This window comes from Lynx canadensis, chromosome E3, assembly GCF_007474595.2.
Source record: "Lynx canadensis isolate LIC74 chromosome E3, mLynCan4.pri.v2, whole genome shotgun sequence".
Taxonomy (NCBI): Eukaryota; Metazoa; Chordata; class Mammalia; order Carnivora; family Felidae; genus Lynx; species Lynx canadensis.
The window spans coordinates 23,958,947-24,080,288 of record NC_044318.1 but is presented as its reverse complement, the minus strand read 5'-3'; the positions used below and the strand labels follow the sequence as shown (position 1 = coordinate 24,080,288).

General features: G+C 51.7%; 9 protein-coding genes across 13 annotated transcripts; 4 read left to right on the top strand and 5 right to left on the bottom strand.

Annotated features, from left to right (window-relative positions):
- Positions 1–1,445: 1,445 nt before the first annotated feature.
- Positions 1,446–5,702, bottom strand: BCKDK (branched chain keto acid dehydrogenase kinase). 2 transcript variants are annotated; one of them, XM_030300486.2, is made up of 12 exons: positions 5,591–5,702; positions 4,648–5,031; positions 4,457–4,525; positions 4,255–4,365; positions 3,892–3,939; positions 3,692–3,811; positions 3,511–3,609; positions 3,245–3,318; positions 2,798–2,926; positions 2,617–2,706; positions 1,993–2,151; positions 1,446–1,902 (listed from the first exon to the last, which is right to left on the bottom strand). In XM_030300486.2, the coding sequence occupies exons 2-12, from the start codon at positions 4,840–4,842 to the stop codon at positions 1,758–1,760; spliced, it is 1,239 nt and encodes a 412-aa protein (XP_030156346.1). In that variant the 5' UTR covers positions 4,843–5,031; positions 5,591–5,702; the 3' UTR covers positions 1,446–1,757. The 2 variants fall into 2 exon arrangements, with proteins under 2 accessions (XP_030156346.1, XP_030156347.1); XM_030300487.1 differs by lacking the exon at positions 1,993–2,151 and having other exon boundaries at positions 5,591–5,674.
- Positions 5,703–12,871: 7,169 nt separating this feature from the next.
- Positions 12,872–15,035, top strand: VKORC1 (vitamin K epoxide reductase complex subunit 1). 2 transcript variants are annotated; one of them, XM_030300490.1, is made up of 3 exons: positions 12,962–13,196; positions 13,961–14,070; positions 14,572–15,035. In XM_030300490.1, exons 1-3 carry the CDS (start codon positions 13,024–13,026, stop codon positions 14,778–14,780), a joined length of 492 nt encoding a protein of 163 aa, XP_030156350.1. In that variant the 5' UTR covers positions 12,962–13,023; the 3' UTR covers positions 14,781–15,035. The 2 variants fall into 2 exon arrangements, with proteins under 2 accessions (XP_030156351.1, XP_030156350.1); XM_030300491.1 differs by lacking the exon at positions 13,961–14,070 and having other exon boundaries at positions 12,872–13,196; positions 14,572–14,677.
- A 1,416-nt stretch (positions 15,036–16,451) lies between these two features.
- Positions 16,452–22,254, top strand: PRSS53 (serine protease 53). The gene is made up of 11 exons (XM_030299927.2): positions 16,452–16,954; positions 17,881–17,901; positions 18,007–18,169; positions 18,496–18,761; positions 18,907–19,061; positions 19,219–19,438; positions 20,414–20,564; positions 20,651–20,895; positions 20,978–21,123; positions 21,372–21,588; positions 21,876–22,254. The coding sequence occupies exons 1-11, from the start codon at positions 16,897–16,899 to the stop codon at positions 21,893–21,895; spliced, it is 1,662 nt and encodes a 553-aa protein (XP_030155787.1). The 5' UTR covers positions 16,452–16,896; the 3' UTR covers positions 21,896–22,254.
- On the bottom strand, positions 22,239–31,620 carry ZNF646 (zinc finger protein 646). Its single transcript, XM_030299925.1, is given in 4 exon segments — positions 22,239–22,787; positions 24,089–24,821; positions 24,824–27,387; positions 27,390–31,620. Coding segments are annotated over 4 exon segments (5,463 nt in total). The 5' UTR covers positions 29,434–31,620; the 3' UTR covers positions 22,239–22,665.
- A 3,236-nt stretch (positions 31,621–34,856) lies between these two features.
- Positions 34,857–41,205, top strand: ZNF668 (zinc finger protein 668). Its single transcript, XM_030299926.1, is given in 4 exon segments — positions 34,857–37,591; positions 37,688–38,359; positions 38,881–39,617; positions 39,620–41,205. Coding segments are annotated over 3 exon segments (1,860 nt in total). The 5' UTR covers positions 34,857–37,591; positions 37,688–37,709; the 3' UTR covers positions 40,093–41,205.
- A 14,274-nt stretch (positions 41,206–55,479) lies between these two features.
- STX4 (syntaxin 4) lies at positions 55,480–61,022 on the bottom strand. The gene is given in 12 exon segments (XM_030299929.1): positions 55,480–55,572; positions 55,667–55,765; positions 55,860–55,886; positions 55,888–55,971; positions 57,197–57,334; positions 57,570–57,646; positions 57,719–57,827; positions 59,335–59,405; positions 59,913–59,987; positions 60,123–60,222; positions 60,335–60,436; positions 60,628–61,022. Coding segments are annotated over 11 exon segments (894 nt in total). The 5' UTR covers positions 60,658–61,022; the 3' UTR covers positions 55,480–55,572; positions 55,667–55,684.
- A 12,922-nt stretch (positions 61,023–73,944) lies between these two features.
- Positions 73,945–92,081, top strand: STX1B (syntaxin 1B). Its single transcript, XM_030301478.1, has 10 exons — positions 73,945–74,062; positions 82,065–82,139; positions 82,341–82,440; positions 82,555–82,629; positions 85,149–85,222; positions 85,588–85,696; positions 85,878–85,951; positions 88,122–88,259; positions 88,360–88,470; positions 88,727–92,081. The coding sequence occupies exons 1-10, from the start codon at positions 74,033–74,035 to the stop codon at positions 88,805–88,807; spliced, it is 867 nt and encodes a 288-aa protein (XP_030157338.1). The 5' UTR covers positions 73,945–74,032; the 3' UTR covers positions 88,808–92,081.
- Positions 92,082–92,260: 179 nt separating this feature from the next.
- HSD3B7 (hydroxy-delta-5-steroid dehydrogenase, 3 beta- and steroid delta-isomerase 7) lies at positions 92,261–95,896 on the bottom strand. 3 transcript variants are annotated; one of them, XM_030301296.1, is made up of 7 exons: positions 95,779–95,896; positions 95,257–95,424; positions 94,891–95,046; positions 94,536–94,644; positions 94,136–94,235; positions 93,813–93,975; positions 92,261–93,318 (listed from the first exon to the last, which is right to left on the bottom strand). In XM_030301296.1, exons 2-7 carry the CDS (start codon positions 95,420–95,422, stop codon positions 92,903–92,905), a joined length of 1,110 nt encoding a protein of 369 aa, XP_030157156.1. In that variant the 5' UTR covers positions 95,423–95,424; positions 95,779–95,896; the 3' UTR covers positions 92,261–92,902. The 3 variants fall into 3 exon arrangements, with proteins under 3 accessions (XP_030157156.1, XP_030157157.1, XP_030157158.1); XM_030301297.2 differs by having other exon boundaries at positions 95,257–95,428; positions 95,779–95,875; XM_030301298.1 differs by lacking the exon at positions 93,813–93,975 and having other exon boundaries at positions 93,199–93,318; positions 95,779–95,895.
- A 503-nt stretch (positions 95,897–96,399) lies between these two features.
- SETD1A (SET domain containing 1A, histone lysine methyltransferase) lies at positions 96,400–118,792 on the bottom strand. Its single transcript, XM_030300768.1, is given in 22 exon segments — positions 96,400–97,226; positions 97,308–97,445; positions 98,981–99,100; positions 99,521–99,631; positions 99,721–99,893; positions 100,310–101,353; positions 107,782–108,123; positions 110,157–110,244; positions 110,394–110,551; positions 111,292–111,379; positions 111,509–111,685; positions 112,388–113,173; positions 113,328–113,951; positions 113,953–114,051; positions 114,053–114,188; positions 114,471–114,640; positions 114,642–114,698; positions 114,911–114,982; positions 114,984–115,043; positions 116,160–116,444; positions 118,206–118,300; positions 118,511–118,792. Coding segments are annotated over 22 exon segments (5,151 nt in total). The 5' UTR covers positions 118,665–118,792; the 3' UTR covers positions 96,400–97,052.
- Between the last annotated feature and the right edge of the window lie 2,550 nt (positions 118,793–121,342).

Below are 121,342 nucleotides of genomic sequence, written 5' to 3'. Positions count from 1 at the left end.
AGATTAAAATTGTAATGCCTTCTCCCACTCCCCATCTTCAAGATTGTCACTCTATCCACCTAAGGTTCTGGTGCCTCACTTTTGACTTCACCCAACATCTTGCAGGGATGCTCTCCTCTCTAGTTCAGGATTAACCTAGGGTTTATAAATCCCTGATCCAGGTTACTACGCCAACCTCCTCACTATTCTCCTTCTAATCCTCCTTCTACTGTGCAAATCTGTTATTTCTAGAACTATGTAGATGCTTCACCCAGATCCTCTGGAATCTTTTTGTTGCCTCTTCAGATCCAGATTACCTTTGATTGATGTGCTTTCAAAAGCCAGAGGCTCTTTGTCAAATTATCCCTTGGACTAATAGAGCTGTGTTGCCTTAAGAAGCTGAAAAGGAAAGTTTTCAGTTTGGATGTTTAAGTACCTACCCACCCCTACTTCCCAACATAGACATTAACCAATGATTGTCAAGTAAAGGAATCCATCAATGACTGTGGAACTTAGCTCTCTTGCCTCAATTCTAAGGCAAAACTTACTAGCTCTGGACTTTTGCCTGAGATGACATCCTTGTTTGGTTTCCTGCCCTTCCCTTTCCTGCTTCCCCTACTCCCTAACCAGAGCACTTTCTCAACAAATCACATGGACACAAACCCTCCTTTCAGCATCTGCTTCTACGAAATCCAGGTGGAAACATCCCTTCCTAGCTTAAAATCTGTCCATGGATCACTGCTGCCTGCAGTAAAAAGCCCATGCTTCTTGGCTGTACTCCAGCCTGACCCCCTGCACTGCAGTCAGCAGGATTTTCAGTCTGGTAAGTCACTATGGTTTCCACCACCTGGCATTTGACCTCCAGATACAATTCCTGTCTCCCCTCAATCCCCCACCTCCATCACCAGTCCCACCAAAGCAGGCTTTCAGGCCTGTCTTCCCCTCCCCTGGGTCCCACCTGCTCTCTAGAGCCCTTTCCTTTAGCCCTCCCTACCAATGCCCCACTGTCCCTTGGCACCTGCCAGGGTATAATCTTGTGTGTTCCTTTTCCTTGGCAGAAGCAGGCACAGCTGGCAGGCAGTATTTTTAACCTTACTCAGGCTCAGGAATCAGGTGGCTCAGGTTGCCCAGTCTGGTGACCTTCACTTCCAGAACCTGTGACTGCCAGGAAGGGAGGAGTCAGAACTGAAGCCTGAAGCTGGGCCAAGTTGGGCCTTCAAAATTATCTGGGACCCAGAAACATTTAAGTGAAATGAATGAAAGGTCTTTGCACAAACTGCCAGAGCCATCCCAACTCCCGCCAAACCAAATGTGCAAGAGATTTGGGGGCAATTCTATACATAGCCTGCCAGGCTGTCAGGACAGTTAGAGACTAAGACATGAGCTAATTAAACCCAAGGGCCCAGGGAACCAGAATAGGGTGGAAACCAAAGCTCACCTGCACTCCCCACACACGGGGCCCAAGAGGGCATTCAAAATGTGAACTTTAATAACAAACAGCAGTCAAGGTAGGGGTTCCCCAGGAACAAGAATAACGGAGCTGGTGCTGGAGGCCTCAAGGGTCCCCACTTCCTCTCCTCCAAGGCCTGGAGGCAGGGAGGCAACGGACCTCTGTAGAGGAGGGGCAGCACCGGGCTCCATGTAATTCCATATATTTGGGACCCTAAGACCCCAGATGCAGCAGCATGTGGAGCAGGGTGGTACCCTGCCTCACCCAGAAGGTCCTGGCAGGGTGTGCAGCCCGGGCCAGGCAGGCAAGCAGGCCAAGGGCTGTGGGGTCAGATGCGGAAGCTTTCCTCTCGGCCATCGATGTGACGGAGCCGCAAGTAGACATCTGTGCCAATGCCCTGCAGGGACTGCAGCCGAAGGGAACCACCGAGGTACTCTGCGTAGGCCCGTGAGGTTGGCAGCCCAAAGCCGAAGCTAGAATGGATGGGGGACAGGACAGAGGCTTCAGAGGCTTGAGTCTCCTGGGGACCCCCACCCTCCTATTGTGGCCAGGTGGGGCCTCACCCGTGCATGGGCCCTGACTGGCCACCACTGTGCAGGTCCAGGTGGCCAAAAAGGGGGCTGATCCGGGGGTCCTGGGTGCTGGCCTCAGCTGTAGTGAAGTGGTAGTCCATAACCCGATCCAGGTCTTTGTGAGCGATTCCCCCGCCCCGGTCTGAAATCCTGGCAGGATGTTGATAACATGGGCTTGGCTCAGCTTTGGTGGGGGCTCACTACCTCCTAAGCAAATAGTGCTAAGTCAGCCTTCCTGCCCCCTCCACCCAAAGATGGAATGTAGTCCACCTGGACCCTTGGGCATTATTTTTTATAAGTGATATCCTTCCATCCTCACTTCTGCTGAGCCACTGGTTGCTTATACCTTCTCACAGGATTTTACATTTATTCTCAAGCCAGCATCATGGACTGGTTACTCCTGACTCCTCAGTCCAGGCCTTTCAGTTGCTGACAAGCACAGAGCCCTGGAAACCAGCTGACCCCAGATCCATTCATATCCAGCTCATGGCATTCTCAGAAACAAAGTGTATCTTGTCTCAGGGCAGGGCAGGTATGGCTCAAGGTCATAGAGCAAATCAGAAACAGTGCCTGGAACCCCCATATATCCCAGCTCAACTCCCACTCAGGGCAAACCTGATGACGAGATCGATATCATTGTTGGCGATGGTAATGACCACATCTGGGACATTGTAGGGAGTATCTAGGTGACTCTCCATCGTAGCTCTATGCAGGGAAGAAAGATCAGCAGGTAGTGGTACCCCAGCTTCACCCCTGTTCCTGTCTTGCCCCCTTCCAACATATCCAGCCAGCCCACCTCATGGCATTCTTGAGGAGCTCAGGCAGGATGTAGTCCAGTGGCATAGGGATGAAGGGGAAACGGGCAGCCACATGTCCATTGATGCGGACGCGGGGGGCATTGCCATACTTGTGCTCACACAGGCGTCTGTAGATAGGAGCCAAGGGTTCAAACCTAGACCAGTGATTCTCAGATGGAGGAATTTCTGCCCCCACCACCCCTAGAGAAATTTTACAATTTCTAGAGACATTTTTGCTTGCCACAGCTAGGAGTTGTATTAAGTAAAAGCCAGGCACCCTTCTAAAGATCCTAACAAGCATGAGACACCTCCTAAGAATTATCTGACCCAAAATGTTAATTGTGCCACATTTGAGAAAGCCTGCCCTAGACCATGCCCTAGGCAAGGGCTCAGACCCAAGCCTCTGGGCTGGAAGATATCCACCCCCTTAGCTGTTCTAGCCTCACCTGGCAAAGTCCACCCACTTTTCAATAATCTTCTTTGGCGACAGGCGAGTGCAGATGATGCCAACAAAGTCGGGCTGGCAGGAGAAAGAAGTCAAGACTAAGCAGCACCTTGACCCACACCTTGGCCACCAAATGCTTGCAATCTTTGGACCTCTGAAGCAGCCCCAAACCTCTCCCCAGGCCCTTGGCCCAGTCCCCAGCCCAAGGGGGCCCCTGGCTCAGTCCCCTCTGCCCCACCTGATAGGTCTCAGATCCCAGCACCCCACCTTGTCCTCATGCAGCGCCAGATGATGTGTGGCCAACATACGGATCCCAAGCCTTGAAGTCAGTGTCTTGTCCAAGAAGTAGCGGACAAGCTTCTCATCCTGTAAAGAGTGGAGTCTCAGAAACTCTGTACCTTTCCCAGGCCCCCCAGTAGTCTTGGGTGCCCACTGTGCTGCCCCTAACCTCTATGTGCTTCCGGCTCTCACGCAGGCCCTCAGCCAAGAGGGTCACCACATCCTTGTGGTCGTCCAGCAGCTGTCGCACCAGCTGGCAGTACCGGGCCTCATCTGCCTGGTCCTTGATCTATAGGCCACAGAGTCATAAGCATGGATGTTCCAGCCCTGACCTCTCAGCCCCTCACCTTACCCTGGCCCAGCCCTCACCGGAGGGAAGTCTGTCAGCTTCTGGAAGGCACGGATGTACAACTCGTGCTGCAAGGAAGAGGTGTGGGAATTCACAGGGATGTTGTGGGCACTGGGTAGAGAGCAGCCACCCATGCTTACCCATGGGGATTGCCATCCACCCCAATTCACTTGGTTTAAACTCCCATCATGGCCTTTTAAGCCTCCATGAATATTCAACTTTGGCCTCTGAAGGCTTGGATCTGAGTCTTCTATGGCCCTGAAACCTTTTGGCAGACAAGTCTCTGCCACTCTAGTCCCATCTCCCAATATGCCCCTTGGGCAGTGGGCACAATGATCTAAGGTCCCCTCTAGAGAAACCCATGCCCCCTGAGACCACCTTACCACGTGTAGTATGGTGGGGTTGCAGCCAATGATAAAAGGAAGGCTACGAAAACCTTTGATGCGGTGAGCGATCCTCACTGGCAACTCTTGCTGCAAATACCGGGCACTTTTCTAGAAAAGAAGAGGGAAGTCAGGGCCAGGACATGAGTGGCTGGGCCAGAGCTCCAGGGACCAAGAGGGAAATAGGGTGCAGAAATCTTACCAGGAGGTGGCTGCCGTCCTGAGAGCGGCCTGAATAGAGCATCATGGTTGGAGTGAGGCGGACTGAGGGCTGGAGGGGGCAGATGGGCTTTGAGCACTGGATCTGCAACACCCCACCCCCACCACATTAGCTCCACCCCTTCCCTGGACACCCGTTCCAGCTCCGGACCCGGCCTCTTGCCAGCTGCGCACCTTCTCCGCTGCCACATCGATGGCCGACTGATTGTAAAAGGAGGTGACAGTCTTGGAGCGCTCCCGTGCCATCTCCACGTGGTGCATATCGGTGGCTGATGTGGAGCGGGCCCGGAGCGACAGTGCAGGCCCCAGTAAGGGCCGGAGTGGAGGCCCGCTCCGGGGACCACTCCCCAGCACGGACGCCAATATCATCGTTCTGCTCTGCTCCTTTGTTTCTTTGTCGGACTAGGCGGCTGCTAGGGGCAGAGGACCAGATACAAGGACACGACCCCGAAACAGGGCAGGGGGTGTGTGTGGGTCCGCAGGGTCTCTTCTCTGACTTCAGGGGCGACAGCAGGTCAAGGATGCTGACAAGCTCAGTCCCCAGGGAACAGTTCCCATCTGTCAGGGAAAGGGAAGGGGTAGTTGTAAAGATCCGAATCTAGACAATCCATCTCTCCACGTGGGCACTGGTATCATCAGACCTGGGCAATCTCTGCCCTCCCATTCAACCACCTCCCAAACACATATAGACCGAGCCTGTAAACCTTGTTTTCCGAGGCAATTCTTCAACTTGAGGCTCTATCTGGTGTTTGGAGGGTTGGGGACCCTCAGACTCGTCCAGCCCGAAAACAACGCCCCGCTCCCTATGGTCCTGGGGACCCCCGTTCAGGGGGCGGGGTTGACCCCTACTCAGCGTCCTTTAGACCTGGGCCCCTCGAGTGTGGTCTGCGTATGTGTGGCACACAGTATGGTCCCCCCAACTGCCCCAAAGTAGCGGCCTGGGAGTCGCCGTCTGGGTTTCCCCTCCGCAGGGTCACTTGGTTCGGCCCGTATCCCCCCTATATGGTAGATGCCATCCCGGTCCACGCGCACTCCACAGCCCAGCTCAATGGCGGAGGCTACGAGCGCGCGCCGCCAAGCCCCTGCAGGCAGGGTTGGCGCGGGTTGCTCCACTTACCGCGGTGCCAGGGCCAGGGCCAGGGCCAGGGCCGAGGTCCGAGCGAAACGGCCACAACCAGTCCACCGGCCGGGCTAGCCGAGCCGCCTGCGCCCTCTGCCGCTGTGACGTCGCGTGGGCTTTGGGGGCCCGGTGCCTCCTGGGAGTTGTAGTTTGGAGCCAGCCCATACCGGCTACACCCGTGCTCCTGGACCCCCAAATAAATTCCACGGCTCCCTCCACAGGTCTCTCGGAGTTATTTGTGGTCGCCCTGGGTCTCTCTTTCCTGCTTCATAAAATGGGGTTTCTGGGAGCGAAATGAGAGAGGGCGGGAAGATCCTTAGATGCAAAGCACACAGACCAAATTCTACCTGGGTTCTTTCCCTGCTGTCCCAACCTTCTCCTTCCATCTCTTGACTCATTTATGGAAAATCAAACTGCTGGTTCAAACCCCAGCCCAGCACTTACTAGCTGGGACAACTTACTTAAACTGCTCAATGGTCTAGTTTCCATGTTGGTATAACGAGGATGTATCAACCTTGGGGTTGTCGTGTGGATATGTGAGTTTATATATGTAAATTGCCTAGAACAGTGCCAGGTGTGGGATTAGCACTATGTGGTGGGTATGTTACTATTATTCATTCACACCTGCCACACTGATTGGGTAACTTTTCTGTGCCAGCAGAGGGGCTTGGGTATTGAATCAAATAAGTAGACCCTTCCTTGCCCCAAAGAGAAAGACAGTTTCAGTGTCATTAATCCTGATTAGGGCTGCACAGGATGGAAGCGTTAAATAGGGTCTGGGACATTGGTACAGGTACAACATGAGTAGGACTCAGGAGCCTAAGCTGGAGTGGGAAGGGTATGGCAGGATAGAGAATCGCCTGGACAATCTGCGGATATACCTGCAGCCATGTGGAGGCTAGGAAGGAGAAGGGTCCAAGGGGGTGACCAGAACAAGATCATGAAGGGCAAGGAGTCTGCATTTGTCCTGAGGTACTAAGAAGTCACTGAGGGTTTTAATTCAATCTGCTCATTAGACAGAACCCTCTGGCAGTAGTGATTGGGAGAGTGGGAGTCAGTGAAACCAAATGCAGAAAGACAGTGAAAAAATAATTACTTTTTTCAAGCAGGAGATGATTGGGGAGAGACTTTTCAGCATGTGTGTGTTTGTGTGTACTTGGATTTGTACTGATTGGATTTTTCTTTACCGTGGTTATGTATTTTCTAAATATTAAAAAAAATAATATTTATTTTTGAGAGAGAGTGGGAGAGGGGCAGAGAGCAAGACAGAGGATCTGAAGCAGGCTCTGTGCTGACAACAGAAAGCTCAATGAGGGGTTGGAACTCATGAACCGTGAGATCATGACCTGAGCCAAAGTCGGATGCTCAATCGACTGAGCCACCCAGGAGCCCCTTTTTTTAAGTTTTAAATTAATATGGTGTTAAGTGAAGCAGGCAACATCTTTGGAGCCCAAAGTCCGTCTTTAAACTTCAGCAGAGGTGGGACCCTTCACTGTGGCTGACCTGCCTGAGGAATTGGGGGAAGGTGGGCATAACCATGAGGATAAGGTTCCCTGAGTCTCTGGATTTCCTCTGTTCCCCCTCATCCCCACACCATTCCCATCCTTTCTTTCCCAGCATCGTGGCAATATCCCGGAGTGGGGCCAGAAGGTCACTCAGCTCTGGAGGCAGGCACGGCTTGGGCTGGTGGAAGAAGGAAGAAGGAAGGGTGGTTCGGTCGGGGGTGGGGTGGAGTGGAGGGTTGGGGGGGGGGGCGGGACAGCACGCGCAGAGAAGCAGAGGACTCAGAGTGCTTGCAGTGTGCCAGAACTCGGCGCTCAACGCGGCCGCGGCGTGCACCGGAGCACAGATGCCGGTGGCGTCTTGGCAGGGCTTCACCCCTTTTAACCATGAGCGCTAGACCAGCCCTCGGCCTTAACTCGTTGCTGCCACCCGGCGGCGGAAGCTGGAAATACACTCTAGAGTTTCATAATACAGAGCTCACCGTTGCCCAGGCACTCTTCTATGAGCCTTATGTGTATTAATTTCATCTTCGTAACAGCCCTCTGAGGCAGGTACTATTGTTATCCTCATTTTACAGAAAGATTAAAATACATGTTCCCCTCTTTCCTCTCTGTCCTTTCCTCCCACATGCACTGGCTTCAGCCACTCTGGCCTCCCTGTTGCTCCCTAAACATACCAGTAACATTCCACCTCAGAACCTCTCACTGGCTTTCTCCCTACCTGGAACACCCTTCCCCAAGATATCCACATAGCTTACTCCCTCACCTTCTTCAAGCTTCTGCCCAAATGTTAACTGAATGAAGCCCACCCTGACCATCCTGTTCAAAACTGCAGTCACCTCCATTCCCCTCACTCTGCTCTACCTTTTATTTGTAGCACTTATCACTAACAACATACCATATATTTTATGTATGGATGATATTAACTGCTCACTTTTTTCCTCCTCTTCTACAATGTAAGACCAAAGCATGACTATTTGTCTGGTTTCCTAATTTATCCCAAGCTCCTAACACAATCCCCTGGCACATAACATGTGCTCAATAAACATTTGTTAAATAAATGAAGGAGATTTGGGGCTTTATCTTCTGAGCTATTGAAATGGGACACTACTTAAAGGCAGAAAGTGACAGAACTACATCATCTTTTTTTTTTTTTTTTTAAATAAACTCCAGGCCAAATGCTGGGCTTGAACTCACAACCCTGAGATCAAGAGTCACATGTTCTACCAACTGAGCCAGCCAGGTGCCCTACCTCATTATTTTTTAAATGGATCACTTTGATTGCAGTATGGAGAATTAATCTGTGGATGCTGGACAAGTATTCCTGGGAGACCAGTGAGGAGACTACTGTATTTATCTAGGTGAGAGGTGATGGTAGCTTGGACCAGGGTAGTGGTCTGCATATATTACAGGGATTGAGAAAATAGTCCAAGAGGAGTGGCTTAGGTGGATGGAGGGGCCATATTTAAAATGGGAAACTCCAGAGAAGGAACAGGTTTGGGGAAATGTAAGGGGTTCACTTTTGGGTGCATTGCATTGCATCTCATTGGCCTATGAGGCATCCAGATGGTGACATCTAAGAGGTGTTTCTCTGGGGTTTGGAGCCCAGGAGACAGATCTGGTCAGAGGTTGGAAGTTGTGACCTGCAGGAAGTAAGAGAAGACAGGGGAGAAAATAATGTTGCCCCGTGTAGCAGTTTGTATTTCTGAAAATGGTCCGCCCCACATGAACTTCTTAGAATATGACTTTGACACTTCTCAGATCAAGAGATGGAGTTCTGGGGTGCCTGGGTGACTCAGTTGAGCGTCCGACTCTTGATTCTGGTTCAGGTAGTGATCCCAGGGTTGTGGGATCAAGCCCCGTGTTGGGCTCTGTGCTGAGCGTGGAGCCTGCTTGGGATTCTCTCTCTCTCTCTCTCTCTCTCTCTCTCTCAAAAAAAAAAAAGAGAGAGAGAGAGAGAGAGAGAGAGAGAGAGAGAGACTCTCTATCTCTGAGAGAGAGAGAGAGAGAGAGAGAGAGAGTTCCATGTTCCTCCCTTTGGAACTGAGGAGGCTTCTGTATAGTGAAAGGGATACTATGTGACTTTAAATGCACCAGGTGGCTCAGTCGGTTAAGCTTCTGACTTCAGCTCAGGTCATGATCTCTCGGTCCGTGAGTTCCAGCCCCATGTCAGGCTTTGTGCTGACAGCTCAGAGCCTGAGCCTACTTCACATTCTGTGTCTCCCTCTCTTTGCCCCTCCCCCACTCATGCTCTGTCTGTCTCTGAAAAATGAATAAACCTTTAAAAGTTTTTTTTTCCACGTTTATTTATTTTGGGACAGAGATAAAAAGTTTTAAATAAAAGCTAAATCATAAAAAATGATGCAGCTTCCACTTGGCTCCCTGGAGCACTTGTACTAGAATCCTAAGCTCCCATGTAAGCAGTCTGACTGCCCTATATTAATCAACTATCACTGTGTAACAAATTATTATCACAACATAGCAGCTCAAAGTAACAAACATTTATTATGTCACACAGTTTCTTTGGGGCAGGAACCTGGAAGCAGCTAAGCTGCATGGTTCTGGCTCATGGTCTCTCATGAAGTTGCAATCAATATGTTGGTTGAAAGTACAGCCATCTGAAGGCTTGACTGGTGCTGGAGAATCCAATTCCAGGGTGGCTGTCTCACATGTTTGGCAAGTTAATGCTGGTTGTTGGCAAAAGGCTTTAGTTCTTTACTAGGTGGACTGTTTCCTTGGGCTGCTTAAGTGTCCTCATAACATGCCAACTGGCTTCACCCAGAGCCAGTGATCTAAGAGGAAGCAAGGTGGAAGCTGCCATATCTTTATGACTTAGCTGTGAAAGTGACACACTATAATTTCTGTATTATCCGACAGGCTCAGGTCAACCCTGCCTAGCATGGGAAGAGACTACACAATAGTGTGAATACTAGAAAATGGAAATCATTCAGAGCAATTTTGAAAGCTGACTATTGTAGCCTGGGGGCTGCTATGCTGGGAGGAAGCCCAAACTAGTCCTTATAGAGAGACTACATGGATCTTGAGACTACAAAGAGAGAGAGAGAGAGAGAGAGAGAGAGAGAGAGAGAGTGAGTCTGGGTGACTCAGTCAGTTAAGCATCTGACTTCAGCTCAGATCATGATCTCATGGTTTGTGCGTTTGAGCCCCGCATTGAGCTCTGTGTGGACAGCTCAGAGCCTGGAGCCTGCCCTCCCCCACTCCCATTCTGTCTTTCTTTCTCTCTCTCAAAAATAAATAACATCAAAAAATTTTTTAAAAAGAGAGAAAGAACTGTTAGGTTCTCCCTCAGCTACTTCAATCTCTCATTGTTCCAGCATTAACCATCATCTGACTGCAAATATGGGAGCCAGACTCCTCAGCCAAAATTCTCTTTCCAAATTCCTAACCTATAAAATATGTAAGAGCAAATAAAATGACTGTTATCATTTTAAGCCATTCTTTTTTGTGTGGTGATTTGTTGAACAGCAGTGTGTCCTCAATGATTCCCACCTTCTGGTACTCATACCACTCAGCAGTCTCTTCCCACACTGAACAGGGCCGACCTGACCCCACAGGATAATAGAAAGAGAGGCCTAAGTCCTAGCCCTCTTATTGGTTCCTATCACTGCTGTTAACAAATTACCACAAATTTAGTGGCTTAAAACAACATGAATTTCTTGTCTTATAGTCCTGCAGTTCAGAAGTCCAACATGGGTCTCACTGGGCTAAAATTAAGATGTCAGCAGTTCCTTTATGGACACTCTAGGCAGCATCCATTTCCTTGCCTCTTCCTGCTTTGCCACTCATACTCCTTACTTCATGACCTCCTTCCTCCATCTTCAAAGCCAGCAACATTGCATCTCTCTGTGCCTTTCTGCCATAGTCCCACCTCCCTCTGACACCCTTCTTCACTTTTTTATGTTAAATGTTTATTTTCAAGGCAGGGGAGGGGAAGAGAGAGAAGGGGACACAGAATTTGAAGCAGGCTCCAGGCTCTTCACTGTCAGCACAGAGCCCGACATGGGGCTCGAACCCATGAACTGTGAGATCTTAGACCTGAGCCTAAGTCCGATGCTCAACAGACTGAGCCAGCCAGGTGCCCCTGCCCTTTTTCACTTTTGAAAAAAAAGTTTATTTTTTTTGTAATCTCTACACTCAAGGTGGGGCTCAAACTCACAACCCTGAGATCAAGAGTCTCGTGCTTTTCTGACTGAGCCAGTCATATGCCCCCCACCCCAGCCCATTTTCACTTTAAGGACCCCTGTGATTATATTGGACCCATAGGATAATATTTTAAAACCAGATTAGGGGCGCCTGGAAGGCTCAGTCAGTTCAGCATCTGACTCTTGATTTCAGCTCAGGTTATGATCTCACGGTTCGTGAGATCGAACCCCACATTGGGCTCTAAGCTGAAAGCATGGAGGCTGCTTGGGGTTCTCTGTCTCCTTCTCTTTGCCCCTCCTCTGCTCACTTTCTGTCTCTATCTCTCAAAATAAATAAACTTTTTAAAAAGTTTATTAAAACCAGCAGATTAATAACCTTAATTCCATCTGCAACCTTAATTCCTGTTTGCCATGGAATCTGACATATCCACCGGTCCCAGGGATTTGAACATGGGCATCTTTGGGAGCTGTTATTCTACCACCATGCTGCCTAGAAGAAGAAGAGTGCCTCTGAGAAGGAACTGCCCCAGAGAGAGGAGAGCCATCAGGAAAGTGAAATATCACAGAATCCAGAGAAAGTTCCTGGGAAGGAGTGCTCAACAGTGACTAATACTGTTGAGAGGTCAAGAATGATAAGAACTCAAAAATATCTATTGGAGGGGCACCTGGCTGGCTCAGTAGGAAGAGCATGTGACTCTTGATCTCGCAGTGCGAGTTCGAGCCCCCAACTTTGGGTGCAGAGATTACTAGAAAATATATCCATATATAGATATATACAGATATATCCATTGGATTTAACATCCTGGTGACATCAGCCATCAGTTGTCAAGGGAGTGTTTGGGAGCAGGAGCTAGTTTATGTTGTGCTGGGCTGCAAGGAAGAAGTGAGGAAGTACAGACTGGAAGTGTAAAATCTTCCCAAAAACTTGAAATGTGAAGGGAGATTTGTCACTGTTTCTAAAATGGGGAAAGAGAACCGAGTTTCAATGCAGATGAAAAGGAAGAAGAGGTATAGGAGAAATGGGTCATCAACAGATGCCATTATTGCGATGGAAAGAGCACAGCTAGCCTACCCAACAAAGGCTTGCAAAAGAGGGACTGTTGGGTTGATCCAGACTCAGGTTTTGCCACAATAAAACAGAGGTTAGGATAATGTCAAGGGTGTGGCGGTGGTGATGGCGCTGGGAATTTGAGGAAGAGAGAGACTGGTCGGCAGGAGGGGCTGATGAGGCAGGAGGGAATGGTTGAGCAAGCACTGAGGATTGGAGATTATAGTGCTAATAGTATCTGAAATAATAATTTCAGGGAAAATGCTGGTTCTTGATCGGACTGCAGTATTCGCTGGATTCCCTGATCCGCTGGTCTCTAGGTCCTGGATGTTCCAGTGCTTCGAACAGAGTCTGGCATAGCCTAAGCGCTATACTGTTAGCCACATTAATATAATTTTTTTTTTTTAACTCGGAGACTCCATTTCCCTTGAGGCGCTGCGGCCGCTCGGACTACTACTCCCATCATGCCTGACAGGCCTTGTGCTCGGTAATTACCCCTAATCCCTAATCTAGTTTTCAGTCCCAGCATTCCTCCCTGTTTTCTACCTTGCCAGCACGCCCATCAAGTACTAGGAACAACCAGTGGATCAGGGAGTGCGAGACCAGTCAGGCCAATCGCCCAGTCAGAGGGGCGGGAGAGGGCGTGGCCACATCCTGCCACGCCCCTGCTCCGTGGCTTGTTCCTCCGGCTGGCGCTCGGGAGGGGTACCGTAAATCATGGGCGCTACCTGGAAGAACCCTGGATGGGTGCGGCTCGCGCTCTGCCTCGCGGGCTTAGTGCTCTCGCTCTACGCACTGCACGTGAAGGCGGCGCGCGCCCGGGACCAGGATTACCGCGCGCTCTGCGACGTGGGCACCGCCATCAGCTGTTCGCGCGTCTTTTCCTCCAGGTGCGAGCGGGAGTGGGAGGCTTGGGGGACTGGGCTGCTTGTCCTAGTGGCCACGTTGCCAAAAGATTCTGGAGCCTGGGATCGGGATCCCTGGGAGCGGACGCATGGGGGCGGGGCTGCTCGAGGGGGCGTTGCCTGGCGAAACTTTGTGTCTGAGTTAGGAGTGTGGGGCCTGGGGCTGGGGCTACAGATAGTGCCGGGCGCTGGGGTTATTATAGGGAGAAGCACGTAGATCCTAATGCCAAGGAATAACGGTACCCGGGCAGGAGGGGGAATGGGATAGTGTATAGGGACTGATGATGGTCTTGAGGTCTTGGGGATGGCCGTAACAGGATAAGGTGGTTAGGTCTGGCTATGCTTGAGGGCCTGGCTATGCTCGAGGAGGGGAGTGTGTAGCCAGGGAGCTGGAGATTTAGAGGTCCAGGGCAGTGAGATTCTGCAGTGGATTCCCAGTCTCTGGTAGCAATATAAAGCCAAGTCAACCCTTCTACCTACCTTGCCATCTTGAGAATTACTGAAGGTCTGGGATGAAAAGAGGGGTGTATGGTGGAGCCATGGCCATGCCTGACCTGGCCTGGGGATAGGATAGGGGCAGTGACGTGGAATCCTGAGCTAGCCAGGAGGCCTTCGAACCTTGGACTCAGGAGGGCATTGGGCAGGGTGGGGCGGGGGGAGGGAAAGTACAGCCTGGGTGGCTTTTTGGAAATCACCCCTCCAGGACGCACTGGGTTGGCACTCCTAACCTGAGCCCTCCCCTCCACCAGGTGGGGCCGGGGGTTCGGACTGGTGGAACATGTGCTTGGCCCGGACAGCATCCTCAATCAATCCAATAGCATATTCGGTTGCATCTTCTACACATTACAGCTGTTGTTAGGTGAGTGGCCCCGCCCATTCCCTGCAGGCCCCACCTCCTCTTCCTAACCGGCCCCTTCCCCCTTGGCCAGTCCATCCCCATTCCTTATAATCATGGTGACCCAGACACTTGACAGCAAGCTACTCATCACTGAACACCCTGTGGGCAGGAACTAACAAGTGTTTCACTTGGTTTACTTACTATCAGAGCCAAAAGCGCCCTTAAAGTCTTCCTAGGACCCCAGTTTTATGGAAAAGACTCAGAAGTTACTCTCTGGGAGGAATCCAAGGGCTGCTTCTCTTTCATTTCATGTAGAGCTCAGCAGGAAAATTCACTATTTGGGTTCCATGGATCAATGAACAGATAGGAGAACCAAGGCCTTGGTGAGGCTCATCAGAGCCTCTCAGTTTGGAGATTCTTCCCCAGCAGCCCCTGATATCTAGGTGGTACCATGAAGTCAAGGCAGTATTCTAGAGGTGGCCAGTCCCTGAAGCCCATGCCTGAGCCTTGTCTGCCTTGCAGGTTGCCTCCGGGCCCGCTGGGCATCTATCCTGCTGGTGCTGAGTTCCCTGGTGTCTCTTGCCGGTTCTGTCTACCTGGCCTGGATCCTATTCTTCGTACTCTATGATTTGTGCATCGTTTGCATCACCACCTATGCCATCAATGTGGGCCTGGTGGTACTCAGCTTCCGGAAGGTCCAGGAACCCCAGGGCAAGGTCAAGGGGCACTGAGCCTTCACCCAAGCCAGGCTGACCTCATGCTCTGCTTTGGCATGTGAGCCTTGCCCAAGGGGGCCCTGTCTCTGTCCTTATAAAAGTCTGCAACCTGACCCCACCATACTCCCACACAGGACAATGGACCAAATGTGCCACACTCTTTCCTCAACCCTAGTGCCTCTGTCTCTCTCCCCAAGGACTGGTTTCCAAAGCTCCTGCCATTGCCCAAGGAGAGAAGGTTCTGAGCAATAAAATTTCTTAAATAAATTAGCTAAGTCTGAGCCATCTGTCTACGAGGAACCCTAGTGTTGAGCCTCCCCCAGTCTTGCCTCCTCTGGAGTGGAAGGATGAGTCAGAGGGAGAGTGGAGGGCCTGCCTGAGAAGGGTGGTTAGTCCCTTCTCCAGCGTGTGGAGTCAGCAAGACCTGGGGCGCCATCGGCCCCTACCCCCAGGAAGCAAGCTGGTGGCTTATCCTTGCTGCCCAACGAGAGCCAAACGTTCTTTCCTGGGAAAGCCAAGCACACACTTGCAAGGGCAAAGTTCTGTCCATGCTTGCTGGGAAGTTCTTCTATAGTCTGACCTTAACCTCGCCAGCTGCCTTATCTACCACCCCAAGCCAGTCCTGGCAGCTCTGGAGGACCAGGGACATGTTTCGAATATTTTTTATTTTTCATGATATATACTAAGCATTTACATGCCAAGCACAATATGACATGTGTTAACTCATAATCTTTATATATCCAGCTGTATGAGGTAGGTACTCTTATCCCTATCTTGATGAGGAAACTGAGGTAGAGAGCGTAAGTAGTTTGCCTAAGATCACACAGCTAGTGCTGGGGAGGGGGTTAGGGAGCCCTCAGGATTTGACTCCACCAGGGCCATCTGGCTCCAGTGTCTATGCTCTTTTTTTTTTAATTAAAAAGAAAAAAAAATTTTAATGTGTATTTATTTTTGAAGGAGAAGGAGACAGAGAATGAGCTGGGGAGGGGCAGAGAGAGAGGGAGACACAGCATCTGAAGCAGGCTCCAGGCTCTGAGCTGTCAGCACAGAGCCCAGCATGGGGCTTGAACCCACAAACTGTGAGATCATGACCTGAGTCGAAGTTGGACGCTTAACCAACTGATCCACCCAGGCACCCCTCTTTTTTTTTAATGTTTTTAAATGTTTTATGTATTTTTGAGAGAGAGAGAGACAGAGACAGAGTGCAAGTGGGGTGGGGGGTGATGAGCAGAGAAAGAGGCAGACACAGAATCCGAAGCAGGCACCAAGCTCTGATCTGTCAGTACAGAGCCCAGCATGGGGCTTGAACCCACAAACTGTGAGATCATGACCTGAGCCAAAGTCGGATGCCTAACCGACTGAGCCACCCAGGTGCCCCACCAGTGTCTATGCTCTTAACACAGCTTCCTCTGTGTTGGGGTCAGGTTTCCTGAACAGTTGGGGCTGGCCTGAGTTAGAAGTCAGAAAGAGAAAAAGAATGCACACTGAGTGTTCTTCCCTCCTGATTGAGTCTTCCACCACCTGTAAGAAACGTAGGCACCACTGTAACCCTGTTTCCTGGGGAGGCAGCAGAGATGTGCTGAGATTTTCCAGTCTCATTGCCAGGAAGTAGCAGAGAGCCCCAGCCCTCGATACTCAGCCCTGCACACACCGCCACTGAAGCAAGATGGGAGAAGGTATGTGAAACCCACCTGCACGTGGGTCTGGGGGAGAGGTGGGGAAGCTAAAATAGAGGGACTGGGAGGGTCTGCCCACAGTGCCCTTCCCAGTTCCCAGAGGATGACTTCCATGCTGGGAGCAAGTTTGCTCTATGTTGGACTCTAAGGTTTTTACATTCAACAATTCTGAGTTTTTCAGACAAGGCACGTAGGGGCTAATTGTCCAAGGTCACTCACATAGTACATGGGGAAACTGGGATTTGAACCAAGGCAGTCTGGCCATGGCTGAGGCGCAGAGAGGGGTGGTGAATGGCCCAGGGTAACACAGTCACAACCCCAGAGCTAGGAGCTGCTGGCTCCCTTCTGGCACTTGACTCCTAGCCAACTGGGGGGCGGAGCAGAGGTGGAGCTAGGGAGACCCAGGTGGCCTCTCTGAAAACCAGACTACAGGCGGCAGAGTGGCCTGGAGCAGCATGAAGCAGAGCTGGGGACCAGAGCTGCTCATCGTGGGAGCAGTGGTTCTCATGGAGGGTGAGCCACCCATGTTTGGGTAGGGGAGTGGTATGGTAGGTGTTCAGGGGCCACCCTCTGCCCCAGCAGCCTTGCAGCCTGGTGTGTATGTGAGGGGGCATGCCTAGGGGAGCGATGGTCTGCCTGTGGCGATGTAACCATGTCTGGCTGTGTATCAGAGGAGGTGTACGTGGCCACCTTTGTCAAAATGGGTGTGATTTTCTTGGGCTAGATTACAATCTATGTCTGCAGTCATTATGCCTGTGTGTGTACCCTGTGCCCGTCTGCCTATCTACTTCCAGAATGACCTTAGGCAAGTTCTGGGGGCCCTTTGGCCTCAGTCTCCCCGTCTCTACATATGTCCCATCTTTCCTGGCCCAGATGTTTCTGTGCCTGTGATGGGGAAGAGGCAGGGTAGGGGATCCTTTGGTAAAGTCTCTGGTGGTTTGTGGAAAGGTGGGGGAGTCTGAGTTGTCAGAACAAGGGTGGGGACTCTCAATCTCTTGGAGCCCTCCCCCACTCAGACATGACGTCGGCCTCTAATCCTTCCTCTTAGGCCTTCACGACTGAGGGCACAATTAAGCTAATGCTCTCCACATATACAGGCCGCCTCCCTGACTCAGTGGCGGGGGCTGGAGTTAGGGGATCTGAAGCCTGGAGGAAGTTTGGACTAGTCCCAAGATGAACCCTGGCCCTGCTTCTCAGACTCAGGAGTGCTGAGCACAGCTGAGGGAGGAGAATTAATTACTGAGTGTACGCTCTGAATAGGTTCCAATAAAAGCTGTTTCTTGGCCTCATATATTTTCATTCTGGGAGGGGCTGGTAAGGTAGCCACACAGTCATAGGCAAGGACCCAGGGCCCATCCCCCCAAACCTATCCCTTCCACCAAGGCTGGGTCATGCAGGTAAGGCTCCCCTAAGTCTCATCTGTGTCTCTCTCTTCCCAGGTCTTCAAGCAGCTCAGCACGGTAAGCTTTGGGGATATGCGGCCAGGCCTTCCTTAGGTCTGGCTTGGGCCTGTGATGAGGGAAGGACAGAGACCTTCTGTCATTCTGATCCACCCCTCTCTACAGTATGTGGGCAGCGTGGCCCTGGCCCCCCCGAGCCTCAGGAGGGCATCACAGCACCTGGTGAGTGGCCCTGGCAAGCCAGTGTGAGGAGGCGGGGGGTCCACATCTGCAGCGGATCCCTAGTGGCAGATACCTGGGTCCTCACTGCTGCCCACTGCTTTGAAAAGTGAGTCATGGCTGGGGTCAGAGTTTCCGACTTTTGGGGGTGGGGTGGATGATATGTCCTCCAAACTCTGTAAAACTGACTCCTGCCCCTAGAATCACAATGAATCATTTACTGAAAGTGTGCCATGTGCCAGGTACACATTATCAAGTTAAGTTAAGCCTTGGTAGAAGATTTGCAAATGAGAAAGCTGAGGTTGGGGGAGGGAAGGACCTTGCTTAAAGCTCTGGGCTGATTTTTGTCCATCTTCCACCTACCTGGTAGTGTCCCGGTTGGTGTCACTGTCCCTCTTTGCATTCAATGCCTTGGCCTTATCCCTCCCCTTCCAGGGCAGCAGTGACAGAACTGAACTCCTGGTCAGTTGTCCTGGGTTCTCTGCAACGTGAGGGGCTGAGCCCAGGGGCCGAGGAGGTGGGGGTGACCGCCCTGCAGCTGCCGAGGGCCTATAACCACTACAGCCAAGGCTCAGATCTGGCCCTGCTCCGACTCGCCCACCCCATGGCCCGCACACCCCTCTGCTTGCCTCAGTCTACCCATCGCTTTCCTTTTGGGACCTCCTGCTGGGCTACTGGCTGGGATCAGGACACCAATGATGGTAAGTGCTGTCCCAGACTGAATCCCAGAGAGGCACTATGCTTGCCCAAGGTCACGCAGCCTCAGCTGCCAACCATCCCTGTGCTCAGTCAGATTCGTACCTCCCCACCCCCCCCCCCCCCCGCCAACTCCCTTTCTTTTGCCAGCTCCCAGGACTCTACGGAATCTGCGCCTGCGTCTAATCAGCCGCCCCACGTGTAACTGTCTCTACAACCGGCTGCACCAGCGGCTGCTGGCCAGCCCAGCTCGGCCTGGGATGCTGTGTGGGGGCGCCCAGCCTGGGGTGCAGGGGCCCTGTCAGGTCTGATGGGGAAGATGAGAAGGGAGCAGAAGGGGAGGAGGCCTAGCCCTGAGCTGGGTGCTTGATCCACAGGGAGGGTGGACCTGCTGCTGTTAAAGGGTGTCTGTCCATGGCTGGGGCTGAAGTGTCTATACTTGACTCCTTTTCCCGGCTCCAGGGAGATTCTGGGGGCCCCGTGCTGTGCCGTGAGCCTGATGGACATTGGGTTCAGGCTGGGATCATCAGCTTTGCATCAAGCTGTGCCCAAGAAGACACTCCTGTGCTGCTGACCAACATGGCTGCTCACAGCTCCTGGCTGCAGGCTCGAGCTCAGGGGGCAGCCTTCCTGTCCCAGAACCCAGAGACCCCGGAGATCAGTGATGAGGACAGCTGTGTAGGTATGAGCAGGGGATGTTAGGAGTGGGACGTGTTCTGGGCAGCAGACAGAAGCACAGTGAAGCAAGTTTCAGCTCAGAACAGAGAATTGGTACAGGGCAGTCACACATGGCTGGGGGCTAACTAGGGGGGGCATTTAAGGCCCCTTTCAGCCTCTAAGATGGGAACCATTCCATTTAAGGGCTGAAGGGGCACAGATACTTCAGAACTTCGTGCATTTAAAAAAAATTTTTTAATGTTTATTTATTTTTGAGTGAGACACAAGAGTGTGAGTGGGAGAGAGTCAGAGAGAGAGGGAGACACAGAATCCGAAACAGGCTCCAGGCTCCAAGCTATCAACACAGAGCCTGATGCGGGGCTTGAACTCACGAACAGTGAGATCATACCTGAGCTGAAGTCAGATGCTTAACCGACCGAACCACCCCGGCACCCCTAGAACTTTGTGTATTTAGAGTTTAGGTATGAAGAGGGATCTCTGAGATCTGATTGAAGGTTGTGGGGGTAAGCTGCAAGTTTCCAAGCAGGGACCCAGTGAGAATGGACAGGGCAGGCTCCCGCTCAGGATTCTGGCATTAAGTAACTAACATGTAAATTGCATGCAAAATTATTCCTGGAACGAAGTTGTATCTTGATGGTTAAGAGAAGTACTAGTGAGCCAGGAATTCTGGGGGCCAGTCCAAGCCCGGGGGGCACAGACAGAGATAATGAGCAGGGCACACTCCCATGAGGCTAGACATCAGGGTTAAAAGCTTAGGCTCCCTGGTTTTGAGACTTAGTCGGCTACCTGCCTGTGGTTACTGAGCTAGAAAGTCACTTAACCTTTCTGGAACTTTGGTTACTTTGGTAATGAGGGTAACAAAATCCAACTTAAGAGGATATTGTGAGGATTTGATAGTACGTGGGAAGCGCTTAGCACAGGGCCAGGCATGCGGTGAGCACTTAGCAAGAAGGCAGATGATGTAATCTGTCTGTTCCAGCCTGTGGATCCTTGAGGAGAGGAGGTCCCCAGGCAGGAGCCCCCTCCCCATGGCCCTGGGATGCCAGGCTGAAGCACCAGGGGAAGCTGGCCTGTGGTGGAGCCCTGGTGTCAGAGGAGGTAGTGCTGACTGCTGCCCACTGCTTCATTGGGTGAGCCATGCCTCTCTTGCCTTCATGCCCATGCCTTCGCTGGCAGGCCTGCCACTCGATGCTGTCAATGATGCCTCTCTGCACAGGCGCCAGACCCCAGAGGAATGGAGCATAGGGCTGGGGACCGGACCAGAGGAACGGGGCCTGAAGCAGCTCATCCTACATGGGGCTTATACCCACCCAGAGGGGGGCTACGATGTGGCACTCCTGCTGCTGGCCCAACCTGTGACACTGGGCCCCAGCCTTCGGCCCCTCTGCCTGCCATATGCCGACCACCACCTGCCTGATGGGGAACATGGCTGGGTCCTGGGGCTGCCCCGCCAAGAAGCAGGTATGTAGGACAGGCCCATCAGCAGCTGTCCATCCATCCTAGAGGCTGTCGGGGCAGCTGGGTCTTTTCCCTTGCCCTATAGGTGCCAGCTCCCCTCAGACAGTGCCTGTGACCCTCTTGGGACCCAGGGCCTGCAGCCGGCTGCATACAGCTCTTGGGAGCGACAGTATCCCCATTCTGCCAGGAATGGTGTGTACCAGTGTTGTGGGTGAGCCGCCCCACTGTGAGGTGAGCCCCCCCACTGTGAGGTGAGCCCCAGTCCTCCAAACCTTACACCACAGACCCCTGGCATCTTTATCCTGTAACTCACAGACCTGCCAGGCTTGGCCTCCAGACCCACCTCGCACTTGAAATTGGGCCTTTCTGCCAACTGGCTCCCAAAGAGCCAGAGCCTCATCCCAGCCCCAAGCCCCTTCTGCCCCCACAGCTGCCTAGGGAAAAGAGGAAGTCACCCAGTGTCACCTGACTCCTGACAGGGCCTGTCCGGGGCACCACTGGTGCACGAGGTGAGGGGCACATGGTTCCTGGCTGGGCTACACAGCTTTGGAGATGCCTGCCAAGGCCCTGCAAGGCCTGCAGTCTTCGCGGCACTTCCCGCCTATGAGAACTGGGTCAGCAGTTTGGACTGGCAGGTCTATTTTGCTGAGGAGCCAGAGCCCGAGGCAGAGACTGGAAGCTGCTTGGCTAACATGAGTACGTGGCCCTGGGGCCTCCCTGCTAACACTTCCCTCTCCAGACCCATTCTCTCTCAATCCAGGGAAAGATCTGTTCTGACCCAACCTCTTGCTGCCCTGGGTGGGGTAGTGGACATAATTCTGGTTCCTCATCATTGTGACTTGGAGCAGGCCTCAACTCCTTCAAACCTCAGTTTTCTCATCTGTCATAGGGGTTAAAGTAGCACCTTCTTCCTCTTCCTTCCAGGGAGGGAAGAGAAGTTTTGAGGATGAGGCCAACCCCACCCTCCTTCCTCTTCCTGACAGGCAAACCAGCTGGCTGTTGACAGGTGGCTCTGGGATGCTGCAGATGCAGTGAGACAATTCCTGCATCACTGCCCCTGTACCTCCCCCATTCCCTCCACCCACGCATGATTCCAGGCACTGGGGCAGGCCCAGCAGCCCCGTGGGCTCTGGGAAGGAGCACGCCTGGACCAGCAACTGCCCTTACTCCCCACCCTGCAGGCCAGGGAGATGTTGCCTGTGGATGCTTCCCTACACCCAGCTCCGCCGTCCGATGCAGGCGTCCCCAGCCTTCCCTAGTCTTCCTCCCCTCAGATATGATCACACCAGCCGCTTACTTTGAAATTTTCTTTTTTGGGGGGGGAGCAATTTTCCTTTTTTTTAAACTTAAATAAATTGTTACAAAATAGACTTTAGAAAATAAGTTACAAATTGTAGCAAAAGGCTCCCCTTCCATAGGCAACATTCCCACCTGTGGCTCTCTGAATCCACCTCTCCCTCTTGTTGGAATCTGGCTGGTGACAGCGGCCCCACATTGTGGCAGAGCCTGGCACCGGGTTTCTTGCAGGGCTGGTCATAGGGAAGAGCATAATGACAAAGGCTGGGGAAAGGAGAGCCTTCAAGGACAGGGATATGAGGAACACCTTACCCCTTCCATGGGCAAGAGGCCAGATCTGGGTCCTCTTCACAGCAGGAGAGGGAAATAAGAGATGGGGATGCCTAACTACTCCTGAGCAAAACATGGAGATCAAGCCTTTCCCTACAACCCGCCCACCCCACCCCGCCCGTATTCTGATCTTTGGAGACTTGAAGTTCAGAGGGAGAAGCTGAGGTCTGCAGGCCACTGGGGTGAAGGATCCAGAAGTGGGGTCGTGGGGGTAGGTGGAGGGGGCAATGACAGGTCCCGTCTGCCCGCTGCTGGTGCCTTTGGGGCTCCTGGGGAGAAAGAGAGGAGGTCACTGACTGAGGCCGGCAAACCCCACACAGCTTGCACCCCCTCCCTAGCCTGCAGGCCATTCTGCTGCTACCCCCAACCCCAGAGGCCTGCATGTAAACTAATGATTTTTCCAGGCCTAACTGGCTCCTCACTCATTCCCTTGAGGTCACAAGAAATCTTTTATCCTGAAAGCCATCTTGTCAGCTCTCTCACGATACTCTCACCCACCATCCCCTCCTTCCCTGATCATTTCTGGTCAAGGGCCCGCCATCTTGGGGATACCCACCCTTGGTTGCCACTAAATGGAATAGATCCTGGGAGAAGGCCTACAGATCTCTTAGAGGAGGCAGAGGACATGAGCCCAGGGCTCAAGAACAGACTGAGGAAACAGGCTGCCCCACTCCCACACAGCCTCATCCTTCAGTCGGGCTGGGTGGAGTGACTTTCCATGGAAATTCCCCCTGATAGAGGATGGGAGATAGGGGCTAATGACTGTTGTTGCCTCAGCTGGGCCTGGCTTCAAAGAAACAATTATCTGTGACTCAATCCTCCAGTTAAAGGTGTGCTGGAGGGAATGGGGGTATGCAGGTGGAAAAAGTGGTTTGGTTGGCTCCTAAAAAGGAGATGCACAGCAGAGAGAAGAAAGGGTAAAGGGTTCAATATAGGGAAGAGACATGAGGCAGTATCAGTACCTAAGGACCAAAGGTCTAGTTTCCAAGAAGAGAGGAGGGGGACCAGAGACGAAATTCAGAGAAAGAGGGACAGGGAGCTGGGGGCCAACCAGTGACCAGTTTCCCTGACCAGGTCAGCACAAAACACAAAGCAGTCCAATCTGGGGGTGCCTCCCAACCCCATTCTTCACCCTCTTGCTCCCTGCCTACTTAGGGAAAGAGCACCACCTAGGCCATTTTTCTCTGGAAATCATTCCTTTACTGGCTGGATCAGGAGTTTCCAGATATAGTAGACACATGGCTGCCTCCCCTCCCCAAACAAAAAGCCCATTCTTCTTTGGTTCCTGCACGGCAGCTGCCTCTGCCCCTGCCCACAACCACCCCCTCCCCCCAGCCCACTGTCCAACCCACCATGCTGTTTACCTGACTCAGGAGTTCTGATCTCTGCCCTCACCAGGCAGCATCCTCAGACCAGTTTCCTCCATATCCAATTCCCCGCCCTCCACTCCTGCACAACCTCTTGGAAGCCATGTGACCCTCTCCTCTCACTCCTTGTCCCCCCACCCCCACTCTGCCCACCTACTCTGGAGCCCTTCCGTCCTCTGCCCAAGCCATTCATGTCCCCGTACCAGAGCTGGCCACTGTCCATTCCTCCTGGTGCTGCTGCTGGTGCTGCTGGAAGCTGATTCGGCGGCGGAAGTGGCGGGGACAATGAGGGCAGGTGAAGGGCCCCTCCCGGGGTGCATGGACTCGTCCATGACCCTCCAGCCGGGCAGCTGTCCGGAAGGCCTTGCCACAGATGCTACAGCGGTGGCGCTTGGGGTCTGTGTGGGTCCTGCCATGGTTCTTAAGGGACAGCAGGTTGGGTAGAAGTTTGGGGCAGAGGGAACAGGGATAGAGTCCAGTGGTGTGGGCCTTCTGATGGTTCAGCAGGCTACCGGCATGGCGGTAGGAACGCCCACACTGGGCACAACGGAAGGGCCGTTCCTCGTCTTCAGCCACTGTGGACTTTACTCCTTGCCCCCCATTAGCACTCCCAGTATTCTCTCCTGGGGTCCTGGGGGGTTCTGATGGGGCCTTTTGGATTTCCCCTTGGCCAGGGAGATCCACCTCATCCTTCACAGCCCCACCTTCAGGACCTCTGGCCTCCTCTCTCAGGGGTGGCATCTGACTGAGGCCGCTGGCATGTGTGTGTAGGTGGCTGGCTAGTTCATGATGGGACTGAAAGGCCATACCACACTCAGGGCAGGCAAAGGTCTGGGCATCTATGTGGTTGTGGCTGTGGGTCTTAGTGACCACAGGATTCAAGAACTCCTTGGAGCAGAGCAGGCAATAGTGGCGGTCTGTCTTGGAAGTGCTATGGCAGTTCAAAGGGTCTTCGAGTGGCAGTATGTCTTGCCACAGTGGCTGCAGGAAAAGGTGTGACTGTCTTGATGGAGCTCAGGTCGGCTGTCTCCATCGTCCCAGCTATCCACTGGACTCAGACTAGGTCCATTGGACTGGCTGTTGCCAAGGTGGCAAGGACTCTTGGGGATGCTGTTCCCTGACTCATCTTCTGGCTTGGTCAGTATATGACCCTGAGGAACCCAATCTCCACCGTGATCCACTGGTCCCCCATCTCCTTGCCTCCCTTCTGCATTCCCCATGTCCCAGGATACCAGTTCTGTGGCTTCTGAACCTGTTGCCCTGATGGGGCTCAGACTCTGCCCCCCCAGCCTCCTGGCTCCATCCTCCAGCTGGAGAACTGACTCAGTACCACCTGATGTGTCCTCTAGTCCCTGGTCATTAGCCAGGTTCCCCTCACTGCCCTCTGTGCCAGTTGGACCTCTCAGACCACTTTTGGTATCCTCCTCATGCTCTCGCAAGTGCTGCTCCAAAGATCCCCGGCCAGGGAAGCCTCGGCCACAGAGGGCACAGCGCACAGCTGCTCGCCGAGATAGCCCTGCTCGCCGCCGCCGGCTCTCTGAGTGCAGCCTCTGGTGGTCCTTTAGGGCCATGCTGTTGGAGTAGGTCTTGGGGCAGGTGGGACAGCTGTACTGGCCCGTGTCGTGGCTGCGCCGGTGGTTTAGGAGGCTGCCAGCATGGCGGTAGGTCCGTCCACACTGCCCACACCGGAAGGGCCGATCTTCCCGAATCAGCTTCCGAGTGCCCCCGCTCCCACCCCGCTCAACATGCACCCGCTGGTGGCTGGCCAGCTGTTTCCGCAGGCGGAAGGCCTTCCCACATTCGCTGCAGCGGAAACGCCGGGGATCTGCATGGATGCGCCGGTGGTTTTTGAGAGACATGAGGTTTGAGAAGCCTTTGGAGCAGGCCTGGCAGCCAAAGTGTCCAGTCTGGTGGCTCTGCCGGTGATTGATGAGGCTGCCAGCATGCTTGTACGACCGGCCGCACACCTCACAGCTGAAGGGCCGCTCAGAGCTGGCCTCAGTCTGGCAGCTCTTCTCTGCGGTCTCCAACCTTGGCTCCACCTCCTCCCCCTTCACAGCAGCCTCCTCCCACTCCTCCTCTTTCACCCTTGCCACCTCCTCCAAGGGTTCCACTTTAAGTTCCTCCTGAAACTTTCCCACATCTGCCTGCCCCAGCCCTTCTTCTGCCATGTTCTGGGGCTCGCTGCTGCCTCCTGCCTCTGGCACGGGCCCCACTTGGGGCTCAGAGCCTTTGCAGCGGGGATGGTTTCGCAGATGATTACGGTAGGCAGCCAGGTTGGGGTAGCAGCGGGAGCAGACAGGGCAGATGAAGTCTCCAGTCTGATGGATCTTGCGGTGGTTCACCAGGCTGCCCCCATGGCGGTAGGTCTTGCCACACTGGTTGCAGCGGAAGGGGCGGGGTTGGGCCTCCAGCGAACTTTCCCCACCTTGCATGCAAAGGTTGTCTACAACCACGGCACCTACTCCCTCTCCAGACTTTGTGTCCCCACCCTCCCCAGAGAGGCAGGCCACTGCGTCCTCAAAGACATGGTCATGGTCTGCAACCCTTCCCATAGCATCACCTGACTCTAAGTGGCTGGGAGACTTGTCTATGGTGTTCCCAGAACTCTGACTTTGGTGGTGACGCTCCAAGCTCCCTAGGTCATCATAGGTCTGACCACAGCAGCCACAGATGTGCCCATAGCCAGCTCCATCCAGTGCCTCCACCTCCCGCTGCAGCTGATTCAACAGCTCTGCTTCTGAGAGCTGCAGTGGAGGGCTACGAGTGGAGGCTGCCCCTGATGCTCCTTCCTCTTCCCCCTCCTCCTCTGAACCCTCAGTCATGCCAGAGGAGTCATGAGCTTGGCGCCGGTGAAGCCTGTAACCGGCCCGTCCTGGGAAGATCATGCCACAAAGGCAGCAGAGGAAAGGCTGTGCAGGGGCTGCCTCCCCGGGCCCATGGTTCTGGAAGTGGCTGCGCAGGGCAGGCAGTGAGTCAAACTCCTTCGGGCAGAGAGAGCACTGATAGATGCCTGGGGGGTGGCAGGGCCTATGGCTCAGCAGGCCAGTGACATGAGGGAAAGAATGCCCACAGTCAGAACACGTGTGGGAGACCTCAGCCGGCCAGCTAGTGACAGCTTCAGGAGAGTGGCAAGAGGAGCTGGGCTGGTCAGTGGCTAGTTTCTGGCCTTCACCCACCCCACTGAGATCATCACAGAAGCGAGTCCCATTGCTTTCCTCATCATCTGGGATGTCCAAGTTGTCAAGGAAACAAGCCTCCTTCTTTTCCAGTCCTTCCTCAGTACCTCTGCTCTCTTTATCACCCTGGAAACAGGCCTCATCCCTCTCAAGCCCACATCTATCCCTTTCAGTGTCAGCCTGCAAACAGCCCCCATCACTTTCCAAGTTGCCTTGGGCTACATTAGGACTTCCCCCTGAAGGGTCTTGCGGACAGTCCAGGCCCTCACTGTTTTCCACCAACTCCTGGGCCCAGCTCCCGCCGGATGGGATTTTGGCTTCTCCCCACTGCCAGCACTGCTAGCTTGCCGCCGGTGCTGCTTGCTCCACCGCCCACTGTGGCGTCGCAAATGGTTCTTCATGGCAGCCATAGTGTGGAAGTGCTTGGCACAGGCCCCACAACTGAAGTCCCCCGTCTGGTGGGTCTGCCTGTGGTTGATAAGGCTGCCTGAGTGACGATAGCTCTTTCCACAATCTTGGCATGCGAAAGCCCGAGGAGGGGAGACCCTAGTCTCTGTCTTGCTGTCTTCCCTTTCCCCATGGGTCTGGCCATGACGTTCAAGGCTCTCAGCGTCTTCAAAGAGCATCCCACACATGCTACATATCTGTGGTGCTGTCCTATCAGCTGCTGGGGGGACATCAGTGGTCTCCTCTTTGTGTTTGCACCCATGCCCCTGATCAGTGGGTGGGGCTGCCTCTGCTTCCATGGGGTCAGGCGGGAGGTCTACCTTGAGGTGGCTGGGGGGACCCTCAGCCCCTGGGCCTGCGCCGCGGCGAGCAGCTTTGCAATGTACCCGCACATGGTTCCGCAGGGCCATAAGGTTAGGATACTTGCGGGGACAGAGTGAGCACTGGTACTCTCCTGTACGATGGCTGTGGCGGTGGTTCACCAGGCTCCCCCGGTGGCGGTAAGCCCGACCACACTCATCACACTTATAGGGGCGGTGGTCCAGGGTGGTGGTGGGGACCTCTTCATCTTTGTGGGTGGTATCAGCCAGAGGCAGGGGAGCTGGTGGCACTGATGGCTGCCCGTCCTCCCCAGCTCCTTGCCGGGGTCTGTGATGAGCCCGCACATGGTTTTTGAGGGCAGCTGCATTGAACAGCTGCTTGGAACAGATGGAGCAGGGGTAGACACCAGTCTGGTGGCTCTTGCGATGGTTGATGAGACTCCCAGCATGGCGGTAAGTACGGCCACAGTCTCCACAACGGAAAGGCCGATACTCCTCTAGGCCACTGTCCTCTAGCTCCCCAGAGGTGCTGAGCTCCCCAGAGCAGTTCACCGTCTGTGTACTAGGGAGCTGATCCTGGCTGCTCTCATCTGTGTGCCCATTGGTTGTGGGCATCTCTTTCTCTTCCCATAGCCGCTCTTGCCTTTCACCCTCATGGGACTGTTGGTGTTCCAGCAGCTCTCGGGGGATCCTAAAGGCACGGGGACAGTGGGGACACTGGTAAGGCTGATACTGGGCATGGAGTCGGGAGTGGTTCTTCAGAGCCATGAGGTTAGAGAACTCTTTGAAGCAGATGGCACAAGGGTAGATGCCCAAGGTGTGGCTCTGGCGGTGGTTCGTGAGGCTCCCAGCATGCTTGTATGTCTTGCCACATTGACTGCACTTGTACCGCCGTTCTTCCTCAGCAGGAGGGGACTGAGTGGGCTCCTGGCCCCCTGTGAAATTCACTACCGATTCAGCCAAATACTGTTCCAAATTGCTAAGGAGGGTGCTGGCTGGGGTGGGGAGCGGGGTGGCTCTGGTAGAATTGGTAGTGGGCCCCCAGCGCTCTGCACCCTCCTCTGAATCTGGCTGGCTTTCCCAGCCTTCTCTTTGTCGGATGGGTGGATCTTCCCAAGTGCTCAAAGCTGCCTTGGGGTCAGGCCCAGACTCACAGCCAAAGGTCTCTTCCTCATGTTTTTTCTGGCTTGTCCAGCTTTCCCCAGGGCTGAGCCTGTGGTCCCTGGAGTCAGAGGATGCTGTCTCCCCTTGAAGACGTGGAATGACTTCCTTGGAGCGGGGAGGCCGGCGCCTACGGCGGCCCTCCGGAGCATGAGTCCTCATGTGGCTCTTGAGGGCCACAGGATTGGTAAAGTCCTTGCCACAGGTGGTACAGGGGAAAAGTCCAGTCTCGTGGGTCCGGCGGTGGTTGACCAAGCTCCCTGGGTGACGGTAGCCCCGCCCACACTGCTGACAGCGGTAGGGCCGAGGGATGCTGTCTGCCTCCTCACTGTCCTGCTTAGAAGATGGATGGAGCAGCTCACGGTGCCGGGACAGTTCCGGAAGACTAGGAAAGTGGCGCTGACAGTCAGAGCAGCTGAGTGAGGTGGGCACGTCCTCCATGGGGCAGTGTGGCAGAAACCTGGAGGTTCAGGAAGAGCAGGCAGGTGGCAGCAGCATCTTCCTCTGGTGGAGGGGCCAAGGCCTAGGAAGAGGGGGTGGTGGTCAGAAGGAAGACCTGAATTAACTTTGCCTCTTGGCTCTATAAGCAGCAAGATCATCAGAGGTCACAGAAATGTTCCCCAAGCAGTAATGCCCAGGAACTTGCTTTCTCTTGGATTTAAGGCCTCCTGCACATAAGCTCCCCAAATATGAGAGCTCCCCTAGGCCTAACTCATCCTAGAGGTATAGATAAGAAAACTAAAGTCTAGAGGGATGCAACCTACCACAGACCTACCAACCTACTTCTGTTCATCAGACCAAATCCACAAAATCTAACCTTCTCCTCTCTATAATTCTGGAGCAACCAACCAACCTACCTCCTGTGACATATTCAAAGGAAACCTGAAACTTTTCTAGGACCTTCAATGTGAGAAGTCTAATTCTCTCTCCTTGATCCCTCAGCTAGACAGAGTAGCCTAGAGACATTGAAAAGCAGCCTTTTTCTCCAGTTGACAGCTGAGGATGTGAGAGGTGGGGGCTTAAAGCCCTCTTCAGAGAATGGGCTGGCCTGTTCCCTCACCTCCCCTATTCCTTTCAGGGTCACAAAGTCTCTTTTCTAAAAGACTCTCTTGGCCACTTCCTCCACCTACTTCCCCTGAGTCCAAATCATCTTCTACCTTGGAAATTCCAACCCATTTCTGGTTGCTCTTCACCCTCTACCTTTTTTCTTTCCTACACCTCCTCACTATACCCTCACCATCCCTTATTTTTTCTATCTTCTCTCAAAATACTTATGACAACAACGCATGCTGAGCATTACCATGTGCAGAGCACTGTGCTAAGTAAAGAACATTAGTTGTGTCACTTAATCCTCACAACACCCTGCAGTGCCTCCTTAGTCCAGTTTACAGAGGCAAACCCACTGACTCAAGCAATTTTCTTTCCAAAGCCCTTACTCTTTCCATAGCAGGCCCCCATGTCTCCTATATCACATTGGCCTTCGCTGACTCTTGCATCTTCACTCCCATGGGATCCCTATATGTACAACTCATATCTCCGGATCTAAAGCCCCTCCAAACCTGCTCCTCGACTTCTCAACTCACAAAGCCCCTTCGCTTGAGCCCCTTCTCCTGATCAACCACCAACCAGGTCTTCTCGCCTCACTCATCTCCTTGGCCAATTTCTTCTCAGGACCCCTACCTCACTCGGGTGGCCCCTTTTCGTTCCCGCCGCGGATGAGTCCGTTGGGGACCGCGAACGGGAGCGCGCCTGCGCACTGGGACCCTCACCCTAACTGCAGCCGCGCGCCCCAAGGGGTGGCTGTGGGGGGCTCTCGCGCTCCCACAGACGCACACTCCGCCAGGGCTCCTGGGAGGTGGGAAGGGAGGGGAAAAGGGAAAGGGGAAAACGGAGAAGGAAGAAGGTAGAGGAAAGAAGGCGCAGCTGGCTCGAGCCAGGAGTCTACCCCCAGCTCCGCGGACACTTCCTATTGTTACTAGGAAACAGGAAGTGTCCTAGCCGCAAAAGGTTCCCCCCGAAACCTCTGCCTGGAGAACACTTCCTGTGCCGCCTGCAAGCAGCAGTTGTACACAGACACACTTCCGGGGCTAAGGGAGAGGTAGCTGAAACGCGACTCTGACTCCGCCCACGAGGGTCAAAATTCTGCGTTGCTTTGCATTAGTCTAAGCCACACTTCCGGCAAGAGCTGCGAAAATCGTTCCGGTGCATATTGGCTGAAAGCAGAAGAGGGAAAAAAAGGGTTCTGTTCTGGCCTCAGTACTTTGGCGACACTTTTCGTGGGGCTCCCTGAAAACAACTTCCCAAGACAGATGGAGGGAGCTTCATTCACTCCTCGCTACTGAGGGAGATGTGGTGGAATATAAGTGGATTTCGGTGCTACAAAGCTTGCGCATGGCCCTTCTGTATTCCCGCCTTCCAGTTCTTGGTGATCTGGCCACAGGATAGCAATAATCCGGTATATGCCGTAAACCTGTCTGGCGTCCTCTGTCGTTAGCACCCACATAGACCCCTTTCAAGATGTTGCTCCGCCACTTTCACCTGCAGTGCTCGGGTAAACTTTGCCTTCCTCCCTAGCTGGGAAAGCTCCCTCCCACTTCCGCTTTCCGGCCCCGCCTCTCCCTCCCCTCCTCCCCCCCCCCCGCTGGGTCCTAGCGCCTGCCCCTCCCTGGCAGTGTCCGGGCTCCGTCGGTCAGAGCAGCTGCCGCAGACGCCACGGAGCCAGCCCAAGTTCGTTGAGGTAGGAAACGTCGGCGGGAAGCCGCAGGGACGCTCCGGGCCGCCCCAGCGCAGACGCAGTCCGAGAGGCCTCAGTTTCCCTGTGGGTGCAGAGGGCGGATGGGGTTGGCCTGGCGCGAGAAGCGCGGGCGGGGCGGGAGGAGTGCGGCCCCGGGAGGGCGCAGTCGGGCTCCGGCCCAGCGGGTCCTAGAACCCGCCGGCTGTCCCCGCGGGCCGGCTGCTGTGGACTTCTGGGCTCGGCTGGCACAGCTGCCCGCCTTGCGCGGTGCGGGCCTTGGGGGTCCTAGAGCCCGCCATGTTGCGGGCTTTTGTCCCAGGCGCGCGGCCCGCCTAACAAGGTCCCCAGCGCCTGCGGCACCCCTCCCCGGCCGAGGTCCTGGCCGCCCCTCCCGCGGTCCTAGAGAACGCCATCTTGCAGGCCTTTGTCCAGCGTCCAGTCCTTGGCCCATTCATTTGTTCATTCTCTCATTCTTCGTTCGCTCCTTCTTGCCTCGTTCTCCGAGGCCCCGTTTTCCCAGCCTTCGGAGACGAGTCAGCCTAGGGTCCTGCCCTGCGGGGTTGTCTGTCTGGTGGGAGCGCCGACAGATAGACTGTTGCAGAGAGCGAGAAGCGCCGGGTTTCTGCCGCTCTCGGCCCCTTCTCACCACGTCTCCTAGGCCCTAACGCCCTTCGAACTCGGACGAACCTCAGAGACCCCATTTAACTAATGAGAAAACTGAGGCCCAGAGCACCGTGGCGCCCTTACCTCTACTGCCTTTTAAGGATTTTTGAGGGCACTGAGAAAGCAGGTATTTGAAGGATGCAAAAGAATTTTCCCATGGGAGAAGGCGAACAAGGGCTGCTGAGGCAGAGAGAACTGCAAGTGGAGATGCATTTAGGTGAAAAAGTTTGAGAATTGAGGCTGGAGCTTAGTTCGCTGTTGGGAGGGGGACACACTGCGGCTGGAGCTGAGGCTGAAAAAGTAGGTTAGGATTAGGTTGTGAACTGACCAGTTTGGAGGCCTAGGAGATGATTAGCTTTCACTTCTGCACAGTTCTCAGTTCCCCATCCATCATCTCACCAGATCTCAATGGCTCAAAGGCCTTACTGGCATCTACTTGTTTACACATGGGGGAGACCAAAATGCAGAGAAGAGAAAAAGCAGCTCCTTTTTTTTTTTTTTTTTTTTTTTTTAAACCTCATCCTTGCTCACAGCGTCATAGCCTAAGCTGTCTGGGAATTAAATCCCTGCATCTCTGGCATTTTACAGCCTGGTCAGGCAGCAGGCCCGCATCCCCCTCCTAAGCCAGTAGTGAAGCAAAGAGAAACCTCCCTCACCAGAGCAATGAACCCACTATGGGATAATGGGGCGATTTTTGGAACTTGTGAAATTGGAAAGGCAGAGAAATTCAGTTTAAATAGCTGCTGGCAGACATTCTCACAAACACCTACTATAGGGGAGGCAGAAGCAATAGGCCTGGGTTTGAATTCTGTCTCAGAGGTTGATTCATTCACTTTGTTTTGGAGCACCAATCACAGTTTTAGGTGTAGAGGATATAAAATAATAAAGGTTCCTGGCTCTTTGCCAGCCTAGACTCTGGTGTTGGAGACAGAAAGTTAACAATCAAGCTATAAAATGTGTAAGTGCTACCAAAGCAACAGTCAGGACAGAGAGCAGAAATTTGGGAGGCAGACCACTTGACTTTGAATACTGGCTGTAACCATGACCGGTTACTTCATTTATGTGTGCCTCAGTATCCTTGTCTGTAAAATGGGGAAAATAATACTGTTTAACTTAATCCGTTCAGGCTAACCATGACAAAACCCCACAAGACTGAAGGGCTTAAACAACAGAAATTTATTTCTCACAGTTCTGGAGGCTGGGAAGTCCAAGATCAAGATGCTGGCCAATTCAGTTCCTGGTGAGGACTCTTTTCCTGACTTGTAGATGTCCACCTTCTTGTTATGTCCTCACATGGCTTTCTCCATACATGTGTGCATTCAGTCTATAGGAAACTTCTAGGCAGTTGTGAGGCTTAACTTGAGTAGTACACACAAAATGCATAGAATGATACCTGGCCCATGGTAACCTTGCAAGGAATGTTATCCAGATGAGCATCGTAAGGGGAACTAAAGAGGAGGAGCAAGAATGCAGATAGCATTAAGAAAGGCGGTCAGGAGGAGCACCTGGGTGGCTCAGTCGGTTGAGCATCAGACTCTTGGTTTTAGCTCAGGTCATGATCTCAGAGTTTCATGAGTTCAAGCCCCAAGTTGGGCTCTGCACTGGCAGCATGGAATCTGCTTGGGATTCTGTCTCTCCTTCTCTCTCCGCCCACCTCCCCCTGCACTCACACGGTCTCTGTCTCTCTCAGAATACATAAACTTAAAAAGAAAAAGAAAGGTAGTCAGGAAAGCCTTCTTTGAGGAGGTGACAGGGAGCTGAGGCCCAAATGAAATCAAAGAGATAGCTACACAATGATCCTTGGGGAATAGTGGTTCTGGCAGAGGGGACTACTAGTACAAAGGCCCTGAGGTGGGAAGGAATTTAGCTATTTTTGGAAAAGAAAGACAGCCTGTGTGAATGGAGCCTAGTGATACCATGAAATGGAGGGGAAGGTGAGGTAGGCAGGAGTTAGATCATTCGGGGCCTTGCTAGCCATGGAAAAGATACTGGTCTTTGCCTTAGGAGCAGTGGAAAGTCCCCTGATTTGTCTCATAAACCTGAAGTAAATGAAGACTGGTAGAGAAAGAACCCAGGGGCCTGAAGACTTGGATTGAGTCTGTGCCTCTTGACTAGTTAGGTGTGCTTGTAAAGTGTTTTTCCTTACTGGGGCCATAACCTCCGCATATGAAAAAGAGGCGTTGTAGTGCCTCTCCTAGAAGCTTTGTGAAGACCCAAAGATGCGTCTTTGCTTCTTAAGTGTTGGTTGGCATGGCCCTGAGAGGATGTTTAAAGTACAGCTTTCTGGGGCGCCTGGTTGGCGTCGGTTAAGCGGCGACTTCGGCTCAGGTCATGATCTCGCGGTCAGTGAGTTCAAGCCCCGCGTCGGGCTCTGTGCTGACAGCTCAGAGCCTGGAGCCTGTTTCAGATCTGTGACTCCCTCTCTCTGACCCTCCCCTGTTCATGCTCTGTCTCTCTCTGTCTCAAAAATAAACAGCCGTTAAAAAAATAAATAAATAAAGTACAGCTTTCTGAGTCCATCCTCATGCTCCCTGGATGATTATTCTCATGCAGGGGACGGGGTTCACAGACCTGACTTGGAGAAACATAACTCTAGGGAGTGATGAGTGGAAGAGTCCTCAGTGAACAATGAAGTGAGGAGTTAATGGTGGGATTTAGATGGGGGCCTAGCCCACATGGCCCTCTGCTCTTTATGGAGCTGGGCACCTGTTGGGACCAGCCTACTTCCCTACCTTTTCCCCAGGACAGTGCGTCCCTACCTTTTCCCCAGGGAAGTGCTTCAGGAGGAGAGATGTATACCTCCAGCTCTCTGATTTCTGGTTCACAGGTGGGAACACTGAGGCCCAGAGCTCAGAACGCAGGGGTCAAGCCCTCTGAGAGGGAAACAGACATAAAGCGTGCTGGTTCTGGTCTCAAGGCAGTTCTACAGGGATGAGAGAAGATGAAGATGTGGCCTGAATTCAGGGTTCTGGTCACTGTAAGGTTGGCCCAGCAGCAGACAAGTCTGGGAGGGCCCAGATGACTGATCAAGGGCCCAGCAACTCAAGGCAAGTTAAACATCTGATTCAAGTCCCAGCTGTTGAGTCTAGCTTTGTGACCATGGGCTAGTCACTAAATCCCTTGGAACCTCAGTTCATTTGTTTGTAAAACGAGGATAAGATCTCTGTCTCAGGAAGCTGTAAGAGAACTAAATAAGGTAGCGTGCTCAGCAAAGTGTCTGGCTCTCAGAAGACTCTCAGTAATTGAGGGCATTTATTCATATCATATCACTTCCATTCAGTCTTCATCCAACCCTGTGAGGTAAGTACTATTACCTCCATTTTTCAGATGAGAAAATTGAGGTCCTGTGGCATAAAGTAAATGTCACAAGGTCACTGCTAGGAAGTGAGTGAGACAAGATTCAAAGCCAGGCAGTCTGGTTTCAGAGACGGGACACTTAACCACAATGCTACATTGTTTCTCTGGGCCTCCGTTCCCATATCTGTAAAAAAGGAATCTATATAATAGAACTTTTATTGCGATGTTGATGCGAAGTTTGAGTTAATGTATGTAAAGAGCTTAGGAAACTGCCTTTTATTTAGCAAGTGCTCAGTAAATGTGAGCTATCTTTTTTATTAAAGAGAAACTTTATCAGGCAGTCTGTCCAGAGATGGTCTGGAAAGGAGGTAGTGACTGCCTCATCCAGAGACAGGGAAGGATCCCCTGGGAACTGTAGGGGGAAATTCAAACCACGGGGAAGGTTGGTCCTCAAGCCCTTTAACTCACCTTCCAGCGCCAGCACTTAGTGGGAAAAGTGAAAAGAACCAAGCTGAGGGTGGAACAGAGTTGTGTGGGATTGGGGCCAAAAACCAGAGGGGAAATGCAGGAAGAGCTTCCTGGGGGGAGTGGGGCTCAAAGGAAGGATTGGTGGGATTTGTAACAGCCAGGAAGGACCTGAGAGTTTGCGTGGTATGATGGAAGTCATGGAAAATTATTGAGCAGGGACAAAGTGTCACATGATACTTTATGAAGAAGCTGTCTGTGCACATAGCAGATGATGTGTAGGGGTGGGGACTGAGGCAGGGCCACTAGGCAGAAGGGTGCTGACTATAAAGATGCAGCCCTGGCTGGGTCAGAACTTCCTCCCTGGGTCAGAACTTCAAAGCCACCAAACCCTGAGGTATACAGATGAGGAAACAGGCCTAGAAAGGAGCAGTAGAACTCAGGCTTCTTACCTCCCAGACTGGATTCTGCACACACCTGGCTCCCCTGCCCTGTCTATAGCAGCATCCTCCCTCCCCCTGGCCACCCCCAGCAGCTGCTGTTGAGCCCTTCCTAAGTGGATCTGCCCATAATCCTCTTCTTTTCATCCCCTAGGGAGGATGAGCTGGTGTTAAGACTAATGCAGCCATTAATCCTATTTCCTCCCAGCCTTGATCCCCAGGAGCAGCTGGATGGAGGGTGTCTGGGCTATGAATGAGAAAGAAGGGGGCTTATCCAGAGCAGGTGTCCCAGGAGGCCAGGCTAAATCAGATATATTGATTATACTGAGACACATGTAATTGCTAGCAATGGCTCAAGCCACCTTGAGAGTAACTGAGCTCCCCATTACCAGAGCTATGGGAGCAGGAGCTCAACAGCAATTCCAGAGCAGAGGGTGGACCAGGATTCCTGTCTAGGGTGGAGTACCTTACAGCTGTGCAAGGCCAGAATTCTGTGTGAACAGTTGCTGCCTCTGAAAGCTAACTAACCAGAAGGGAAAGACAAAATACATACACTGGGGACCTACTTCTTCCAGACAGACGGTGCCAATCACCAGTTAGCCCACTAGTTCTGCCTTCTTCTGAACCTACCTCTGTCTTCTCTGGGCACTTGGCAACCTTCAGGTCTGACCCACATCTACGTAGCCTCTGTATCTGCAGGCATGCATAGGACTCTGTGTCCTGGCACAGGCCTTAGATGCTGAGCTGGAAAAGGAAGATGGTGAGATGGACGGAACTTGGGCCTTCTGGGAATGTGCAGGGTTTGGAAAAGCCCAGAGGCTGGGGAGAGAAGTGCAGGTGCACATTTTGGTAACTCCAGACTCCTCTCTTAGACCCTCAGAGGTTACCTGGTCCAACTTCCTTCCTCAATGAACAGACCAGACAGGAAACTTGAGTGCAGAGTGTTAGACCCAGGGGTGTTTGGAAAGAAGGATGTGGCCATCCCCCATGGGAAATGCTGGTAAGACAGAACTCCTCTCTGAGGCCTTGTTAAGGATAGAGGCCTTAGAGAATGGCAGAAGGATGTGGCTTGTGTCTAACTTTGCTTCTTTCCTAGAGAAGCTCCGCCCTCTGAGGCCATGGAGGTGGAGTCTACGGAGGCCCGGTCATCCTCCACCCTCGGCTACAAGCGATCCGGCCGTCGCTACAAGTGCCTGTCCTGTACTAAGACATTTCCAAATGCGCCCAGGGCAGCGCGTCATGCTGCCACCCATGGTCCTGTAGACTACACAGAGGAGGTGGCGGAAACGAAGCTGAAGCCGGAGACAGAACCCAAAGCAGAGGACGCCAGCGGGGACAAGGTGTCAAGTGCATCGGCAAAGCCTCGGCCTTATGCATGCCCGCTGTGCCCCAAGGCCTATAAAACGGCACCTGAGCTGCGCAGTCACGGTCGCAGCCACACTGGTGAAAAGCCCTTCCCTTGCCCCGAGTGTGGCCGCCGCTTTATGCAGCCAGTGTGCCTGCGTGTGCACCTGGCCTCACATGCTGGCGAGCTGCCCTTCCGCTGTGCTCACTGCCCCAAGGCCTATGGCGCGCTCTCCAAGCTCAAGATTCACCAGCGTGGTCACACGGGCGAGCGGCCCTATGCTTGCTCCGATTGCGGCAAGAGCTTCGCCGACCCTTCCGTGTTCCGCAAGCACCGGCGCACCCACGCGGGCCTGCGGCCCTACGGCTGCGAGCGCTGCGGCAAGGCCTACGCTGAGCTCAAGGACCTACGCAACCATGAGCGGTGAGGGTGCGGTGCTGTGGTGAGGGAGCCGGGGTTGGGAAGAACCGACCAGGGGCGGAGGAGGGAGGGATATGGCGCAACAGCGGTGGCCCTGTGACCAACCGGGCGTGGGGTTGAGGCTCAAAGAGGGAAAAGAGCCAATGGGAAGGTGAGTGGGGCTGGGCCGTGGGGAGAAGCTGGTGCCCCTGGTTGGGCAGGGGCGGGGCAGACTGTGTTGGGAGGGAGCCCTGGAGGATTCCGTTGGGATCTGATTGGCCTGGGTCCGACTGGAAAGGGGACCCGCTGGAAGTTGGGCCACCCGGAGGGTCTCTGCTGGAGGTTAGTAGGTGGGAGTGGGGTCTGGCTCTTGGTGGGGTCTTATCTGGGATCTAGACACCTAGCCTGAAGATTCCCTACTCTGGGGTGCAGCCCTGTGTACCCCTACCCCCGGGATGTTAGGAGCCCCTAACTCACAGCAGACAGGCAGCAGTGGTCAGGTGAGGGACCTGCCACCTTCATGACCCATCCTCCACACTCCACAGGTCCCACACCGGTGAGCGCCCCTTCCTCTGCTCGGAGTGTGGGAAGAGCTTCTCCCGCTCGTCCTCTCTCACGTGCCACCAGCGGATCCATGCGGCACAGAAGCCCTATCGCTGCCCAGCCTGTGGCAAGGGCTTCACGCAGCTCAGCTCCTACCAGAGCCATGAGCGCACTCACTCGGGCGAGAAGCCCTTCCTGTGCCCGCGTTGTGGCCGCATGTTCTCTGACCCCTCAAGCTTCCGGCGCCACCAGCGGGCCCACGAGGGGGTAAAGCCTTATCGCTGCGAGAAGTGCGGCAAAGACTTTCGGCAGCCCGCAGACCTGGCCATGCACAGGCGGGTGCACACAGGCGACCGGCCGTTCAAGTGCCTGCAGTGTGACAAGACGTTCGTGGCGTCTTGGGACCTCAAGCGCCATGCGTTGGTCCACTCAGGCCAACGGCCTTTTCGCTGTGAGGAGTGTGGGCGAGCCTTCGCGGAGCGAGCCAGCCTTACTAAGCACAGCCGGGTGCACTCAGGTGAGCGCCCCTTCCACTGTAACGCCTGTGGAAAATCCTTCGTGGTATCGTCCAGCCTGAGGAAGCATGAGCGGACCCATCGGAGTAGTGAGGCCGCAGGGGCTCCCCCTCAACAGGAGCTGGTAGTAGGGCTGGCACTGCCTGTCAGTGTGGCAGGCGAGGGCTCCACGGCCCCGGCAGCAGGTGCAGGGCTAGGGGATCCTCCAGCAGGGCTGCTAGGGCTGCCCCTGAATCAGGTGGTGTGATGGCCACCCAGTGGCAAGTGGTAGGCATGACGGTGGAACATGTGGAGTGCCAAGATGCTGGGGTTGGGGAGGCTCCTGGTCCCTTGGCAGGGGTGGGCGAGGTGGGAGGTGAGGAAGTTGACGAGAAGCCACCGCAGTTTGTGTGCCGGGAGTGTAAGGAGACGTTCTCCACGCTGACGCTGCTGCGACGGCATGAGCGCTCACACCCAGAGCTCCGGCCCTTTCCCTGCACCCAGTGTGGCAAGAGCTTCTCTGACCGGGCTGGGCTGCGCAAACACAGCCGCACCCACAGCTCTGTGCGCCCCTACACCTGCCCCCACTGCCCCAAGGCCTTCTTGAGTGCGAGCGACCTGCGCAAGCATGAGCGTACCCACCCCGTTCCCATCGGGACCCCCACGCCCCTCGAGCCCCTTGTGGCTTTGCTAGGAATGCCTGAAGAGGGACCAGCGTGAAGCCCATGCCCCGCCACCTCACTCCCAGGAGCCCAGGCCTCACGGGGTGCGTCCTGAACCTCTCTTTGCCCCGGCTCACTCTTTAGACTCCAGATCCCTGCCCCACCCCCGGGCAGCTAGCTCTCCTTGCCAACAAAGAGCTGGGGACGATGGAGGTGGCAGCTATTGAGAGATGTGTGTCTCTCTCTGAGTAACACTCATTAAAGCATTCACTTTGACACTGAGTTGTCTTCTGTGTTTTGGTTTGGTGGAAAGGGAGTGGGAGTTTGGACATCAGATAAGGTTCAGTGGAGACCCCTGGATTGACAGATAAGAAACTAGAAGGGTCTTTGGATGCATTGTTTCCCAACATATGTTTTCAGAATGTCTTTTGAAAAAGGGTTCCCTGGTCAAGGAAGTACCAGGAATTTCCTGTGCCCTTCTTGGGGATTGTTGGTGATCAAGAGTGTACTAAAGTCATTGATAAATCCTACAATGAACATCTGTTTAGCTCTGCCCATAGTTATTTCATCCTGGAAACCTTTTACTGACTAGTTCTGTCCTTTTACAGATAACACAGAGGTCCTAAATTAGTATATTTCCTGTATACTACAGTAATAAATTAGAAAAACTACTTGGGGGACAAAGAGGGACAAACAAAACCCATAAACTACGAAAGAATAAACCTCACAAGAAATATGCAAAACCTATATGAAGAAAATGGTATCACTGTCCTGAAGGTTTTAAGACCTAACTAAATGGAGACATACCATGTACCTGCATGGAAAGACATTCTCCCTAGTCTAATCCTTAGATTCACTGTCACCCAAAAAGATTTATTAACACAACTTGAAACCCCAAAACTCCTGTAATACATTTAATGGAGGTGATGTATTTGACATACTAGATAAACACCAAAGCACTGAAGTTAAAATAGGTTATTATTGGCACAAGAATAAATCAGCCAATGGAGTTGGGGGTGGGAGGGTTTAGAAACAGCCCTATTTCTGAGAATTTAGTTTATGGTAAATATGATTATTCAAATCAGTGGGGAAAGGATGGCTGTTAAATTACAGTCCTATCCATAATCTGGAGGACTACACAACTTTTTAAAGACCAAAAAAAAAAAAAAAAGAAACCTCACATTTAGTATAAATTGATATAATTTTGGGGGAGATGATTTGGGCATGTTTATTAAAAATTCAAATGCATATACCCTTTGACTTGGCAAGCACATGTCAAAAAATTTACACCACAGAGTTCTTTTTCCACTTCCGTGGCAAAGTTGAAGACAAGAATGCTCGGTGCAGCAAAATTTGTGATAACCGGGAATACCCTAAATGTCCATTAGCAAAGGACTAATTACATAAAGCTAGCCACTATAAAATATATTATGCAGCTGTTTTTAAAAAATGAGGCTTATTAACTTATTTTGTTGAAAGATATCTTGAAAATATGTCAAGTGAAAAAAATAAGGTACAAAGCAGTGTGGTTAGCATGTTCCCATTAAGTTTATTTATTTATTTTTGAGACAGAGAGAGCACAAGCAAGGGAGGGGCAGAGAGAGAGGGAGACACAGAATCCAAAGAAGGCTCCAGGCTGTGAGCTGTCAGCACAGAATCTGATGCGAGGCTCAAATCCACGAGCCTTTAGATCCTGACCTGAGCCAAAGTCAGACACTTAACTGACTGAGCCACCCTGGCGCCCCTTGAATATTTTTAGAAGGACACTCAAGAACAGACTTTGGATTATAAAGTCCAGCCACTAGGGCCTTCCCAATTTATAAGCCAAAATGAAACCAAAGGTCAGAGTGAACTAGTTCCTCCTTACCATGCTCTTATCATCTCTAGACTTGCTCTTATCAACACTAGACCAAGTTGGCAGCCTCAGGAAGTGACCCATGTGCACCCCCTCTCCAGGCCCACATGCCAGTCATAGGGGACTTTGCAGTAGCTGGTAAAGTCAGGACTGTTAACACCAGGTAGCTCCAGGAACAGAAATAGCAAGTATCCCCTTGATGTCAGGGACTTCACTCAAGAGTTGTCATGCCCAGGTCCTCAGACAGTAGCTTTAGAAGAGGTTCTTATCCCTGTTCTCCATAGCAGCACAAGGGGGCCACATGGTAGCAGCAGGGACCAGGATGTCATAGCTGCGGGAAGAGACACCAGTTTGGCCAAGGACACTCACTGCCTGTTGCCATTCGCAAAGTAAGACAAGCACTGACTCCAGGCCTTCTGCCTGTACAGGCTGGCATCAAAGTCTGACAGAATCCAAGGAAGAAACAAACTGGACTAGGGTATTGGAAATGGAGATTTTTGTTACTACTGACTTGTGAACTTGAGCAAGATGATTTATCTTGGAGATGACGAGGCACCTTTTAAAAATTGGTACAAAGATACCATAGACCCTAATCAACAGACACCCACGGGTATCTATCTACAATGAAGGATGAAGTGGGTCCTGTGGAGGTTTAGAAGAAATCCACAACTTCTGCTCCCTTTCTGGGACCAGATAGCACACCCATACCTTGGTCCCCCTCTCTGACACCCCAGGCATCCCACATCCCAGTTCCTGCTCCCTGAGGACTCAGATGGTCTGACTTTTTTTAAAAAATTATTTTAACAGCTTTATTAAGAAATAATTTACATGCCATACAACTAACCCATTTGAAGTATCCAATTCAGTGGTTTTTAGTATATTCACAGGGTTATGCAACCATCTGAATCTAATTTTAGAATAGTTTCATCCCCTTAAAAGAAACTCCATACCCATTAGCTGTCACTCCCTATTGCCCCCAACCCCAATTCCCAACTCCTTTCCCTTAGCCCTAGTCAATCACCAATCTACTTTCTGTCCGAGTTGCCTCCTGTGGATGTTTCATGTAAATGGAATCATACAATATGTAACTGGCCTCTTTCACTTAGCACACTGTTCTCAAGGTTCATCCATGCTGTAGCATTTGTCAGTACTGCATTCCTTTTTATTGTCGAATAATATTCCATTGTATGGAGATACTTTTTTTAATCCATTCACAATTGATGGACATTTGGGTTTCCTTTGTCTATTGTGAATAATGCAGCTAGGAACATTCATATGAACATTCTATGAACAAGTTTTTATGTGGACATGTCTTTTAATTCTCTTGTTTGTGTATCTACCACTTGAGGAACTGTCAGAATGTTTTCCAAATGGCTGCACCATTTTACATTCCCACCAACAGGATATGAATGTTCCAATTTCTCCACACCTTTACCAACAGCTGTTATTATCTGCCTTTTATTATAGCCATCCTTGTGGGTGTGAATTTGTGGTTATGATTTGCATTTCCCTGATGGCAAATGATGTTGGGCATTTTTTGTGTGTATTTATTGGCCATTTGTATGTCATCTTTGGATAAATGTCTGTTCAAGTTCTTTGCCCATTTTTTAATTGGGCTGTTTGACTTTTTGCTGTTGAGCGGTAATAAAAGCTTTTTATGTATTCTAGATAGAAGTTTCCTATGATTTGCAAAATTTCTCTCATTGTGTGGGTTGTCCTTTTATTTTCTTGGTGCCCTTTGAAGCACGAAAGTTTTTAATTTTGATGATATCTCATTTATCTATTTTTTTCTTTTGTTGCTTGTGCTTTGCAGAGCCATATGTAAGAAACCATTCCCTAATTCAAGGTCATGAAGATTTATGCCTATGTTTTTATCTAAGAGTGTTACACATGTTTATAAAGTTTACAACCTAGTTATAAACTTACAAGCTTAAACTTTATAAAAGTTCATTTTTGGTAAACTATAAAAGTTTTATAGCTCAAAGCTCTCACATTTGGGTCTTTGATCCATATTGGGTTAATTTTTGTGTATGTTTGAGATAGGGGTTCGATTTCATTCGTTTGCACATGGATATTCAATTGTCCCAGAACTAGGGCGCCTGGGTGGCTCAGTTGGTTAAGCATCTGACTTCAGCTCAGGTCATGATCTTGTGGTTTGTAAGTTCAAGCCCCATGTCGGGTTTCATGCTGACAGCTCAGAGCCCGGAGCCTGCTTTGGATTCTGTGTCTCCCTCTTTCTCTGCCTCTCCCCCGCTTGCGCTCTTTCACTCTCTCTCAAAAATAAACATTAAAAATAATAATAAAATAAAATAATAAAGACTTATTTTTCCATTGAAGTGGCTTGATATCCTTGTTGAAAATTAACTGTATAGGGGCGCCTGGGTGGCGCAGTCGGTTAAGCGTCCGACTTCAGCCAGGTCACGATCTCGCGGTCCGTGAGTTCGAGCCCCGCGTCAGGCTCTGGGCTGATGGCTCAGAGCCTGGAGCCTGTTTCCGATTCTGTGTCTCCCTCTCTCTCTGCCCCTCCCCCGTTCATGCTCTGTCTCTCTCTGTCCCAAAAATAAATAAACGTTGAAAAAAATTAAAAAAAAAAAAGAAAATTAACTGTACACAGGTTTATTTCTGGAATCTCAATTGTATTCCATGAAGATATACATATCTATCTATCTATCTATCTATCTACTATCTTTACTTTCTTTATGCTAGTATCACACTATTTTGCTTACTATAGCTTTGTAATAAGTTTTATCAAGACCTGTGATTCCTCCAACTTATATTTCAAGATTAATTTTTCTGGATTCCTTGCATTTCTATATGAATTTTAGGATCAGCTTGCCAATTTTTGCAAAAAAAAGCTGGGATTTTGATAGGGACTGCACTGAATTCTGTAGATCGATTTGAAGAGTATTGCCATCTTAACAATATTAAATCTTCTGCCCCATGAATTTAGGATTTTAAAAATCCATTTGGATTTTAAATTTCTTTCCACAGTATATTGTAGTTTTCAGTATATAAATCTTACTCATCTTTTGTTAAATTTATATGTAAGTATTTTTACTTCCTTTGTTTCTATTATAAATGGAATTGTTTTTATTTCATTTTTGGATTGTTTCTTTGCTAGTGATGAGAAATATAATAGATTTTTGTACATTATTCTTATATTCTGCAACCTGGCTAAACTAGTTTATTAACTCTAATAGTTTTTATGTGTGTATTCTTTACGATTTTTCCGTATACAAGATCATCTCACCTGGAAAATAGAGATAGTTTACTTCTTCTTTTCCAATCTGGATGCCTTTTATTTCTTTTTCTTGCCTAATTGCCCCAGCTAGAACTTTCAGTACAGTGTTAAAGGGAGCAGTCATCCTGATCTCAGGGGGGAAAACATGCAGTCTTTCACCATTTAAGTATGATGTTAACTGTGAATTTTTTATAGATGCCCTTTGATACTTAGCAAGTTAAGGAAGTTTCCTTTTATTCCTAGTTTCTTAAGCTTTTTTATTATTGTAATTAAAGGGTGTTGGATTTTGTCAAATGTATTTTCTATTGAGATGATTATATGGTTTTTGTTCTTTATTAATATTCAGAATTACATTAATTGATTTCTGGATGTTAAACCAACCTTGCATTCGTGCAATAAATCCCACTTGGTCATGCTGTATGATAATTTTTATACATTGCTAGATTCAGTTTGTTAGTATTTTGTTGCAGATTCTTATAAGAAATATTGATCTGTAGTTTTCTTGTGATGTCTTTGTCCAGTTTTATTATCTGGATAATGCCCAGTCTGACTTCTGGCCTTCAGTTTTCTTCTGCCCTAACTTCCTTTACCTCCCTGGCTCTCTACCAGGACTGTCCCAGGTAATGGGTCCATCTTGGGAGTGCAAAATCATATGCCCTGCTGCTGATGCCATATGCCATATGCAGCAGCTGGTATCACTCCTCACTCTGTACTACAGACTACAGTCATCATTCCCTTCCCAGCCAAATGGCTGGAGAAATTAGGGGCTCCTCACAGGAGTATGCTCCAGGAACAGGGTGAGGAGATAGGGGAAGGCAGCAAGCTTTGTAGCTGGGGCAATCATTCTGGATTCAACAAAGGAGATTTGCAGACCAGTTCTCAATTATCTACACACAGTCCACTCTCAACATAAATCCCTCCAGCTGGAGCCTACCTTCCTTTCAGTCCCTATCCCTGCTCTGACCTCATGTACCTACTCCTAGTCAGCAGGCTTCAACCAAGAGGACCTTCTATTGATTTGTTTCTTCCTTTTCCCAGTCTTTGGGCTTTTGCACTTGCTCTTCCCTGGTGATGGAACACACTCCCCAGATTTGCCCATCTGTGGTACTTTCTCTTTATTCAAGTCTCAGCTCCAGCCATACAGGTATTAGGTTTCTGTTCCTGCATATTAAATAACCATCAACTTAGCATCTTAAAATAACACTTATTTCTTATTTCATAGTTCTGTGAGCCAGAAGTCCAGGTGGACCCATCTGGGTCCTCTACTAAGGGTCTCACAAAGCTGAAGTCAAGGTTTTGGCCAGTCTGGGCTCTTATCTGGAGGCTCTGCCATAGAGTCCACTTCCAGACTCATCCAGGTTATTAACAGAATTCAGTTCCATTTGGCTGTAGGACTGAGGTCTCTGTTTCTTTGCTGGCTGTCAGTCAGAGGTGGTTCTCAGCGTCTCAAGGCTATCTATATTCCTTGGCTGGGGGCCCTTCAGAACTGGCAATGGCACATCGAGTCCTCCTTTTTCAAATTTTCTGACTTTTCCTCTTCTATTGCTAGCTGGAAAAGCTTCTCTGCTTTTAAGAGTTAATGTTATTACATTGGGTCTACCTGAATAACTCAGTATACTCTCCCTATCTTAAAGTCAACCAATTAGTAAACATGGGATACCTGGATGGTGCAGTTGGTTAAGCATCTGACTCTTGATTTTGGCTCAGGTCATGATCTCAAGGTTCGTGGGCTCAAGCCCCGCATTGGGTTCTGTGCTGATGGTGCAGAGCCTGCTTGGGATTCTGTCTCTCCTCTCTGCCCCTTCCCCACTGGTGCATGTGTGTGCACGCACACACACACACACCCTCTCTCTCATTCTCTCAAAATAAATAAATAAACTTAAAAAAAACTCAACCAATTACTAAACTTAATTACACCTGCAAAGCCCTTTTTGCCATGTAAGGTAACATATTCATAGAGATTAGGGCGTGGAATCTTTGGAGGCCATTATTCGGTTCACCCTCTAGCCCTCAAAGATTTATGTCTGGTCCACATGCAAAATACATTCATTTCCTCCCAAGGTTCTTAAAAGTCTCACCACTGTCCAAAAAGTGTCATCCCATTATAGCATCAATTCAGAATAAAAAAAAAAATCTCATACAAATCTTATCAAACCCAAAGTCCTAAATCCCATTATCTAAAAGCCGGTGCAGATGAAGCTATGGGTATAATCCTTCCTGGAGCACAATTCCTGCCATCTGTGGACCTATGAAACTAAAGAAACAAAGGGCACCTGGGGGGCTCAGTTAGTTGGGTGTCAGAGTCTTGATTTCACCTTATGTCATGATCTTAAGGTCATGGGATCTAGCCCCATGTCGGACTCTGCCAGGCATGAAGACTGCTTGAGATTCTCACTCTATCCCTCTTCCTCTGCCCCTCCCCTGCTTATGTGCGCTCTCTCTCTCTCTCAATAAAAAGAAAAAAGAGAGAGAGAGAGAGAAAGAAAGAAACAAGTCATGTACTCCCAACGTGCAATGGTGGGACGTGCATAGGATAATAAACATTCTGGCTCAAAATGGGGAGTCACTGGAATTCCAAAATCCAGTTAAGTGAATTCCCTTAGGTTTCTAGGCCAAGAAAGAATCCTTCATGACTCTGTTCTGCCCTAAGCTCTCAGGTTGCCCTTTGGATTAGTCACCTTCCCTAAGAAGCCATTCTTGACTACTTATTAGCACAGCCATCTCCAACCCCTTGTCATTTTTTTGTCATAGCATGCTGCTTAATTTTTAATAATATATGTCATGGTTTTGGAATACCTTAGCTATTTCTTTTCTTGTCCTCTCCACTAAAGTATAAACCCCATGAAAGGCAGAGATCTTGTCTGTATTTTCACCTCTATTTCTCCACCACCTTCCACAGTATCAGGTACATAACTCTTGCTCAATAAATATTTTATGACTAAATGAATGAACGATTTAAATGTGGAACAAGGTGGTATGGTAGGCTAAACAGTGTCCCCCTAACCATGTCCACATCCTAATCCCTGGAACCTGAGAATGTCACTTTATATGCCAAAGGGACTTTGCAGATGTAATTAAAAATTGTAAAATGGAAGATTATCTTGGGGCATCTGGGTGGGCTCAAAATAATCGTAAGTATCCTTATAAGAGGGAGACAGGGTGGTCAGAATCAGAGGAAAAGGTGATGTAACAATGGAAGGTAAGAAGGGAATAATATTCTTTGAAATGGAGTATGAGGCCACAAGTCAAGGAATACAGGCATCCAACAGAAGCTGAAAAAGGCAAGTAAAAGGTTCCTCCAGAAGGAGCCAGCCCTGCCAACTCCTTGACTTTAGCCCAGTGAAACTGATTTTGGATTTCTGATCTCTGGAACCATAAAACAATAAATGTGTGTTGCTTTAAGCCACTATGTTTGTGGTAATTTGTAACAGGAGTAATAGGAAATTAATATAGTTGGGATGGGTTAACTCTCATAGTGTGTGGCTGTAACTGCTGACGCCCCCCCCCCCCAATATTCATCCTTCTAAAGTTAGCTTGTTTCCTGGCAATAGTTTCCCAGTTCCCCTAGAACTTTAATCTGGACAAAAAGCTTGCCCAGGATGAAGATTATATTTCTTGGCCATGTGACTACATTCTGGCCAATAGGATTAGAGCAGAAATTATTGGTACGACCTCTGCAATTAAGGGTGAGGGCAAGCTGCCCCCTCCACTTTCCTCCTTCACAAGGACTAAACTGTGAAAGTGGTGGTGGACCATCTTAGATCATGTGGGTGAGGGCAATATCCCAGAGAAGGAACAACAAGATAAATAAAATAATTTACTATTTTGTTGTTGTTGTTCATGGGTACTGATGACGTCATGCCATGGTTAGTTTGCGTCTCTGTTTCATGCAGCTGTACCCATTCACAAACACAGAATTTCCATTTACTATCCATTATGTTGGGGCTTCTTGGGAGGGCAGACATCCATACACTTAAGGGAAGTTTGGGTTTTACTTTCTCTTTTTTCCTTTTGAACAAGTCCTTTGTAATAGTGCCATTTGTGGGGCAAAGCCTCAGACCTTGTAGCACCACCACAGCTCATTTTGGTATGCCAGTTGTCTTGGAGATAGGAAAGGAGAACTGAATAGAGAGTCTCTGCAAAATTGAGGGAGCTTCTATCAGTCATCTAGGATCAAATTATGCTGCAGTAACAACTATCCCAAAATTTCAGTGGCGCACAACAAATGTGTTTTCTCACTCATATTCCATGTCCTCTGTTGGGGGAGGTCATCAAGAGGATGTGACTGTCAGTTGACTGATGAGTTGCGCCTTCACAATCAAAGGCTCCCCTTCCTTGGAGTGTACATTCAGCTTGCCTTCCCTGCCCCTAGAGGCTGCCCCAAGGACACAGCCTTGAGAAAGCACTGTGTTGTTGAGACCATGTGGATGGTACACATGACTGAATCCACTTAAGGCCTCTATATAAACATTTTTTTTAAGTAGGCTCTACACCCAATGTGGGGCTTGAACCCATGACCCTGAGATCAAGGGTCATATGCTCTACCAACTGAGCCAGCCAGGTGCCCCAATGCCTCTATATAAATTTTTAAGATTTGGGGACACCTAGGTGGCTCAATCAGTGAAGCATCCAACTTCACCTCAGGTCATGATCTCACGGTCCATGAGTGCTGTCAGCACAGAGCCTGCCTCAGATCCTCTGCCTACCTCTCTCTCTCCCCCTTCCCTTCTTCACTCTTTCTCAAAAATAAATAAAAACATTTAAAAAAGGTTAAGATTCGGTGGGAGGTACAAAAAAACATATTTGGTGGGAGGTGCAGAGATCTACTCATTTGGTGCTGCCCAAGACCAACTTGCATGTAACTTCCCTTGCTTATTTTAATAATAATATTATTATTTGAAGATTTTAAGTAATCTCCACACCCAACATGGGGCTCAAACCCACAACCCCAAGATCAAGATCAACCCCACAACCCCAAGATCAAGTGGAGTCATGCTCCACTGACTGAGCCAGCCAGGTGCCCCTAAGTCCCCTTCCTTATTAAACCTCCCACTTACCAATCTGCAGTGGCCCTGTCTTTTTGTTTGATTTCCCCTGCCCTCTGTGTACAGGGGCCAATTTCCAATTTCACTTGGGAAGCGCCGGAGGATGTTGTACAACATCTTCCATGGGACAGCTGTGGCTCTGTTCTATATCATCTTCCTTCCAGAATCCAGTCTGGAGGAACAGCCTCAATCTGGAATTTTAAGACAAAGAAGAGGAGAAAGGTGGCAGATGTCTTGATGGCTCTTAAAGCTTCTTCTTGGAAGTGGTACATGTTGCTCCTACTCAAGTTCCGTTGCCAAAAGCAAGCCCCACATACCCAAAGCTGATGTCAGCAGAGTAGGTATATATAATCTCTTCATATGGTGGGACCCCATAAAGAGGGTTAATGAATGTTTTTGAACAATTGTGGAATCTTCTTAGTCTGCCTTCTTTGTCACAAATATGACCTTTGTGTTTCTTCCACATGCAAAATAAATATGCATCCTTCCCAGGGGAGACCACGCAAATGACCCATCTAATCATGGCATCAGAATCAAGAGCAGGACCTCTAATAGTCTCTATATCAGGTCCAGAGGTGGCTTCTCTTGATCCAGAGACCTATAAACCAAAAATCCTCACCCCCTTCCTCCCTCTCCCCCTCCTCACAAGTTATCTCTGCCCCCACCCCCTCACACACATTCACATATGAAGTGGAACAGAGACAGGATAATGGCAGTAAACACTCCCATTTAGAAAGAATGAGAGGGGCACCTGGATAGCTCAGTTGGATGGCATCTAACTCTTGATTTTGGCTCAGGTCATGATCCCAGAGTTGTGGTATTGAGCTTCATGTTGGGCTCCATGCTGGTGTGGAGCATGCTTGAGATTCGCTCAGTCTCCCTCTGACCCTCCCTCCACCCCCTGCAAGCAGGCACTCTTTTTCTCTCAAATTAAAAAAAAAAAAAAAAGAAAATTAGAAGGACAAAGACACACAGCACTTACTGGCCCAGAGTAATTCTAATACCTTGCTGAGCAGATGTTGCAAAGGCCCCCAACTTTTCCTGAGAGTGGGACTGCTTTCTGGGATTAATTCCCTAGTTCCCATTAAGTAGCTCATCCGTTCCCATTTATTCTCCTTGGCCACATTTGAGAAAACACTGGAAGTTATGCCCTTCTGAGGCAAAGCAGCTTTCTGCCTCCTTCATGACCATAGAAATTTGGGAGCCCTCAAGGTCTTAAACACTCATGGTCTTTTAAAAATCCATGATAGTGCCTTTTTGTGAGGAGGGAAAGAGGCTTCTTATCTATTGGATTCCAGTCACTTGTGGGCCAACTGCCAAACCCACCAATTCTTTTCAGACATGCCTCTCTCTTTAGACTTAATTGTAAGCAAATGGAGCCTACTCACTCCTTTGGGAGAATTACACTCTTAAACTCTCTTCTCTGAATCATCTTGACTAACTGAAAGGCTTTATTGGGAACCACTTTGACCAAGTCAGAGGTTTTTACAAAAGGCACGAGAGCCATACACTTGATATCACCCTTGCCACAAAGATGAGTTTTAATCACTTTGTGGTTTAAGGGCCTTATCAGTCGTATCTTTCACTGGCTAAAAATGTAGACCACCTGCCCAGAAGTTTCTATATTCTCTTCCATTTCTGCTTAAAAACTGGCCAATTATTTTCTAGGTCATCTCTTTCTTATAATAACTTGTCAAATGCATCCAAAGGCAATCAAAGTATGCTACTAATATTCTTTCTCAAATTTTCCCCCCAAAGCCCCAAGCTCATTTGGACATCATTTACATTCTTAGTTATTTCCAGCTTAGAGTTTAACCAAATGCTTCACCACTGCCTAACACATGTCACCATCTTTCCAACTTTCACTGATGGTTTTCCTCATCAGCCACTGCCCAGCTCCAAAGCCAATGCCATATAATTCAGGTTCATTTTTAATGTGGTAATACCCTACCTCTGGGTACTAGTTCTGTGACAGTTGGTTTAGACTTGTTCTTTTTTTTTTTTTTTTTTAGACTTATCTGACATAACAACAACTAGCCTCCAAATATCAGTGGTTCACAAGTGGGAAAAGAAAAGGCAAGATGCCAGACTACTTGCTGGTACTTAAAGCTTCTACTGGAAGTGATACTTTACATTTCTACTCATATCCCATTGGCCAAAGCAAGTGCTACATCTAAGCCTATTGTAAGTGGGATATGAATGTCTACAGTCCTACAGTGAGTAGTCTACAGGAAGGACAGTATATATTCAGAACAATAATACAATCTATCACAGGGCTGCAGAAATGTCAATCATTGAGTTCATCCACTCCTTCATACACACTCTGCTGCACAGTTTTGTACCAAGTAAGACTTCACATACATCTTGGTCAAAGACAAAGTCTTGATTCGAGGTAGACAATTTATTTTTTTTTAACGTTTTTAAGTTTATTTATTTTTGACAGAGACAGAGTGTGAGTATGAGCTGGGGAGGGGCAGAAAGAGAGACACAGAATCCGAAGCAGGCTCCAGGCTCTGAGCTGTCAGCACAGAGCCTGACATGGGACTCGAACCCACAAACCATGAGACCATGACCTGGGCCAAAGTCAGAAGCTCAACCGACTGAACCACCCAGGCACCCCTCGAGGTAGATAATTTATATAGGCTGGTCAAAGTAGCCTGACCCAGACCAGTCAGGTTTCTTTTCCTAGTAATTTGAACCTGAAATATTGAGTGATGAGTGAATGAGGCAATAAGTGGGGAGAGCTATAGATGAAAAGCTATGCTGCAAGATGGATTTGGAAAAGCCGCACTCAACCAAGACCCTGTTCCCTGAACAGCAGCCAAGACAGGACTTCAGTGCAAAATCTGCCCCTACCTCCTCACTGAGCTCAGTTTTCCCCAGGAGAGGGTATCGACAAGAGAGCCACCTTGTGGATTTTCACTGGAGTGAAATCTCCAGTGCATGGGTCCACCTGACTGCGAGATTTGCCCCAAACTTGCCACTCACCTGTTCAAAACCCTTCCATGTGTCCCCTAGCCCACAGGAAAAGTTCAAACTACCCGGGCCAGCATCCGAGACCTCACTGGGCCATCTAGCTACCTCTTTCAGGAGGTTCTGCACAGCTTCCTGGGTGAGACAGAGAAGTAAACAGGCTTTCAGGGGTGACGCCGTCTAGCAAAACCGATCAGAAGTCACATACCCCACACGGATACCCAGCTGCATTACCCAGCTACCAGCTGCGTAGATGTGACACAGTCTTTGCCTTGGTCTGATAGTCTCCTATCAGATCCCAGTAGGTGCCACAGGTCGTGCAGTTTTCCTCTGAAGGCAGAAAGGTGAGTGCGTGGGCAAAGGCGAACAACAGGACAGAGTTCCGCTGAAGATGCAGGCCGCAGGGGAAGAGAGGGAGATTAGGGAAACCCAGAGGCCCCGTATTCAAATCAGTCTTCTACTGGGGCAGGATCCGTCCTACCTCGCAGTTTTCCCATTGAGCCGACATCCAGATTGTGTTTGCACACCTTTCCTGTAGATGTCTAAGGCTTCATCTGTACACGGGATACACGATCTCAGGCAGGACGGAGGCATGGGTACGCTCCAAGACTTGCACAGCTGCCCAGTTCAGCGAAGAGGGAGAGGGACCCAGCCACGCCTTCTTGGGAGAAGTCCCAGACTCACTACCCCATCCAGACTCACAAGTTCATGCCTGTTAGAGTTTTGATCATGCCCCCGACGCCCTGTGATCCAATCACTTTTGGGTGCAACTGAGGACTCGCTGAGGCCCCTCCCATATCAGCATTTGGTTAATTGTGGTTTAATACCCAGTGTTCACTTCCCCAGGACGTCTAACAGGCCAATCCCGATGCGCTTTAGGAACAACATTTAGTTCCGCTGGCCAATCATTTTCCAATTCCCACAAGGCCACGCCTCCTAGACTCAGAGCCAAGCTTACGCTTGGACCTGGACCTGGCGCAGGCGCCTTGCAACAGCCGCGCCAGGGTCACTTGAGGGCCACCGGGAGGCGCTGCAGGCAGGAGCCCAGAAGGATGGAGGCAGAGCAGGCAGGGATCATCGGGGCCTAACCCCACCCCCACCCCCCCACCCCCCGGCTCCTTCCCCCAGGCCAGGCCCAGGGGCGGAGAATGAGACTGCACCGAGGGACACACGTCCAGCCCTTCCATGACTCGTGTCACCCCAGCAACTATATGTGTGTAGCCGAAGCAAGCGGTACTGTGGCCAGATGGGCTGGGCAAGGGCGGCTTGGAGCAGCAGCGTCATCAGCAGCAGGGACCTGTGGGATCGAAAATGGGATAGGACAGGGCGGCTGGAACCCACCCCCCAGACCTTGGTTGGGGACAGGCACCGCCCCATTCCAACCAGGCTTCAGAGCCAGAAGCCAGCTTACCCACGAAACTAGGTGTCTGAGGACGGGTGCCATGCCCAGCTTCGGAAACTAGGCTTGGGATTCGGAACTCTTAGAAATTTAGAGTTGGGGTCTGGAGTTTAGGTGCCTCCTAGAAACCAGGTGTCAGGCTCTTCTGTCTCTTCTACTGCTTTAGCCACATAACCACATAGAAACCAAGTGTGCTGATTTAGAGTCACTGGCTCTCTAAGCTGAACTCCTATGTCAAAGCCTATGCTTTTTTCTGGGCACAGGGCTGCTCCTTCTGCCTGGCAACCTTTCCCCTGCTTCTTCCTGTAACTGGCTCCTCCTCATTTAATGTTCCACTCAAATGTCGCTCCTTCTGAGACAAGCCTTTCCCTGTTCACTGTATGTGAAGCAACAGCTCAGATACACGGTGCTTACTCACAGTGCTTCTTCTTAGCCTCAGGAATGCCCACCGATGCCCCACAATCTCACCTGTATCCCAGCGTGGCCTGGCCCAGCTTCACTGCTTTGGCATTAGGTACTCACAGTAGTCTTTCCCCAGGAACAATACTGAGCCAGATGTGGGTGTTACCCCCTCCCTGCCCCACCTGTTCCTATGGGATAGTAGGAGGGCAGTACCAGCTTGCTGTGGTCATAGCACCTGGAACAGTCTGATCTGAGTCTGCCTGGGCTGGGTCTAGCCCCAAGGATGGCCAGGAAAAGGGGAGGCTGGATACCTGGAGGTCCTGGGACAGCCCTTCCAGGAATACACATGCACAGGGGAGTCTCCAAGCTCTTTTTTTTTTTTTTTTTAATTTCTTACAAAACCATGTGTTCCAGCCAAAGAGGACACTGCAGGCCCTCTCCCAGGCACTGCAGTTTGAGTGGGGAAGCCCCCATGAATGAGTGGCTGTCAACCCCAGAAGAACTGTCTGCCCCTCTGCACAGGGCCAATGTGAGGAAGGGGGTCCAGCTGGAGGCTCTGTCCTGCCCTCCCCCCTCAGCTGCTGGGAGAGAAGGCAGACCTGGGTCCCTGGTGCTCTTAGTGCCTGCAAGGGAAGGAGGGAGAACAGGGTCTGAGGGGAGGAGGAAAGGCTGGGGCCCAGGATGAGGCAGGCCAGGGGGAGGCCCACAATAGCTCACCAAGAACGTGCGATGTTCTCAAACCAATATGGAGACACCAATGATCACTGCCACAATGAGGACAGTGACAGACAGACAGATGGCGATCAAAACTTTTTTCTGTGGGAGAGGAGGAGTTCAGAGAAACTCACTCAGGAAGGAAGGGAAGGCCACCCAGGGCCTGGGATGGGACGAGGGGGACAGGGAAGCTCACCTTCCGTGCCTTCTTCTGGTTCTCCAGGGGCCATCTTGACATGTTCTTGCCCCCGTTCCACATAGTCTGCTGAGCTCAGGATGTTTTTCTCAATCCGGTTGATCATCTCCCCCTGCTCAGAAGAGAGGATGGTTCAGGCAGGTGGGGATAACTGGGGGTAGAGGGCCCAGTGGCTCCTGTTTGCTCACCCTAGTTCAGGTGCCTGAAGGACATTTTCTGGCAGAAAACACTGCACTGACAAAGATGCGGGGGCAGGACCACATCTGACAAAAGTCCACACTCTTGAGGGTGGCTTCCAGGACCCCTTTTATCATGTGGTCCCTCCTGCTCTGCTCCCTTACCCATAAAACCTTCATTTGCAGTGGTGGCTTGGAGCCAAGTGCCTTAAGAGGCTCACACCTTTTCACAGAGGGTGAACTTTTGTCCCCTTGTAAATCTGTCTGAATTTGCCCATTCTTCTAAGGCCTGCCTCTCAACAGCTGTGAAGCCCTCCCCATCCCTGCCTCCTCATCCCGGCCAGCCTTCAGGTCCTGGTGCTCCTACTGAGTGAAATCCCTTCCCCATGACTCCCAGCTACACAAGGGCATTGGCTGCAGCACTAGTGAGTCAGCTCCTCCACAACAGCGCTGGAAGCTTACCTCACCCCATACAACCAGGGCCAGGAGAAGAACGCTACCTCCCACCCCGACCTCATACAGATTTGAGGACAAAGGCCCACTGTGAGACAACTTTGACTAGAGCTGTTAGAGGTATAAGGGTGGATTGTATTGGTGAAGGAGGAGCCAGGGTTGGGGCTATACCTGGGGTAGGCTAAACTGGTGGATAGGGTGAGATGCTGCATATAGAGGAGTGGCCACCTGGGTAACTGTGGAGGTAGAAGGAATTCTGGGGCATGGCTAAGGATGGAAATAAGGGCCAGCCTGGGGGCATGGCCCAGTCTGGAGGAAGATAAAAACCTCAGGGAGAAAGGCTTAAGGGTGGAGATGGGCTGACAGTCACAGCTGGGGTTCTTTTCTTTATTATTATTTTTTTAATGTTTATCCATTATTTTTCAGACAGAGAAAGAAAGAACACAAGTGGGGGAGGGGCGCACACGCACACACACACACACACACACACACACACACACACACAGCATCTGAAGCACAGGCTCTGAGCTGTCAGCACAGAGCCTGATGCAGGACTTGAACTCCCGAACTATGAGATCATAACCCAAGGTGAAGTCAGATGCTTAACTGACTGAGCCACCCAGGCGCCCCCACAGCTGGGGTTCTGACTGAACATGGTCTCACATCCCGGGGCTAGGTCAAGCCCAGCCAGCTATCCTGGGTGCCCACCTGCACCTCCACTTCAGTAGCCAGAAAAGTGAAGATCTCATGAAGTTCACGGATACTGCGTTCAAGCTGCTGGATCTCACTGTGCCGGGCTGAGATCTCATTTAGGGCCTGTCGAGTCACTTGTGTGTCCTTCAGTATCTGGGGAGTGGACAGGAATGGACAGATGGGTCACAGGGAAATCAGCAGCAAGTGAGAAGTTCCTGTTGAACTTTCAGGCAGCCCTTGGGATTAGAAGTGGGGCTAGGGCCCTGATGAGTGACTCTAGGCATGCTAATTCACTCCCCTCTGGGCCTCAGTATTCCCTCAATCAAAAAGGGCCAGGCCTCAGAGAAGATGGGAATCCCAGAAGAGGGAGCGGGCTGTGGCCACTCACATTGGATACAAACACCTCACTCTGCCCACTGTCCAGCATCTGCTCCAGCTCTTCGTCAGACACCATTCCAGCATTTGCTGCGAAGGAAAAGGCCAGGCTCAGAGCTGGGTCAGGTTACCTGACCCTGTGGGCCAGAAACCACAACTCACTGATCTTCAGCTGCCTCCGAATCCGCTCCACATTCTTCTCCCGATATTCCGACTGCATCAAGTTGCACTTGTTGATGAGCTCCACGAATTGCTGGGACAGGACCCCATGCTAAGGATGGAGAATATAGGCTGGGCACCCCAGGAGGATTTGGCCTCAGCATCCCCATGGGTAGAGTGAGCAAACAGCATAAGTACAAGTGCCTGCCCCCTTAACCACCCTTCTCTCAAAAGCCAAAACCCTTACCAGGGCTTATAAGGCCCTATATGACCTTCCCTTCCCCCATTTCCCCTCTGACCTTATCTTCCCAGCTGTTCCCTCACTCACTCCCTCCAACCACAGTGGGCTCTTTACCCTCTCCCACCAAAGCCACTTCTACCTCAGGCCTTTGCACTCACTGCTCCTTGGTCCTAGAATGTTTGTGCCCCACAGGAGCCTTTAAATCTTTGTTCCAGTATCACCTTCTGAACAAAGTTTTCTTACCTTATTAAAACCAACCTGCTTTCTGCCGGCACTCTCAATCCCTTTTCTCCTCAATTTTTTCCCTTAACTATATTCTAAAATAGTGTAACTGCTTTATTATGTTTGTCTCTCCCCACCAGAATGTGAGCTCCAGGAGGATAGGGATCTTTGGCTCACTGCTACATCTCAAACAGCTAGAAAAGAGTCTAGCACACAGTAGACATCAATACATACCTGTGAATGCTTGCTGAACACCAGCCTGACTGCTTAGACTAAAGGTGTGCTGGTATACTGGAAGTCAGCCTATGGCCCAGACTTTACAGGTCCAGGCTGGGCCCTCAGCCTCTCACACTAATGACCACCACAGCCTCCTCCTGAAATGTCCTCTCACCTTGTCCATTCCCCTGCTGTCTTCCATGTGCTCATTCCTTGGAGCTCCTTCCTCAGAAACATATCTGCTCTCCAACCTTCAGCTGCACCCTTGCAAGATGCCCAAACCACTCTATCTTCAATCTGGGGTCCGTGCTGAGCTCTGGGCCCACCTACTCCAACTCTGACCTCCAGGAACTCCAAACCACTCCTCATTGGGTACCCAGAGGGAGGCAGCTAGATCGCCTCAAATCTTAGGAGTTAATAAGATATTGATTCAGTGACTTTCCCCTTCCAAGGAAGTTCCTCTTCCTGACTTCTTGAATTCTGTCCATGGGGCAGAGGATGTCCCATGTGACAGGGATATCCTCTGCCCCGTGGGCAGGAAACCTCCCACTCATTTATGACTATATCCTCTTCTTCCCTGGGCAGGGATATTAGCTACCAAACCCTACCTGAATAATGTCTTGCCACCTATTCAAGTTTGACTCCCCATCTTGGTTTCTAGAAAGCATGGCTTCTGCAGCCAACATGTCCTTGGGCATGATCTGGGGACCCTGAAACTTGAATGGAGAAGCCAGAGCAGGATATTAGATAGATTGGGAGTCAGGAGACCTTGGGTCTTGACCTTGGGTGAATTTTTTTCTTTCTCTTAGTCTCAGTTTCCCCATTTGAAAGTCATCAGGTTGAACTTGATGATCTCTAAGGGTCCTTCCTTCTTATTTCTGCCACCTAATGATCTAGGAACACTTGCAAAATGTCTGAGCTCTGGGAATAACAAACCTACCTGGGTTTTTTTCATCCTTGTGTTGACTGAGTTATAATTCTCATCAGCTTCCTCCTTCTGGGGCTCTATGGCTGTGGGAAGACACAGGGTATTGGTGGGGAAGGGGGTTTGACCTGTAGCTTCGGAAAATCATGTGGGGACCCAGACCCAGAACCATACCCCATCCATACATAGAAAGGTGCTTATCTCTACAGATTCTTTTGGGAATTATAATTATCATAAATGACTAATTCTGAGCCTCTGATGGGAGAAAGCATATTTTTCTTCACAATACATCAGAGAATTCCCACAGGTATGCAGAGGCCTCTTGACAAACTCCCATCTGCCTGTCCAAAGAGTGCACATTGGGCAGCAAGAATTGTAGGAGTAAGTGGTTTCCTTATAAATAAAGGAGCTCAAGAGGCAGGCATGTGCTGTGGAAAGTACTATGGACTGGAAGCCAAGAGACAAAGATTCTAGGCCTAGGCCTGCTGTGTGACCTGGATACATCACTGGCCTCTCTGGGCCACATACTCCCCAGATATACCAGGAGCTGGGCAGGACCACAGGGAAGGATGTCTGAGGTCTTAGGAGCTCACCCTTCAGCTGCGCTCGGATCTCCCTCCCCAGCTGTTTGATCTCATCACGCAGGTTCTGCAGGTCCTGCTTCATACCTGAACAAGAGAAAGCCATGACTCCCAAACAGTAGCCCCCATCTCAACAAACCTCCCTAGCCACCACCTGCATCATACTACAATCCCCACAATCCCTCTGGCTGAACATGCGTTGGCGCTTCGGGTTTCACTCACTCTCCTCGGGAAGGGGCGTGGCCAGGATGGTGACCTGCTGCTTCTCCAACTCTCGGACTTTATTCTCCAGCTTGACAATAGTCTGTCGAATTGTCCGGACCTGGGGAAGGTGACCAAGAGGGCCGAAGGAGATACGGGGGTACTCCAGACTGCGCTGCTCCTTGGGTCATCCAGCCCCCTCCTGAAGACAGGCCGAGACCCCAGCCTCTTACCTTTTGGAAGAACTCATCGTCCGGGCTCCCCAGCCGTACTGTGCCCGGGTGTACCACCAGCGCGACCCGCTCCTTGTCCTCATCGTCCGAACTGTCATCCCCCTGCCAGGGCCGGGGTTGCTGGCATCACTTCCCTGCTGTTGCTCTCTCTCCCCGCAGGACTCACGGACTTCCGGGTCTTTCCTTTCCTAGCCCTCAGCCACCCCTCCCTACCCCTAAGACCAGGAGTCCTGTATTCCAGCCAGACCCCATCCCGTCCGCCCGTCCCCAACTCTGCAGCCCCTACTTCTCACCTGCCTCAGTTCGTGGGTCCTGTCGCGCATGGCGGCCCGAGCTCCCTTCCCCGGCACGGGAGACCCGAGGGCCTCAAGACTAAGTTTAGAACTCCCGTACCCCACTCACACTCTGACACTGACACTCCCCTCCGCCCTCACCCTGCGGACCCCCAAGCTCCCCACGAGCCACCAGAGGCTCTGTGCCAGGTACCATCCACAGTCAATGCGAAGAAGCCGACCTTGGGTACCCCAAGATTCCACAGGTTGGATTCCCTTTTCTTTCCCCCCCTCCCTCTCCCTTAGCTTCGGCCCCGCCCCTCTGGGATGATCAGGGCATGCGCGTGGGGTCGCGTCTCTTCCTCGCCAGAGGGAGAGGCGGAGGTCGGAAGCTGTAGCGCCCCGAACGGAAGCAAAGCTGCCCGGACGTGAGAACCCTCCCCCTTTGCCGGAACCGTCGCATCTTCCAACGGAAATCTAGTTGCCAAACCGGGTGGGAATGCGTCATTGGTACGTAATCTGAGAGGCCCTGCATCTCATATCACGCCATGGTGCCCCTCCCCCCCCGCGTCACATGACCGGCTCGGTCCCACCCTCGAAGACCACAGAACGTGACGCTTTGGTTGTCACGTGTCTCGGCGCTGTAGGCTCCATCGCTGGAATACCCTTCCTCCCTACGAAGTCCTCGGCACCCCGGCGCCCAAACTACGCCCCTCCAGCCTCCACGAGGCGGGGAGGGGTCTGCTGACTATCCTCAGAGACCCTTTGAGGCAGTGGGTGGTAGGACCCTTGCTGAATTCTTTATTTTGCGCCCAGGGGCGTGGGCAGAGAACTTAAAATTCGGAGCTGTTAGCATCATGGGACCTTGAAATTCAGGAAATAATAAGATCCAGCGTCAGAGAATTGCAGGGTTTTGTAGACAGAGAATCTGGGGGTGGAAAGTGACCTCACCCAAGACAGAAATCTCCCGCATGCTCCTGGCTCAGCCTCACAGGTGGGCGGCTGGCGCCCTGCTTGAACACTGCAGTTCCGCTGCACTCACCACCTTCTGAGCATGAGACCATTTCAGGGCAACTAAAGCTGAGAAAAGTGTCTGTATTATATTGAGCAGTCTGCCACTTACATCTCTCTCATCAGGGTCTACCCTCTGAAGCCCACAAAAAAAATCTGCACTCATTCCACATTATAGTGGACTGTGAGCTCTTGAGGTCAGGGCATGACAGTCTTGTTCGTACGTGAAACTCCAGTGCCTAGTTCAGTATGGGCCCTCAGTAAATATCTGTGTACAGACCTTTAGCCTTTCATGTACCTAAAGATAAAGCTGGTGGTTCTTGTGTTTCAGACTTTAGCCTCTCATGATGACACTTACCTAACCCTCTAGACGGTATTCATGCAATGCATATTTATTGGGCACTTATGGGCCAGAGACTGTTCTAGGGGCTGGAGATAAATCAGGGCCTAACAGACAAAAATCCTTTCACTTGTGGACCTTACATTATGTAGGAGTCGTCCGCAGGACTATTCAGTGAGTCTCAGCATAGCCAGAATAAAAGTCAGGTCTCCTGGATTCCAGGGAATTTAATCTTTTTAACGTTTATTTTTGAGAGAGAGTGTGAGGGGGAGAGGGACAGAGAGAGAGGGAGGCACAGGATCGGAAGCAGGCTCCAGGCTCTGAGCTGTCAGCACAGAGCCCGACACGGGGCTCGAACTCGTGAACCGTGAGATCATGACCTGAGCTGAAGTCAGACACTCAACCGACTGAGCCACCCAGGTGCCCCTCTTTACAGGCAATTGACATGAAGGTTCAAGCAAAGGAAGAATGACCTCTCTCTAGTATGCCCTGGTAAGGAAATCTAGAGTCCTGTGACCGAGTTGCGCGGAGTTCTGGAAAGTCACTTCTTGTCTCTGGGCTTCAGTCTCCCATCTGTACAATGGGTGGCATAGAGGGATGGGGAGATAATCTCTATGGGTATTCCCTGCTCTAAAGTTCATTGATTATGAGGTTGGAAACTGTAAAATACGCTCTGATTCTACTGGAAGGGCTTTGATCCTTCTCTTCCCTTCAGAACCCAGCTCACCTGGGGCTGGGAATGAAGGAGTGAAGATGGTGCTGCACTAATCAACTGACAGGAGGAATGAAGCATTGGAGAATTTTTCAGGAGGCGAAGCCTTGTCCCATGGGGTCCCCTGGAGATCATGAGGAAGGATTTCTCCACTCTTAGGTCTTCTGTGTCATCCTCTGCCTCCCTTCCCTCCCCTTCCCTTCTCTCTCTCTCTCTCTCTCTCTCTCAGTGCGACAGTGGAAGGGCTTTTGGACACCTGACTCCTAGTCCTGCATGTGATCTGGGATAACTCATTGCTCCTCTCTGGGACTTAATTTCTCCATTTGACAAATTGGTCTGGTAATTTTTGTCTTGCCTAAGGTAAGAATTGAACAGTTAGAAAGACTGTTAGGTTAGAAAGACTATGGAGGGGTCTTGTGAACTGTTGAGAGTTGCCCCTTTGTGGGGTTTTATTTTTTAAGTTTATGTATTTGAGAGAGAGAGAGCAGGGGATGAGCAGAGAGAGAAAGAATCCCAAGCAGGTTCCACACTGTCAGCATGGAGCCTGATGTAGGGCTCAAACTCATGAACTGTGAGATCATGACCTGAGCTGAAACCAAGAATCAGACGCTTAGGCTGCCTGGGTGGCTCAGTCGGTTAAGCATCCGACTTCGGTCCGTGAGTTCGAGCCCCGCGTTGGGTTCTGTGCTGACAGCTCAGAGCCTAGAGCCTGTTTCAGATTCTGTGTCTCCCTCTCTCTCTGCCCCTCCCCACTCATGCTCTGTCTCTCTCTCTCTCTCTCAATAATAAATAAACACTAAAAAATTGAAAAAAAAAAAAAAAAAAGAACCAGACGCTTAACCAACTGAGCCACCCAGGTGCCCCTCCTCTGTGGGCTTTTATGACCACAGGTTCCAGCTCTTTCTAGGACCACCGGTCCCACCTGTCTGTTTGTTAGCCTCTTGATGGTTTGCCTTCTTGGTTCCTGCTGTGATCTGTAGTTGTTGGTGCCTTTGTTAAACTTCCCAGGATTGTGATACTCATTATTTTATTTGTGGTCTCTGGGTGGGATCACAGGGCTTTGGAATGGTGACTTAAGGTCACAGGAGGCTGGGCTCAGAGCCTCATGGAGTGGAATGTGGAGGGGGTGGGGAGCAGGGGCCATATAGGGAAAATAGCTCTGGGGTTGGAACTCTCTAAAGCTGAGCCTTTATCTCTATTTCATGGTTTTTGGGTTATTCCTTCTGGGCCCTCTGAACAGTCTTTTTTGTTTTGTTTATTTTTGAGAGACAAGAGAGAGAGAGCATGAGCAGATGAGGGGCAGAGAAAGAGGGAGACACAGAATCTGACGCAGGCTCCAGGCTCTGAGCTGTCAGCACAGAGCCCGACATGGGGCTCGAACTCACGGACCACGAGATCATGACCTGAGCTGAAGTCAGATGCTTAACCGACTGAACCACCCAGGGGCCCCTGAACAGTCTTGAAGTGTGTGTTAAGTATATGGGGTCTTGGCTGTGTAGGTATTAGGGATGTGTGTGTTCCTTCCAGTCTGTGTGAAGGTCAGTCCCTGCCCGGTCCTGAGGCGTGGCAGACCGTCCTGTCCCCTCCACCTGCAGGTCCATCCTACCAACATCCTACCTACACTGAAGCCAGATGACCTGGGCTGGAATCCCAGCTCATTCACCTACTGTACAACGCTCTAAGCCAAGTTACATAACCCTGCTATGCCTCAGTTCCCTCACTTGAAAAATGGAAACGATAACAGTACCAACCTCATAGGACTGCCAAAAGGATTAAATGAGATGATATATGAAAAGTGAATAGAACAGGGCCTGGTATGGAATAAGTGCTATATAAATGCTTGCTGCTATTATATGACAGTGATGATGATGATTGTTACCCTGAGGGGGGTCAGCAGCCCTAGTGTCTCTGCCGGGGATTCCACTCTGCTGCTCTTCCAGGGTATCCTCCTGCTTTCCATCTCCTGCGCCCACTCTGCATCAGGTACTAGGCTAGCAGCCTTACCAGCTTCTGCACATCTCTCATGTCTCCACTTGGCTCTGACATACCATATATTTCATTTGATATTATTTACATTGTTTCCATTTATTCTATATATTGTCTGTCTTCACCCCTCCTCTCCATCTACCACAATGTAAGCTCCATGAGGGCAAGGATTTTCACCTGCTGTATTCACTGCTGTGTCCCCAGCACCTACAACAGCACAGTGCCTGGCATGTGGTAGCTGGTCAAGGAATATTCATGAATGAATGAAATTATTATTTTTAATGTAATATTTATATAGCATTTACTATGTGCCAGGCACCAATATAAGCACTTTGCAAATATTAACTCAATCTTCATAGCAGTTCTATGAGATAGGTAACTGTTATTGTCCTCATTTTACAGAGGAGGAAACTGAGACAAAGAGGTATTAGGTGCCCAGGTTTGCGCACTAGTGCATGAGAGAGTCAAGATTTGAAGCCAGAGAGTGGAGGTCTAGGTTCTGTGCTCTTATCCACTCCACTATGATCCAAGGAAGATGCGGGCCAGGGGAGGCTCCTTGGGTTCCATCTACCTTTGGGAACTTGCTGCCACCTACAGATGCCCTGTTTTAGATCATCTGTAGGGAGAGGGGGGCTGACTTTGCCTGCAAGACTGAGCCTTCTCCACTCCTCTGTCACAGGGTCTCTCTTCCACACCTGCTGGGTGGGGCTGACTGCTGGGGAGGTTGTTTGTCCTCTTCCATCTCCCTGTTTGCTGTGTCCCCAGGAGCCAAAGATATCCATGCCTGTTTCACATAAAGGGCTTCTGTTTATCCTGCCAATGTCTCTGAGGCTGTTTTTGTGCCAAGGCCCCCAGAGATGAAGCCCCCACAGCTCTCTCTTCATGAGTGTGTTTGTGGTCTGACCTTGACCACTCCCTAGAGTTCCATCTGAGAACCTCTCTTCAGATGCTACACACACTCTTGTGGCTTTAACTGGCATGGATATGCTGGCTCCCAGATCCATGTCTCCAGCCCCAAATTTTCTCCTGAGTGCCAGATCTCTGAATCCACTTCTAGAGGTCCCCTCCAGAACATCCCCTCCTGGATTTAAGGAACATAGATACCTTAAATTCAACGTGTTCCAAACAGGATGCATTGTCTCCCCTTGGAAATCTCCTAAACTAGCTTCTATTCCTCCTGTTTCCTCTCCTTGTGGGTTACACATGGTCACGTGTGCCATAACCCTCGTCTTGAACTTCATTCTAAAAGTGATGGATCACACAATTTGTCAGGATAAGCTCCCTAAAAATACTAGAAGAAAATACGGGCAAAAATCCTTTATAACTCTAGGAGTGAGGAAGGCCTTTCCAACTCCAACTCAAAATTTAGAAGCTATAAAAGATTAATACATTTGTTTACATGGAAAAAATTCTGCATGGCAAAAAAAAAAAAACACATCAAAGCAAAATCAAAAGACAATAAACTAGGAAAAGTATTTGTAATTCTTATCATATACAACAGGTAACATATTTTTTCTCTCTACTGTTTAAAGAGCTTCCACATGTTGATAAGAAAGCCCAACAGTTCAATAAAAAAATGGTCGAAGAACATGACAGATCACAAAAAAGAAAATACATAAGGCCTTAAACACGTGCAGATGTTCAACTTCACACGTAATGAGGGAAATGAAAAGACAATGAAAAACCATTTTGTTCTTTTATTGCATTAGCAATAACCCATATGTCTGACCAAAAAAACAAACAAAAAAAAAACCCACAAAAACAAACAAAAACACTTTTTTGGCAAGACCGTGAGGAAACAGGGACTTTCACCCATTGTTGGTAGGAATGAAAAATGATACAACCCAGACAATATTTATCAAAATTCTAAATGTACATACACTTTGAACCAGCATTCTCACTTTTGAAAATCTATCTGAAAATCTACCTGTATCAGTTAGCTATTGCTTCTGAAGAAATCACCTTAATATTTACTGGCATCAAACAACAAGGATTTATTGTTTCTCCAGATTCTAAGGATGGTCAGGTGGTTTTTCTGCTGATCTTACCTTAGATTACTCAAGTGGTGGCAGTCAGCTGACACCACAGCTGGGGCTGGATGGCCTGTGATGGCTATCACACTAGTCTGAGACCTTAGCTCTGATGGCTCGGTCAGCTGGGATGGCTGAGCCACTCTCTCCTTGTGGTACTTCACCCTGAGTGTGTGTGTGTGTGTGTGTGTGTGTGTGTGTGTGTGTGTTCTAAGTAAGTTCTACACCCAACATACAGCCTAAACTCACAACCCCGAGATCAAGAGTTGCATGTTCTACTGACTGAGCCAACCAGGTGCCCCCATCTTGAGCTTCTTCATCGCATAGTGTCCTCATGGTTCCAAAAGGGTGGGAATAGAAGCTTCAGAGTCTCTTGAGGCCCAGTTCAGAAGTTGTGCAACATTGTGGCATATCCAGTTAGTCCAAGCAAGTCACAAGTCCATGCCAGCTGCAAAGGGGGGAGAAATGGAATTTTATTTCACTATATCTACCATGTATGAAATGACATATACGTCAGTGTTATTCATTGGATATTGTTTGCGGGTTTGTCCATCAGTGGGTAAGCAGCTGTCAAAAAGGATGAGGATGCTCATTATGTTAGTCAGATATCAAGGTGTAGAATGAGGATATCATGCTAACGTGGTATAAGAAAAAAATGTGTGTGTGCATGTATGTGTGTGTGTATGTGTGTGTATACTTATATCCTCAGAGAAATCCTGGAAGGTTACATAAGAAACTAATAAAAGTTGTTCCCTACGGATGTTTCTTGAGAACAAGGTGGTAAGCACCAATGTCAAGAGTAAGAATTTTCACTGTAAACCTTTTATATTATTTAGATTTTTTGAACCATATGGAAGTATTACCTATTTTAAATAATTGTATCAAAGAAAGAAGGTACCTTTGAATAATTTCAAATGAAGGAATATATCTGTCTTAGTCAGCTTGGGCTGATCTAACAAAACACCATAGACTGGCCAGCTTAAACAATAGACATTTATTTCTCACATTTCTGGAGGCTGGAAGTGCAAGATCAAGGTGCCAGCAGATTTGGTTCTTGGTGAGGGGTCTCTTCCTGCCTCTCTCCATCTTCAGCATGGAAGAAAGAAGAAGCTCTGGTGTCTCTTCCTTTTCTTAAAAGGGCGCTAATCCGATCAGGGTCTCTACCCTTGTGACCTTATCTGAACCTAATTACCTCCCAAAGGCCCCACCTCCTGATACCATTACAGTGGAGGTTATGGCTTCAACAAATGAATGCGGGGGGGGGGGGGGGGAGGGAATGCAGACATTCAGCCCATAACAGAATACTCTGATCAAACTTTCATTTTACAAGGGTCCTGCTGGTGGCCACCACAGATGGCTGTGCCTGTGGGCACTATGGGAGCTATCACATGAGAGAGGCACCAACCACATCGTAGATATCAATGTTTATTACAGTTGTCTGACAGATGGAAGTAGAGTGTCATGAGGAAGGCAAACCTGTTTCTATTTGCACACAGGTGCAGTAAGGTTGGCAATAGTCCTGGTTACGTGAAGGTTGATTGGGAAATCAGGAATCACCTCAGGCCAAAAATAATGAGGCCTGGAAGTGGGGATGGAACCTCCATTAACAGAGTCTATCAGACATGGTTGCAGATTGGGAAAATTGGTGAGGGAGTAGGAGGGTCCTAGATCACTTCTGGATATCTGGCTCTTGCTGTATGTGGAGACAAGTTTTCTGGAATAAGAGAAAGTATTTCAAATAAATTACCTTTATAAATCACAGCAATAGACTATTAGAAAATGTAAAAGTACCATTTATAGAAATATATAGTGCCTAAGTAAACCTTTTTAAAATATGTTAATATCTTTTGTGACAGAACATTTAAAATTTTATCAGATTTTAAAGAAATCCAAAACCGATGGATAGATATACCATGTAAATGAATAGGAAGACTCAATACTGTAATGACATCAGTTCTTCCAAAATATATCTACAAAGTCAGCACCATGATCCAGTGTCTCTGCTGCATGACGTTGACTCTGGTTTTGAAGGACAGAAGGGCTGGCGTGACTCAGTGGGGAGCCAGATACCAATTGGCTAAGAGAATGTTTCGATAGTCAAAAATTTCTTCCTGGATTGGATCCCAGCTCTTGCCTTGAATAAATTACTTAAACTCTTTGTGCTTGTGTTTCCTTGTCTGTAAATAGAGATAATAGCAGTAGCCTCAGATGGTTGTTGTGAAGATTGAATAATACAAATAAAACACTTAAAACAGAGCTTGACACATGATAAGCACTATGTAAGAATTAGCTATTACTATCACTACTATTATCAAGGTTATTAACATTATATTCACTTTACAGGTTCATGATGGTTTGAATGGGCAGTGGAAATAGTGAGGGAGAGGGATGTGCAACTAAATTCCAGGGGCCTAATGCATAAGACCTGAAAGTTGGATGTGAGGGATGGAAGAACAGGATAACAATGCTCTTTCGCATCTGCCTGAACTGAGATTTCCTTTTTTTTTTTTTTTTAAGCTTATTGTGAAAGAGACCGAGAGTGCAAGGGGGGAGGGGCAGAGAGAGAGGGACAGAGATCCAAAGCAAGCTCTGTGCTGACAGAGTCTGATGCCGGGCTCAAGCTCACGAACCACTAGATCATGACCTGAGCTGAAGTCAGACACTTAACCGGCTGAGCCAGTCAGGTGCCCCTGGAATTGAGATTTTTTAGTTACAAATGGCTCCTATGCTTGTTTTCTCAGTAAATCCTCACTGTGCCCAGGGCGTGGGGGGGGGGGGGTGAGTATTACAGTCCATTTTACAGAGTTTTGGACCTAGGGCTTAGAGAAATTACCTCCAGGGAAATGGGCAGGTTGATGTTTATTTTGCTTGCCACGGTACATCTAGCACCACAGCATAGTCCTGGCACAGAGTAGGGCCTCAAAAAATACCTACTGGTTAATAGATGAATAAGTCAAATGGATATTCATTCTTTTGATGCTAAGCACAGCAGGTGTGATAGACAGGCCCTGTGCCAGTTACCATGGGGAGGCAGAGATTAATCAGATGGGGTCTTTATTTTTTTTTTTCAACGTTTATTTATTTTTGGGACAGAGAGAGACAGAGCATGAACGGGGGAGGGGCAGAGAGAGAGGGAGACACAGAATCGGAAACAGGCTCCAGGCTCTGAGCCATCAGCCCAGAGCCCGACGAGGGGCTCAAACTCACGGACCGTGAGATCGTGACCTGGCTGAAGTCGGACGCTTAACCGACTGCACCACCCAGGCGCCCCAAGATGGGGTCTTTAAACATGCACTCAGAGTCCAGTGGGTTGATAAGCTATGAATAAATTTCTCCACCTGAAGTACTGAGCCTTGAAGGACAGGAAGTAACCCAAGCCCACTGCAAAAATAAGCCTTTGTTGTATTAAATCACTGAGATTTGGGGGAAGTTTGTTACATAGCCTAACCTAGCCTTGGCATTGCCTAGATATACTATTGTTCCCAAACTTGACTAAAAATAAGCATTTCTAGAGGTAGTGGCTAAAAACCCAGATTCCTGGGCCGCCACACAGATCTACTGAATCAGAATTTCCAGGGACGCATCCTGGTAATCTGCATATTTAACAGGCTTTCCCTTCATCTTCAGAAGGGTCAAGAAAGACTGAGCAGCTAAAGTCCAAGGAAGGATAGGAGTGGGGCTTGGGCATATGAAAGGGAAGGTTGTTCCAGAGGTTAGGAGGAACATGAGGAAAAGCATGAGGTGGGAAAAATGCAGGGGATGGCTTGGGACTGGAATCAGGTACATGAGCCACGATGGTATGTGCTGAAGTGGGAAGTCAGGTGAGGAAGTCTGAGCTTTATCTCACCAACAGTGGGGAAGCAGGGGATGGCCGGCTTATACCGATACTTTAGAAAGGCCAGTCAGGCAGGGAGACTGCATAGGAGGCTGGGGCATGGTGCACGTGACCCACCTCACCTGGGATATTGGGATGACTTTAAGAATCACTGAACAATAAGAAGAACTACAACTGTTATCACATCACATATTCCTGTGTCCATCTTTAGTGCCACAGCCAGATTTGAGATGAACACCTTTCACCCCTTCATTTACTTAAATACTTGGGCACCTTTTTATGTGCTGGGTGCCATAGTGCCACTGGAGAACCAGCAATGAACAAAACAAACAAAAGTCCCTGCCTTCATGGAACTTACTTTCTTTGTCTTTATGCCCAGGTAAGGGAGTGAAGGCATATACCATTCATTCATTCATTCATTCATTCATTCAAATTTTTAGTGAACATCTGCTTTGTGCCTGACCTTGGTTGCCGGGGAGAAGTAGACATGAGTCAGGCCCAGTCTGGTCTAGTGGGGAAGCTGACTCAGCCCACACCTCATGAGGTTGTTTGCCTAGACTTCTGGGAGAGGCTTGGAAGGATGGGAAGTCTGACTATTCAGGAAGGGACAAAACAGAGTACTGGGCAGAGGAAGTGGCACAGTGAAAGACTCCAGGGTGCCTGGGGTCCCTGATCCCTTTGCGTGATTAAGGCTTGGGGTCTGTGGCCCAGGGAGGGAAGTGGTAGGAGAGATGAGGTGATGGTGGTGGGATTCAAATGCCAGGGTAGCTACTAAGTGAAATCCGGGAGGCCATGATGGGTGGTGGAGTTGTTAGTGCAGGAGACTGATACTATCACATTTGTTTAGGGGATAATTGCACTAACACCTGGGGAGAAAATTGGATATGCAGGGAAGGGGCTACAGGTGGGAAGACCAGAGAGGGGGTGTTAGGATGGTCCAGGTGAAAGCCAATGAGGGCCTAGACTGACCTGAGGAGGTGGAAGGAGTGAGGAGGGAAAGGACCCAGGAGACAGCTCTGGGTTTGGCAGTTGAGGGAGGAGCTGTAACATTGTGGTTTTACAAGAATAGGCTTTGTAATCCAAAGCCCCAGCATGCAAGAGCCCCAGCTCTGTCCTTTACGAACCTTGTGAACTTAGATCCATTATTTAACATCTGAGCCTCAGTTTCCTGATCTGTACACTTGGAATAATGGCAGTAGCAGCTACCTGGTTGGGAAGATTCTAGGAGCTACTAAGCGTGGCACCTAGGACATAGTGCATGCTCAGAACACAGCAGCATTATAAGGACAGGGGAGGGAACTAAGGTCAGCTTTTAGTCTGCTTTGAGTAACTGGCTGATGGAGATGCCATCTCTGATGGAGAATACAGGAAGCGGCACTTTGGGAGGAGAAGGCAAGGCCACCACAGCGTTGGAAGTTCTGTCAAAGCCCTGGCCTCACTCACTATAGTTATGGATCTACTCATGTTTCTGATGACATCTTTCACCTGTGTGTTCTTGGTGCCCAGCTCAGTGCTCAGCCTTGTAGTAGGTGCCGCCTTTGAGGAGGAGGACCTGGCTTGCAGGTATAGATGTGGGTACTGTAGGCAAGTAGGTGCCACTGACCCTGGGAAGTAAGAGAGTAAAGAAGAGAAGAGAACCCAGAGCAGGGCCCAGGAAACCCTGATGTAGAGGGGTTGTGGGAGAAAGGAAGGATCTGGAAGGAGGCTGGGAAACAATATTCAGAGTTGGGGGGCGGGGGGACTGGGCATGAGAGGCAGGAGGCAGGCTGGGAGCCAGGGAGGAGAGGGTTTCAGGAAGAGAGAGGTCTAGGCAAATTATGGAAAGAGCCCAAATGTCCATTGACTGATGAATGGATAGAGAAGGTGTGGTATGTATATACAATGGGCTATTACTCGGTGATCAAAAAGAATGAAATCTTGCCATTTGCAACAATGTGGATGGAACTCAAATGTATTATGCTAAGCAAAATAAGTCAGTCAGAGAAACATAAATATCATATGATTTCACTCACATGTGGAATTTAAGAAACAAAACAGATGAACATAGGGGAAGGGAAGGAAAAATAAGATAAAACCAGAGAGGGAGGGAAACCATAAGAGACTCTTAAAAACAGAGAACAAACTAAGGGTTGCTGGAGGGGAGGTGGGTGGGGGGATGGGCTAAAAGGGTGATGGGCATTAAGGAGGGCGTCTGTTGGGATGAGCACTGGCTGTTATGTGTAAGTGATGAATAAACAAATTCTACTCCTGTTAACTAACTTGGATTTAAGTTTAAAAAGAGAGAGAGAGAGAGAGAGGTCATAAGGGTCCTATGTCACTGAAAGATCATGAAGGGTAAGGCCCCTGACTAGTGGTCGATGGATTTGGCATCAAGGAGGTGATCAGGTAACTTGGCAAAAGCAGGTTTAAGGCCTGTCAGGGGCCAAAGCTCCACTGCAGGGGTGGAACAATTGGTGTGATGTTAAAATATGGAGAAGGGGAGAAGAGAGGTGGGCATCAAGGAGAAGGACACAGGGTACTTGGACCTTCAGGTGTACCTTCATTCCCCTCCCAATGAGGACAAATTTTGTTTTCAACATTCAGAGCCATGTAAAGATAGGCCAAGAGTTCTGGTAAGGTAGTGAGCCCCCTGTCCTTGGAGGTAGACAAGCAGAGCTCTGAGACCCATCGCTGTCACAGAGCAGGAAGGCTGTGCAAAATAAATCCCAAAACAAACAAGTCCCTGTCCTTCCAGGCTTGGCTGATTCCTTGCATCACAAAAGCCACCTAGAGGGTCGGTTTTGCTATTTCTAGTGTCCAAAGAACCTCCTGCAGGGACACATACACAGAGGTGGTCGTGCACACGCTCGCACAGATACTCACAGATTCCAAACATAAAATCTATCTATATCTCCTGGTGTAAAGGGATGCACAGCAACCCTTCCCTGGGTTATTCCCTTAATTCCTTCCTTTCCCCCCTTCTTCCCACCCCCACCCCCCCCCCCCCCCCCCAACCCAGCAGCTCGCTGCCTCCCGCCGCATCTCCTCTGCCTCTCTCCGAATCTCTCCCTGCTTCTCTGGTTCTGCCCTTCCCCACCCCCCTCTAGGCCTCTCCACTCCCCCTCTCCCTGGGTCCCCCTCCCCCGGACTACAACCCCCAGGCGCCCCCAGCCCCGGGCGCTGCGCATGCCCCCTGCTCCCCGCCCCCTCCCGGTTCCCCCCTCCCTCCCTTCCTCCTTACCTCCCTCCGCCCCCCTCCCCCGCGCTTCGGCTCCCGCATCCCTCCATCCGAGCCTGTGCCGCAGCCGCATCGCCACCGCAGCCCCGGCAGAGCCGAGCCCGGCCCAGGCCCCTGCCCCTGCCCGGCCCTCGGCTCGCCACCCCCGGCCCCGCCCCCGTCCGCGGGCCCCCCCCCAGCGGCTCCGGTGCCCCCCGGCGCCCCCAGACCCCGGCCTCCAGCACCGAGGCAGGAGGCAGGGAGCAGCAGCAGAGGCAGGAGGACGAGGAGGAGGAGGAGGAGGAGCCGTCGCAGGATGAAGGATCGGACTCAGGAGCTGCGGAGTGTGAGCTTGGGGGTGGGGAAATGGGGGGGCGGGACCCCAATATTGGGGGAGCGCGTGGGGGTGGAGTGGGGGAGGTGCTGGGACATGGGGGCAAATGATGGGACTGGAGGTTGGTAGTAGGGGCACCCCAGTATCTGGAGGCACCTGATGTCTCCAATGAACCTGCATTTTGGGGACAGCGGCTGGAAGAGGTTGGAGGCCATTAAGACTCAAGGGGGCAGGAGAGATTTCAGGGGCCTTGGATACCCACATTCCCAGGAGAGCCCTGGGGTCAAATCTGGGGATGGGAGAGAGTGAACATCAGGAGAGAATTGGAGGGTACTGTCTGTCATCCCCTGGGCAGATTTGCGGAATGAGAAAGATGGGGGCGGTTACTGGGCCAGGCTGAGTCTAGCGGGACCCAGATTTGGGGGGTGCTCTGGGGAAGGACACAGGTTGGGCCAGAGATGCCAACACCTGGCAGTGAATGAAGTGGATGTTTGTGTGTGCACGCGTGTGTTGCTCCCTGTGGGGAGGGGGCACCTCTCAGAGGCAGGGAGGGAAGTGGTGGCCTCAGGAGACAGCCAGAGGGCCAAGGCCTGAGATTGGGTGACCCCAGAGGTGGGAGTTGGGGCTGCAGAGGAGAGGGGGAGGAGGTTCCATGTACAGGGCCACGGAACTGGGTTTTGTGACATGGACTGCTTTGCTGGGGGGAACTGGGGCATTCTGAACAGTCAGGGGCAGGTTGATGTGGACCCCTGGTCTGCAGGCCTGAAGAGGCCTAGCTCCAGGAGTCTGGCCAGGCAGTATGTGTTTGGGTGACAGGGGGAGGAGGGCGGCACTGATGTCCGCAGTGAAGGCTGCTATTTGGAGGGGCTGGGGAGTGGGGGCTTGATGAGAATGGTTTCTAGGGTAGGGAGAATGCTGGGGGATTTGTAGAAATGACCTGGGGGCCCAGAAGGCAAAGCTGACAGCTTACTCTGTGCTCCAGGCCTGTGGTGTGATGTTACTAAAGTACTAGCCCCGGCCATGATGTATCCTGATGCACTGGGTCTTTCTCAGGAGGAGCCTGTTGGTGGTTCCCTGCTCCCAGGGTTGTTACCCCATTTGACAGATGAGGAGACTGAGGTTTGGAGGTAGCAGGAACTTGTGCAAGGTCACCAAGCAAGTGGGTGGGAGGATCAGACTGGAATCTGGGTTTCCAGTCTGGCAAGTTGACATGTGTCTCTGCTTTTTTGGTCTTTGAAACAGAAGTCTGAACACTGGGGGTAAAAAGCTCTGTCTTTGGAGAGCCCCTGGATATGGGGGTGGGAAACCAGATTACAGAAAACAAGAGGAAGGGGCTTGAAGATAAGTGACTGTCATCTCTGGGGAAAGACGTGTTGGCAAATGAGAAGGAAGAAGAAACTGGTGGTTGAATAGGGAATTTTGAAGTTTTCTTTATTAAACTTCCACTGAATGTAAGGGTCAGGCATCTAGAAAATGGCAATAATAAAAACAACTAACCCCCTAGTGCCAGATATTGTTTTGAGTGTTTTATTCATATTTACTCATTTTGATCCTCACCGCAACCCTGGTACTAGTCTGATTCCATTTTACAGATAAGGAAATTGAAGCCCAGAGACATTAAGTATCAGGGATCAGCGTTCTGGATCAGAGTCACATAGCTAGTAAAAGGCAGGCAAGCAGCTGGCTCCATCACTGGTGCTCTAAACTCCCTTTCTCTCGCCATGCACTTTTCAAAGCAGGTTGCTGTTTGTAATCTCATTGGACCCTCACTGACCTCCTGGTAAGGTATGTGGACTAAGAGACTACCTCATTTTAAAGCTGAGGAAACTGATGCCCAGAGTGGGTAAATAACTTGCCCAAGGTCACACAGCCATCAAGTGAGGAATGTGAATTTGAACCCAGATCCCCTGCTGCCAGGACAATTCTATCACTCTAAAACCCAGAGAAATGGAAAGCCGTTGAGGTGAGGTAGTGGTGAAATCATGGTATAATTAGAGGGGTGGGGGGGGAAGCTCCAAGACAAGGATGGAAGGGGAGGCAGGGCATGGAGTCCTCTTCCACATAGGTGAGGGAGGCAAGGAGGCCTGTCTGCTGGGGCTGCAGGGGGTAGGCAGTGTTGTGGGGGGGTGGCATGGAGGGGTAAAAGGAGTTGGGTAAGTGCTGGTGGCTCTGGTGTTAGTCACAGCTCAGAGAGACTAGAGATTTGGGAGGGGGTGGGTGGGGTGGGGAGAAGCTGCCAGATGTAAGGAGTGCAAGGGTCTCCCCATCAGAGTTGAGAGCGAGGAGACTGGGAAGCAGGAGAGACCGGGCAGGGTGTTGGAGGCCTGGTTAAGAGGTCTCTGAGATGCTGAGAGTAGTGGGGGGCAGTAGTGGGACGGGATGTCAGCTCAGGGGACCTGATCATCTTCCCAACAATACTTTCAAGTTCCCCTGGGAACTCAGATCTGTTTATCAAATACCCTGTGAGGGCACAGATTTGGGAGTCAGACTGTCTGGGTTCAAATCCTAGCTTTGCTACTTCCTGTGTCACCTTGGGTTAAGTTTCTTAACCTCTCTGGTCCTCAGTTTCTTCATGTTTGAATTGGGAGTAATAATAGTACCCATTTGCAGGATTGTCCCAAGGATTGAAATTAGGTAATATCAAAAAGTACCAAGAAGGGGCCTGGGCACAGCAGGGCCCTGTGAGTGTTTATTATTCCACATTTGACTTGCTTGTTTCCCTTGAACCTCATATCAGCCCCCTGGGATGGGCAGGATGTGACCCCTAATTTATTTTGGAGTAGATTGAGGGCCAGAGAGGCAACCGGACCAAGGTCAAACAGCTGTTAATGGCAGAGCTAGTGTTGAACCAGGGTTTTCTGTTTTCCAGTTCACCAAGCACCTTTGGGCATGAGTTGGGAGGTGCTGGACTGGAGTGGAGGCTATGATGGGGAGTTAATCCGCTGGATTGTTGTCCCAGGGTCCAAGGAGCAGGGCCAGGGTCAGGGCCAGGGCTCAAGAGGAGAGAACGGGAGCAAGTGAGTTGGAGAGGAAGATTGGGGAGGGAGAGAAGCCTGTGGGGTTGCATGGTGGACTGTGGAGTGGGAAGGCAGGAGGCCTGGGGGGTGGGGAAGATGAGGCCTGTAGGGAAGGAGGCTCAAATTTGAGGCTGGGTGGGAATGGGGGCTGTTAAAGGACAAGTCACACACTCTAAGGACAGGAACTGAGTCATCTATGTAGTACTTAGGTATGGGATAGGCACAGGGAGGACTTTCAGTGGTAGACCTGAAATAGTGAAAGAGCAGCCCAGTGTGAGAGGGCAGGGATCAGGAGAACCCTGGTGATGGACCACTGCCCCCCAGCTGCACAGGGCGCATTTCTGCTGTGCAAGCACAGCAAGTTCACCCCTGCCTCAGGGCTTTTGCACTTGCTGTTCCTTCTGTTGGTCCCCCTGTTTTGAACGCTCTTCCCTCTGCCTGGACCACTATTCCCTCTGACTTGAATTCTGTGTCATCAAAAGTCACCCACCCCCAGAAAGGCCCTCCCTGACCATCCTGGGCCACCCCTGATAGCCGTTTCTCCCTCTCACTGGGTTCATCTCCCTCCTTGCCAGTTAGCGTAGTCTGAAATCGTCTTGTTCATTCTTCGTCTCCCTCCAATAGAACGTCAGCTCCTTGGAGCTAGGACCTTCTTCCTGTCTTGTCCACCTCTGTGTTCTCAGCAGCAGCTAGAGAACTTGGCTCTGCTCATACATAGCTGCCAGGTGAATGAATGATTCAGTGGGGCACAGGGAGGATGAGGAAGGGAGTAGGTGGGTAAGGAGGGAGGGCAGAGCGGCAAGGTTGGGGGAGGGAGGGCGACGCTGGGTGCTGGGAGGGCAGAGAGGCCCAGTCAGGGAGACAGATGGACAGGAGTGGGGGTGCGGTGGAGAGAGGCTGCTGCCTCTAGATCAAATGATGTTTGCACCCCTGAGGAGCACCTGTGAGCATGTGTGTGCGGTACGTGTTGGCACACGTGTGTTTACATACACACACGCGCACTCTGACTTTTCTGTCACCCAACACCAGGCTCTTTCTGCCTCTGTGTTAGTCACCTTCTTACCATCTGTCTCTGATCTCTGATCTCTGACCTGCTAGCTCACTCTGTCCCCCTCCTTCCATCCACGCATCTGTCTATGTGGTCTCCCCACACCAACGTACACGAGGGCCCTTGTATCTCTGATGGGGAAAGACTGAAGCTAGAGACTTGGATCTGATGCCCCCTATTCCCAAGGCGGTTCCAGAAGGTGCCCAGGACCTCTGCACTCTGTCACTTCATCCTTTCAAGCACTTGAGGAATTGGTGAGTAGGAAGAGCAGCGACTGTGAGTTTAAACCCAGGTGCCGCCCTGTCAGCACCCCATACAGCACCCACTGGATAATCTTGAGCAAGTCACTTAATCTCTCTGTGCCTCAGTTTCCTCATCTGTCAAATGGGTATAAGAATCGTATCTACTTCATGGAGTGGTTATAAGAGACACTCAAGGCACTTTGGACAGGGCCCAGCTCACTGCAATCTGTAAACATGTGTTAGATTTCTTATCTTCTTCATTTTGCATATGAGGAAACTGAAGCTTGAGTTCTCCGTAAAGCAGATCGAGCGCATACAATCATCTTTTTCTGGGTAATCTCATCTGCCCATAGCCTGCATTCTTTTAGGCTGGCCAACTTCTTCCAGAAATGGAGGCCATGCTCATTAGCGAACATGCACACTGCAGAGCAGGGAGGGCCCTTGGTGCACCAGGCTGCCCTTTTTGCAAATGAACTGGGGCTCAGAGAAGGGCTGAGATTTGCCTAGGATCACAGAATAGGGCAAGGGAAGGTAGAACTCCTGGCTTCCTGTCTGGGCTCTTCCTGCAGCCTGGCCCCTTACTGGTTATCTCCCCTGGCCACAGGAGTTCAGCAGTACTGGGGACACAGCAGAGCAGGACTGCGGGGACAGATCCTGGGATTAGCACCAGGCAGGTCAAGTCTCACCTCTGGCCTTATTTGCTGTGAAGCCTTAGGCAGGTCAGGCAACCTCTCTGAGCCTGTTTCTTCATCTATAACATGGGAGGGGCAGCAGGTAATAGCCAACCCTCACTAAACACTGCTTCTCTCTAGCAGCATTAGGCATTTTTCCTGCCTGGTTTCATTGCCTCCACCTGCCCAGCATTTGGAGTAGACGTTATCGCCATTCAGTGAATGCAGAGGCTGAAGCTCAGAAGGCAGAAATCATGTGGCTTTGCAGCTGCTAACCTGGGCAAGTTCTTCAGCCTCTCTGTGCCTCAGTTTCCCCATCTATAAAAGGGGGCTATAATAATATCTACCTCAGGAGGCTATTGTGAGAATTAAAGGGACAAATGTACACACAGGGCATAGAATGGTGCCCAGCTCGTTCTAACACGCTTTGTAAATGTTTGCCATAATTGTAATTATGCTAGCCAGTGATCTTTATAGACTTTACATAAAGATTAAATGAGATAACAAGAATATAAGACCTATGTGGAAGGTGTTATTATAAGATAATATTTTCCTAGGATTTCGGGGCACAGAGCCTCACCCAGATTGGGCCTTAGCAGGAGCTGACCTGAGCGAGAAAACATGTGGTGGCAGAGTTGGTGGAAGGAGGTGGCCTGGTCTCAAGCCTTAGAAGGGGCTGTGGGGGAGGTCTGTCTTAGATGCCTATGATTTCCAGCCCATTCAGCCCAGGTGCCCTTGGACAAGTCACTTCCCTTCTCCCCCTCTGACCTCCTGTTCCCTCATCTGTGAAATGGGGACACTGATATTTGCTCAGCCTCTCTCTCAGGGCTGTGTGGTGAGGATCAAAAGGGATTATAGATGGAAAAGTGTTTGTACCCTGTAGAGGATTATTAGCTCTCGGGCCTCTACCTTTCTTCCTCTCTCAAGGACAAGTAAACAGGCAGCCAGGGATGTCCCAGGGCAAAACCTAAGGGAACTGGCTCTGGGAACAACAGTAGAGAGGGAACTTAGACTTTAGAAAATCAAAAGTCAGTGTGGGAAAGGGACAGAACAGGAAAGTTCCCAGGCACCTGAGCCAGAGACACGCCTCATGACCGGTGGGCAGCTGGGCAGAGGGCCGAAGTCAGAGAAGTGGCAGAGGAATGGCTTTGGCTGTAGGGGAGGGAGACCTTGTGGGGCAGCTAGCTTGAGGACACAGTATCAGGGGAAGCCAGTGGGTCCTCAGAGATGAGATGAGCATCCCAGAGCCCCTCCGGGCCAAAGTTTATCGGGATAGCCCTGGTCTGGTGGAGACTTGAGAAGCCTGACGTCCTATGAGAGTCCCCGAGCCCAGCCTGGTATTACCTCTCCTTCTGAGGGCAGCTGTGGGCAGACGGAGGAGCCTCCCTTTCCCAGGGGATGTTTGGGATGGTCTGGAAATTAAATGTAAGTGCTGAACACATTTTCTGACATGGGGTGGGGCCCAGCGTCCGTGGGGAGAATCCCTTGAGTTCCATTTGGGCAGGAAGCTGGGGTGGCATTGAGAGTGTGCAGCTGGAGGGCTCCTCCCGGTGCTGCTGGGGCTCTGCTGGTTCCGAGTTCACTTGGCTGCCTAGATTGCATCTAGGTCCCATCTGGCTCTGTCTAGGTTCGATCTGAGCTTGTCTGGGATCTGTCTGCCCCGAGTCTAGTTCGGTCGAAGCCTGTCTGGTTTCTGTCAGATCCTGTCTGTGATCTGCTCGGACCCTGTTGAGGTTCCGTGTGAGTGCTTGTCTTTAGATCCCAACAGGCTCTACCCCAAGTGGACACTTTTGGATCCTGTCTTGATTTCATTCAGGCTTTGGTAGTCAGATTCTTTTGGCTAGGTTCTTTCTGGAGGTCCGGGTGAACCCTGTTTCACTTTCTACTGGGGCCGATTAGAGCTCCTCATGTAATTAAGCTTGACAGGCTCAGCTTTTGTCCTCAGACTTCTGTCCCCAGCAGAGAAGAGTCTCAAGCCCAGAGTGTGTAGCACTGGGGAGCCCACCCTGTCCCCTCTCTTCTTCCCCAGCTCTGAATGAGTGTGCCGACCTGAGGGTCAGAGAGGCACAGAGGGCCCTCCCGAATGTCCCTGGGGTTGCCACACGTGTCAGAGGGCAGCTTTGCCGTGTGTGGGTGAACGTCAGCATGTCAGCGTCTCTCCGTGTGGGTGTCAGTGGGCCTATTTCTGTGTGTCTTGTGTGTCAGCCCTTCTGTCCGTGTCACTGGTCTGTCTGACGGTGGCGGTGGCGGTGGCGGTGGTGGTGTGGGTGGGTAAATCCCTTTGTGTCTCTGAGCCCTGGGGGTGGAGGGCTGAGCAGCTGCAGGTTGCAACTGGGAAATCCAAGCAAGTGAGAGTAGGTGGGTGTGAAGTTGGGAGAGGCTGGATGAAAGAAGTGAATACGAGGGGCAGAGCAGCTGAGGGGGTAAGCGCAGGCAGCGGGAGGAAGACGCAGGGAGCCGGGGAGGTGGGGGTGCTGCCTGTGGCTCTCCTCCAGCCCTCCCTGGACTTGACTGCTTGCTCAACTTGGCGCCCGCAGCTGGCAGTGAAGTGACCTTGCACAGGGGACGTGGCTGGCCGGGTGGAAGCTGGAGGGGAGCAAAGTAAGGCCTGGGCAGGAGCGGCCGGGAGGGATGGTGGACAGGGTCAGGATCCTGGGCCTCCATTCCAGACCCCAGATGTTGCAAGGCTGACGTTTAGCCAGTTCAGATGATACCGGTTCACAGCAGCTGTCCTGAGTGTCACCCACCTCCAGGGTGACTGGGCCAATTCCACCCTTGAGAGGGTGCCTTTTTCTGATTCCCTCCACCCTGTCCTTTGGGCTGTTGGCCACCTGGCTTCCGGGACCCCGTTCCACAAGAGAGCCAGTGTTCATTCTGACTGCTTGGTGCCCTTGCGTATGACCTGCATATGACCTGCCCCCCCCCCCCCCCCCCCCGCATATGACCTCTCCCAAGACCTCTGCTCTGAGCCTAGAGCTGGGAGCATCAGACTCGGGGTAGGGACTGTTCATGGATTCTGCCTCTCTTGCCTCCCAGGCGAAAGACAGTGATGATGAAGAGGAGGTGGTCCATGTGGATCGGGACCACTTCATGGATGAGTTCTTTGAACAGGTAACTGAGCTTCCGATGCTCTCAGACCCAGAAGCTGGCCCCCAGCCAACAACTTCCTTTGCCCTGTTCCCGCCCCTGCTCTCCACTTCTACACCCCCTTGGCCCTTAGATCTTGCCCATTTACCTGAACCCTGACTGAGCCCCCGGGGTCCCTTGCCTGGCTCAGCGACTTGGCTGGGTATAGCTGATTTGCTGCTCCAGGTGGAAGAGATCCGGGGCTGCATTGAGAAGCTGTCAGAGGATGTGGAGCAAGTGAAAAAACAGCACAGTGCCATCCTGGCCGCCCCCAACCCAGATGAGAGTGAGTGCTGCTTCTGGGTGGCTGTAAGGGGGATGGGGTTAGACAAGTAGGGGAGTGGTGTAGGGGGTCTGGGCTCCCGTCCATACGTGTCATCCTCTCTGGCTCTGTCCCCAGAGACCAAACAGGAGCTGGAGGACCTCACCGCAGACATCAAGAAGACTGCCAACAAGGTTCGGTCCAAGTTGAAAGGTGAGGAATGCAATCCCCAGACTAAGGAGGAAAACAACTGTGCCCTCGTTGGACCAAACATGCCTTTCTATAAGGAACGTCTACAAATTTCCAGGACCCAGATTCCTAAACAGTGAGAAAGCGCAAAACCCCCAGATTCCCCTCCTTGCTCCAGATTCTTTGGAGAAAGATACACGACAAGGAAGTGGGGGGGGGTGTTTGTCCAAGTTGCGTCTGCACTCTGCTGGATCCATCAGCATGAAGGTCCACCAGAAAATACAGTCTACCGAGTGGCTTTAGTTTCATTAAATCCTTATTTCTCCAGAACAGGTGCCGGGCCTAGCGCTAAGCACCCAGTAGGTGGGCTCAGCAAATGCTTCTGAATTGGTATCGTCGGCTCAGGACAGATTGGACTGTGTGGCTGACATCAGGAGCTGGCAAGCTTTCAGGAGGGACCTGCCAAATGCTTATGTATTTGCTCTAATTTAAGGACTTGGGTGCTGGTAATAACCACCTTCCCTCAAAGCATTGTGGGTTGGGAACCTCCTTGTCTGCTGGTGCCAGGGGAATAGCAGTGTTACCGTGAGGTGGTAATTCAGTATCAGAAAACATTTGCCAGGCACCTACTTTGAGGCACATTGCTGGGCTTTGGGGAAGAGGTGTCATGTCAGATGCCTGGCCTTGAGCATACTAACCTTTGTCCAGAGAGAGGAGAACAGGGACTCCATGCCTTCCCCGAGTCAGTGGGAGGTCATGTGTGAGCCTCCAGTGCTGATCTGTAAAAATAAGCCCTTTACACTTGTGTGCTGGAAAGGAAAATGGCCCAAACTGGGAGCGCATTAAGTACAAATCCAGACAGACGGAGTTCAACTTCCATCATCAACTCAGTTCTGGACAGCTTCCATCATCAACACATTCCTCACCTCAACTTTCTCATTGGTACAGTAAGAAAAACAGAAGCAATTTCAAAGCAGGTTTTTGGTTTTGTGTGTGTGGTTTTTTTTGTAGCAATTTTTTTTTTCCTCTAAATGAAATCTTACAGAGAACTCCAGTATATACAACACGTAAAAGTCATGCTGTTCTGGCTGTACTGGGGTTGGGAGACCCAGGGCCCTACCCGCCTCGCCTCCCCTTTACTCCTGGCAACAGTCCTTGAAGTTCTTTCTCAGAAGCAGGGTTCCATGGAACACCATTTAAAAATTCCTGGGCTCAAAGATTTCTTTGGGCCCATTGAGCTCTGACCTTAACACTCTCTATAAGACCGAGAGGTGGCTCCATGGATCATGAGTCCAGGAACAGACCAAGAAAGAACCCAGAGAAAGTAGGAGTGATGTAGAGAAGCTGACCTTCCAGGCCTCCAGAAAAAGAGAGGAAATTTTCTTCTTCTCCATCTTTCTCCAGCTATTTTGGTGGCATGAACTTGGGCTTTGTGTGTGACCTTGGGTCAGTTGTTTTACCCATTTGAACCTCAGCTTCTAGTGTAAAACATGGACTGAATTCCTAGGATTGTTGTAAGAAGTCAGTGAGGTCCTGTAAAGGCCCCCTCACTCCATGGCTTGGCTCCAGTCCCAAGCCTGACAATAGGGTCCCAGTATGGGCCGGAGGCTCTGACTTCCCTGGGTGTGTGTTCCTGTGCTTTTCCAGCAGCAGGTGGGCCAGAGGTGTCACTCAGTTACTGTGCCCCCCATTGCAGGTAGGGGAGCATCGGGGGTGCTGTTCAGCCCCATATCTCCCCTGCTGCCAGCAGAACAGAGAAGTGATGTTCTCAAGAATGGCCTGGAGGCCCTTCCAGGTCTGGAGGGCCTGGTTGATTCATCCCTGCTGCATTTTCAGAGCACTGTAGATCTTATCACACACAAGCTCTTTTTTAGAAAATCTGAATGACAGATGTTAGGAGTGCATGATCCAGAAGCAGGAATCCCAGTTCATCTGTGCAGCTTTTCCAGAACATCTTGTAGAAGTGGGAATTCCCAAATTAGGGGTCACCTTGCAGGGCTGGGGGAGAGCTATTTTCTATTGGAACATCCCTCCCTCACCCTAGGATTTTGGAAGAAAAGGGCGGCCACTAGAACCTGACCCACCTGGAAGTGCCTGCCTTCTGCCAGAAAAACCTCAGGATGGGTTCCTGCCCTCTTTCCAGAGGCCTTAGGAAATGGAGAGTTCTCCACATACTGGAGACCCTCCAGTGGACTGGGCCCACACCCCCCTCAGTGGGGTTAAGCACGAGTTACAGCTGTGGGACTTTCCAAGACCCAGCACTTCCTCCTGAACAAGTAGCCCCTTTCTGTCTGGTGACCCGCGAACCCTCAACCTCCCCTCCTACCTGCCTTCCAGACGCCCTGAAACGTCTGTCCCTCTATTCACCCGCCTCCTGCCCCTGCCCCTGCCCCTTGGATCCTCTACTGTCTGCCCTCGCCATGGGTGTGACATCTCTTCACAGGCCTGGGGCCTGCCTCGGGGTGTCGACCTTTCCTACGTCCCGGACCCCTGCCCCACATGCCCCGGGTCTCCCGCCGGTCACTGCACCCTCTCTCCCGTAGCGATCGAGCAAAGCATTGAACAAGAGGAGGGGCTGAACCGTTCCTCCGCGGACCTGCGCATCCGCAAGACCCAGGTAGGAGGTGGCAGCCTGGCGGGGTTGGGGGGGAGCCGGATCCGACCGGGGAGGACTCCTGGCGGGAGCCAGGCGAAAAGATAGTGGGCGGGCCAGAGCCGAGCAAAGCGCTGGGCGTGGCCAGTGAGGAGCCTGGGCGGGGTTATGGCGGGAGGGCGGGGCTGGGCCCTGTCTCCCAGCTCTGGTTGGGACCCCGCTGGTTAGCGAGTTGAATGGGGGACCTGGCGCGGGGGCGTCCAGGGACTGAGCAATTGTCTAGGGTTGGGATCGCAGCGCGAGTTAAAGAAGGGCCATAGGCCATCTCGGCTCCTCCCCCCTCCACTGCCTCCTTAACCCCTCCTGATGTGTCTGTACCCCTACCCTAGCACTCCACACTCTCCCGGAAGTTCGTGGAAGTAATGACCGAATATAATGCGACCCAGTCCAAGTACCGGGACCGCTGCAAGGACCGGATCCAGCGGCAGCTGGAGATCAGTGCGTGTACCCCCTTTCAAAATCCCCAGGCTTGCCCCAGCCCTCTTCCAGGCCCTTCCTCTCCCTGGAGACCTTAAGGCCAGGTGGGGGGAGGGCGGGCTCCTGGGCCTCTGCCCCATCCCACTGCTTCAGGCCCCCAGACTGGCCCAGTCCCTGAGCAGGGAGGGCTTTCTCTCCACAGCTGGAAGGACCACGACGAACGAAGAACTGGAAGACATGCTGGAGAGCGGGAAGTTGGCCATCTTCACCGATGATGTGAGCCCCGGGTGGGGCTGGGTCAGGTTTTGGAAAACATTTACTCTCTTCCCTCCCCAAGCCGAGGCCGAGCTAAGGTCCTAAGTCCACCGTGGAATAACAAAGAGTGGGAAGCCAGGACCTGGAACCAGGGAATTCCATGGGAGCAGAGCAGGAAGGCACCCCCATAAAAAAGGCCAACCTTTTGAGTAACCAGATAATGTTCTAAGCCCTTTACATATTGACAGTTACCTGCTACCTCATTCAGCCCTCACCACCACCCTCCGAGGCAGCCAGATTTCAGCGATGGGGTTAAATAACTCGTCCAAGGCCCCAGAACCAGGATCTGGACCTGCGGTCTCCTGTCAGGGCTGGGGCTCTTCAGTGCTAGGATACACTACTCCCTCCTGAAGCGGGTCATTTCACCAAATGACTAATTTGCCTACACGTTGAAAAAATTTTTTAAAGTACCAGTTTTACTTTTGCTGACATTTTGCACCCTGCCCTTGTCATCTTCAGTGTGACTGGATGGGCTTCCCCACTGTAGTTCTTTCTCTTTGTAGATTTTGCCTTGGCCTGCCCAGTTCTGTCTCCCTGCTTCTGCTGGCAGAATGGCTCTGGTTTAGATTTCTAGACCAGAATTCAAGTATGTTCAGTGACTATCTAGCAGTTTTCAGTAAATTGTTATTTAGAGAACTGATCTTTGTTAAATTAGCTTTGAGCAATTGATTAGGGCCCGTTAACCTGGAGCCCTCCCAAACAGCTCTGCCCAGTCTCTCTGTCTGAGAACAGAGAGGAGCTTGGTGGGTTCCAAGAGGACAGAACTGATCCCCGCCAGCAAAGCCACCATCACTGCAATGGAAACGCATCATTACAATGCAGGGTGGTTGGGATCTTGCCTGAGGGATGCCCTGCCTGCAGACAGGCCCTAAGGTAGTGGTTAACTACTGGAGTCAGGGAAAGATTCCTGGGGGGAGTAGCATTGAGCTGTGCTTTAAGAAACAAGGAACATTTGGACATGGTGAGATGGGCAAAGGGCCCACTAGACAAAGGGCACAGATTGAACAAAAACAGGGAGAGGGAACCACTTGCCAAACAGCCATTGAATGATTTGGGCTCATAGGATATGTAGGAGATGAGGGCAGAAAGGGAGACTGAACCCTGGCTAGAGTAAAGGTGTGTAACCTGTGGTGGTGGGGAGTGGGGAGGAATAGAGGAGAGCCCTGGAGGGTTTTAGAGCAGAGGAGTGGCTCCTCATGGAGCCTGAATAGTGAGGAGTTTGGGAAGAGAGTGGCCTGGCTCAGGCCAGGTTGTCTGCGGGGAGGAGGTATATCTGATTGTGGGTTGGAATCTCTCTCTCCCCCTGACTCTTGAGGGCTACAGTGCGTTTCTTTTTTTCTTTTTTAATGTTTATTTATTCTTGAGAGAGAGAGAGAGAGAGAGAGAGAATGAGCAGGAGAGGGGCAGACAGAGAGGGAGACCCAGAATCCGAAACAGGCTCCAGGCTCTAGGCCCTGGGCTGTCAGCACAGAGCCTGATGCGGGGTCGAACTCATGGACCACGAGATCATGACCTGAGCCAAAGTCGGACGCTCAACTGACTGAGCCACCCAGGTGCTCCAGTGCATTTCTTTATTAGTTCTCCCCCATCTAATGTCACAGGGGCTCCAGAATGGGCACTCTGCCTTCTCCTCTGGTCCTCCTCTCCTACTTGCTTTCTCTGTTGTGTCCTCTTTCTTTACCCTGTCTGCCTTTGACCAGACGGGCGCCCCCGATGCTAGTGGTGGCTCTGCACCCCTATCTCTCTCCTCCCTGGGCTTTCCAGGTGTGTGTGTGTGTGTGTGTGTTAGAGGAAGCCCTGGGTGAGATGGTGGGCTCAGGTTGGTTTTTATTTCTTGTATCTTAACAGGCCTCTTTTAGTGCCTTACTGTGTGCCAGGGACTGTTGTAATCAGCGTATACATATTAACTCACTTAATGTGCACAACAACTGTGGGAGGTGGGCACTGCTATTATCCACCTTTTTTAGGTGTGGAAACCGAGGCCTAGAAAGGTTAAACGGTTTGCCCACAGTTAGAGCTGGTAAATGACAGTTGGATTTGAACCCAGATGCTCTAGCTGCAGAATCCAAACTCATGGGAGTGAAGGGTGGTCTGCAGCTCCTCCCCCTGTCCCCCACCCCCATTGCCCTAGATCAAAATGGACTCGCAGATGACAAAGCAGGCACTGAATGAGATCGAGACGAGGCACAACGAGATCATCAAACTGGAAACCAGCATCCGAGAGCTGCATGACATGTTTGTGGACATGGCCATGCTCGTGGAAAGCCAGGTACTGCCTTTCCCGCACATTCTAAGAGTCTGCCCTACGTCCCTGGGGTTCTTTCCTTTAGCCCAACCCCTACCCTGTCCTGTGCACATCTCATCTGCAGGGTGAGATGATTGACCGCATTGAGTACAACGTGGAACATTCCGTGGACTATGTGGAGCGAGCTGTGTCTGACACCAAGAAAGCTGTGAAATATCAGAGCAAGGCCCGGAGGGTGAGCTGGGGCGGGTGGGCCTGTGGGACAGGTGGGCTGGGCTGAGCGGTCGGGGCAGGGCTCAGGCCAGGGCTGAGGTGAGTGATGAAATCCAAAGGGAGGCCTTATCTCTGGCTCTGACCTCTTCCTTTTTCTGTTTTCTCTCCCCTCCTCTTTTTCCTTACACCTGCTTCCCCATCTTTCCCTGCATCTGTCTGTCTCCCTTTATCTCTCTGTCTCTCTCCTCCTTCTTCCCTGTCACCCTTTCTGCCTGCAGAAGAAAATCATGATCATCATTTGCTGTGTGGTGCTGGGGGTGGTCTTGGCGTCATCCATTGGGGGGACGCTGGGCTTGTAGGCCCCCCCATCTCTCCCAGACCCTTCCCCCACCACATTGGGAGCAATACCCCCACCATCCCCTTCCATCCCCTGCTCCAGGCTCACCCCCAAGACAGACCCAGGCAGTCCCCCCTTCCCACCCCCCGTCAGACCCTGGAGTCCCTGGACCTCACCCTGCCATGGACCACCCCTGCCCCCGCACGTAGATAGCAGCAGGCGTGATTACACATGCACACCAACATGCATGCCGCCAGCACATGCTCGAGACGTGTGGACACCCCAGCGTGTGTGTGTACGTGTGTAGATGTGTGTAGAAGCACCAAATCACCCTTCTGGCCCCCCCCCCCGCCCCAGCCTCAGGTCTGTGTGTCTTCTGAGCTTCCCCCTTTCACTTGGGTTGTTGTGTGTAGACTGTGGCCAGGTATAACACAGCAGCCCACCAAGCCCCACTCTGTCTTCTGTGAATAGATGTGTGTGTGTGTGTGTGTGTGTGGCCACAGATCCACAGACACACAATTCGCGTACATGGAATTTTGTGTTTGAGTGTTTGAATCCAACACAACAGCACTTCTTCCACGGATCCCCACCTCCCCCATGTCTGCTATAGGTAGGGCCGGTCGTGAGTGTACAGACGCTCACACTCACATTCCCAGAGGATCCAGGTGGGCCCAGACACACATAGGCCATGGCAGACACCCCAGTGTGATGTTAAGCAAACCTTCCTGGCTTAGGCACCCCAGGGGCTGGCATGTGTCCCAGGGAGCGTGTGTGTGCATGTGTGTGCATTGTGAGCCTGTGGAGTTTAGCCAAGGTGAGTGGAAGCATGTAAATAAGCTAGCTCGGCCTGTGTATACGTGTGCATTTCCCCCAGCAGGTAATGTGAGGAATACGTGTGTGTGTGTGCGCGCGTGTGTCTCAAGGACATGCCTGAAATTTGATGGGTCTTCTCCTCAGACAGAGCTCTCCATATTGTGCGCTGGACACCCATTTTGGGTAGGCCCAAAAATACACATTTCTGTGCTATGTGGAATACATCTGTGTGAGAGTGTGTGCGCGTGCGCCCACGTGTGTGTCTAGAGGCTTTCTACATGGTGTGTTTCTGCCCGCCTGTGTGTTATATGCACACACGTTTGTCTTTAAAGACACGTGCCTGTCCAGGTTTGTTTATCTGGACATATCTGCCCTCTCCCTCTCTCCCCGAGCTGCTGACCAACATCTGGTGTGGTCACACACCGTCCCATCAACATTGTGCAACTGCAGCTTCCTGCCCTGCCAGGTTTCAGAGCCCCTGTGCACACGTGCCCACACGCCTGTGTTTCTCTGTGTCTCTGCCAGAGGGTAGACCTTTGTTGAGAGCGGGTGCACCTCGGTGTGCTCACGCATGCCCGGGCTGAGGGGGCCTCGTGTGGGGGGCCCACTGAGGCACATACATACACACAGGAACATGCACGCTCCCACGGGCGTGGTGCCCTTTCAGGCTGCACCCACTTGCATGTAGATGCCACCCAAAAGGGCTATTTGTGGGAAATGTTACTGACGAGGTGAATGTCAAGGGCCACCCCAGACAGATCGAAAATTAGGGCATTCCTGCCTTCCACACATTTACCTCCGAACTGGCCAGGGCTTGTCCTCACCACCACATCTGACACTCTGGACTCTGCCTCAGGGACTGGAACTGTTATTTCAGGAATACTGGAATGGCCGGTTGGCAGCAGCCACTCAGGGTGAGCCGAGTCCCAGGACCCATCCCCTGCCGAAATGTTGGCAATAGCTGTCCCCCCCCCCCGCCCGTCCCCTGGGTTGAGATTGAAGGTGAGGGCACAAGCCCAAGCTTCTGAGGGTGAAGAAAGGGCCCACTCCTTCCTCACTGTGTAGACAGCACATGCACTATGCATGGAGGGTTGGGGGGTAAGGTTGGTGGCGGGGCTGCAGGAGATGCATGAGCAAAGGACCCACATATACAGGATTGAACACACAAGAAGTACGCCCTGCCTCAGGGTTGGGTGTGTGTGTGCAGATTGTCTCCCGGGGTCCCACTTCATGTGAAGTGGTGTGTGTGTGTGTGTGTGTGTGTGTGAGAGAGAGAGAGAGAGACAGGGAGACAAAGACACAGGGAGACAATGCGGATGTGACCTTCTGGAACACAATACCCCTCCCACCCTCACCCAGCTCAAGTAGCTTGACCCTACTTGAGCTGTGTGAGCCCTGCCTGTGTGACGCCAATATATGTAACCCCCAAGGTGGGCTCTGTTGAGGAGGGGAGCCTGTCTGTCCCTTCCAAGAATGTCCTTCTTCAGGACAGGCAGTTTGCCCCAGTGTCTGATTACAGCCCTCCTGCTCCCATCTCAGGCTTCTTTGGGGACATCAGAGCAGGCCCCAGCATCCCCACCCTTTTTCCTTCCTGCTGCCTAGCCAGGACACCCTTGTGGCCCCGGTGTTTCCGGAATTCCTACAGCCTTGGGGCCACAAGAACAAGGGTGGAGCCACGGCTGGAATGATGCTGTTGCCTCCTTGAGTGGTATTAGGCCCATAGCTGTCCATTCCTGGGTCTCCATTGGACCAGAGGATCCCCGAGGGTCTGCTGTGCCCCACCTTCTGCAAGTCCCACAGGTCATATGATGTGTTTGCTTGTTGGCTGCCGTGTCTGTACGTGTCCTGGAATGTTGTCTGGGGGCTGGTGGCTTTTGCATGTTCTTGGACGAGTGTGCTGCTCACCCTCCGTGCACCTACAACCTCCAAGCCCATGTGTGCCCTGTGGGTGGTCCTGGGCCTGGCCAGGGCTCGCTGCTTCCCCGTCCCCTTTCTCCCTAGCCCCGCCTCTCATGAAGCACACTGCGTGTCCATCCCATGTGCCTGTGGGTCGATGCACGCTCTTGCCACGCCTTGAGCGTGTGTACATGATGTGTTCTATGCATTCACCCTGTCCCCCCAGCCTGCCCCGCAGAGGACAAGATGGGTGGCGCCCGGCTCCCTTCTTCCCCCCACCGCCCCCTTCCCGCTGTGCAGCCGTGTGCGTTGGCGTGTGTTTCCGTGTCGCTGGCGTGTCACGTGATGTAGCCGTGTTTGCTGACATGAGCCCTTGCCCCTCCTGTTTCTCCGTTGGTTTCTAGAGCTCTTTCCCTTTCCTCCCCAGAGGGGACAGGACTCCTGGGGCCTGGCTGGGGGCCCAGAGCCAGGCCACCCTCTCCTGTTAGCCCTCAGAGTCCCATTTCTCTCTATTGGTGACCAAGTTGCAAATGGATAAAACACAGGAAAATTCTGCCCCGCCCCCTGCCCTGCATGTCCTGTCCCCAGAGCCCCCCACCCCCACCCCCACTCCGGGCCGGGTCGGGCCCCGTGGGACGGGAGAAATAGCAACCAATCCAACAGCGGGCGTGCTGTGTGCTCACTTCCTTCTGTCCCCACACGGGACGGGCGCCGTGGGGAAGGGGGAGACGTGGTGGGAGGCGGGAGGGAGAGCTGGACAGGCAGATGGGCACAGGCTTGGATAAGGAACTTTAATCTAGGGCTTGGCCAGGTACAGCATTACCAGGGCATCCTCAGGCAGAGATCGAACATTACTGCAGGAACTAATTTGGGTGGAGGGGTGGGAAGAAGGAAAAATACACAGATTTGCGTAGGCTTCATTGAAAAGAGCTGTCCAAAGGTGATCAATGTTTGAAAATAATGGGACTGTGATCCCTGAGGGAGGGCCAAAGGTGGTGACAGGAGCCAGAAAGTATCTTCACTCTGAATCCAGGCCTGAGAGTCACACCTGGACACAAGAAAGCCAGCATGAAGCCCATGGAACTCCTACTCACTTCCCGCTCGAAAAGCCAGAAATGGGATGGGCAGTTGAGAACATCAGGCGAATCAGACATCCGCCAACCAGCCATCAGGCCTGGGTTGAGAGTGAAGACATGCCTGCCCCAAAACCCTGCCCTAGAACTTAGACGCATCAGGACATGGACTGAAGGCTCATGGGATTAAAACTGTGGAGAGCTGTAGGATAACCGGTGTGGCACCAGACCCCTCTTCCAGCTCTAGAATGCAGCCTTCCCTCCCCACCCAGGGTTTGAGGGCTCTGGACCTGGATGGATGTGCCATGCTGGGCTCCAGGGCCCCAGCTCCACTGTTAAGGGGCTGAACCCTCCACGGCCTGTACCCAGCGGATGGTGCGGGTCCGGCTGTCCTCCCACGAGAATAGGGGCTTGTAGCCGAAATGGCGCTGGGCTTTGTTGGTGCTCACGGTGAAGGTGGTGTTGGCCACGGCCAGCGTGTAGGGGTTGAGCAGGGGGGCGTAGAGCAGCAGTGGCCGCAGCAGCCACTGCAGCAGGGCATTGAGAGTAGCCAGGAGCATCAGCAGCCAGTAGGGCACCAGCAGGCGGGTGTCCACCAGCCGCAGCCCACAGGGGCCCAGGAACTCCATGTTGAAGTCCTCGTAGCTCTTGTAGGGTGATTCGTCATAGCAGAAGTACACCTGGCCGCCCATCAGCGCAGCTCGCTGCTCCAGCTCTTGGGCTACCAGCACGTGCATCCAGGCCACATTGCCTGCCAGTGGAGGAGGGGAGGCGAATGTGCCCCTGAGTGCCCTGGAGACGACGCAGACGCTGCTCTCCCCTGGGCGGGCCCGTGTCCAAGCCACACCCCCTCCGTGGGCTCACGTAGGCACGCCCACATAACCACAGCGCTGGTGAAGGGTGCTTTCTCCTCTGCCCTGTAGCCACTTGCCCTCCCGGGCCGGCCTGCATGGATGCTGCTTCTTCTGTTGGCCCTGTGGAGATGCTGCCCCTGTCCTCTCCTGGGGAGAGGCCGCTCCCGTAATTGCAGTCGTGTCCTCAGCCTGTGGCATGTTTTCTACGTTAGCCTTCCCAACTCACACAACTGCAGTTTCCTCTGCGGCCTGCGCAGACAACGCCTGCATCTCCGTCTACTCTGGTCCACATATGGCTCACCCTTTTCTAGCCAGGGCACACACCGCCCACCCGGGACCACATGGGTCCTGCCCTGTTCTTAGCCTGCCTGCTGTGTAGGCTGGGCCTTACCCACATAGACCCGGCTGTGCTCCACAGAGGCTGGGATGGCCCGGAAGAGCCGACCCCCCAGACGAAGGCCCTGGTGGTAGAAGTCCCTCATGATCTGGTGGCCTTCGCCGTAGATGCCAGTGGGACGCAGGGCACATGTCACCAAGGACAGTCCCCCATGGACCTGGGGGCAAAAGGCAGGCAGGGCTAAGACCTAGGACCCAGAGGCCTGAACTGGCCTCCTCAACCTGGAGATTGGATACAAAAAAGTCCTGCTGGCCCTGGCTCTGCCTCTGACCAGGAGCCCTCCACACCCCCACTTTGTGTCTCTTCTCCTGTCTCACCTTCCTTCCATTGGCTTCCAGGACCAGCCGTTCAGCTTGGGCCTTGCTGCAAGGGTAAGGGTGTCTGTGTATTGCTTCATATGGGGTGTCCTCATTGCCCCTAGTTGGGGGAGAGGGAGAATTCTTTTTTTTTAATGTTTTACTTATTTTGAGAGAGAGAGAGAGAGAGAGAGATCAGGGAGGGGCAGAGAGAGAAAGAGAATCCCAAGCAGGCTCCATGCTGCCAGCGCAGAGCCCGATGTGGTGCTCGACCTCAGGGTTCGTGAAATCACGACCTAAGCCCAGATCAAGAGTGGGACCCTCAGCCGACTGAGCCACCCAGGTGCCCTGGGGAGAGGGAATGGTCTTAATGCGGAGGGGAGATGGGGCTCTTACAGTATCAAGGGGAACCTCAGCTTACCTGTAGAAGGGGTGGCCTTTGATATTGGGCCCCACAACTTCCATACTGCTCGTGTAGACCAGGAACCGTGTTCCAGTCTGCACACAAGCCTCAATCACGTTCTTTGTGCCTGGGAGAGGTGGTGGGGAGAGGGTGTACCCGAGCTAAAACTTCCTCCCTCTCTGCATCTTTCCCACCCACCCCCATCCCCAATTTGGGTGAGGGCCCGTGGCTTCCTTCCCCAGGTCCCACAGCAGGTCAGTGAGGGCTGCTGACCTGCTATTACAGGGGCAGGAGTACCCAGAGGACAGGTTTCCACAGAAGGATCACAGAAGTCAAGGTCAAAGAGGGGGTGGGGAACAAACAGCCACCTCACCCTGGACGTTGACCTCGTAGATGGTCTCAGGACTGGCCCTCCCAAACACATCCACCAGCCCAGCTGTGTGGATGACCACGTGGGCTCCAGCTACAGCCGCTGCCACCTCATGGGCCTGGGTCACATCCCCCTGGATGGCAGTCACCTGCACGGGCCCTGGTAGGGATAGGAGCAGGCAGAGGCAGTGTCAGAGCTGGGGCCACCGGCCAGCTGCTGGGTTCAGCCTACACCCTCGGGAGCCACATGTTCCCAGCGTGACTCATTCATCCCATCCATGTGCACCGGAAGACATAAACAGGCATCATCTTTTCCACCACGGCAAAGGGAGTCCACCCACCACCCCCATTCCCTCCGCTCCACGATCACCTGTCTTCAGCTCCTCCAGCCAGGGACCCAGGTGCAGGTCAAAGACCCGCAGCTCATAGAGCCTGGGTTCCCGCTGCAGTAGCATCCGCACCACATGCTCCCCTAGGAAGCCGCAGCCACCTGTGACCAGGTACACCAGCTTCCGGGTCTCTGCGGAGTCTGCCATGCCTGGCTGGGGAGGAGAACTGGAGTTGCCTGCCATCACCTACTCCAGTGCCAGCAGCTCACCTGTTACTCCTAGACAGGGCCTCTGGCCCAGTGGACTGGATCAGCGATCCAGGGGCCGGAGCTGCTCCTGGAGGCTGCAGCAGCCAGGCTAACCCACCCTCTGACTGCAGTTACTGAGATAAGAAGGGGGAGGGCTTGGCATTTGGGAAGGGCTCAGGGTTTGAGCTGCAGGGGGAGGTTCTGGGACAAAAATGGAGGGTAGGAGTTAAGGGGCTGGGAAGGAAGGGAGAGGGAGATGGGGAAGACTGTAACTAGGGAAAGGGACCCGTGGGCCCTGGCATCACCTCTGCCTACCTGCAGCCACAGTCCCAGGGTGCCCAAACTGGCCACCGGAGGAGGGACCCTCTTCTCTCGGCGCCTGGGTCAGCCGGCCAACACACCGTCCCCTTCCGCTTGCTCCTCCCTCCTGGCCCATTCCAGGAACAGACACCAGCCCAGCCTCCACCCCTCTGTCCCCCACTCTTGCCATAGGGCGCCCCCTGGTGGCCACTCTGCACTCCACTGCCATCTGGTTCCAGCAAAGAACTTGGGGAAGGGGCTAGGGAAGCCAGAACCAGCCGGGTGGCTACTGAGGATGGAGCAGGTGGGGTGACCTCATTCCCACTGCATGATGTCAGTCCTTCCCTTTTGCTGGGTTTCCCAGGATGCCAGAAGCCCAGCAGTAACTGTGGTTCTGGGAAGGGAAGAGAGGCCTGACCTTGGCCCAGCTCTGGCTGACCTTGGTGGGGGATTTCTGGATGACTATTCCAGCCTATTAGGTGACCCAGAACAATGGTGGTTGAGTCTGTAGGTCTACCCACCCCACACTTCAGGCCATCCACTTCCCCCTCTCTTCACTTGCCCCATCCTTTGTCCTCAACCCCCATCCCCCCACCCTGCTCTTTCCCAAAGATATTCATTCACCAAGCACTTTTGTACAATAAAGTTTAATCACAATTATAAAAATGTGGCGTCGGGTTTGCGCTATTAACATATGTACAATCCAGCCCAACAGGAAGGGCCCGCCCCCCCCACCATCCTGGCCTGGCAGAGCAGGAGCTTCCAGACACCAGGGTGGGAGGGTGACCCACAGGGTCTGGCAGGAACAGAAGATGAGGCAGGGTTCCAGGCACGGAGTCCCTAGGACTGGGGGCACAGAGCCCCCCCCCCAGGGGGAGAACATGGCCACTGCCCCTAGAGACCCCCTAAACTGGGGAGGGGTGCACGCAGGGCACAAAGGGGAAGTCCCCATTAACACAAAGCAAGGGGGCTATGCAGCCCCCCAAGAACAGGATCTGTACAGGCCGGCACCCCAGGTTTCCACAGGAAACAGCTGCTGGCAGCTACAAAACATTTACAGCTTCTTCTCCGCAAAGAAAAAAAAGTTAGGGGGTGGGTGGGCAGGGGCGACAGGGGAGGCAGAAGTTGCCTCAAGGGACTGAGGCTCCCTTGCTGGGCTCAGGGCCTCCCAACCCCGTATCTGGAGATGGGGGCATGTAGGCCCTGCTGAGCCCACTAAGGCTGGGGGGCTGGGAGCTCAGGGCACCAAGGGGAATAAATAGGGGCGTGGGCACCAGTCCTGCCCCACCTCAGTTGAGGGAGCCACGGCAGCTCTCGGTGCCACACAGACACGGGATCTTGTTGTCCTCCAGCGGGAACTTGTAGTCATAGGTGATCTCCTCATCCACACCGATGGGCTGCTTGGAGTAAATCACAATCTTCTTCTGGGACTCGATGGTGATCACCTTGGCATAGCAGTTGGGCTACAGGAGGGGAGGGCAGTGTGAGCCGTGGCCGCCCTCCACCCCCATGCCCATCCCACCCTGGCCTGGCCCCCCACGCACCGTGCAGCAGTGGTTGATGAACCTCGCCAGGTTGCCGCACTTGGTGGCATCGATGATGGTGTCATGGTCCACCCGGAACAGGTAGCTGCTGCCGATCCCTTCCTGCACGTAGCGCTTCTCCCGCATGTCGGCCACCATCTGGTAGGATGGGGTGCCGCCACAGTCAGGGTGCTGTCCCTCAGCTCCCTGCCAGACCAGGCCTGACCCCACCAGCCCCCGTGAAGGGGATCGGGACAGTCACCCACCTACCACCCTGGGGGCCACATCAACCTGTCCTGGACCTATGTAGCTCTTCTCTGGCTGTCAACCTAAGGCGATGATACTCTGCTTCCAGGAGCCCTCCCTCATAGGGCCTCTCCAACCCTGACACCTTTGGCTGCCACTGTGGTGGTCACTGGGCAGGAGCAGTGGCCACTGGCTCCTCCTGGAGCCTCTGCCTGGCCCCTAGAGGAGCCCCCAGTGTATGGTGGGGCTGGGCCACTTCCCGAGATGATAGTGGCCATTTCATGGACTGACTCCTGTTCATCTCTTCTCCCAGGACCCTCTCTCTCCAAAACAAGCACCCATTGGCTGCCACCTGTCACCATTAGTGCCCACATTCTGTGCAAGGAGGAGTAACTACTTCCCAGGAAATGCACAATAAGGCCCCCTGTATTCTCTTCTTGGGTGATCTCACTCTCTTCCAGGGCTTCAACTGCCAGAAAAGTGGTGGGGACTCCTCCCAAACTTCCATCTCTAGCCAAAATCCACCTCCGTGGAGCTGCTGGGCGTCATCCTCTAGATGTCCCCGGGGCCCTGCAACTCCACATGTGCCAATTGGAACTCATCTCAACCACAGAGCCGCTCCTCCTCCTCACTCCCCACCTCACTGGTAGGCGACCTACCCTAGCTGCTCAGAGCAGCACTGAGAGGTGGCCTCACCTCGCCCTGCCCTGACTCTCCAGAGCTAACTTGTCGTCTGGTCCCGCCAGCTACCTTGGACCCACAGGCTCCTCTATTACCCCAGTTGCCACTACTTGAGGCCACCAGGGCCTACTGGGATCTCCGCAACAGCACCCCACTGGTCTTCGTCTCTAGCTGTCCCCTTTGTCCCACCGCAGCCAGTGCCTGGTGCTTCACGGCAGCTTCCCTCCCCTTACCCCTGGCCCCAGCTCACCAACATGGCTCCCAAGCTCCGTGGAGACTGGCTCCGCCTGCCTCTCTAGGGTTATGTCACGGTGACCTCCTTGCCCTCCTTAGACTACCCTGCCTTTTCATGTGCTGCTGGGCAACTGGGAGCATCCTTCCCCTCATCTGAGTCTGGTATTTTCTCATCATCCTTCAGCTCCTGCCTTAAACATCACCATGCGCCCATTGCTGCTGCCTCCCTGAGCCCCTTTCTGATCAACCGAAGGCCATCCTTTCCTGCAGTTGTTTGTGCAGCGCCTGTCTTCCTCCACTAAGCTGTGCGAGGTGCTTAAAGGGAGAGAGAATACTGGTCTTGTTTCTTGCTGGGTCATCACCATCTAGTTTACTAGTATCCGTTACTAACTGTTGAAGGAAGGAAAAACAGAAAGAGGCAGGCTTCACCAACTATGTCCTGGAGCCGGGAGGTCATATGGGGCTTTATGCAGAGAATGGATGGCATTCATGCCAGCATCCCCTCTGACTGGGGGCTGGGTTCGGGGCCTCACCTGGCGGATGTTCTGACCCACGTATTCGATGACCATCTCGTCAGCTGCGATGGGTTCCATGGCAAACAGTCCCCACTCATGGATCCGGCTCCGGCCGAATCGGAGCTTCTTCTTCCGGAACTAGAGGGCAGAAGGCAGACCGTGCTGCTGGGTGCCTCACTCAACCTAACTCCTTGCTTTTCCTGCAGACCTCTAGGGCAGGAGGGTTCTTTGGCCACTCACCTCCCTCCATGCCCACCCCTAGGGGACTTCATGATGCTGCCCTCCCACCAAGCCTCTCTTCCCCCAAGTCCCTGCTCTTCACCTTGAGCTGGTTTAAAATTTTTTTTTTTTTTCAACGTTTATTTATTTTTGGGACAGAGAGAGACAGAGCATGAACGGGGGAGGGGCAGAGAGAGAGGGAGACACAGAATCGGAAACAGGCTCCAGGCTCCGGGCCACAGCCCGGAGCCTGACGCGGGGCTCGAACTCACGGACTGTGAGATCGTGACCTGGCTGAAGTCGGACGCTTAACCGACTGCGCCACCCAGGCGCCCCTACCTTGAGCTGGTTTAGCTTTAGCAGATCACTGTCCATGATGGCAGAGGTGCCAATGGCACTCAGCAGCCGCCGCTGCTCAGACCGGCGCTCCGAAAGCACACGGTTAGTCCCCTGGGAGAAATAGGACAGAGGTGAGGTAAGCGACAGGAGAAACCATGGGAAGAGATCCCAGTGGGCCAGATACGAGGGCAGAGCCTTACCTGAGTGTCCGCTCCTTCTAGCTGCCGGGCAGAAACAGGACACACATCCAGGTACCTGTCTTTTTCCTTCTTGCTGATGGGGTAATAGCCTTCACTTCGGGCTGAGCCTGTCTGGTGCTCACGGGGCCCATCCTGGGGCCGCCGCTTGCGTTTTGGAGTGCTCAGGTTGGTGAGTGCAGGATGTTAAGGAAGAAAATGGGTTCCTGACTGGCCAGACCCCTGGGGCCCCTCCCCTGTCTCCCCAGTCCCAGCCCAAGGAAAGGGTGACTGAACTTAGCTGGAGGTCCTCAGCATATTTAGTGAGGATAGAAAAAGAGAGAGAAGGAAGTCTCAGATCCCACATTTTCTGCCAGAAAAACTTGGGGAGCCAGAGAAGGGGCAGGAGACAGAGAGAAAAGGCTGGCCCGGAAGCTAGAGGAGAAATACCCAAGCTGAATGCGGCAGACAGAACAGGATAGGGAGGGAGATAAAGGTGCTAGCTGCAATCTGAGGGAGACGTTACCCAGCCGTGCAACCCCAGGGAAGCCTGCCCCCACCCCTGGGGCCTGCCTTCCTGTCCAGAGCAGGCCGGCCTTAGGGCCCAGGATATTGGTGTGATGGACCCAGTGGGTGTCGTTAAGCCAGTCAGCCCCGCTCGTCTGCTGCAGTAGCCGCTCGTATGTGAGCCGCAGGTAGCCCATGTCCTCCAAGTCCAGGCCTGAGTTCCAAATGTCATACAGGATGGTCATCTGCTCAAACTCACTGCGGGGCTCGAAGGAGGGCGGTCGAGGGGGCGGGGGGGTCGGGGGAGGCCGCCTGCGCCGAGCATGGGAGCGGAGGCTGCGACGCCGAACGGCACCCTCCCCGTCACTGCTGCTGCTGCTGCTGCTCTCGGATGACTCTGACTCCTCTTCCTCCTCCTCCTCCTCCTCGCCTTCCTCTTGCTGCTGCTGCTGCTGCTGCTTTGGCTCCTCTGCCTCAGCCACCACCACCTCAGGGGCCTCTAGGACCTCATCTGCTGGGGAGCTGAAGAGGGCTGCAGGGGCAGGAACTGGCTCCACGGGCCGAGGGGCCGGTGTGGAGGGCGGCGGCTTGACGGCCAAGGCGTAGTTGTGCTCCAGGAGGATGTGGCTGAGGAGGGGGCCCGGGCGGTCCGCCTCATCTGATGTCTCTGTGGCCTCCGAGTCATCGCCAGGAGGCAGGGCGGCTGGCCCACGACGGGCTGGGGTCAGGGCCAGGTCGGCTAGCACTGCCAGGTCCACTTCTGTCCCTGGCTCAGCTTCTTCCTCCTCAGTAGAGCGGCCTCGGCCTCCAGCCCTGCTCCGACCTCCTCGGGACACCTCCTCGGGCCAACTCTTGACCAGGGATGCATGGTCCAGGGGCAGGTTTCGAATGGTCCGCTCCACGGCCCGGGGAACTTTGCGGGAGACGGGTCCAGGAGACTTGATCTGTGGTGGGGCAGCTGGGGGAGGCTCTGGTGCCGGCACCTCCTCCACAGCAGAGAAGGAGACGGTTTTCCGGCGTTTCTTGGGTGGGGGCAGGAGAGGGATAGGAGAGGAGGGGCGCTCGTCAGGGCGGTGGGCGGGGGCTGGGGGACCTGCTGGCGGCTCAGGGGGAGGCTGGGGCACACTGGGAGGTGGTTCCTCGGTGGAACCTGGGGAAGGAAGAACACAGGGAAAAGGAGAGGGTCAGCAACTTGGGCCAACGTCATCAGACAAGAGGTTCCTCGTGGGCAGGGCATTGGCCGCCTCGCTGAGGAGGCCATGTCCAGGCTGCCTTTTGACAGGCTGCACGCTCGCCCCCACTGCCAGCAGACACTTGGGCTCACTCAGCAAACACACTGCTGCCTCCGGCTGCAATGTCCTCAGCACTGTGGGCTCCCGCGGCGGGAGGAGATTCGACAAACAGCCACTGAGCACCAACTCTGGCAGGCGTGGGAAAAACACGTCAAGCAGACACTTTCAAAACCCTCACAGAGCTTATAATCCAATGGGGACAATGAAGGGAAACAGAGGCACAGCCCAAACTGTGAAGAGTCGGGATAGGAGCTCCAGGGAAACAAATACTTAGACTGTAGCCTGTTTACCAAGACTGGTGGTGACTGACTGAACTACGTCCAAGGACTAGGCACATGGGCCAAGACGAGTTCTGCCAGGCAGTGTATAATGAGGATGCAATTAACCAGGCTCTGAATTAAAGTATCCGTTATTTCAACTACAATGTTCTTTCTCTGTTTAGTGAGGTGAGAAAGATACAATGTAAAAAGCCGAATCTTTGTATTAAAACACTGCATAAAATTTGTTTCCTCCCCACCACATGCCAAACAGTACTAGAGATTTGCCAAAGTGCACAGGGGTCAAGACTCCCCTAAAGAAGGTGAGAGTGAAGCTAAGATCCTAAGGATGGGGGGGGTGGCCTGGGGAGGGGACACATTGTCTTGGGCAGGCGGTGTTCTCTCCCCAGTCCCCCAGAGACACAGCTTCCCTCTGTTGGGCGTCCCAACAGAGGGTCTGAATACAGCTCAAGCCAGACACATTTCCCTGAGGCAGACCCTGTCTTGCAGACTGACCCTCTCTCTTCCTAGGTTTCAGCCACCAGAACAGGCATGGCCTTTCAGACCCCTGGCCCTTCATTTACGTGGCTCCCTTTGTTTGGAATGCTTCTCTCCTCTTGCACGTTGGGAAAGCTCACATGCAACTTTCAGCCCCAGCTCAACGCCAGCTTGAGGCTTCCCCAGCTTCTTCAGACACTGGTAGTGACTTGCTCTCAGAACCAGAAGGCCAGTGCTTCATAAGTGCCAGTCTTTTTAGTCTGGCAGATTATTAGCTAATATTTTGTGCCAAGTACCAATATAAGACTTTAACATATGTTGACTACTCATTTCATTCCTGACAACTAGCCTGTGAAATGGGTACTATTAATAAAACCCAGTTTACAGATAAGGAAACTGAGGCAGAGAGAGGTTAATAACTGGCCCAAGGTCACACAGCTCACCCCAGACAGCCTGGGTTGAATTCTGTGCTCTTATCCACCTCCCCATGCTGCTCTGGACATCCTGTAGTGGGGCTCTGTGGTTTCACATCTTGCTCTAACACTCCCAGAACTAAAGGGCAGCCAGCTCCAGGCCTGACCCAAGCAGGCAGCGATCAACCTGTGTCCACTGCCTTAACAGACGTTCCCCAACCAGGCACCCCCAGCAACGTCGTCAGCCTGCTATCTCTTGAGACTCTGGACAGCATCTGGTGTCTCAGCCAGCAGTGAGCCACAGGGTGGTCCTGGGTGTTCGTCCCAGGTCCTCCAGTCTTCTCGCCTCTTCTCCTCTCTGCTGTTTTGGGGCAGCCCTGCCTCTGACCCATCATTCCAACCTAGCTCACTGTGCCCTCTGGAAGTCTGGCTCTTGAGGGAAAAAATTCCCCTCCTGGCTCAGCTTCTTCACATAGATTTTTCTTTTGCTTCCTATCCTGAAAGAAACCTGGCCATACCTTTCATTTAGGGAGACAACTTTTGGGGTACCTTTCTGGTCTACAACTCCCAGAAGCCAATGTTTCTGCTACATGACCTGCCCCACTCCCTGCGCCCATCCATCATTAACTGATGACTACCTGACCCAAGGCAGCCCAACCAGAAACTTCCCTGAGAATAAGGATCTCAGACAGGAATGGGTTTCTCTGCAGCGTGGACATCTGCTGGAATAAAGAAGCAGGGGAAGCCCATTTGCAGGAGAAAGGAATGAACCACACCAGAAGATAGAATAAAGGCAAATCGGGGTGCCTCAGTGTCTCAGTTAAGTATCTGACTTCAGCTCGGGTGATGATTTCACGGTTCATGGGTTCGAGCTCCGTGTCGGGCTCTGTGCTGACAGCTCAGAGCCTGGAGCCTGCTTCAGATTCTGTGTCTTCTCTCTCTCTCTCTCTCTCTGTTCCTTCCACACTTGTCCTCTCTCTCTCAAAAATAAACAAACATTTTTTAAAAAAAGAAGAAACAGCGGAGGAGGAGGCGGAGGCGGCAGAGGGGGAGGGGGAGAGGCAAATCCTAAAGGGTGTCCAGGTCCCATCTTTGGGTTCCACTAAACAAGCCCTCTCTTGCCATCAGGCCACATATCCTCTATCAAGGTGCATCCTGGGAACTCAAATATCCCTATCATTCGGTAAAAGCCAAGAGACCTGCCTTAACCTTCCTCTCCTCTCCCATTTCTGCCATCTACCTAAGGGGCTTTTTTTTTTCTTTTTTTGAGAGCGTGAGAGCAGGGGAGGTGCAGGGAGAGTGAGAGAATCCCAAGCAGGCTCCACACTGCCAGCACAGAGCCTGACACGGGGCTCGAGCCCACAAACTGTGAGATCATGACCTGAACCAAAATCAAGACTCAGATGCCTAACTGACTCAGCCTCCCAGGCACCCTACCTAAGAGACTCTGATATCTCACCCATTCACCCCATTCTCCCCTCTCCAGTGCCTGCCTTCATTCATCCTCAGCCAGCCTCCACCAGTCCCATACCTGACCTTGTTATCCCTGGAATGGTGCCACCTCAGACCCCTACGCTCTGACGCCCTGCCCTCTGATCACATTTCCCCAGGTCTCTTCAGTTCACCACATGGCACCACACCTGTTCAATTCCCCACCTTCTAGCTCCCTCTAGCCTGTCCTCCTAAATGAGCTGCCTTCCTTCTTGTGCCTGCCTGCAGGGCCCTCACTCTGTCTTCTCCTTTCACGGCACTTTCCACATCCTTCAGCTGCCACAGCCACCCTGTATGGAGACCTCCAACCCTGACTCTGCCCAACCACTTGTGCTCCCTCCTCTTTCACCCCTGAGCCCCAGTCTCAGCGGGGCATCTGAACCAAGCCCGGGTCCCTTTTCAACCTTACTCCCTTCTCTACTTCCTTCCCCAAGGCTCCTCCTCCAGCCATTCCATGGAGCTCAGAAAATGCCCTCTAGGTCTGATGCACAGAAGGCCCTCAGGCATGAAATCCCACATCTCCCTGCCTCCCCAATTACGAATGTGCATCAGACCTAGAGTCCACCCCTCTACCCCCAGATACTTCTCTCTCTCCTGGCCTATCTATCTGCCTCCTCCTCTCTGCCCTATATCTACATGCTTCAGTCTCACTTATTTTGGAAAACTAAGCCTCCATCAACCCTGTATTCTCTTGCTGTCTCTCCAATCCCAGCTGGGTGACTTTGAGCAGCTCACTAAGCTTCAGATTCCTCATCTGTAAAGTGGGAGTAACAGGGATGGAATGAGGACTAAATAAGAACACAAATCTGCAATGTCCTAGGCCTATAGCCTGGCACACAGGAAGCACTCAAGAAATGTTAGTATTACTCATTACAGCCTATCAACTCTCTCTCTTTTCACAAGAGTAGTCTACCCTTCCAAAAGGCTGGTTATCTCTGTCACCTGCCTTTACTCCTGAACACCCCATAACTTGGCTCCAGTCTGATCTGCTCTATTGAAATTGATAAGGTCACTAGTGACCCCCTAACTGCCAAATCCAGCAGAAGCTTTTCCTATCTTACAACCTTTCTTTCAGCCTGTTGGTACACACCACTCCTTCCCTTTGAAAACTGAGCGTCCTGGTTTCCTTCCTATCCTGCTGATAGCTCCTATTTGGCCTCCTCTGGCTCCCCTTTGCCCACCTGTCTCTTACACAATGGTAAGGCACGAGCCCTTCTCTTGTTCTAGGGTTTATCACATCATTCTAGGGTATACAACGAGCATGTTCACACCCACACTTGCCCTGTTCCCAAGTATTTACATTTCCAGCCCACTGGTTCTTTACACAGCTTCAGATCTACTTTTTTTTTAATTCTTTATGTTTTTTTTCTAATTTTTTAGTTTTGAGAGAGAAAGACAGAGCATGAGCAGGGAAGGGGCAGAGAGAGAGGGAGACACAGAATCCGAAGCAGGCTCCAGGCTCTGAGCTGTCGGCACAGAGCCCAGCATGGGGCTCAAATCCACAAACCATGAGATCATGACCTGAGCTGAAGTCGGACGCTCAACTGACTGAGCCACCCAGATGCCCCAGATCTACTGATCCAACTGCCTGTTGGATGTTTCTTACCTGGAGGTCCCAGAGGCATGTCAAAGTCAACCCTAAAGTATCACATCAGCTTTCTTCCTAATTCTGGTTCTCCTCCTTGACTTCCCCTGCCCAAAAAGTAGTTCGACCAAGTGGTTCTATCTCCTAAATTTCTCAAATCCTCATCCCCACTCCTACTCCCTACACCTCACTCATAACCACCTTTGCTTTGGTTCACAGCCCTTCACTTATCCGCATCCCTTCAAACTCTTACACCGGTCACCCTACCTCCTTCCTCACCTCTCTGAATCCTTCCCTTTCCTGCCAGAATGATCTTTCTGGCAAAATGCAAAACTGACCACATCCCACCCTACTGAGATTGATGCCCTCTGACCACCACCAGCTCTTCTGCTACCGACAGACTCAGGAGAGGCTGGGAGAGGTGTTTTAGGATTAATGAGAGCTTTGACTCGTGAGGTCTGCACCAGAACAGAGTGCACCAGTGCTGGGAGGTCTTCATGTGGTCACTGTCCATCTCAGACCAGATTCTCAGTAATATCTGAGAGATGTATGGAAGGCCACATGCATTTACGAAGCCTATCTTGAAAACTGACTTATAAATTCCATGCTAAGAACACCCTACTCCAAGTTACCACCATTGGTTCCCTTACTTACTAACTGCAATAGCCTCTTATTCTTCCTCCACAAACTCTGGTCCCTCCCCAAATTTTCTAGGCACTGCTTCTTTTCAGAACACAAATATGATCATGTCATTGCTCTGATGGCATTCCACTGCCCTCAAGATAAAGACCAAATTCCTCGTATGATCTACCCATTTTGTACGACCCAGCCCTTGCTCACCTCTCCAGAAGTCACCCCAGCTTCTCCTCACTCTCCACCATCCAGAAGGTTTCTTTTATGTCTTCCAACATGCTGTTTGCTCTGCCCTCAGGGCCTTTGCACATGCTAGTCATTAATGCCAGCTGCCTGCTTTACCTTGATTTCAGCTCAATGATGCTTCAGCACAGAAGACAGCAAAGATGTCTCCACAGATGTAGTCAGGTTCTCAGAGTCCTCTATTGTGGTGTTTATCAGTTTGTAACCACAGATTTTCTTAGGTATTTATTACTCAACTAAACCGTCTCTCCCTACAGACCATAAGCTTCAGGATAGTGAGAACAGGACTTATTGTGCCTACCACTGTATCCCTTGCACCTACTGTAAAGTACAGATGACTCTTCAACAACATGGGTTTGAACTGTACGGGGCCACTTACATACACACTTCTTTTGATAAATACAGTAAGGTATCATAAATGTATTTTCCTTAAGATTTCAATGACGTTTTTTTCTCTACCTTGCTTATTTCTTGTAAAAATACAGCACATAGTACATATAATATGCAAAATATGTGATAACCTACTACTTACACTATCAGTAAGACTTCCAGTTAATTGTATGCTACTAACAGCTAAGTTTGAAGGGAGTTAAAAGTTATGGATAGATTTTCGACTGTGCAGGGGGGTTGGTGCCCTTAACCCCTGCATTGTTCAAGGGTCAACTGTACTCAGTAAATAAATACCTACTGCCTGAATGAACAGTTCACTCAGAAGGACAAATTATGTGTATGTGCTATAAAATAACTGAATGTACAAATCCACAAAAGAAAGCAAAGATAAAATTAAGTTCCAAGCCAATGCTGTTACTAGTTGCTTTCCACCTATTTGTCCATTTAATCACCTACAAGTATCCACTACACATTTAAGGCACAGACCAAGAAAAAATAGGAGGAATTTGTTAAATTGGGATTTTCCTTAATTAACTTGGAGACCATTCTGTTTTCCTTGTTAGCCAAACACCCTGCCCTGGTTCTGTAAACCGCTCATGACAGCAGTTTGAATGTGGCCATAAATGTCTCCAAGGAAGGACTGACAGGAGATGGTGACTTTCGTTTTCAAAGTCACATACTTGTACATAATTAAAAACTGCTAACCCTGTCACTGTTCTCACAAAGACAGACAGACACATAAACAGAGACCAAATGAACAGCTCAGCATCACCTACCTACAGGTCTTGCCGGAGACTTCTCCTGTTCAGGGAGAGGTGTGACTGGGGAGCCTGCAACCCGCTCTGGCTCGGGCTCTTCCACAGGCGCTGGCAGGGGCGCAGGGACATCTCTGGGGGGAGGGGACGTTGAGGGTATGGTTGTTGGCTGCTCCTCTTCCTCTTCTTCTTCAGAGGAGGACTCAGATGATGAGGAGGATGAGGAGGATGAGGAGGAGGAAGATGAGGACGATGACGAGCTGGATGAGCTGCTGCTCTCGGAGTCTGACGTGCTATCATTTTCACCATCTGAGTCGGCATACAGAGAACATTTGGAGGACGAATCGCTTTCCCCGTCCTCGCCTGGAAATCCAGAAGGGGCAATCAGGCGAGGTGGGAACACCCCTCCCTTGGTCAAGCCATGGGTTCATTCACTGACTCCCTACCATGGACAGGTTAGGCACTGTGCTAGGTGCTGGGAAGTCCACCCTTCAAGGAGTTGAATAAACACACTATTTGTTCACGGTGAGATAAACCTCAACATGAAAGGCTAGGGGACCATGGCAAAGGGAAGTCCTGGATTCTACCTGGAAGATCCGGTCAGGGAAGGGATCCCTGGGAGGGAGATGCTGAAGTCAAGAAGGACAAGTAGAAATACATTAAGCAGGGGCGCCCGGGTGGCTCAGTCGGTTAAGTGTCCGACTTCAGCTCAGGTCATGATCTTACAGTTCATGAGTTTGAGCCCTGTGTTGGGTCTCTGTGCTGACAACTCAGAGCCTGGAGCCTGCTTTAGATTCTGTGTCTCCCTCTCTCTCTCTGCCCCTCCCCCACTCACATTCAGTCTCTCTTTGAAAAATGAATAAACATTAAAAAAAAAAAGTACACTAAGCAGACACGAGGGCTGAACAGGGATGTCAAAGGTGAGGGAAGGTGAGACACCTGGAGACCAGTAAGTGGTCTGCTTTAAGCTTTTCCCAAAGTGGGTCTTATAAATGCCGCCTAGACGACAGACTCATAAAAAGGACTGTAGGATAAAAGAAGCTTTAAAAATATATGTTTTATGCCTCTGGGAAAGGGCAATACACTGGAAGAATTCTGTAAGAAGTTAAGAAATTTGAAGTGTCTGAGGAACACAACTGGATAAATTAGAATAGACAGTGCTGGTGGCCAAGGATGGGTCTGGAGAATGGCAAGATAGAGCTGAACAGATAAATGGGAGCTATGTTATAAATGGCCTAACGTATCAAGAGGAAGAGTCATCTTATAGAAAATAGGGCGCTAGGAATCGACTTTATGGAGGAAGTCACAGGGTCAGGTGTTCGCTGAAGAAAAGAAAATGCCATTGGCAGACTGGAAAATGGATTGGAATGGAGGAAGAAGGATGGAAACAAAGACGAGGTAATCAATCAAAACTGCTGCAGAACACTCTAACTGAGAAAAGACAGAACAGCAGGAACAATGAAGGCAACAAATCCAAGAAACACTGAGGTGGTGAAACTGACAGAAAGCAGTGACAAAATGGATGTACAACAGTCTGCCCCCTTAGAGGAGGTGACCCTGCCCTCTTCTTTCCTGAAAAGATAGGCTCTCAGATCATCATTCTCCCATCTGGCCTCTGCTGAAATGGCACCTCTCAGAGGCACTCCTTCTCCAACAGATCTAGAACAGCCCATCTTTCCCCAGCTCCCCCACCCATTACTCTCTACCCCAGTAACCTAGTTTCTCTTCTGCAACGTATGTATCTCTGAGGTGCTATTATCTGTTCACTCGTCAAGTCTCCTCCTCCCCTCCAACTGATCACAAGTTGCATGAAAGATGTGTCCCCAATACCCAGAACAGCGCCTGGTACACAGTAGAGGCTCAACAGCGATTTCTGAACAAATGAATGAGAAGAAAGACTAAACCATATATCCAAGACTCAACGGATATGGAGGGAGGAGGTGTTCAACTGAAGAGCAGAGCAGTGTCTGGTGATGGCAGCTAAGGGGAGAGGGGAGGAAGGGGAAGCATGGTTCGGTGGCTGGACCTTAAAGGAAGAGCAGTGCTCAAAGGCAGAAAGGCATGGTCTGGTAGTTATCAAGGGCTGGCAGGAGAACATGGACCACTTATCTTGAGGGGTTGGGCAAATTAAGTACATTCTGCTAGGCTGTCTTCAGAAAGGAGCAAAGTTTCAGTATAGGAGGTAAGCAGAAGGGAGTGTTCTGGGTATTGGACTTACTGTTTATAATGGGCCAAGCGTTCCAAAGGATAGGACTAAAGGACAGCTGCTTTTGGGAAAGGCAAAGGTGGCCAATAAATCTAGCATGAAATTTCTGTGGACTCAGGGAAGCGACAGACAGGCAGCTGAATTCCTTCTTCCCTGAGCCAGAATTCTACTGTGTTCTGTCTGTACCTACCATCTGATGCCTCTGTCTCCTTCTTTGTAGTATCCATGGCTTCCTCACGTTCTTCGTCGTCTTCATCTTCCTCATCCTCCTCCTCATCCTTAAAGAAAAGGACAAACAGGGACTAACAGGAGAAGAACAACTGTCCTCCCGGAGGCACAGCTACCTGGGCTCCAGCCCAGAGAGAAGGTGGCTGTGGTGACAGGAACTCAGCAAGTGGGCTTTTGGCAAGAACCGGGCGCCCCTCACCTTCTCTGAGGAGGACTCCTGGGATGCTTCCTCCCCCTCACTGTCCAGAGCAAAGGATTTGCGGTGCTTGCCCTGGGTCTTGCTTCGCTCTTCATCTCGTTTTGGGGGCTTGGTTCCCGGACGTCCCGGCTCTCCAGCCTCCTTCTCTCGCTCAGGGTCTAGGTGCATGTGAGTGGCCGTTAGAGCAATTTACCATCAGCAGTTAACAGTCCCCGTTCCCCTGGCCCAAAGGAGCTTTTGCACACACCACTGCTGATCTTCCTGACAGTCCGACAAGACAGACCTCATTTTACAGACAAGAAGCTGAAGCTCAACAGAGAAAAACCCAAAACCCCAGAGCTACCTATAACATTTTATAGAGTTTAAACATACTGCACCCGTTTTACCTTTCATCCTTTTCTGGGTTGGGTGGAAGAGGGAGAGGACTTGTTATGCCTGACCAAGAAAACAGTACTAAGGTAAATGGGTCTCCAGGGAAGCAAATCGGACTCAGTAAGGAAGTTTCCTAGCCACGTAAGCTGTCAACCAATAGCTCAGACTTAGGGAAACTGGGAGGGAGGTTGCAGAAGAGCTTTAGATGGGGAACTTGGGCCGATGACCTGTTAAACCCTGAAATCCTACGACTCTAAATGTTGAAAGTATTTCCATTTTACAGGGGAAAACTGAAATACAGAAAACTTCAATCAGCACGCCAGAGTAAGAACCACAACTAGAACCCAGGAATGACCCCATCTTAAGCTTCTCACACATCTCAGAACTGCTTTCATTTAACCTTGCACCAAAACCTCTACTTGGCTACTTGCCCTCTGACATCTTCACCCTTTACCTCTGCTTATTACTTTCCTATCAGAAGCTAGCACCCTTTCCCTTTTCTCCTTCCATCTGACTTCCCACTCACCATCTTCATCCTCCTCAGCTGGAGTGGAGGGCCGGGGCCTCTTTTCCTCACTGGCCTCTGAAATTTCCGAAGGCTCTTTTCGCTTTACCTGGGGCGCCGAAAGAGACGGAGCCTGTTTAGAACTCAAACTCTCATGGTTCCCAACCACCCCTACCCCAAGGAAGGGAACTCCCACCCTGCTGTCTCCTCCCTACTAGGCAAGACCAGTTCTGGGTACCTTGAAAGAAGGCAGCCGCAGGGCCCCTCGCAGCCCTGACCCAAAAGCGAAGGCCTCGATGCCCGTGGTACCCCCACTCTTGGCCCAGTCTACGAGGGACAGCAGGCCTGGCTCTTTGAGTTTTGTCTTCTCTTTATCCTCCTCCTTGGCTTGCTGTTTGGCTGCGTTCTGGAATGGCTGCGGGCAGTAGGGGGACTGAGCCCCAGAACCCAGGCGTTCCCTCCTGCCTCCTGCCTGAGAACTACTCCCAGGTCCCAGGAATACAGAAATGCATCTACTCACTCCTCTATTTGACACAGATCTATGCCACACCCCCCTTGCACCAGCCCCCGTACAGACATTTCTTCCAAGTCTGCTCATTGAGTCCATCCCCCTTTATTATTCCTAGTCTACAGATGGACACATTGAAGACTGAAGCCCAGAGAGACTTAAGGGCCTCGTCTGCCAGAAGCATGCAAACAGTAGAGCTAGAACAAAGCTCCTCTGACTCTAAAGCTTATGTTTGTTTTGTTTTTCTGCAAGCAAGCGAGCGAGAGAGAGAGAAAGAGAATATCTTAAGCAGGCTCCACGCCCAGTGTAGAGCCCGATGCGGGGCTCCATCTCACAACCCTGAGCTCATGACCTGAGCCAAAATCAAGAGTTGGACACTTAACTGACTGAACCACCCAGACCCCTCAAACTTATGCTTTCCTACTGTTCCATTTGCCCCAGTTCTCCTGCTCAACCACTGTGCCCCATCAAGTGGCTACACAGTCTCTCTCTCCACTTGCCTTGATCGTCTCTATTTTTTACTTTGAGCTGTGTAGCCTGGAAAAGCCAGAAGTCTACTTCCTCCAATGGAGCCCCAGGTTTTCCCTAGTCCCAAGCACTGGCCCTCACCTTGGCCTTCTCTTCCTTGCTCTCCCACCACTGGTCAAAGGCTCCAAAGGCCACATTCTCCACCATCTTGCGGTTGAGGTCTCGCTGCATGATGCTCTTCATCTCTTGGACTAGGGTGGCCAGCACACGCCCCACGGTGCCTGCTGACGGTAGGGCCTTGCCCTCTGCCAGCTCTGCTTCCTCCCTGGGAGGTAGCCGGGCCTCTTCTCCAGAGACCGAGGAGGAGGGCAGGGGCTCAGCTGCCATGGGCAAAGGCAGGTGGTATGCCTCCCGGGAGTATGCCCCTCGGCCTTCTTGCCCTTGTGTGTACAGAGCGTAGGGTAAGCCGTAGGCTGCCTCTTGGGGGGGTGGGAATGGGAGGAAGGCCTCCCCAAAGGCCCCACCAGGGGGGCCAGCTGAGGCAGCAGTCAATCCCTTGCCCTGCCGCAGCTGATGGAGCCGAGTTAACATCTGGGTCTGCATCTGGAAGGACATGGGCATCCCTCCCCACTGAGCCCCAAGTCGATCCATGAGCTCTAGGGAATTCACAAAGTCATAAATGTGGGGGGGTGGCGGAGGAGGTGGGGGGTACTCAGGGGGTGGTGGCCCATCAGGGCGTGGTGGGAGGAGGTAGGCAGGCTGGTGGGGAGGATAACCAAGGGGTAGGGAAGCCAGGTAGGGAGGAGGAGGAGGGGGTGGTGGAGGAGGGGGTGGAGGCTGCTGGGGGGGGGTTGGGGCCGGAGGGGGTGAACCGCCCCTGTCATCATCAGAGATCTCCATATCCTCTCCCGAAGAGCACGGAGAAGCCTGTAGGAGTGCAGAGGGTCACATGAAACTTCTGCCTTTTCCATGGGCTTTTCCTCAAATCCCTGTTCTCTTATCTAATTCCCTCCCCCCCCCCACCAGACCCAACCCTGCCTCCCAGATCCCAGTCATCTCTGCTGGCTAACCCCAACCTCACCTGGTTCTGTCCGTTGGCCTTGGGAGACTCCCGGGTAACCCCTGGTTCCCCACTCCCTGTAGGTGCCACATCCTCAAAATTAGCTGGGGCTGGAGGGGGCGTGCAGGGCCCATGACCTGACCCAGAAGGCACCTCACTCCCTATGTCTCTAGACCCAGGGCCTGTGGTGCTGTTCTCTTCCTCTTCCTCTGTGTCAGAGGCCAGGAACGAAAACTTGGAGCGCTGCTCCTTCAGCAACATCTCAATGCGGGAATCCAAGCTGCTATGCTGAGCGAAGGGCACACTCTCATTGGTGGTCTCTGGGGCTGGGGAGCCGGAGCGGGCAGGTGAGGCTGGGCGGGGGGAGGTCCGAGCTTCTTCTCTCTCAGGGCTGGGCCCTCCCCCACCCCCGCCTCCACCAGGTTCTGGAGGCTCCGGGGGTGGAGCTTCTGAGGCAGGAGGCCGGTAGTCCTGGTCAGCAGGCCGGCTGGGCTCAGGGGGCAAGTAGGAGGTGTAGGAAGGTGGGAAGCGCTCAGCTGCATTTTCAGCAAAAGATGCCCCAGGGGGCTCCTCCCGAGTTGCGCGGCGGGGAGGGTAGGAAGCATGGCGTTGGTAGCGATTCCAGCTTTCATAGTACGCTGGGTAGAGTTGAGTCAGTACCACGAAAATGAGAGGATGAGGACGAAGAGGAGGATGAAGAGGACGAGGACAACGAAGAGGAGGAGGAAGATGAGGAGGAGGACGAGGGCAGTGGCTGCAGTAGTGGCGGAGGCAGCTGTAGAGGTGGTCGTGGGGCTGAATATGCAGAGAAATGGCGGCGGGGAAAAAGAATCTTGGTAGCTATTCTCTGACCGCCGAGGCTTGAAGGAGGTTGAAGTGGTGCTGGAGAAAGAGTGCAGGAGTTAGCTAGGTTCAGTTCTGTAGGACCAAACCCTAGTGTCCTGGTTCTCAGTACCCAGGCGCCCTTGACACTGCCCCCAAAGGAAGATCTGTTGGGTTTCTAGCTAGACAGGGGGTTCCCTGTGGACAGGGATTCCGTTGGCTGAATCCATAAGAGAAACCAGGACAAATTACTCCCGACTCCCTTTAGGGAGACTCCAGGGTTTCTTCTTTCTAGTGTCAACTCCCAGAATCTGGGGGTCCCAGAGAGTGTTTACTCTGCACCTGCTGGAGTAGGCAGAGTCCTGAGAGTAGGGGGTGCTGCCCCGAGATGTGTAAGGGGTTCCTTGGGAGGACTGAGGGGTGAATTGGCCAAAGGAAGATGGGGTGTCTTGTCGGCTGCTGGAGAAGCTTGTGTCCTGGGAGCAGGGGGTGCCATTGCCAGGAGTGCCCACCCGCAGCAGAGCCCGCCGGGTAACGCCGTGTCCGAGGAGGACGGCGGCGGGATTCAGTCTAGAGGGCAAAAGTAGAGCATGGAGAAAAGAAGACATCAAGTACCATACAACAACTTGCCCTTCCCCAAACCAAGAACCTCAGTTCCCTGTCTTTTGAAAGCATCTCGCATCTTTTCTTGGCTCTTGCCATCCTTAATGGAAGTCCCGAACCTCCCAAATACTGTTCCTGGCACCCAGGCACTGTGCCCACGTGGCTAGGGCTGTGGCAACAAGCTTCTTACCGTCTCCAGTGGCTGCACCAGAGCCCTGGAACTTCTCGCTCAGCGCCTTGCCCCCAGTTGGGCACCGTCTGAGGGGTGTAGGAGCCATTGACTATCAGTTCATAGTATTCATTCGTTGTTGTCTGGAGGGAGGAAAATGGGAGCCATCACAGAGTCAGATGGAAGAACAACTCCTTCCTTCTTTGCTTTCCCATTTCTTTCTCAGGCCTCAAGTTTCCTATAATTTCTTGGAGTCCTGAGTTCAGGGATTCAGGTCTTCCACCTTGTCTCTACCTTTGGGACCTCCTACCTCATCTCTACCTAATATACAACAACATACTGAACGGCACTTTACAATCTATAATCAACATCTTCACTCATAAATTAGTAATCTAAGTTGGATAATCACCAGGAGAGAAAGGCATCAGTACCCCTATTTTATAGGCTCAAAGAAAATTGACCTGCACAAAGTCACAAAGTTGGTCAGTGGCAGACTGGAATTCAAACCCAGGTCGTCTGATGCTAGATCCCACCATGCTCTTCATCCTACAAACTAAAGGTTGCAAAATGGCAGCTGAGGGCTAAATCCAGGGCCACAGTTGTGTTTTATTTGCCCTACACAATCACTTAAAAATTTGGCGGGGGGGGGGGGGGGAGGGATTTTCAGCACTTAAAAACAATGAGATTTCACACAAAAACCTAGATTCCTGGCTTAATATAAAAACATTATTTGGCAACAGTTTTCATTCCCAAGTGCAAACTGGCTAATACCAACTAATAGCCATCTCCTTCAGATGACAGTGTACTCTACAGTCCCCGACTCCTCCCTACTGTTTCTCAACACAGAAACCCAGACTGCTTCACTTATCTGTACAGGTCCCTATTCTCGATCCAAAATTTCAAAACCCCCCAAAACTTAAAACCAAACATTTTTTTGAATTTCGTCTCAAAACTTGATCTGAACTGAGGCTATTTACTAGGTTTTATTGATGCTACCTAGTATAACCCTTCATATGTTTTCTTACAAACATGTTACATGCTAGACTGTAAGATGCTACCCAACCTTGCCAAGGACCCCCCCCCCCCACACACACACACGAAACACATAAAAACCACAATCCCTCTGTAAAATTCTGATTTCACAAACACATGTGGCTCCAAGAACTGCAGATGAGGAATCATGAACCTGATCATTCACCTGGCCCCAACAGGCATTTGCATATAAAGTCTCTGCTGGAACCCAACCTTAGGCAGTAGGCAAGAGAGCCCTCACCTTTGATGTCGAGCTGGGCGTGGATGATGTTGCCCATGACGGAGGTAAGGTGGAGGTTTTTGACTGTTTCCTTGGCTCCCCGAGTGCTAGTGAAGAGCACGCGGGCCAGGCCCAGGTGCTTGCGAGTACGGGGGTGAAGAAGGATCTCTACCTCTTCCACCTCACCATACTTTCGGCACATATCCTTTAAGAAGGTCTCCCGCACATTGTCATTCAGCCTCGCGAAAGTCACTTCCTTCAGAGGGATCTGTCCGATATAGAACTCATCCAGCTGTGGAGAAGACAGGAGTCTTGAGTCTGGGGTCTCAATACTGACTACTGTTCCTTTGCCTTTTGGGAACTTGGTTCAGAGAGAGACGACTGGGAAACACGGGCAAAGGAATGGGGAAGAGGGGCTCCAACAGGTGATAGATACGTCAGTCTGACCTCTCTCTGCTCTGAGTTCTTCTCATCACAGAATAATACAAGAAATCAGGAAAAGAAACGTACAACTGAGAAATAATAGTCATACGTCAAAGAAATTAATTGTAGAAAATAATTTAGTAGTTCAGCTTTTACCATGGACTGGGCAACAAAATTACAAAGATGAAAAAAAAAGATTCTTGTTCAGGAAAGCAGACAAGACATATACGTAGTCACTGTTGTGACACAAATGTTCACAAAAGTGTAGACAGGGTGTTTAGGAACCCAGAGAAGAAAAGTGTTGTTCCGAGTGGAGGCAAGGAAGAATTCACAAAGATGGTGTCACTCCTATTTGACTTTTTGGGTAACAAGAGTTCAAGAGGTGACAAGGACTTAAGGCATGAAACTATAAAGTAACTTGGCATTTTCTAGAAACTGCAAAACGTATATAGTACAACACAGATATACAGCATCAAGGCAGGAGATGAGGCTTAGCCAAATCTATAATCATATGTGCCAATGCACAAAAACATGGACAACAAAAGTAATGTAAAAGCCAAATAAAAAATACAAATGGCAGGAGCCATCTGTGGTGGAGCATGAAATGGGAAAAGAGAATGGAGGCAAGAAACCCCATAAAATGAATACAGAAATTGTGTTAGAAAATCAGCAATGGAAACAAAAGAATTAAAATAAAAAGGAAATGTGTTTAGAAAAGAATCAGCAAGACTTGGTGATAGATTATGTAATAAAAAAGAGAACAATCATAGGATGACTCCCAGGTTCCTAGTTTGTGCAGCTAAGTACATGGTATTACCATTCATCAGTAAAAGGGAAATGGAAAGGAAAGCAGGATGAAGGAGTAAAGAGAACTTCTTTTCAACCTCTTGAGTTTGAGATGTCTGTGGGGCCTCCAAGGTGGAGCTGTCCCTCTACCAGGCATAAAAGTCTGGAGTTCAAGAGAACTGATCTTGGCTGGAAACAGAAATTTAGAAATCACCATGTCTCAGTAAACAATCCAAATCGTGTATGTGAAAGAGACTGTCCAGGGAGAATACACAAAGTGGAAAAAAATGGAGTGGAAACCTTACAAATATTTATTTAATAAAGAAGAATAAAGAATTAGTGAAGAGAAAACCAAGACCCATCAGTTTCAAGAGCCAGTCCAAGGCCTGATGAGTATCCTGCCTACACAGGGAAAGAGGAATACTTTGAGAAAACAAGATGGATCAAGGCACCAAACGAGGGGTGAAGAGCAGAGAACTCCAAGGATGGCGTTCCTGGCCTTGTCGCTACCCTTAATTGTTGAGAAACTGGCATATCACACCAGGGCACTGTCATGCTGTGACACGGACTACACAGTGATAGGTACAGCAAAGAAATGTGCCTTTACTTCATCCTTCAAGAAGTCAGCACTCCTGCTTGAGACACCTAACCTATAACTTTCTAGAAGATAAACACAACTCCTCTCCAGAACAACTCAGTCTCACAGCCTCCGAGCTTTTAAGACTTGGTTGTGATCCTTTCATAGGAAAACCACTTTTATCAGGTTATGTTGAGACAAAAACTGCCAGGATGGATCCTCCACACCTCCCAAGGGCCACCACACCAGGGTCTAGCAGATACATACCTTAAACTTAGGGACTGGGAGGGAAAAGTCTCTGTTTTTGGACCTGACGTGGCATCGGGGGTCTTGGAGGTCTTCGACTGGTATGTATTTGAGTCCTAGGAATGAAAGCAGGAACAGAAAGACAGCTCAAGGTGAAACTGTTGAGTTCTAGGAAGCCCATTTGGAGACTCACATGCAAAAGAGCTGAGTTCTGGTTGCACACTTTTAAGAAAGGCAGTCTATGGGTATGGGAGTTCAGGATGCTGAACAGAGGTAACAGAGGAGAATGGGGCCTGGAGTTCCCTAGATGACAAGGCCTGGGGCACTCACGTTGACACTGAAGTGGACTCCATCATAGCGGTACACCTTTTGAGAAGGCCTGCGCAAGGCAGGGTCCAAGGCAGGATCCACGATGAGCTTGTAGTTCCGCCACTGGAAGCTCGGGGCTTTCTGCCCATCTCCCCCACCTTCCTGATCCATCTTTGCTCATTTACACTGTCAGGAAAGAGGAATAGGCAAGGGGGTTCAGGGCTTAGGCCTGACCCCCTTGCTGCCCCTCACCGACCAGCCCAGACTTCAGGTCCGCTCATCACCCCAGTTTCCACACCTCACCATGACCCGTGGCTCCCCCAGATTTTCCCCCAAGTGCCCTCTCTCACAACACCCCATTCTCTCTCCACCTCCCAACTCTCCCCTCAGGCCCCCAGGCCCATCTCGCGCCCCCTTACCTTCCCGCTCTGCTTAGCGCGCGCCCCACTTGGCCTCAGAGCAAGACCCCTCCCCCGCCCCCTGGCAGGCCCCGCCCCCTCCCGCCTCCTCACCGGCCAGCGGCCCGGGCCAAGCCCGGCTCTCGCTCCCACACACCCGCTTGCGTCCCCGCGCCCCGATCCTCTGGCCAAGAGGTGGCACCTCTTCGGGGCGTTGGAAACACCGCGAGACCGAGCTCGAGACCCGGCTTCGGCCCCGAATCCGGGCGGGGGGGTGGTGGGGGGGGAACGCGCGCCGCTGCCCTCTCCTCCCGCCCCGGCGCGTTCTGCCCCCCCATCTCCGCGCACGCGCGGCGAGGCCTCACTCACCCGCTCGTGGCGAGCGGCTCCCCCTCCCCCCACCCCGCGCGGCACCTCAGCGGCGCGAGGCGGCGGCGGCGGCGGCGGCGGCAGCGCGAGACCCGGCCCCGCAGCGGTGGCGGCGGCGGCGCCCCCCCACCACCACCTCCCCGGCGCGCGCACCAAACACCACCGCCACCTGCGCGAGGCCCAGCGGGCACAGCGTCTACATTCGCACTTTCGGCCACGGGTGCCGCCGGGAGACCACGGGGCCGAGGAAAGCGGCTTCGCCTCGGCCGGCGCCCTTTAAGGCTCCAGAGTTGCGGCCCAGGGAGCCTGGAGATTGGCCGCATTCCCCGGAGAGTGGGCTTCACCACGACTACCCAGCTGCTCTGGCCTGGGGTCCTTGACGAATCGGCGGCGACGAAAGCAGCGACTAATCCCTGAGGAAAAGGGGGCGGGGCGGAGGGGAGGAGGCCAGCCAGAGCTGGGGAGATTTGAGTGGCGCGTTGAACAGGCGCAGATTCGTCAGGCGGGCGGGGCGAATCGGTGGATGGGATGCGCGCTCCTTTGCTCTTCTTTCCTGCCCCTTCCTTGTGCGGCCAAAGGCCTGAAAGGCTGCAGATTCGCCACAGGTCCTGTGGTCCTGGCCTCAGCTGTCGCCTCCCTTCACCCGCCTTGGTGGAGTCAAGAAAATAATGCCTGGTTAGCCAAGCCCCGTTGGCAGAGTTGGCCACTTTTCCCGGATCTTTCTTACTAGCAGAGCTTGGGGAATGCCCAATTTCGACCCCGGAGAAATGGCTACAGCCCAAAGCTGCTCTCGGAGGCCGATGAGAATTTCCAGCCTGGTATAGAGAGGCCCAAGTAATTCTGAAGAGCTGGCCTAGCGAATCTGCGGATCCTCCTGTGGGCGGAGCCAACGCGCGGCGCGCAGAGGGCGTGGCCAGGGCGTGTAAAGCCCGGCGTCGCGGGGGCGCTTCCTGTAGGACCCACCGAAACCGTGCGGGCTGGGAGGGGCGCCTAGGAGATGGAAAAATACAACTAACAGCGGTGACTCAGGCCGTTTGCCTGGTGTCGCACACAATGCCGGGAACGTTTTCCTTTCGCTGTCCCCTTGGGCCCCAGCTGTTTCAGATGCCCATTTGACAGATTGGGAGACTGAGGCCTGCAGAAGGTGCCGCATTTTACCTATAATCGAGCCGCCATTCGTAATTAAATTCGAGGCTGCCTCAAAGTTCTGTGAAAAGTCTTGGGGGGCATAAAGGTCTTAGAACAGGTCTCGTGAAAAATAAACTAGTACCTACTGGAGCTAGGCTGGGCTGGTCGATTCTCCAAGCACCATGCTCCCAGTGCCCTCAGCTTGGAGCCGGGGCGGGGGGCTATGCTTACGTGGTCCCACCGCTGGAGGGCAGCACCAGCCCAGGCGCTAACGTCGCCGAGGCTGGGTACCTTTTTATTTCGCTTGGACGCAGGGCATCCTGGTTTCTGGGTAACCGCACTCTCAGAAGGACCCCCTGCTTGAGCTGAGGATGCTCTAGGTTTCAGACATCTCTGCCTACATTCGTTCCTCCCTGTGTGACCTTGGGCAAGCCATTGACCTCTCAAAATTTAAGATTCTTCCTCTGAAAAATGGATGTTCATTCCTGTCTCCCAGGAATGTTATAGCAGTCAGAACAGTAAAGGAGGGGTGCCTGGGTGGCTCAGTCAGTTAAGCTTCTGACTTCCTCTCGGGTCATGATCTTGCGTTTCATGAGTTCGAGTCCTGCATAGGGCTCTCTGCTGTCAGCGTGGAGCCCCCTTTCGGTCCTCTGTCCCTCTCCCTCTCTGCCGCTTCCCTGCTCAAGCTATCTCTCAAAAATAAATAAACATTAAAAAAAAAAAAAAACAGTGCGGGAAAGGACCCTGAGGCTTGGTTCATACAAATTCACAATTTTAAGTTACAGGAAAAGAGAAAAGAGGGACTGGACCAAGGTCTCATGCTAAGAATAGAGGAGCGAGGATTAGAGCCCCTTAAATTTTTGAGGAAAATTAGACTTACATGAAAGCCTAATTTTTATATGAAAGCACTGGTGATAAGAGCAGATTCCTTTCTCTTGTCCCAGTTGAAAGGTA

Coding starts and splice junctions, on each gene's coding strand:
- BCKDK (XM_030300486.2), bottom strand. CDS start 4,842: ATGATATTGGCGTCCGTGCTGGGGAGTGGTCCCCGGAGCGGGCCTCCA. Junction 3,610..3,691: donor AGAGCCGGAAGCACATAGAG/GTTAGGGGCAGC, acceptor CACTCTTTACAG/GATGAGAAGCTTGTCCGCTA. Junction 3,319..3,510: donor TGGCGCTGCATGAGGACAAG/GTGGGGTGCTGG, acceptor TTCTCCTGCCAG/CCCGACTTTGTTGGCATCAT.
- VKORC1 (XM_030300490.1), top strand. CDS start 13,024: ATGGGCGCTACCTGGAAGAACCCTGGATGGGTGCGGCTCGCGCTCTGC. Junction 13,197..13,960: donor TCGCGCGTCTTTTCCTCCAG/GTGCGAGCGGGA, acceptor CCCCTCCACCAG/GTGGGGCCGGGGGTTCGGAC. Junction 14,071..14,571: donor CACATTACAGCTGTTGTTAG/GTGAGTGGCCCC, acceptor TCTGCCTTGCAG/GTTGCCTCCGGGCCCGCTGG.
- PRSS53 (XM_030299927.2), top strand. CDS start 16,897: ATGAAGCAGAGCTGGGGACCAGAGCTGCTCATCGTGGGAGCAGTGGTT. Junction 19,062..19,218: donor GGGTGCAGGGGCCCTGTCAG/GTCTGATGGGGA, acceptor TCCCGGCTCCAG/GGAGATTCTGGGGGCCCCGT. Junction 20,565..20,650: donor GCTGCCCACTGCTTCATTGG/GTGAGCCATGCC, acceptor CTCTCTGCACAG/GCGCCAGACCCCAGAGGAAT.
- STX1B (XM_030301478.1), top strand. CDS start 74,033: ATGAAGGATCGGACTCAGGAGCTGCGGAGT. Junction 82,441..82,554: donor CGCCCCCAACCCAGATGAGA/GTGAGTGCTGCT, acceptor CTCTGTCCCCAG/AGACCAAACAGGAGCTGGAG. Junction 88,471..88,726: donor ATCAGAGCAAGGCCCGGAGG/GTGAGCTGGGGC, acceptor TTCTGCCTGCAG/AAGAAAATCATGATCATCAT.
- HSD3B7 (XM_030301296.1), bottom strand. CDS start 95,422: ATGGCAGACTCCGCAGAGACCCGGAAGCTGGTGTACCTGGTCACAGGT. Junction 94,645..94,890: donor CTACGAGGTCAACGTCCAGG/GTGAGGTGGCTG, acceptor CACCTCTCCCAG/GCACAAAGAACGTGATTGAG. Junction 93,319..93,812: donor GCACAGCCGGGTCTATGTGG/GTAAGGCCCAGC, acceptor CTCCACTGGCAG/GCAATGTGGCCTGGATGCAC.